The 115521-nt window shown below is 44.7% G+C and overlaps 2 protein-coding genes across 5 annotated transcripts; both read left to right on the top strand.

Moving 5' to 3' along the window:
• The first annotated feature begins 10415 nt into the window (after positions 1–10415).
• On the top strand, positions 10416–44361 carry LOC129332322 (cytochrome P450 2J2-like). Its single transcript, XM_054983360.1, has 8 exons — positions 10416–10559; positions 13550–13718; positions 15559–15719; positions 19755–19931; positions 31984–32125; positions 33018–33205; positions 36097–36238; positions 44174–44361. Exons 1-8 carry the CDS (start codon positions 10461–10463, stop codon positions 44359–44361), a joined length of 1266 nt encoding a protein of 421 aa, XP_054839335.1. The 5' UTR covers positions 10416–10460.
• Positions 44362–61239: 16878 nt separating this feature from the next.
• LOC129332853 (cytochrome P450 2J5-like) lies at positions 61240–104625 on the top strand. 4 transcript variants are annotated; one of them, XM_054984147.1, is made up of 9 exons: positions 61240–61583; positions 71349–71511; positions 73041–73190; positions 79511–79671; positions 80707–80883; positions 85051–85192; positions 91860–92047; positions 93935–94076; positions 97948–104625. In XM_054984147.1, the coding sequence occupies exons 1-9, from the start codon at positions 61413–61415 to the stop codon at positions 98136–98138; spliced, it is 1485 nt and encodes a 494-aa protein (XP_054840122.1). In that variant the 5' UTR covers positions 61240–61412; the 3' UTR covers positions 98139–104625. The 4 variants fall into 4 exon arrangements, with proteins under 4 accessions (XP_054840122.1, XP_054840123.1, XP_054840124.1 ...); XM_054984148.1 differs by having other exon boundaries at positions 73041–73181; XM_054984149.1 differs by having other exon boundaries at positions 61240–61376.
• The last annotated feature ends 10896 nt before the right edge of the window (positions 104626–115521 follow it).

Raw genomic sequence — 115521 nt, forward strand, 5'->3', positions numbered from 1 at the left:
TCCCTACCTAGCCAATATTTCTCATTGTAACCTCAGAGGGTCTTTTACTGCTCTGCACTTTCAGATGATGCAAACAGCTCTTTTGGCAGGGCGTTATTCTCACACCCCTATGGAACATCGCACCTGCATTTGTGGATTACCTACAGTAAAGAACCTTTCCCACTACCTACTTTATTGTCCATTATACAGTGTGCCCAGAGCTAAATTCTTGGCTAGAATTCTATCAGTCCCAAACACATACTCTGAAATTGAGAAGATTGTGTTATTGTTATCTGACACTGATAACCATGTGTCCTACAGAGTCTCTCAGTTTGCACTTGCAGCCAAAGAGATAAGATCTAAGGTGGCATTGAATGAGGCTGTTTCGTGATTCCTGGGTAGGGATGTGCGTTTCGGCATTCAGAATGCCGAAAGAATGCCGAAACAAAAGTGTTTCGGCTTCTTTCAGGGAATGCCGAAACGTTTCGGGGAATCCCGAAACGTTTCGGGTAGCCGAAAGAAAAAAGCCGAAACGTTTCGGGATTCTTTCGTCTTTCATTCGGCTTTTCAATGGGAAAATGCCTCCGTCTTCCCGGACGTCTGGGGGAGGCATCTTCCCACCGAATAAGCCCAAAATTGGTGGGGACCTTCCTCTAACCCTTCTCTAACAACCACCCAAGTTTCAGACAGATTGGACTTTGGGGGGCCATGTTATGGCCCCCCAAAGCAGGTCCCCCATCCTCCCATAAAGGAGCATCTTCTTCATTATTTCCTATGGGGAAAAAATGAAGAAGCAGGCTTCCTTTGCCAGGGGTGGCATTTTGCATGCAAAATGCCCCCTTACCCTCAGGGGCCCTTCTCCCACCCCTCCTCCCACCCCCCACCAAGGCTCAGCCTGCTCCCACTTGGGGGGGCCATTTCATGGCCTCCCCAAGTAGGTCCTGTCAGCCCCTAAATTCCACCCCTTACAGCTCCACACAAACCCAATTCCCCCCAGCTGCCACACACAGACCCAAATCCCCACATTAGCCCCTCACAGACCCAAATCCACCCCCACCTGCCCCACACCCATAACCCCAGGAACAGGCTGGCAAAGGCCAGCCCTCTCCCTTTGTTCCCTATGCTGGGAACTTCTAAACTCTCTTTCCCTGGGCAATTCTGCACAGCCCAGGGGTGCCACAATGGTGGGCACACTTCTGAGTGCCAGCTGGTCCCTGTGAAAGAGCACCTGAACCACAGACACCCTCCCTCAAATTCCCCCACCACCTACAGAAATGGCTGGCCAGCCAGCCCCATTGTTCCCTATGATGGGAACCAACTGCACAACAAAGAATAAAACAAGAACAACACAAAATAAAGTTTTTTAAAAATTATTTTCTCCCTTCCAAAGTACAAGTAGGCAAAGCATTATGACACATAACACCAGCAGTCCCCCACACAGAAAAATAACACAACTCACTTAACATCAGAGAATCACAAAGCACGATTCCTGTCAAAAACACTTTATTTCTTGAACAGCTTTAGGCTACACAGCAGGGGGGAACACCAAAGGGCATGGCAGCAGTATCTTACACAAAAATAACACAACTCACTTAACATCAGAGAATCACAAAAGCACAATTCCTGTCAAAAACACTTTATTTCTTGAACAGCTTTAGGCTACACAGCAGGGGGGGAACACCAAAGGGCATGGAAGCAGTATCTTACACAAAAATAACACAACTCACTTAACATCAGAGAATCACAAAAACACAATTCCTGGCAAAAACACTTTATTTCTTGAACAGCTTTAGGCTACACAGCAGGGGGGGAACACCAAAGGGCATGGAAGCAGTATCTTACACAAAAATAACACAAATCACTTAACATCAGAGAATCACAAAAACACAATTCCTGGCAAAAACACTTTATTTCTTGAACAGCTTTAGGTTACACAGTAGGAGGGCACAAAAGGGCATGATAGCAATGTACTACAAAAAATAATACAACCCACTTCACCGTTTTTGACAGCAATTGTGTTTGTGTGATTCTCTGATGTGAAGTGAGTTGTGTTATTTTTGTGTAGTACACTGCTTTCCTGCTCTGTGGTGCCTTCCTACTGTGTAACCTAAAGCAGTTACAGAAATAAAGTGCTTTTGACGGCAATTTTTTGGGGTGATTCTTTAATGTGAAGTGAGTTGTGTTATTTTTGTGTAAGATACTGCTTCCATGCCCTTTGGTGTCCCCCCCCCTGCTGTGTAGCCTAAAGCTGTTCAAGAAATAAAGTGTTTTTGACAGGAATTGTGCTTTTGTGATTCTCTGATGTTAAGTGAGTTGTGTTATTTTTGTGTAAGATACTGCTGCCAAGCCCTTTGGTGTTCCCCCCTGCTGTGTAACCTAAAGCTGTTCAAGAAATAAAGTGTTTTTGACAGGAATCGTGCTTTGTGATTCTCTGATGTTAAGTGAGTTGTGTTATTTTTCTGTGTGGGGGACTGCTGGTGTAATGTGTCATAATGCTTTGCCTACTTGTACTTTGGAAGGGAGAAAATAATTTTTTAAAAACTTTATTTTGTGTTGTTCTTGTTTTATTCTTTGTTGTGCAGTTGGTTCCCATCATAGGGAACAATGGGGCTGGCTGGCCAGCTATCTCTGTAGGTGGTGGGGGAATTTGAGGGAGGGTGTCTGTGGTTCAGGTGTTCTTTCACAGGGACCAGCTGGCACTCAGAAGTGTGCCCACCATTGTGGCACCCCTGGGCTGTGCAGAATTGCCCAGGGAAAGAGAGTTTAGAAGTTCCCAGCATAGGGAACAAAGGGAGAGGGCTGGCCTTTGCCAGCCTGTTCCTGGGGTTATGGGTGTGGGGCAGGTGGGGGTGGATTTGGGTCTGTGAGGGGCTAATGTGGGGATTTGGGTCTGTGTGTGGCAGCTGGGGGGGAATTGGGTTTGTGTGGGGCTGTAAGGGGTGGACTTTAGGGGCTGAGAGGACCTACTTGGGGAGGCCATGAAATGGCCCCCCCAAGTGGGAGCAGTCTGAGCCTTGGTGTGGGGTGGGAGGAAGGGTGGGAGAAGGGCCCCAGAGGGCTGGGGGGCATTTTGCATGCAAAATGCCACCCCTGGCAACACAAGCCTCCCCCAGCTGTCAGTGGTAGAGATTAGAGCACCTACTTGGGGAGGCCATGAAATGGCCCCCCCAAGTGGGAGCAGGCTGAGCCTTGGTGGGGGGTGGGAGGAGGGGTGGGAGAAGGGCCCCAGAGGGTTGGGGGGCATTTTGCATGCAAAATGCCACCCCTGGCAACACAAGCCTCCCCCAGCTGTCAGTGGTAGAGATTAGAGCACCTACTTGGGGAGGCCATGAAATGGCCCCCCCAAGTGGGAGCAGGCTGAGCCTTGGTGGGGGGTGGGAGGAGGGGTGGGAGAAGGGCCCCTGAGGGCTTGGGGGCATTTTGCATGCAAAATGCCACCCCTGGCAAAGGAAGCCTGCTTCTTCATTTTTTCCCCATAGGAAATAATGAAGAAGATGCTCCTTTATGGGAGGATGGGGGGACCTGCTTTGGGGGGCCATAACATGGCCCCCCAAAGTCCAATCTGTCTGAAACTTGGGTGGTTGTTAGAGAAGGGTTAGAGGAAGGTCCCCACCAATTTTGGGCTTATTCGGTGGGAAAATGCCTCCTCCAGGCGTCCTGGAAGACGGAGGCATTTTCCCATAGAAAAAAGCCGAAAGAATGCCGAAATAATGCCGAAAGAATCCCGAATCCCGAATCCCGAAAGAGATTCTTGTTTCGGCTTTCAGCTTTAACGATAGAGAATTTTCTTTCGGCTTTCTACTTTCGGCTATAGCCGAAAATTTTTGGCTTGCACACCCCTATTCCTGGGATAGCATGGTATACTGTACTGTTTTAATTAATTTTAATTAACCTTTTCAAACTGTGATATTGGATTTAACTGTTTATTAGTTGATGTTTGGAAAATTTGTGACGGCCTATGGCTATAGACAATAAACTCTTTTGGACTAACAAACTTGCTCAAATCTTAAAAACTGGAGGATGTCGCTGCTTTTATTGATTCAAGACATCTTGTTTTAGGTCTTCCTCTTTTCCTACTGCTTTCCACTTTTCTCAGCATTGTTGACTTTTCCAGAGAGTCTTGCCTTCTCATGATGTGACCAAAGTATGATCACTCCAGTTTTGTCAATTTAGCTTCTAGAGAGAACACAGGCTTGATTTGATCTAGAACCCACTTATTTGTCCTTTTGGCTGTCCGTGGTATCCACAAAACTCTCCCCCATCCCTGCTGAAAGGCTGAGTTCTTATCTGTGATGAAATTCAGCATACCCTCATTCAGAGAATAATCTATGGTTTAAACTGGGCCCAACATTATTACTGGAGAAGCAAGTTAGTTAAGCTGCAAAAAATGTTTTCTGCCATTTTAGTTTAAACTGGAGGATGGCTCTCTAACTTTGACCTGGATGATGTGGTATATAAATGAAACAAACAACAAATAAACTCAGAGTCTTTCGCTCTGTCATTCTCTGGTATAAGCAAAGATATGAAGTCACGTTTTACCACAAAAGGTGCCACGTCATTGCGTAACTTTTTTTGTATGGGTTCTATGGGGCTAATTGAGGAAGCAAACTTTCACACACATATAAGTTAAGAAAAAAAAACTTAGAATTATAGCCCTGCAAGAACATTGAAATCCCAGTAATAACACCAAACGAACTCAATACACATATATCTCTTTTAGTCATATTGTTCACATACAACATTTCTGATGACCTTATTCAAGATGATAAGAGCACATTAATTTTTATCAATTTCCACAGCAACCAGCTTTCTCCTCAGCTGCCTGGCTATAACTAAGTGATAGGGGTTACAATTGCATTCAGAAAAATCTGCACCAATACCTGCATTTGGGTCATTAGCATACATCCCGGAAGATCTAGTTATTATTCCGTGGGTGGAGAGACAAAAACAAGGACTCCTGTGCTGCTTATCTTATTTGTCTTCTTAACAAGCCAATTACCTTAACAGTAATTAGCTTGTTTAGAAGAGCCTGTGATCTAAAAGTGATACAGACACTCCCTTTGAGAGGATATATTAGAAAGAGAACAGTTTAGTAGATTTCATTATTTGGGGTGTAGTTAATTCTATACTCCATTATTCCATATGCTAGAAGCATTCAGAAGACATCAGCAAAATGCCCTTCCCTTCTTTTCGGCTCCACCTATCTTTTCATTGCTATTTCTTTCTTTCCTACTGCACCTATCTTTAAGTATCTGTTGATTCCGGTTCCTACAAGCCTTTCGAGATGACTTTGGAGATGCTGGACTAGCACCACATGAAAAGAGGTTAAGGCAGGACTTAACACGAATGTGTGTTTATGGAGTTATAAAACCAGATTTCCTGGTTGGAAACCGGTGGAAGAAAAACATGTGATTGTTAATTCCAGCTCCACTGGATCATTGGCTCTGAAGGACCATTTTGCAACTCACTGTTAAAGTGATTTTGATATATTTTAATTGAGGAAATTTTTGTTAGCTTGCGTTCCTGATAGAATTAAATAAGTGGAAACTGGAAGCTTTTATATTCTTGAGTTTGTAAACATGAACCATAAATATATATGTTTGTATTAATACACATGTATTTGTGTATGTGGGAATTGATGGATTGTATGGTTAATAAGCCAATACACTGTTGATTAACAGAGTGATCATATACCCCAGTTACTTCTCCTGGGCACCAGAGGCCAGAAACATTGCAGGATATAGAATCTGTGTCCATAACACCATCATTTTCTTATGAGACCCTTTTATAGGCAGAACACAGCCAACACAAAGTCCAAAATCAGGTGACCTCACAGTTCTGAGATGGATGTTAAATTGGCATCCTTTGCTGGCTCACAGACTGAAACCACTGCAGCACTGTTTTAGATATTTTCAGGAAAGTAAATTGCCTACAAATAAGTAATACCCACAACCAGAATCTAAGGTCCAGAAGGGCTGCTCTTCAAGTTTCATATCCCAATATTTACCTTGTCACCTCCATTTGGAGTCAGGGAGCACACTAAGGGCCAGTCTTGAAGCTTGGACTTTCTCAGCGATCAAGATGCCTCCTTCCAGTTATATAGGGGAAAATCATTCAGAGGACTCAGAAAAAGTGGCCACAAAGTTTTATATCACTAAGCAATAACTCACAGGTTTCATTGCACTGTACCTCTTATCAGAACTTTAGCCATGCTGCCTAGACAAAAAGGTCAGACTGAATTTAATCTCTCTATCTGATCAATTGGTTTTCATTGTCCTTCACACTCACGATCAATGGCCATACCTCTCCCTTCAGCTTGGATGAGTAACCACCAACATTTCCACATGGGTACTGACTAGAAACATCAGGAATCTATCTCTGAGCAATCAGCACCCATCAGCCAACCATTCTGAGCATTTTCAAGTGAAGGAGGGGTGAGCAAACATTTCCAGAATTTCTAGAACAGATCAGGGAACACGTCATGGAAGGGTGGACTGTCATAACATGGCAAGTAACAAAAGGAACAGAAACAGTGATGCAACAGTGGTAGGGGAAGCTAGACAACCGAAAAGGAAATGGAAAGTAGGAGCAACAGGACGATACAATAGCATTATGACAGAAATATGCTTCGACTCAAACTTCAGAAAGCAATTGAAAAATATAGTACTGTTTTCTCTGAAATGTGATACAATAATAAACATTTCAAGCTCTGTGATTGAGTTGAGCAGACAACCGTGAGGATACTTTTTAGTTAAAGGGATCACAGTTGCCCACAAGTGGATGCTCAATCTTTAATACCTCCTTTCATTTTGCAAAGACTTCCTAAAATTTATTTCTTTGCAATGTCAATGAAGACAAAATGTTGGGGGGGGGCGTGCAGCTGAGGGGGTCGTGACCCTTTTCATAAAACACTTACCTGTGAATGGCAGGTAAATTCCTGCCTGTGCTCCCCATCCCTTGCCCTTGCTCAATGGAAAGGTGAGGGTGAAATGGTGAAGAGATGACATCACCAGGTTGAGCAACTCTCTAGGAATCCCCCCAATCTCTATGGTCTTTACCATAATAGATTGGGGAAATTACAGTTTTGGTTGATGATGTGACATCACATCCCAAACTGCACCCAGATGTGATGTTGCCACATCATGTGACTCTTCCTCTCCTCATGCACTACCCCCAAACTCCAGCTATTGCCAGGAGCAGGGCTGATAACCCTATTGAAGAAGCTGCATTAAGATGACCCATGGAAGTCCAGATACTCCTGGCTCACTGATACGTCTATTAACTGGCTACACCTTTTCTTACATACTGCTAATTTTAAATCTTCTCTCTCAGCATCAAAGGGATGTTCAACAGGTTTTTTTCATGTCAAAACTCACATGGTGAGGCTTCTGAGGAAGCTTGCATCCTGATTTACTTTTTGAATTTTTTTTCATGCACAATTGACTGTGGCTCTGGTAAGTATGCAAAATGTCCAAATGGACAGTATCATGCAACCATAGAGTTCAGAAGGACTTATGAAGCACCCCGAACAGACAACTGTGCAGCTTCTGGTTGAACACCTCCAACAACTAATTGTTTCCACGGTTAAGCCACCACTGTTGAGCCATTCTCCCTAGAAGCTAAAATGACAGAACTGAGACTATCATACATTGATCAAATGAGAAGACAAGATTATCTAGAGAAGTCAGTAATGCTAGAAAAAGTGGAAGGCAGTGGGAAAAGAGGAAGACCTAAAACGAGATGGCTTGACACAATAAAAGAAGCCATGTCCTCCAGTTTGCAGGATCTAAGCAAGTCTGTTAATGATAGGAGGTTTGGGAAGTCTTTCATGCATAGGGTCACCATAAGTGAGAAGTGACTTGATGGCACATAACACCACCCACCCCTGAATGTCATCTTGGAAGTATGTAATACCTCTCATATCTCCAAATATTTCATATATCCTTGGGCGGAGATACAGAAAATAACTCAAAAGGTGTTTTTGAAAAATGGAATGATCTTTCTGAAGTCGTACAAAAATGGTGCAATTTCTGGATTCTTCCACTAGAGAAGGAGATAAATATACATAGCAGTAAAAACTTAAGATGCATTAAGAGTGAGTAACATTTCAATGAGGTTTGACAAAGGATGACAATCCACAGCATAGTTTGAACTGATGTCTCTCAAGTCTACACAGCTATAGTTTATCCTATTGGCCCAAACAAAGTAAGAAAGCTATCCCTAAATGGCAGAAGGAATTCTTTGCAGGACAGAGATTACGACACACTGCCAAGTCTCTGTTGCACAAATCATGTAGAAGCTTATATCAATCTATATATATAAAGGCAAGTGTCCTGACTGACTCCTCAACACCCAGCCCAAACCCCTGGACCTAGAAACGTGAAATCTGGGGAGAACCTTCTTTTTGTGATGTAGAGGCTCACTAAGAAGGGATTTTAAGAAATTTGTGCAGGCTGATGGGTCAGCTGTGGAACTGTGTTCTGAGGTAAAAATTAGGTCAAGGAAACTGCAGACAGTTGAAGAAAGACAGTATATGACTCCTGAAAAGGGATTTTATATAAAAGTATGGCAGCTGAGTTTTAAAATGTTCATGGGAAGATGGTGCATGACCTTTCTAGGGGTCATTTTAATGTGGGAAACAACCCTCCTCATCTGATGGGAGCCTCTGTTGCTGATGGCCTCCCTCTAGTCAGAAGGGCATCTAGCAGATATATTTCAGTTCTAGTCAGGAATTGAACATCTGGGACATAAGCCGATAAGAGAAGCCTGATCTCATCAGATCTCAGAAGATAAGCAGGGTCATCCTTGGTTAGCAATTGGATGGGAGCAGGGCTCATTTCAAGGGGGAATGCACAAGAACGCAGTTCCGGCAGTTCCCCAAAGAGGTCACATGTCAGGTGGCCCCGCCCACCTGACTCTCGGCCATTTTGGGCCTGTTTTGTCTTGGATTGGGGCTGAAATGGCCCGGATCGGGCCTCTGATGGGTGATGGATCACTCTCCTGTTCAGCAGCAGCCTGATCCTGACTATTCTGGGCCCCTTTTCGGCCATTTTCAGCCCCTTTTGCCATTTTGGGCCCAATTTCAGCCCCTGAATGGCCAGGATTGGGTCCAAAGCAGCCAGGGTAGGTAATGTCAGGGGGTGTGGCATATGCAAATCAGTTATGCTAATGAGTTATGCTAATGAGTTCCTCCAGCTCTTTTTCTACGAAATGACCCCTGGATGGGAGACTTCCAAGGAAGATGAAGGTTTCTATGAAATGGCAAATCATCTCTCTTAGTCTCCTGGCATAAAAACCGCAGCAGCAGTTGCCATAAGTTAACTGTGACTTGATGGTACTCCCCTACATAAAAAAGCAACTTAGTAAATGAGATTGTCCCCCGGAGAAGAAAGTGAATATGAAGAGGGGGATAAGCATGGGAGAGGGAATGGAAAACTGTAGAAGAATGGGCAGAGAGGAGAACTGCACATGGTCAAGAGCTGAAGAATAGTCATGGTGAAATAAATATTGACCATAGGTACATTTAAGAAACTGAAAGTTTATTTTCTATAGCTATAGGGTCTTCATGTAGGGTATCCTGTCCCTTGAGTGCCGGCTACACAAAGAAAAAGTAAAATAGCACACTATTGTATGTGTACTATGTATAAGCAAATTTTGCACACACATACTATGGCTTGCAGAAGAATTTGCAATATGTTAGCAATCTAGCCTGAGGGTGGGAAAGCTGTCCCCAGGCAGAAAACTGAAAGAAACATTCATCTTTAGATTACGCTTCCCAGTTGCCGCCAATGGCGGGCAACCTCCCGGGGGGGGGGGTTGCCCCATTGCCTGAAGATCACTGGCAATCGGTGGGAGGTGCAAACACCCTGGAGATTGCCCTCCACCAGCAGGCAACCCAAGAAAATACACAGTAGACATGTTCCCGGCAGGGAGTGATGACATCACTTCCCAAAGTGATTGTGCCCACCGCAGGAGTACTCCCATGCTTTGCTAGGGGCATTTTTGGCCCCAAATGGGCTGAATTGGCCCTGCGCAGAGAACATCTGTGGCCGGTACAATGATATCGCTACCTGGCAGTGACATCATCATGGGAGCACCAGAAGCACACACATGCAAGGAGAACACTCCCAGAAAGTACCTGGTAAGTACCAGGTTCCTCCCCCTCCCACTGGGAGGGTATAGGGATCTCGCATCCCTGGTTTTAGATGCTGAGGTGAATCAGTTTAAAGTAATCTTTGCTCACTCCTGTGCTCCCACCTCCCTTTATCTTGTGACCTTTTCACTTTTCATTCTAAATTTCATTTTATAAAATGACCACTACAAGAGGAAAAGAAAAATGAAGGGCATATGCTATACTGAAGCATTCACGCTGTAAGAGTTCAGCTATTTTGTTTGAATGTAACTTTTGTTTCTTTTGTTACAAACGGCAGCTCGCAAAGTGCTATGGGAACGTCTACACACTGTGGCTGGGATCTAAACCTATGATCGTACTGTCCGGATTCGAAGCGGTGAAAGAAGGGCTGATAAACCTCTCAGAAGACTTTGCTGACAGACCCGTGACCCCTTTAATCCAAGCTTTAGCAAAAGAACGAGGTAAGTTGGGAATCGTAAACGAGCTTCCTTTTCTTCTCTGTAAAAAGCAAAACAAAATACACATAGATAAAAAAAAAAGAGCAAAGAAAGTCGCTGAGCATTTTAGTCACTTTTAGATTTGATTGTATGATGAGATCTGGAAACTGAATTGCTCTGCATTTACTACTCATGTTATGCGGCAGACAAGAAAAAAGACGTGAGCCTGGGCTCTGGTGTAATAGGAGAAGGCTCTTTGGGGAAGTTTTGTGAATGTATTTAAAGAGGAGCCATGCTGCTAGCTTGACAGACACTTGCAGAAGCGGTGGTTTCATGGACAAGGAGCAACCGTGGCAGGGATGGGGCTCATGCAGGAAACAAAGGGAAGCAACAGAAGGTGCCTTGTGAAAAAGTGGGTAGGATGGTAAAGAGCCAAGCAGACGATTTGAATGTGACATCTTTCATTTTCACCCACACCTCAGAAAAGAAAGATTACAATCTTTATTGTAAGTACCACCTTGCTTTTACTGCATAGTCTTCTACCTTTGAAATCCACTTCCTGCCTGGCCTTAGATTTGTTTGTTTGCATTGCTTTCCTATTGTGGAATCCTAGGCCTGTTGCATTGTTTATTGCAGGGGTCCCCAACCTTTTTGAGCCTATGAGCATGTTTGCATCGGATAGAGAGCTAGCTGGGGATGCAACCCCAAAATGTCTGCCGGGGTTCCTGGAGCAGCCAAAGCCAGCTCAAAACCATATTCACATTTATTTATTTATTTATTTGTTTATTACCTTCTGTCTGGGATGGAAAGCAGCATAGTAGAGCTCAATCTTATCAGATCTCAGAAGGTAAGCAAGGTTGGCCCCTGTTTGAACTTGAACGGGAGACCACCAGGTTAAATTGGGGTTACTCTGCAAAGGAAGGCAATGACAAGTGACATCTGTTTGTCACTTAACTTGAAAGCCTGTTGCTGGGATCGCACTATGCAGTGAGGGAGAATTCAGGCCATTGTACTTTGGTCACAACATCACGAGAATATTCACCGGAAAAGACAATAATGCTACAGCATCCCCCTGATCCAGCAAGGTAGTAACTTTTTCAAGAAAAGAGATAAAGTTAGTCTGACTTGACTTGTTCTTGAGAAATCCATGCTGGCTCTTAGTAATCACAGTAACAATGTAAAAGCTCTCTCTCTTACAAAAGTTAATAAAATATATTCAAAATGTTCTAAATAGTTCCAAATAGTTAAAATTTTCAAATACACTTATTACAATGCGTCTGCTTATAAACATCTAGAATATAATGTTTTTTACAAATTTCTTGCACACACTTTTCCATGGAAATGATCAATCAGTTCGGTGTTACATAAATAGAACTCTCTTTTAGTCCATGTAAGTTTTCAAACGCTTCAAAAGCATTCAGATGAGCTTCAAATAACCATAATGGTGATGATCAATCAAAATCTGAGGTCCATATCAATTTCCTTCTGCTCTAAGCAAAATTAAATATTTCACAGTGTCCTCTTCCATCTCTCTTTCAGCCCAACAAACCAGTAGCTTAAAAATTTGTTTCACACACGCACATACGCACTAGCTTTGCCAGTAGTGTTTGGCAGCAAACACTACCGTCAAGAAGCGGGTGTAACATGTCTGGTTAAAATGAGCTGATGGATCTTTCTCTTTGCCCTTGAGAAAGCTTGCACGTATGTGCGTGTGCGAAACAAATATACTTTTTTAAAGTATAAAACGTATAATGCTACTCCTTCCCTCTTCCTTATTTTGTCTATCCCTTTTGAACAAGTTGTTTCCTTCAATCCTCGTATTCCAATTTTGAGTGTGATTCCACCCAGTTTCAGTAATGCCTATTATGTCATAGTCCCCTTCCTGTATTAGGACCAAGTTCCTCCTGCTTGTTTCCCATACTCTGGGAATTAGTGTCGAGACATTGGAATCCATGAGTTATATGCCCTTAGATTTTTGTTGGCTGTGATGATGGCATATTCATAGAGGCATAGGAGGAAAGAGTGAAACATCCTCACACTCATTCCCAATTACCTTTTGCCTCATCTTTAAAACAGCCACTTGGAGCTGTTATTTATTTATGTATGAAATTTTAGGCCTGTTGTTCTACAAAAAAGGAACAAAACTTTTTTTAAAAGTGTTTAAAAATTCATGGCAGATCCTATTTTGTCCCTAAAAGGCAGTTTGCACATCGCATTTTTTTTTCTAAATACAAGGAGTCCTAACTTTTCTCACCTTGTGCACACATGGGATAAATGATACATCCAGAATGAGTAAGTGGAATCGGCTGCCCAAGGATGTGGTGGGTTCCCCCTCACTGGCAGTCTTCAAGCAGTGCCTGGATGAATAGTTGTTGGGGAAGCTTTAGGCTGTTCCTGCAGTGGGCAGGGGGTTGGACAAGATGTTCTGTAAGGTCCCTTCCAACTTTATGATTCTATGATTCTATAAACTGGACAATTATGTTTCCTGCAGCATACCCCAAGCAGATTTACAGATCAGGTTTGCACTGTTCTTTAATGGTGTGACTACATGTAAGTGTGTCATGTGTGGGTTCTCGTACATGTTTCCAGTGGGAACCATACATGTAGCACTAGTGCTCTCTGAAGGAATCGTGACTTATGTTGACACTTTTTCTAAACACTGTGATCCCAGGAATTTAGTAATAACCCCTTTCATGTATCACATTAGCATAATAATAGGAAGGGTCAAAATTGCATGAATGGGGGGACATATTGAGTATGTGAACTCTGAATTTCTGAATGCTGAAAGATGGGATGAATGTAAGCCTTATCTGTCTAAAGTGTACAGAGCTGGCCAACATCAGAGACTTATCACAGGACCAGACAGAAACTGATTCTGCATCAGCAGTGCAATTTTATGGTACTTATATATGTAAGCATTCACTTTGGTGTTTTCTATCCAGGCAACTTAACCTTTTTTCTTTTTTTTTAACAATAATTTCTCTGAGTACTAATCTCTAAGGGGCTTTTCATGGGTACAGGTATTGTATTTACCAATGGCCACACCTGGAAAGAACAGAGGAAGTTTGGCATAGTTACCATGCGGAAGCTGGGACTGGGGAAGAAAGGCCTGGAGCGCCAAATAGAAGAGGAGGCCTATCAGCTAGTTGAAACTTTTGCACAGGCAAAAGGTAAGTGCTATTAGGAAACTGCAATGGCCTGTGTTTGCTTCTTTTCATTACTTGGGGCCAGATAACACGAAATGTGTATTCAAAATTATAATCAGCTCCAAAATACTGCAAATAATTCCCTGCAAGGGCCATTTCAGCTTGGGGGAAATGGTGGAAGAGAAGCAGTAGGTAGGGTTGCCGATGCCAGGTAGAGAAATACCTGGATATTTTGTGGGTGGAGGTTGAGGATGGTGGGGTTTGGGCAAGGACTAGAGCACAGGAGGTTATAAATCTATATACTCCACTGTCCAGAGCAGCCATTTTCTCCAGGAGGACTGATCTCTGTCACCCGGAGATCAGTTGTAATTCCAGGAGATCTCTAGCCACCACCTGGAGGATGGCAAGCCTAGGAGTAGCCCATCTTCTCCCATGCACACTACAGCTCTGACCGAATCAATGATTTTTAAAATTTCTTTCCCTGAAGCTGTTATGTGGCTGTGAAAAAAACATGTCAGGTTCCGGGAACCTGCAAATGTATATATCATGTATTTTGGCCTTCAGTGGATGCTTGAATTAATTTGCTGTGCATAAGACTGTCAATAACTCTCCTATATATGCCCAGCATTGAAATTATGACTCCTCCTCCAGAGGCATCCCCAGTACATAATATGGCATTGTGTGTTAGCTCTATGCAACAAAAACAAACACTGTAAGTTGATTTTTAAAATCAAATTACTTTTAAGGATATTATGCTAAAGAAAATGTAGAAATGAACCTCTTCTGTACAACAAAATGCCTGGAAACATTTTAAAAATGAAAGTTGGGGATTCAGAGGAAATAGTGCATCACGTCAATGGATTGTTGGACTGTTGTTATGCCATTGAGGTCTAGCATTTGTAGATTATAAACAAAAGAAGCCTGAGGCAGTCCTTCTGATGGTGGAATTGTGGCTGCTGTAGGGGACTGAAGCAAGAGCGCTCAGGGGAAATTGCCCTGGGGATACTTCATTGCCACATAAAATATGAATGTCAATGAGACCAACGTGGAGAACCAAAGTCTTGTGGAAGCCAGAGTTAAATAAGGTAGTCACAATCAGCTAATGCAATTTTGAAAAATATTCCTACTACTGTATGTTCACAGAGTCAGTGGCTGCAAATCTGTTTGGATCCACAGCATTTTAGCCCATTGCGAATGCTTGACGCAGGCACGCATTTGAGGTTCTCAGTGCAGAAAGCAAACTTACCCAGTGTTCAGCTCAGGTCTGATCTCAGCAGTCAAACAAGGTTGGTTTGAGCGTAAAACATGTCCAGCATGATATTCACAGCACCCTTGCTACTGCAGAAGGAACGGATCTAGGGAAAGTTGCAAAGACTCCTGTGCCCAGAGAAACTGAAACACATTTCCCTTCACTGCACCCTTGACTAGATCATCCTCTGCCTTTTGAAGCAGCCTTGTAGGATCACTTGCAGTGACTGCGCTTTGCGGCACTGCCATGTTCTTCAGGACTATGAAACCCACAACAGCGATGTCTGCGCCACCCATCCCCGCATGACTAGTTTGCATGACAACCTTCCATATTTCAGTTCCACTTTAGCCTTAAAATGTGTAATTAGCTGTGAGAGCAGACACTTGCTGGAAACAGTCTTTACTTTCTTACAGCATTAGCTTTATTAGAATCACTGAGAATGGGGGTTTATTTGTATATTTTGGACATTTTGGAATGGTTTTCTAATGTATAAACCAGATCTAAGATTCTACAGACCTCGTTTTCCTTTAGCTAACTGCAATATCATATCCCACTCTCAGTATCCACAAGGGAAGAAAATTAATGTTACCATTTTGTAAATAACTTTATTTCCAGGGCAGCCATTTGACCCTTCATTGCCCATCACTAATTCCATCTGCAATACGATCTGTGCTGTGGCTTTTGGACACAGATTCTCTGTTGAAGATGAAGAATTCCTCAAATTGATGGAAGCCATTGATGATTTTTCCAACTTTCTAGGCAGCCTCTTTCATGGTGTAAGTCATCTTTTCCCCTGTTGAGTCTGACAAGTCCCACCCCCACCCCCATTCCTATTCCTCCATCTTTCGCCTGAAACATGTCTGGATGCAGAAGAATTTCATATATTTGTTGATTTGACTAAAATTCGATGGTTTGAATGGATTTTTTAAAACAGAGGGAAGCATAATGGTTAAAACAATTTCCAACAGAACAAGGGGAAAGTGGGAAAGAATGAAGGAAAGGAAGGACCTCATCCCACTTTGTGGTGGTGGAGACAGCCCTCAAGTCAGAGTTGACTTATTGTGAGCCCTGGTGGGGTTTTCATGGCAAGAGACTAACAGAGGTGGTTTGCCATTGCCTGCCTCCACAACCCTGGTCTTCATTGGAGGTCTCCCATCCAATTACTAACCAAGGCCAACCCTGCTTAGCTTCTGAGATCTGACAAGATCAGGCTCACCTAAGCTATCAGGGCCCACCCCCACCCACTCTGTGCTATATCTTTTAAACCTTTCTCCTTGGTCAGAGGTCGTACCCACCCCCAAGGGGAGAGAGAGAGAGAGATTAAAAGAACTTTTCTACAATGTTATTCCATTTTACCCAATTTCTTTGCTAGGGGACAGTATCAGTGCTGTTTTCATATTTGTCCCCACAAATAAGCGCTGTCTACATCACTTCTGTTGGGCCCTCAGCTTTGTTACAGTCATATCTGAGCCATACAGCCATCTCCATTGATGTTGTCAGCCAGATTTCCAAACACAGTCCTTGGCAGCTTCTATAGTATTTTTGGAAGTTTCCACACAGATAGATTTTTCCCAGGGAACATGACCCATTTTTAAAAATCATCTCTGAACCTGGTACAGGACAACTCAGAACTCCATGTGCAGCAGCTTGGCAGGACCACACTAATATTTAAGACTAGAAATTTTGACACAAGAAGAGCTCAAGGCTCTGGGAATGGAAGGGTTGCAACTTGCATTCAACCTTAGGGAATGAAGAGGCAGACATAAGGCTTGGGTACTAAAGGGCCACTTTATTAAAGCAACAACATAAACAGTTAATGCAGCAAAGGGGGCCTAACTAGCGGTACAAGTCAAGCTAGCGGTCACACTGGAACCTCCTCCTTGAACCTGTCTGGGCGAGACCCACTGCCCCGGGTGCGAGCTATCTATGAGGCATGGCTTGGGCCCAGCCGGCCAGGCGAAATGGTTCCCCCCGTAAAGCTCCAAACACCCCAAGCCGTGAAGCCTGAGGGTTGGCCTTGTCCAGGAGGTCCCATCCGGCAGTCTGCCCTCATAGCCGGGCCATGAAGCCAGTGGCCAAATTATTTACAGCTCCACCAAGTCCAATTACCACAACCTCTGTCTGCAGTGCAAGGTAGGTGAAAAACCGCTCCTCACCATAAGCCAATTTGGTGAAAGGTGGAAAAAATTCCTACCTGGCTCCATACATGGCAACTGGCTAAACCTGCCCTGCTGCAGGGTGTGGTGGGTGGGCCAAGCATGAGGCACAGACTGAGGGCCAAGCTACACATGACGAATGACACTTGAACGGCAAGTGTATTTCTCCCTGTTCACTTGCCCTCCACTCAATCCACTTGCCGTTCAAGTGTCATTCGTCATGTGTAGCTTGGCCCTGAGAGTACTGAGGGGGGGGCGGAGCCACCTAATAAGATATCTGACTCTGCCCCCTCTCACAATGCCTGGATGCCCAAGAAGGAGAGCCTGCCTCTTTTCCTTCCAGGCAGGCAAAGGACGGCACCCAGCCATAGCAGCCGATAGGTGCTGCAATAGCAGCAGTCAGCTTCCGATTTTTCTATCCTCAATGTGTTGTCACCTCAGTTTTGCTCCCATGATAATTCACCTGATTCTGAGATTCACAGTGACTAAGTTACCTTAGGTGCCTTTATAAGGGAAATTTTGGCTTTGCTATTCACTGTCTTTTTATAATTCTCGGAACAGTCAACAAGTATGGAAATTATTTCTACTGGGGATGGTTTAGATAGGCAGCCGCATTGGTCTGCAGTAGAACAGCAAGATTAGAATCCAGTGGAACCATTCTTGAGACAGCTGAAATGGATAAATTGTAGAGTTTATTGAAAGAGATGGACAATACAATATATAATGACATTTGGGACCCATTTTATAGCTGGATACAGAGGAAGTCTGAAGAAACCTAGCTTTTAGTTAGGATGAAGACTTTTATGGACATTATTTAAAATGAATGGAAAAATTTGCAAATAAGCGGCTGATCTGCAGAACACATTGAAGAAATATATTAGATGGTATGGTGCAATGTATTAGCGATATATAATGTGAATTTCTTTTTCCCATCCCCTATATTCTGTAACCCTTATCTTTTAGTAAAAAATAAAAATTTATATATATATAAAGATTAGAATCCAGTGGAACCTTAGAGACCAACAAGATGTTCAGAGTATTGTCGAAGGCTTTCACGGCCGGAGAACAATGGTTGTTGTGGGTTTTCCGGGCTGTATTGCCGTGGTCTTGGCATTGTAGTTCCTGACGTTTCGCCAGCAGCTGTGGCTGGCATCTTCAGAGGTGTAGCACCAAAAGACAGAGATCTCTCAGTGTCACAGTGACACAGTCTTTTGGTGCTACACCTCTGAAGATGCCAGCCACAGCTGCTGGGGAAACATCAGGAACTACAATGCCAAGACCACGGCAATACAGCCCGGAAAACCCACAACAACCAAGATGTTCAGAGTGTAAACTGAGGGCCAAGCTACAAGTGACGAATGACACTTGAATGGCAAGTGGATTCAGTGGAGCGCAAGTGAACAGGGAGAAATACACTTGCTGTTCAAGTGTCATTCGTCACTTGTAGCTTCACCCTGAGTCAGACTCTTTAGACACAAGTAAGAATGGAGAGTTTTTAAACACCTTTATAGGAAAAGTAGCAAAGGAAGATGGCAGGATGTAAAGGGAAAATGCAACTTGATTTGCTACACCCCTCTGATCTAATCAAGCTGCATTGTACCTTCACATCCTGATACCCTCCCTTGTAACATGCCAGCCAGCACTGATTGGGTTATTAATGGCTCAAAGATTTCCATTCCCACTAGTGTCAGAAGAAGGGAGCTCTGATTCTTGAAAGCTTACTGTCTGAAAATCTTGTGGGTCTCTAAGGTACCACTGAACTATAATCTGGCTGTTTTACTTCCATACTTCTACTACTTGGTCAGTTGCCAGACATGCAAGAACCAAAACTTTTCAAGATGGTACAATAAGAATCCTGAGATATTAACTGTCTGCTGTTAGGCTACTCACTCAAACCAGGAGTCCAGTGGCACCTTAAAGAACAACAAAAATTATTTTAGCATTAGCATTCATGAGACAGGGCTTATTTTATAAGATGCAGGATGCTGGAATAGTTTTTGTTAGTCATTAAGGTGCCAGAGGACATTTCATTGTTTTTCTGAGATAGCCAAAAATGGCTACCCTGGCCCTCTGCACCATCATATTGATGTTCAGGCTTAGTAGCAAGACCTCAGAAGAAGCTGCTGGTGGCTATGCAAGGCAATTCATAGAAGATATGTGTCAGTCTTTTGACAACCTGCTTTATTAGTGAAGAGCATCTTTGGAGGTTGCAATCAGGAAAGGAAAATGGTAGGATCAGCTGCCAGTTTGGTGTAGCGGTTAAGAGCATGAGACTCTAATCTGGAGAGCTGGGTTTGATTCCCCACTCCTCCACTTGAAGCCAGCTGGGTGACCTTGGGCTAGTCACAGCTCTCTGGAGCTCTCTCAGCCCCACCCACCTCAGAGGATGTTTTGTTGTGGGGACAATAATAGCATACTTTGTAAACCACTCTGAATGGGCATTAAGTTGTCCTGAAGGGCGGTATATAAATCGAATGTTATTATTATAATATTATTATTAACCATTTTACTAGTGGTCCCATCTTTCACTCACTGAAAGTCAGTTGGTATAATCCAAGCCATAATGCTGATGTGGGAATCCAAAGGAGGTGTTTTACTAATTGTTTCACAGAGCGGTCACAAAGAACTGATAGGATTTTGCTTTCTTTCCTGTAGCTGTATGAAATCTTCCCACGGATCATGAAACGTCTCCCAGGGCCTCACAAGAAGGCACTCGCACATGCAAAAGCTGTGCACACATTTTCCAAGAAGGAAATAGAGAAGCATAAGGAGTATGAGGCTGTGCATGAGCCACAAGATTTCATTGATTTCTATCTATTGCAAATGAAGAAAGTAAGTATTCAGCCTGTATGTGAAATCAGAAACTCAATCAAAGGGTGGCGGAAGAGGGAGGGTAAATGAAAACTGTAATCTTTGAACATGTAGGTCTACCTGCAGAATGAGCTCCAGATTCAGAAGACTGAAATGAGCCAACTAGAATGTCCAAAGCAGAGGTAGGCATAACTCCTCCCATTAGCCAAAATCTCAGAGGGTTAATTGGCCTTGACAAAGGACTGTCACTAAATGCATGTGGGAAAGTGCACACACATTTGCTGCCTACGCTGAGAGTGGGGAGGGAATGCTGCGCCGCCTCCCCCACCATGGCTAAGATAGAGAAAGACCGGTACAAAACCAGACAGACAATGATGCTGGAGTAAAACAGGCCACAACTTTATTAACATAACAAAGGAGCATTGGCGCGGCATGAGGGTCAGATCCCAGATCGAATCGGCTGGCCCGCCTGCCAGCCGAATAACCCACCCCCCTCAGCCATGCTGAGGGGGGGACCCAAGGAGTGGCCTTATTGGGGAGTCACCTGGGTGTACACCCCTGAGTGGTCTCCCCAGCCACCTGGGAGTGAGTTTTCCTAGCTGCCCCCGAGCTGGGCATGCTCCTCCGAACTCACCCCCAAGATTCCTTATGGGAATCCCCTAAGGGAGGGGCCTGGGCGCGCAGGCCCTGGCCCCCCCAAACGAGATCTGACCCGATGCCCACCGCCACGAGAGACCGGCTTCCCGGGCTCCCCGCCAACGCTCCTAAAACCCCAGCCAGGCCAGCAGGCCGTCCCTGATGTCCTGCAGCCAGAGGTCTTGCCCCCAGCTGGACAGATGGACCCCATCTGGCCGGAAAAGTGCCTCCAGGCGGTGTGAAATGTCCAGGTGCTGAATGAGGAGGCCCCCCCTCTCCAAGACGAACCGCTCAATGGCACGTGCCAGCCTCTGCCTGATGCCATCCACCTTCCTGGGGCAGCGCGCCCCCCGCCAGACCCGCCTCTGCAGCAGATCCGACCAGAGGAAGGTCGTCCGAGGAAAGAGTCCTTGAAGATACTCCAAGTCGGCGCACATGGACCGCTTCAGATCGGGGCAATCCCGCTTGCCGATGTCGTTCTCTCCTAGCTGAATTACGATGGCGTCCGGCGGGCGCTGCAGCCGGGCCTGGTGCGCAAGCATGGGGACGAGGGATTCCCACAGCATGCCTCGGACCCCCATCCAGCGGACGCAGAGTTGGTCATCCAGTCCCAGGTGCTGGCCCCAGCCAGAGGTAGCCGCGTACTTGCCCGCCCAGTGGACAATGCTGTGGCCGCACACCCAAACACTCTTCCTCCTGTCTGAGATAACGACAAACCACAACGTTAGTGCGAGGCCTCCCCGGTGGGGCGAATATAGGAACGGAAAGCGCTGGAGCGCCAGCGCCCGATGGACTGAATGACCGACGGTGGGAGCCCCAAGCCAGCGGCCACGGTTGCCGCCCCTATGCGAAATGAATGTGAGCCAAACTGCATGGGGGGAAGCCCCGCGGCCAGCAGGCAAGCCCTGAGCACCGAGGAGAACTGGTACTGAGAGAGGGGGGACCCGTCCTCATGTATAAAGAGGGGCCCGGGGCCGGGGGGGTGGCAATCCAGGAAGGCCCTGACCGCTCGAACCGGGCAAAGCACCCGGCGCCTAGCTGCCCGTAGCGTGACGGTGGACCCTCGGCCGCGCTGGTCGGTCTTGGAACGTCGCAGGGTGATGGTCACGAGGCGGGGGGAACAGGTCAGGTCCGAGGCTGCCAGGGCGCGGCCTGAGGTGTCGGAACGGGAACCAGCCACGATCTCGCTAACCCGGAAAGCACCGTAAAAGGCTACCATGAAGGCGGCGCGAAAGAGCCGGGCCTCGCCTGGGGACCAACAAAGGCCGGGCAGAGCGTGAAGCACGCGCTCGAGGATGTCCAGTGTGATGGGGCGCCTGCGGTCCGGGGGAAGCGGGGCGAGCCTGGCCCAGCCCGTAAGGGCCCGGCGGACAATGAACCCGCTGCAAGGGTCGGGGAAGCCCTGGGCCTTACTGAAAAAGGAGAGGGCTGCTAAATCTCTCCGCATGGAGCGAGGGGAAACCCCAAACCCCTGAGATGCACTAGGTACTGCAGGACGACGACCTGAGAGGTGGGCCAAGACCCATCACCCCCAGCGGTTCCAGCAAAAGCCAGGAAGCGGGTGAGAGCTGCCGAATACGCCCGGAGGGTGGCCGGGGCCACCGAGCACAATACTCCCTGCATTACGGCGTCCCTCCAATCAGCCACAGCTCCTCCGGGAAGGGGTCGGGGGTGCGTCGTGCCTCTGGAGCCAGTGCGAAAAACCTCTCCATCTGGAATCGAGATAGTGCGTCGGCCAATCCGTTATCCACACCTGCAACATGGCGGGCTGAGAAGGTAATGTTAGCAGCGAGGCATGTTAGCACGAAGCGGCGGATGAGGCACATAACCCGCTCAGAGCGAGAGGACTGCCGGTTGATGACCTTGACCGTTGCTAGGTTGTCACACCAAAAAGTGACCCGCCTGTCCCGCAGTTGTGGCCCCCAAATGACCACAGCAACCACGATGGGAAAAAGTTCCAAGAAAGTAAGGTCCCTGAGGATCCCCGAGCCCGCCCAGGAGGGGGGCCAGCGCTGAGCGCACCAGTGCCCCCTAAAATAGACCCCGAACCCCAGGCTCCCAGCCGCATCCGAATGTACTTGCAAGCTCAGGCCCAGGTCCAGGGCGTCCTGCCAAAAGGAGACCCCGTTGAAGCCGGACAAAAACTTCAGCCAAACCTGGAGGTCAGCCTTGATACCCTTGTTGAGCCGAATGCGGTGATGGGGGGCGGCTACCCCCCGACATGCCCTGGTGAGGCGGGAACAGAAGGCCCGCCCTGGGGAGACCACCCTGCAAGCGAAGTTAAGGTGGCCTATGATGGATTGAAATTCCCTGAGAGTGCACTTTTCCCGATGGAGGGTGGAGGCTATGAGGGCCTGGAGCCTGGCCAGCTTGTCGGCGGGGAGCCGAGACAGGCCGGCGACCGAGTCCAGCTGGATACCTAGGTATGTGAGGCAGGAAGAGGGGCCCTCCGTCTTTTCCTGCGCGAGGGGGACCCCCAGCTCACGGGCCAGGGCCTGGAGAGACCTGAGGTGGTCGGCGCAAGCCGAGCCACCTGGGGGGGTCATTATCAGGAAGTCGTCCAAATAATGCGTGACGAAAGGGGACCCCAAGCGTTCCTTAGCCGCCCATTCCAAAAAGGTGCTAAATGTCTCGAAGGCCGCGCAGGCCACCGAGCACCCCATGGGCATGGCCTTGTCAACATACCACCCGCCCTGGAACTTAAAGCCCAGGAGGCAGTGGTCGAGTGGGTGGACCGGAAGCAGGCGGAAGGCTGACTGGACGTCGCACTTGGCCATAAGTGCGCCCGGCCCGCAAGCCCTAACCAGGCGGATGGCCTGATCCAGTGAGGAATACCTGACCGAACAGCACTCAGGGGGAATTAGGTCGTTCACTGACGAGCCCTTGGGGTAGGACAAGTGGTCTATTAAGCGGTACTCCCCGGGGGTCTTCTTAGGGACGACCCCCAGCGGGGAGATCCTGAGGTTAGGCAGGGGAGGGAAATCGAAGGGGCCCGCCATGCGGCCCGCTGCCACCTCCTTGGCGATCTTGGCCGCGACCACCACCGGCAATTCCCTGGCGGACTTTAGGTTGCTGGCAGTGGTGGCCACGCGGGGGCCCATGAAGGGGATACGAAATCCCACTGAGAAGCCCTCCCTCAAATATTGGGCGGCTTGCCTGTTCGGATAGCGCGCCAGGAGGGGAAGGAGAGCCGCCAGCCGGATGGGGGTGCTGGCGAGGCCCCACGAAACCTGAGCGGGACTAGGAGCCGCCACTGGCGGCTTGGGCAGCTGCAGCGGCCGATCCACCGTCCCGCCGAGCTGCTGCAGCGGAGGACCGGCCCCCTCGAAAGGGCTGAGGCGGGGCAGAACCCCGGGAGCAAGATGGGTGGGCATGGGGGCCGCCGCAAGCATCACAATTGTGATCGAACCGGCACTTGGGACAGAAGCACTTCCCCTGATTGTACTCCCAGCAGGGGCCCCTGGGCCTGTCGCGGCGACCTGCCCAGCGCGAGCCACGAGACCCGTCCCCCCGGCCCCGCATGTGCGGCCCGACCAACCAGAGCCACAGCTTCTGGTTGATGAGGTCCCACCGTGCACGGGGGTTGTGGGAGGCCCTCTTTCGAAAGGCCTCGTCGTATTCCATGGCTGCCTGCTCCCCGGCCAGGGCCCGGGCCCGGAGGACGTTGCTAAGGTGGTTGGACAGGTGCCAACCCCGGTTAGGGTAGGCTGCCTGGATCACCCCCATATATACCGCAAATCCCTCCAGCCAGTTGGCAAACGTGCGCTCGGCCACCCCCTTCCTCCCTACCTTTCTATCGCGCTTAGATGAAGGGGCGGACCTGCCATCTTCCACTTCAGGTTTTAATAGCGAGAAGATATCCAGGTAGTAACCGTCCAGGATGCGTTCCCGCACCCTGCGGGACAGGTGAAGGCCGGGGGGGGTCCTCGTCATCCGTGAAGGACGAGGCCGGGGGGGCGCTGTCGTCCGTGCCCCAGACCTCCCGAGGGGCACCCTCCTCCCTGCGCCCCGCAGAGCGCCGCCGTGCTGCCCAGGCCGGCAATCCCGGGACCCCCGACGCCACCTCCCAGTAATCCTCCCCAGATGAACCGTCCTCCGATGACGATGACCCACCTGATGTATCCCCGCTGTCTGAATCCTCGTGGCGCCGCCGGGTCCTCTTTTTGCGCTGCCTGCGCCCCCTCTTTGGCTTCCTCCGCTCCCTGCTGCTGGATTCCGCTGAGCTAGACGAGGGAGAGCGTGGCGCTTCCCGGGATTGGGCAGAGCGCTTCTTCCCTTGTGTGTCTCTGCCGCGTTGGGGGACCTCAACGGGCCCGGGGGGTGGCTGGCCCCCCCCCGGGCCGGAGTTCCCCAGCTGCTTGACACGGGCCGCCAGGATCTCCAAGGCCCGGCCGATGCTGCTCAAGGACTCAGGTGCCTGCGCCTGCTCAGGGGAGCCTGGACTTGTAGCCACCCTGGCCGGCCTAGCCCTTCTAGACCCCCGTTCTGAGGCCTGCGTGGTGGGTAAAGGCCCTCCGCGCTTGGCCTCCGCGCGCCCAGTGCCCTTAGCCTTGGGGAGGCGGCTACTCCGCTCCCTACCCGGCCCCGAGGCAGTGGACTGCCCAGCTCCCTTAGAGCTCCCGGGAGTGGCAGAGCCCTTTTTTCCAACCGGGGGTGGTGGTTTTTTCCTTTGCCAGGGGGGCTTTGGCCCTGCCCCCCGGCCTGCCGCTGACGGGGTGGAGCCCCCCCCGGCCCCGGAAGGGCCACGGCCCCCGTGCCGCCCGGCCGCCCGAGATCCCTTCCCCTTGTTGGAGGGGGCCATGCCGCTGGCCCTGCACCCACGCGCCGTAGGATCCCCGCCCCAGGTGCTCGCCCCAAGCTGGAAGGGGGTCAGGATCACCCTCCCCCCACGCCTCAGCCCGGAGAGGGAGAAGAGCGAGGCCCAGCTGGCCCCACCCCGCTGTCCGCCCGGGGCGCCGGCACCGAGTCCCGCCGACACGGAACCTCCGGGACCCTCGTCTGCTCGCCGCCGCGGCGCCGCTTGCTCCCACGAGGCACGAGGCCCAGCTCAAGCCTCGTGCCGACGTGCTCTTCAGGTGCCCTCTGAAGTCTTCTGCCGATGCGGGCGGCGAAGCACTCCCAGCTGCGGCGGAGGAGAGGCTCAGCTCCGACCCCTTCCTCCGACCGGCGACCGCTTCTTCCGCCTTCTCCGCGTCTTCAGTCTTCTCCGCTTCTTCTGCCTTCTCCGCTCTTCGCTGCAGGAACTCCGCCGGCGACTGAGCTGGGCGGGGCCGGCCACAGGCATATATGCCATGCGGTCGGACCAGAGGGAGAACCGCGGTCGCGATTCCCCTCAGCCACGCCCCGGGCGCCCGTGATTGGGCGGCCGGGGTTTGAAACTATTGGCTGGTCTCGCCCCAGGATGACCGGGCGAGACCAGCAACATGGCGGCCGCCACGCTTCCCTCCCCGCAGCGCCGGCACCAAACAGGCCCCAGGTAAGTCTGAGGCCACAGCTTCCCTACAGGCTGTTTCCCCCACTGAAGGTAGTATCAACTAGAGCTTGCATTTTCCATTGTATCTCTCACCTTGAGGAATGGACGTCTGTGGAGGTGAGTTTGCTCTGTGGAGCCATTTATTTGCCAAGTATTTATTTGGTAGAAACCTCAGGAGCTGCTGTGCTTGGCATCAATAATATTTTAGGAACTCAGGTGTGAAATGATTGAGCCTTGAATCTCTGTAGGGATCAAAAACTGGTTAAAAGGCCAGAATAAACTGACAATTTTAACATAGGAGGGCAGCAACGTCCCACAAGGAAGCGTCAACCGCAGTTCACAGATCTGTGTTTTTGTGCTTACCAATACAATCTCACCCAGAGTCACTTCTTTGAGGAAAAACTTCATTGGATGCCCTTGAGATCTAGTGTGTGTATCATGTGCCATCAAGGTGCCTCTGACCTATGGCAACTCTATGAATGAAAGACCTCCAGAACATCATATCTCTAACAGTCTTGCTCAAATCTTGGTAACTAGAGGGTATGGCTCCCTTTATTGAGTCCACCTTGGGCCTTCCTCTTTTGAGGAATGGACTTCTGAGGAGGTGAGTCTGCTCTGCAGAGCCATTTATTTGCCAATTAATTTTTGGTAGAAGCCTCCAAACCATGATAGAGGAGCTGGTGTGCTTGGCAGCAATAATGTTTTAGGAACTCATGTGTGAAATGATTGAGCCCTGAATCTCTGTAGGGATCAAAAACTGGTTAAAAGGTGAGAATAAACTGACAATTTTCACAAAGGTGTCATGTCTGAAACCCATCCATGCCAATTTGGGTTTTATTCTGTTCTACTGAATACAGTGTATCTTGCTAAAGATATAGCTCACATTCAGTTTGCTGGTGTCATAACTATTCTTTCTCAGGCTTTCACAGGTGTTTATCTGTTGGACTGTAACAGCTTCCAGTGTTTATGACCTTGTGCTCATTCCCAGACAGTACTCTGTCTTGCTTCCTAGTAACTCAGCATGATAGCACAAATATGTGAAACGTTCTCACTAGACATGGGCACGAACCGCATTACGAACCAAAAAAACCCATGAACTGCCTGATTGTCGGTTCGCGATCCGGCAGTTCGTGAGGGTCCATGGCCAATGAACCAGCATTTGTAAGAGGCCTGGTTCGTTGCATTCACCCGTGGTTCGTGAAGCCAGACAGTCAGGCACCATCAATCAATTCCCTTGGAAACAGAACTGGGGGAATGCCTGAACTCTGTCTGCACTCCTTCTGTCACCCTGGAAACCCAAATCGAAGCCCAGCTTACCTTGATCGGCAGGTCTTCCTTCCAACCATGGAGCTGCAAATTGGTTACAATTGGTTACATGGGAGAAGACACCAGGGGGAGGGAGGGGGAAGGGGGTGTTCTGTAGCCATGGGCACTCCAATCTCATCCCTGCAAACCCTGATAGGCAGTTCTGACGGCCAACCCCTTGTACACTGGGCCAACATCAACTGGTGGCTCTAATTGTATCAAGTGGGAGTTTCCTGGGGGCCTCATATTGGAGAGGGTATAACGCCAAGATCCATATTGCAATCTTGACCAAACTTGGTTGCTGGCTGGAGGAGAGCCTGCTAAACGCTCCCTGTGAATATGAGCTCTCTAAGTGCAACGGGGGCTGTTCTGAGCCCCATGAACCATGAACTGCGAACTGGTTCGGTAACAGGAAATGTTTGTTTTGGTTCATTTGTTTGGGTTCATCAGTGGCACTGAACCACGAACCACAGGTTCATTAATTTTTTTGGTTCATGCCTCTGTCTAGTTCTCACACAAAAAGAGCGCCAAATGATTGTTTACAGTTGGGAAGGGAGGAAAGGGAATAAACCAGAGTGGTAAAAGAGACGTGTCTCTCACATGATGTAATTCCTGTCAACTTCTACTCATGCTGCTTAGATGCCTGCCTTGCTTCTAAGTAGCTCTATGGACCTGTATATGGAAATGATCTGATTTCTGAATAAAATCCATTTGACTAAGTACTTGTGTCTTACTGCAAATGGGCCAGAGATCTGTCTGCTGTATCCTGTCATCCATAACCTGACAAAAGGAGGGCAGTGAGTGGCAACGTCCCTCAAGGAAGTGTCAACTGCAGTTCGCAGGCATGTGTTTATGTGCTTACCAATACAGTCTCACCCAGAGTCACTTCTTTGGAGAAAAGCTTCATTGGATGCCCTTGAGATCTGATGTGTGTGTGTGTGTGTTATGTGCCGTCAAGGTGCCTCTGACCTATGGCAACTCTATGAATGAAAGACCTCCAGAACATCGTATCGCTAACAGACTTGCTCAAATCTTGGTAACTAGAGGGTGTGGCTTTGTTTATTGAGTCCACTTTGGGTTTTCCTCTTTTCCTACTGCCTTCCACTTTTCCTAGCATTATTATGAGAATCTTGTCTTCTCATGATTTTACCAAAGTACAATAGCTTCAGTTTTGTCGTTTAGCTTCTAGGGAGAATTCAGACTTGATTTGATCTAGAACCCATTTATTTGTCTTTTTAGTCATCTCCTCTCTCCTCCAACACCACATTTTAAATGTCATCAAACTCTCCTCCAACACCACATTTTAAATGAATCAATTTCCCTCCTGTCAGCTTTTCTCATTGTCCAACTTTCACATCCATACATAATAATGGGGAATACTGCAGTTTGGATTATCTTGATCTTGGTTCCCAGAGAGACATCTTCATCTTTAAGGATCTTTTCTAGTTCCCTCACAGTTGCTGTTCCAAATCGCAGTTTTGTTCTGATTTAATAATTGTATTTGGGGAGAAAGAGACAAAGTTCTCTCTGTCTACTCTCTCTACCTCTTGCATAATTTTATAATCTTTTATCATGTCCCTGCTTAGTCGTCTCATTTCTAAACTTAAAAGTCCCAGACTCTTCAACCTTCCTCATAGAAAAGTGCTAATCCCTAATGATCTTGGTTGCCGTCTTCTGTACTTTTTCCAGTTCTGCGGTGTCCTTTTGGAGATATGGTGACCAGAACTGCACACTGTATTCCAAATGAGGCTGCAGTATAAATCTATTTAGGGGCATTATGATATTGGCCATTTTATGTTAAATTCCTTTCCTAATAATCCTCATCATAGAGTTTGCCTTTTTTCACTACTGCGAGTTGGTACATGCATTGAGCTATCCACTATGGCACCAAGGTCTCTGTCTCTCATAGAGCAGAACCACAAGTGACAAAAGGCACAGATTGGACACTTGTCTGCTTCCCTCAAGTTTTGATGGGAAATGTAGGCAGCTTGGCGGAATGTTGGACAAGTGACAGTTGAAAAGTCCATTGGACAGCAGTCAGAGAGCCAAGCTGCAAGACCAGGATGCCTACATTTCCCATCAAAACTTGTGGGAAGCAGACAAGTGTCCAATCTGTGCCTTTTGTCACTTGTGGTTCTGCTCTCAGTCTCAGCAAGTTCAGACCCCATTAACATATACTTCAAGTATATACTTGAAGTTGGGGGGTTTTTTATTTCAATGTGCACCACCTTGTAACGAGCTTTTGTCCATGTCTGAAACTAAGCTTCCACCAGCCAAAAGAAAGAGGTATCTTTCTCTTGGAAAGCTTTCAGCAATTAGTTCTCAGACCTGTCAAACAGCTAAGTTCTTTGACCCACCTGTTTATCAGTACATTTATTTATATAGAGAGTTCAACATTGCTTTGCAACTCTTTATCAAACACACAGACACCTATCTAGAGTTTATTTCACTTCATTGAAAATACACCATTGTTTTTAATGAAGTAAGTAATTAAAATATAAATGGTTATTAATATAAATCCTATAAAAACGGAACACAAAAAGGCAACAAGAAATAAGTTTGCTAACATTTCCTAATAAATACCAAGTTTAACATAATCAAAGTTTCTATGAAATGCATAGGTAAAAATAAATTCTCACCTAAATTCTCTCAAGAGATTTCTTCCATCAGAGCTCTGACATTCAATCTGAATTTGCATTTTTATAAGTCATCATATGCAAATACCTAAGAGCTTTTCATGTGATAGCACAAACAAACAATAATTGGTCTGATGCTTCACTGAATATTCATAGTTTCTATTGTATAACCTTACAATTAGTAAAGAATGACGTTATACTCAAACTTGCAAAACAAAACTATATGGTTGTTGTGGATTTTCCGGGCTGTATCGCCATGGTCTTGGCATTGTAGTTCCTGATGTTTCACCAGCAGCTGTGACTGGCATCTTCAGAGGTGTAGCAAAAATGCCAGTCACAGCTGCTGGCAAAACATCAGGAACTACAATGCCAAGACCACGGCGATACAGCCCAGAAAATCCACAACAACCATCGTTCTCCAGCCGTGAAAGCCTTCGACAATATATAAAACTATACATCTCTGAGAAATGTCAGAAAAAGTTAAGAAATCACTATTGGTTGAATCTCTGATAGAGGAACATTAATCTCAATAGAGTCCACTATTTTAATTAACTGTCAAAAGATTAAAGCACACCTGTTAAAATTACCTAACTAACACTTAGGAAAAAAACATAGAGACAGTTCATGCAAAGTTTGAAAGTTCGTCTAGAATACAAGTGCTTGGCCTAGTATTGCTCAGTATTGATTATTATCATGTGCTTTTATCTATATTGGTGCAACAACCTTATATATACCTGCACTGATCTTCATTTGCCACATTATTGCCCACTCACCCAATTGGTGGAGATCCTCCTCGAGTTCTTCACAGTCAAATTTGGTTTTCACTCTCCTGAATAATTGCCATAATTTGCAAATGTATTAGTTAAGACAAACAAAAACATGTCAATTTAAATCTTTGAGAATTTTGCCATTGATCTGCCTTGTTGAATCCTTGAGCATTAAGTCATCCAGCTTCCCCGAACAAATTTCAGGGTCAACTTGCATTGACAGTCTTGCTGTGCTTCTTTCAAGCCTGATTGGAATAGAAGGGAGGGGATTAAATGAGATGGGTTGCAAGCAGGCACACAGGGCAAGGGAGGTATCTGAAGAGAAGGGATTATAAGCATTCTGGGCATGTGTGTAATGCTTGGCCATTGCACAGCTCACCCCCCAGTTCCAAGTCCTTTAAGAGTAAATTAAATAGCACAGCCCCCAGTCCAATCGTTGTGGGATCTCACTGCTTACTTCCCTCCAATTACTGATACATTACTATAGTTCTGAATTGGGGGTGGGGGATGGAATTAGTGCAATTACTTGTAGGCAAACTTTTCAGTACAATAGGCTTCTTTCGTTTTGCAATGCAGGGAGAGAGTGCCTCGGAATGCCTGCTGTCCTCTGGAATCCTGTCATTAATTTGCTACACGTTTTATTCCAAAGCTCAGGAGAGATCAAATTAAGAAATAACAGTGCAGCATGTTCAAGGGGTTCCCATGTAGGAGTCTAGGCTGCATGATTGCAAAGGCAGATTGGGGATTTGAGTATTAAGGACACATGACACGTTGCTTAAAAGCTGTATTAGTATATATTGCCTATCGCTGAGATAATGTGGCATTTTTCTAATGCAGAAAAAAATAAAGGCCACTTTGGTTTGACACCCCCCAATCAAGTGCAGAATTACAGAGGCCCAAAGTGGGTCTGATTCTTGCAGATCAAATATGCAGAAAACCTGTTGTAAGCATGGATGTGGAAAAACCCAACTTCCAGGTAGAGCCTGGACTTCTCCCAGAATTACAACTCATTTCCGTATTACAGAAATCAGTTGCCCAGGAGGAAATGGCAGCTTCAGAGGACAGACTGAATGGACCTACATCCTTGCCGAGCTCTCTCCTTTCCTCAAATGCTGCCCTCCCCAAGCACTGCCTGCCTCTACATTTCCAGGAACTGGTCAAGCCAGAATTAACAATCCTGTCCATGAATGTTGAGGAAAAATGCCTAGAATTCATTGTAAACTTCTTTTTTTAACTTTTCTTATTCTTAACAACAGAGCAAGAATGACCCCAACTCTACGTACAATGAGGAGAACCTGGCTCAGAGTATTTTTGAACTTTTCGTGGGAGGGACAGAAACAACGTCCTTGACTTTGCAGTGGGCATTGATCCTCATGGCAACTCACCCAGACATCCAGCGTAAGAGAGATTTCTGCACTGATTCAAAGAAAGACCACCTTTATAACCCCAAGGAAGATTTTTCTTCTAATTTTTGTAAAGAGTTTATAACTCGTCTAAGTTTTGGTATTAGGCAGCTAATTAACTGTAGAAACCTGTACTCCCTTATACAGGACTAAGTGCCATAGAATATTGTGGCAAGTATGTCTGCAGGTCTCTTTACACATGCACAAAGCACAATTTTCATTGGGGGACATCCCAACTCAAGCTACACTGAACAGGTTGAAGCTTACTTTTAAAATGGGTGGGGGATAGGCTCCCATGTTCGTACAGGGGCAGGAGGAGCATCTTCATTCCCTCCTTTCTATTTGTCTTACTGCTGGTTCCACACATGTGGCTAAGATCTGCCTGTGTAACCCTTGTCCGCTAGAGGGAGATAAAGTGTTTCGGTATTCCTTAGAAGGAAAAAAAGGTGCAATTTTCCCTGAGAGTCTCAAGTTTCATTGGGGGAAATTCCAACTCAACCTGCATTTAACAGATTGAAGGTTACCTTTAAAATAGGGCGGAGTAGGCTCCAGTGTACATACTGGGGCTGGAGGAGCATCTTTATTCCCTCTTTTCTATTTATCTTACTGCTGGTTCCACATAAGTAGCCAGGGTCTGCCTGTATCATCTTATCATTCCTGGAGAGACATGTGGAACCAGCAGTAAGACAAAAAGGAGGAGTGAATTAATCTCCCTTGACATTCTGGTGCCTCCTTAACATTCCTGCCATCCTTTAATATTCTTGTGCTCCAGTTCATTTTATAATAAACATTCTTAAATCCCTATGGAATACTTTCAGAGAATGACTAATTTTGAAAAGGTAAATGCAATGCCCAGAAAAAAGCTTCTTTTTTATTGTTTTCCTCAGAGAAAGTCCAAAAGGAGATCGAAGATGTTTTGGGTTCTGCTCAGTCATTCAACTATCAAGATCGAAAGAGATTGCCTTACACCAATGCTGTGATTCATGAGATCCAGCGGTTCCAATATATTCTATTAGTTGGGACCCCCAGACAATGTGTAAAGGATGTGACGATGTTTGGTTTTCTTATTCCCAAGGTATCAAAGACTGTTATAGTTACATTCCTGAATCCAAAATGTTTATTATAGATAGCATTTTAACAGATGTATTCATATGATAGTATGCTCTGTAATGATTCCTGAAGGGCAAGGAACCCGTCCTATTTTCAAAACATTACATTATATTAGAGGTAAAGGTAGTCCCCTGTGCAAGCCCCAAGTCATTACTGACCCAAGGAGGGATGTCACATCACAACATTTTCTTGGCAGACTTTTGTTACGGGTTGGTTTGCCATTGAGGGATTATTGTTTCATCATAGCTGCCCACATGTGTATTGATCTATTTGTATTCACCTTCTTTGTTTACTTCATAACTGTATCCAGTACTTAGATGAATATCACTTCCTATATTTAATATATTTTTCTTTTTTAAAAAAGCTTTTCCATCATCAGTTTCTGGTAGGTAACAACAACAGTATGCTTATATACAGCCCTTCTGGAATGCTTTTGTGACCCTCTTAGTGCAGTGAACAAAGTCAATGTTATTATTATCCCGACCATACAGCGAGGGAGCAAGGGCTGAGAGGAGTGGCTGACCCAAGGCCACCTGCAGAGTTTGTAGCAGTAGTGCGAGTCAAATGAGCAGTACTGATTTGGAGCCCAGTCACTTTATCGCTGTGCTACAGCACGTGTCTTAATGCTTGGTGGCTGTGCAATATGGGTGTGATCTCCATTTTAGACTCTAACCATTTTCACATGTTTCAGCATAGCGCCAAACTCATGGAATGAGAGTATCTTCATGGCATGATTGCTGACATCATTGTGCCACAATTCTGTTTTCGTGGTGCAGAAATTGTGCCATAATAATAATAATAATAATAATAATAATAATAATAGTAGTAGTAGTAGTAGTAGTAGTAGTAGTAGTAGTAGTAGTAGTAGTAGTAGTAGTAGTAGTAGTATTTGATTTATATACCGCCCTTCAGGACAACTTAACACCCACTCAGAGTGGTTTACAAAGTAGGTTATTATTATGTATGTTATTATGCATGTTATTATTATCCTAGAAACTGTGACTGACCCAAGGTCACCCAGCTGGCTTCAAGTGGAGGAGTGGGGAATCAAACCCAGTTCTCCAGATTAGAGTCCCACGTTCTTAACCACTACACCAAACTGGTAAACCATGAAGATGCCCTTTATCCATTAATTTCGCACTATGCCGAGACATGTGAAAACAGCCTCTATTGCACTGACTGATACGTTTTAATCTAATTTATGTTATCTGTTTTTATTGTATTTATTGCCACCTGTGATCCATTCTGAGCCCACTTGCAGGGAGAGCAGAACATAAATTGAATAAAATAAATAAAATAAAATGTGGCCATGTTGATCTGCAGTAGAACATCAGGATTTGAGTCCAATAGTATCTTATATTCCGACTTCCCTGTTACTTCACTCTACCCATATCCTGACTAATATATAAAGTCTCAGGGATCTCCATTCCTCCTTGTATCTGAAGAAGGAAGTCTAACTCTCAAAAGCTCTCTGAAAAACATGTAGAAAAGAGCAAGAGTCTAGTAGCAGCAATAAGACTAATACAATTTGTGGTAGGGTATGAGCTTTCTTGAGTCATAGCTCACTTCACATCTATTTGAAAAACATGTTGTTATCAAAGGTTCTACTGGAATCAAAACCTTCTCTTCCATCTTCAGCTCTTCGTTAATCATAATAAAAAAATAGCAGCACTTCACAAAAGTCTCTTCCCACTGAGACCTTCCGATTTCACAAATGAGCACAATTTGGCTCGAGGTCAAGAATAGAGATGGGCATGAACCGGAAAAAAAACAAACCATGCAGTTTGTGGTTCGTCAAATTTCACGAACCAAGAACTTTCATGAACCCGCCCCTGGTTCACGAACTGGTTTGTTTGGTTCATGAAAATGTCACATCCAGGGTCAGAAAAATAATCACATCCGGGCCAGGAGAAGGCCACTTCCAGGTCAGCAGAAGGTCTGCCAGAAGTCCATCCCCTGCTGCCTAGGAAACTGATTGATTGGCACCATGCTGTCTGCAGTCACGAACCAAAAAACAAACCAAATGAACTAACCTAAAAGTTCGTGGCGGTTTGTCAGAAATGGGATCTAATGAACCGTGGTTCACGAACCACGAACTGATCTGGTTCGTGCTTAATTTTGGTTTGTATTCCGGTTTGTGCCCATCTCTAGTCAAGAAGGGAGATTTGAAAATATGTGCGTGATGTGTTCTTCGTTTACTACAACCAAGTAATTTTCCAGGATACAATAGCTCTTCTCGTTTTTCACAATTCTGTCTGCCAAATGCACTTATTATTTTCATTGCGCTCACATTTTCATTCATTGATAGCTAGAGTAGCATAGAGGATAAAGTGTTGGATAGAATGTAGGACTAGGATCCAGGGAGAACCAGGTTCAAATCCTTTCTTCTTCCATGAAAACTCACTGGGTGAGCTTCGGCCCATCACAAACCCTCTGCTTGCCCTACCTCACGGTGTTGTTGTGAGAAAACGGAGGTGGGTTCGAAGCTGCTTTGAGTTCCCAGCTGGGGAGAAAGGGAGGATATTAATAAGTAAATACAAATACATACAGAAATGGGTTCTGATGAACTGCTGGTTAACGAATCATGAACAGGCCCAGTTCATGACAAACTTTGGTTCGTATTTCAGTTTGTGTCCATCTCTAATCCTAAATAATGGTAGAAACCTCTGGAATGAGTGAGTAAGTAAGAAAGAAAATAAAGAAAAGGTTTTATTTTTAAGTTTACTGTTTCTAGCAATATTTCCAGGCATGCAAACACTTGTTCATGACAACCCTCTCAGCTGAACGCAGACACTGTTTTTATTTTCTGCATTCTAGTCTGGATGTAACCTGAGTCAACATTTTTTTCCCTTGCAGGGAGCCATTATTTTTTCAGACCTCCGCTCTGTTCTTCTTGATCCCAAGTACTGGGAGAAACCTCGGGAGTTCAACCCAAATCATTTTTTGGATAAGGATGGAAGTTTTTTGGAAAGAGAAGCATTTCTTCCATTTGGTGCAGGTAAAGGCAGTACTTGGACCTCATATTTATGTAGCTATGTTTATGTAGTTGTTTGAAGAAGAAATGGCAAAAGAATGTTTGTTTGTAATCACTGCATTACTGAAACCTTGCATCAAATATTGTAGTGTGGCTTGATTTTATGGAGTTGAAAAACATACTCTGTCATATAACTTAGCAATAATGAGAAACTGATTTCCTTTTTGCATAATATCATAGAGCTCTTATACTGGGTCTTCTCTTGTAGTGTGCTCTGACTGTCGGATGCTTTGCAAGATTTCAGGCACAAGCTTTTCCCTGCCTTATTCCTGGAGATTCTTTAAGTACTGATGGCAGAAATTGAATATGGGTGTTTTTGCATGAAAAGCATGTGCTTTTCCACGCAGTGCTGATTTGTCCCATTTTGTCTCCTTTCATGGCAGTATAACATGGCAAACATCACAGATTTGCTGTGGAAAGCAATAGAGGCTTAAGCTCTTTTTAGAACATGCGACCAGGTTGTACTATTAAGAAGCAGTGGTGTCCTGGGCTTCCCAATCTTGTGCATTGGTTGAATGCTGTGTTGTATAAAAAAGTTGTAAACGGTCATATTGGTTCATGCAAACTGCAGAGACAAGAACAAAACGTGTGCTATGCCTTTTATTATGACTAACCACATTGATATAAAACACAGGGAAAGGTTTTGAGCTCAGCAGATCTCTTCCTCGCCCTGTTTATTTACAAAACTTAAAAATACAGAAGGGTAGGAAGCAAATGTTTTCAGGCTATGCAGCCCTCCTCCCTCTACGGAGGTGACTATGAGGCTTCAGACTGCCCCCCCCCCCAGCTCCTTGGAAGTACAAAACTAAAGAGGGCTGAGGGCTAACAAAAGCTTCAGATTTTCTAAGGACATGTATCTTAAAATGGATAAAATGCAGTTTCCTGGCCAATGGGACCCAAATGTAACTTTCCATATCGTGGTTCCCATTAATACCCTATTATGGGTCTGTTGAGTTATAGCCCTGGCCAGTGGCTATTTTCAGTGTGACTCATGTTCTCAGGAAACTGAGGGTCGAGAAGGCCGTTTTCGGCTTCCCTGCCCCTCAAATGGCCACTGCAGCAGCCATTCGAAGGGCAGGAAGGCCATTTTCAGCCACTTCCATCACCCTGCAGGCCCCCAGGGTGGCAGAAGAGGTCAAAACAGCCTTCCTGCCCCTCCTGGGAGGAGAGGAAGGACTCTGTACTGCAGGATCAGGTAAGTGTGGGACTGGGGCTGGGGTGTGGGGGTAGGGGGGCTGGGGTTTGGGCAGTTTAAAAGGCCCTACCACTGCAGGTCCCTTTAAACTATCAGCTGGCAGGCGGCAGGGGGGATCCACTGGCCACTCAAGCAGGCAGTTATCCATCCACTAATTAAAAAACCATCCCTAGACAAAACTGATGTGACCAATGATCACCCAGTCGCTAATCTACCCTTTCTGGGCAAAGTAATTGAAAGAGCAGCAGCTGACCAACTCCACACCTTCATGGAAAACTCTAGCACTCTACACCCTTTCCAGTCTGGATTCAGACCAGGGCATGGGACAGAGACAGCACTAGTAGCTTTGGTGGATGATCTCCATCTGAATATAGATAAAGGCCATGCCTCCTTATTGCTCCTCCTGGATCTGTCTCCAGCCTTTGACACAGTAAACCATGTCATCCTGTTGAGCATTTAGAAACAGAAGTGGGCATCAAAGGATATGCCCTGGGCTGGTTTAAATTGTTTCTCATGGAACGGAGTGAAAGGGTTGCCATTGGAGATCAGCTATCTCCAGAATGGGGACTAATTTTTGGTGTTCTGCAGGGCACCATGTTATTCAACCTCTATGTAAAACCTTTAGAAGAACTCATTCACAGCTATGTAGTGGGATGCCATGAATATGCAGATGACAGCCAACTCTATATCTCGCTATCCAGGTCCCCACAGGATTCAGTAGAAATCTTAGATCGCTGCCTGACAGCCATGGTGAAATGGTTGAAAAATAACAAATTGAAATTGAACCCAGTCAAGACTGAAGTGATGCTTGTTGGGAAGTCATAGATCTTGAAAGACATTGTACTCCTAACTTTCGGTGGAGTTCGTCTGACCCTTGCAGACTCGGTTAAGAGCCTAGGGGTTATACTGAATCCAGAACAACTACTAGAAAAACAAGTTAAGGCAGCCACAAAAAATGCTTACTACAATCTCACTCTAGCCTGGAAGATGGCTTCTTACCTCAACACGGCTGACCTGGCCATCTGAATCCATGCTATGGTAACATCAAATCTAGACGATTGTAATGCACTTTATATTGGCCTCCTATCTAAGTTAACTGAGGCTCCAATTGGTGTAAAATGCTGCAGCTCGACTGTTAGCAGGGGCAAGCAAGAGAAAGCAGGAGCATTCACTTAATTGGCTACCTATCAGTTACCATGCTCAATTCAAGGTATTGGATATTACATATGATGTTCTTCACGGCCTTGGCCCAGCATACCTATGAGATTGCCTCACTCCTTATGTCCCTCCATGGTAGCTTTGCTCATCTGAACAGGGTCTCTTGCAAGTGCCAGCCTGCACATGGGTGAAATGAACAGCAGCTCACACACAGGCTTTTTCTGTGGTGGCCCCTACCATATGGAACGGTCTGCCTGAGGAGCTCAGGAAAGCCCCCACGCTCCTGGCTTTCCACAAATGATGGAAAACTGAATTATTCAAAAAGGCTTTATACTTAGATAGCAGGGAAGTATCGTAGGGACGGGATCTCAAATAGAAGTGAGCATGAACCTAAATATGAACCAAAAAAACCCACGAACCAGGCCGGTTCAGGGTTCGTGAAACAGGGTTCGTGGAAGCTCCTTTCCACAGAACTTCCACGAACTGTATGCTGGTTCATTGGGTCATATTTACAGGGGCAGATTAAATGGCCATTTTCCCAGAGATCTTGGTGCTGTTTGGGTGCTTTTGCCTACCCCCAGCCCCCAGCCCCAGCCCCAGCCCCACATTTACCTTATCCTGCAGCGCAGTGTCCTTCCTCTCCTCCCAGGAGGGGCGGGAAGGCCGTTTTCAGCCACTTCTGCTGCCCTGGGGGCCTGCAGGGAAGAGGCTCAAAACGGCCTTCCTGCCCTTCAAATGGCTGCTGCGGCAGCCATTTGAGGGGCAGGGAAGCCGAAAACGGCCTCTCTGCATCTCAAAAAACTTAGCAAAGACCACACAACTAAATGTCTGCTCTTGAGACTGTAAAGGTTCAGATTTAGAAGTTAGAAGGTATTTGGATATCCTGAACAGTTGGGAGGGTTGTGAACTAGCTGATGCAATGGTTGCCGAGAATCAGGGCTTTTTTTCTGGGAAAAGAGGTGGTGGAACATAGGGGTGGAACTTAAGACCACACAATGACATCACTTTGGGTCAGCTGGGACAAGGGGGGAGTTTTTTAAAAGTTTAAATTGCCCTTGGTGAAAATGGTCACATGGCTGGTGGCCCCGCCCCCTGATCTCCAGACAGAGGGGAGTTTAGATTGCCCTCCGCGAGCGGTGTGAAGGGCAATCTAAACTTCCCTCTGTTTGGAGATCAGAGGGTGGGGCCACCAGTCACATGATCATTTTAAAGAAGTGCCAGAACTCTGTTCCACTGTGTTCCCGCTGAAAAAAAGCCCTGGTGTGAATAGATTCAAGGAGCTTTATGTTCCATGCTCCTACAGCAGTTTCTGTGGAGCATGTGTCTGGAATTCTAAAATCCCTAAAGGCATTTTGAAATCTGGAAGGGTCTATAAACCTTTGTGGGCAAATCATTTTAATTGGCCCTCCCATTTTGAGAGGTGTTGGGGCTATATTCACTTTTGCCTTCAGCAGATAACGGTCTGACCATGGTTCAGGCTGAATTTCCTATGCTGAGCCAAGTTTTTCCCTCAAAGGCTCAGAGCAAAATATTTAGTCTAGTGTATGGTCTCTTTCATGTGCAGGGCCTGACACTATTTGAGAGAGGCTCAGGGTTACCAGGGAAGCTATAGATTCCTTTGCCAGGCCTGACTTGAATACTCAGCATGGATATTGAAGTCTCCCAACACCATGTCTGCTAGCAGCTCTGCCAACTCAGAAAGGGTGCTTATGAGGGAGCTGCGTGGTCTGTAAACAAGCAGGATCCCCAATCTTGCTCTCTTCAACAATTTCCTAGTAGTTCTACATGATTTTCCAACATATTGTGTATATGTTTCTGTTATTTTCTCCTGGACATGTCATGTGTGAAGACACATACTGCTTTGGCAAAGCTCCAAACTTGGGATATAGCCTTGATTTCAGTAACCATATATGCTGGAAGGCCAGTATCGAAACCCAGCCTCCTGACTGTGGTGACAAAAAGATCAAAATTATTCTCAAGTAGTGAGATATATCTACACTAGACTCATGCCTGTGTGACTCTTCAATTCTTGTCCAAATCCAAATTAGCCTCACCTGAACATAAGGAATAAAATCTTCTTTCTATCATCTCTGATTGTTAAAGGAGCTACTGGCATAGACTGAATACCCCATTTTAAAAAATTACCCTAACATGGTCAGTGACCTACAGGATGGCTGCTATGGTTATTTAAAAATGAATGAGGTACCTTTACAAATTGAGAAGGGGTACTGAGAATCTACACAGAATTTATTGAGAAGAATAACCAGGGCTTTTTTTTTAATATGGAACATGGTGGAACGGAGTTCTAGCACCTCTTGAAAATGGTCACATGGCTGATGGCCCCGCCCCCTGATCTCCAGACAGAGGGGAGTTTAGATTGCCCTCTGTGCCTGGGTGCGGGAGGGGCCACCGGCCATGTGACCATTTTCACCGAGGGCAATTTAAACTTTAAAAAACTCCCCCCTTGTTCCAGCTTATGCAAAGTTATGTCATTGTGCAGTCCTGGGAGCGTGCACACACTTTGTGCACACATAAGTGGTGGAGAAGAGAAAAACGAGGGGAACGGTCCAAAACAGCAAAAAGGAGAGACGCCGAAAAACGAGTCAACAGACCGTATAGAACAGCTTCAATTGTATTTGTTAGAGGCACAAAAAAAAAGCCTTGGGCAAAGAAAACAAAGGGAGAGTGCCTGGATTTCCCGGCTGCTCTCAACAGCAATTAAGCGAGGACAAAACAACACAGGGAGAGTACTCAATTTTCTCAGCTACTCCCACAGGAATTAGATAAAGAAAACAGAAAGCAAGGGGAGAGCACTGGGGTTTCTTGGCTACTCCCGACGGGAAAATGGCAACGGGCTTGCCAGGCTATACTTTATCCCGTTTCGCACAAAATTAAGCTTCTTCAGCAGCCAAAATCATAAATTCCTGAAAACACACAAAACACAGTACTTTACATAGTGAGCCTCAATTAAACAGTAAGAATGTAACAACATCATGAGATTATTTTGTGTACATATTTACCATTACATCATATGGTACTTCATAACAAATAAAAGTTGCTGGCCGGCAGACAGGACATAAACGTTTCTTCTCAATTTCAAAACAGCTGTAGTTTCTCCCATCCATCTGCAAGCCCTAGTACGTGGGTGTAACCTAAATAGAACGCCCAGCATACCTAATAGAGACTGCCCCAACAAATTAAAGGGCACATAGCACCAATGCACAAAACTTAATGAAGAAGTTGGACAGATCCCATCATGCCAGAAATGGAGAAAAATCTATCTCCTGATTGAGACCGCTGGGTGCCACAGTCCTAAGGTTAAAAATCCATTTGGCTTCCAAACGAAGGAGAGTTTTACGATCTACATTGCTCCCTCTCATGTCTAAAACTTGGAGTACAGTGTAACAAAATTCACGCTCATTTTTATGATGTGCCATAAAATGTTCAGTGAGTGGTGCCTCAATAGCAACATTCCTGATTTTCGACATGTGCTCTTGAATCCGGAGCTTCACAGGTCGAATGGTGCTGCCAACGTAAAGCAGATCACAAGTACACTTGATGGCATAAACTACCCCTGGGGTACTACATGTGGAAAAACTTTTTGTGAACAACTTATTCCCAGTTATTGGATGATTGATAGTGTCCACATTTACAGAGAACTGACAAATGTTACAGTGGCCACATTTAAAGTGGCCAACTGGTCTTTGGGTCATAACAACGGGCATGGTCTTCCTAAAGTCAGAGTGCACCACTAAATCCTTTATACTCTTGGATTTCCGAAAACCAATGACAGGAGGTTGAGCACAACCAGTTATACTCTGAATAATATGCCAATTGCGTCTCACACTCCTGGCAATTGGCATGGCTAAGGGAGAATAGTCAATGGACCATGCTATGCTGCTGAGTCCTTTCTTTCCAGTAGGGGTTAATAAGGAATGCCTAGAGACCCTACTGGCTTTTAATCTGGCTCTATTGACTACGTTAGATGGATAACCCCTCTCAATAAATGCCCTCTGTAATCTGACCGCCTCTCTATTGTAACCATTTTCACCGAGGGCAATTTAAACTTTAAAAAACTCCCCCCTTGTTCCAGCTTATGCAAAGTTATGTCATTGTGCAGTCCTGGGAGCGTGCACACACTTTGTGCACACATAAGTGGTACCAGGGGCACCACCTCCAGCCAAGAGTTGCCCCCTGTGCTGGCAACCCACTGAGTTCCACCACCTCTTTTCCCAGAAAAAAAGCCCTGAGAATAAAACAAACATTTGGGCTAGAAACTGAAGAAATCAACACATCTTAGAAAATATTCAGTAATAATCTAAATACTAGAAGCCCATGTTTTAAAAAAAAAGTTTCACTTCAGGCATGCAAGTTTCTCCACACAAGAGAGAAAGAAAGAGACCAAAACAGTGGAGGAAGAAAATGCAGATATTATCCGTGGTAATCTGATACTCATGGTGGGTGCTCTGGATATGGGCAGCAAAATAATTCCAAAAGTTTTGTAGTAAAGTAGGCAGTTATACATTCTGTGTTTATTGTTTTTGTGTATTATTATCCATTGTTTATTGTCTTTGTTGTTTATTTTCTTTCTTTATTTTCAATAAGAACTTTAAAAGAAAGAAAATTCAAATTCAGCAGGGACACATCTTATATGACAGCAAGTACTTCTATAGCTACACAAACATAAGAGATTTGTGGACACATTCCAGCTCCAGTTATAAGATAGGCAGCCAGGCCTAAAAACAAAATACTGCTTTCTGTCCAAGAGCAAAAAGAGTGTGCAACTTGACTGGTCAAATGGGAAGACTGGATTTTTCAGTGTACTGGAATTTTTTTTCCTGAAAAGAAATGAGAAGGGTGAGATCCAAGCAAGAAGCACAGATTGGTAGGAAATTCTAAGTAGTATAAATCAGTTCTATCTTTGGTACAAAAGTCTGTCTTTGAGGAATGCTAATGCAACAGGTCCCTTATGTTGCTAAACAGGGCTGCCCACAGCCCCCAGAGAAGGAATGTGCCCTTCTTCTGTTACCATAGACCAAACCAAACATTACAGGAAAACATGTCACGTTACTTGCCCAGATGCGAGGAGTCCTTCTCATTATTTTTCCCTCTAGTCCCCTCCCCATGAACCTTTTTGATCATCGACTCATCCTTTTGCTAAATGCACAAGGATAAAAAAATGGAAAGAATGAAAAGATTGATGCTGTGATGAGCCAATTCTGTGAGACTCCTCCCCGAGACAGTCATTTGACTTCAATTAAGGTGATAAAACTAGGTGTCGTCCTGTTCCTTTGCTCATTCTTTGCTCTGCCTATCATTGAGGGGGGTAGAGAAATATGAATCGAAATTGAAGCAGCTTAGCAAGGGCAGGAAAGGAGCCATCATAGTAGCACTGAGAAATGAAGACAGGCCATTGGAAGGAAGCCTTGGCTCACCAACTCATATTCCCCTATAAAAATTCAATCGAGATGCTCCCCTGGAGGATGCATGCTAGAATCTGCCTGGAAAGGTATTATTTAATTACTTTTCGCTTATTTCCTTTTCAGGAGCCCGTGTGTGCCTGGGAGAACAGCTGGCAAAGATTGAGCTCTTCATCTTCTTCACCAGCCTGCTGAGGGCATTTACTTTTCTGATTCCAGAAGGTGTGAAAGAACTCACTGGAAAACCTATAGTAGGGGCATCAGTGGTTCCCCAACCTCATAAGCTCTGTGCTGTTCCCCGCTGTACAAATTAAGAGTGTCTCATTTGTTTCAATCAATTTCTCCTGCATTCCTTTCACTTAATCTCAATTCTCCTCTGACCACCCTTAATCATTTCCCCCTCAGCTTCTTGATCAGAAGTTGATGGGTTCCTAAATCAGTTTATTATATGAAAAATATTTAGGGGTGTGCACTGAAAAAAAATTCCATTTCCATTTTGGACCCAGGATTTCCAAATGAACTATGTACCATTATTGGGTTTTTTCCCAAAGAGGTGTTCCTGGCTCTGATCTAATCCATTTGGTTTCTTTCGTTATCATGAATTTTGGCTAGAAATGGACACGAACCAAAACAATTTAACGAATCCGTGGTTCGTGGTTCAGTGCCGATGATGATCCCGAAGTCACGAACCTCAATGGACATTTCCCGTTGCTGAACCGGTTTGCGGTTCATGGTTCGTGGTGCTCAGAATGGCCCCCATTGCACTTAGAGAGCCCATATTCACAGCGAGTATGTAGCAGGCTCTCCTCCAGCCAGCACCCAAGTTTGGTCAAGATTGCAATAGGGATCTTGGAGTTATAGCCTCTCCAATCCAAGGCCCACAGGAAACTCCCACAAAAATCCAAGCTCAATTATACTCTCTCTGCCTCTCCCCAAAGGCTAGCAAGTGGCAAGCAACTGCTCTCACACTCCACTGCTTGCTGAAAGTGAAAGCCAACCTAGGAGCACAGTGCTTTTTATAAGGTGAGGTCCCATAGAGCAATGCAGGAGGTCTGTGTTTGGCCGTCAGAGCTGCCTATCAGGGTTTGCAAGGATGAGATTGGAGGGCCCGTGGCTACAGAACACCCCCTCCCCCTCCCTCCCCCGGGTGTCTTCTCCCAACTTGCAACTGCTTTGCAGCTCCATGGTTGGAAGGAAGACCTGCTGATCAAGGTAAGCTGGGCTTCGATTCGGGTTTTCTGGGTGACAGAAGGAGCGCAGACAGAGTTCAGGCATTCCCCCGGCTCCATTTCCAGGGGAATTGATTGATGGCGCCTGACTGTTTGGCTTCACGAACCGCAGCCAAACGCACCAAACCAGGCTTCTTCTGAACGCTGGTTCGTTTGCTGTGGACAATCACAAACTACAGGATCGCGATTGCATGATCTCCAATTTCGTGGGTTTTTGTAGTTTGTAATGCGGTTCGTGCCCATGTCTAATTTTGGCCCCGTCCTTTGCAATGATGGCTTCCAGGCTCTTTGGGGCAGCTGCTTTCACTCTTGACACCATCAAAACCAAACAGAACACAATTCTCTCTCTAAACCATCGCTCTGAGTTTTCACTCCGTTACACTACACAAACACACAACAATGGACCCTGAAGAAGGGGAGTGTGGGCAAGTGCAGACTATAGTACAAAACTGACTGTCAAAGGGGTACTGGGGCAATGGCAGCATTAAAAACAATCCCCCTTTGTATTCACTTCTGCTTTTTCTGTAGTGCCAATAAATTATTACCTTAGGATTCTGCTATTGTCCATTGGTGCCATGTTTCCTTGTGTTTTGCAGCTTTGTTCCCACAGTGAGGGATCAATTGCTGCCAATTTAATTAATTGCATTAATTGCTGCCAATTTCCATCACCCAAGTTCAGGCAGGCAGGCAGCATGATTGTTTGAACCACTCTCCCCTGCCTAAACAGGCCTGTAGTTTTTAAAATAAATTTTCCTTTTGTTGTTGGCAGGCACGATTGTTTATGAAAGGGCAGAGTAGTCTAATGGCTCACAGCATGAAGGTTGGGGTGGTGGTGGAAGAAATCCTAAACAGGTGTACTCAGATGTAAGTCCTATTTTATTCAATAGCACTTAGACCCAGGGAAGTGTCTTTAGAGTTGCAGCTATGTTGAATTCATCTGGGACTTTCATCAAGTTTGACTGATTGATGAAATCGGTCAAACTTATGGCAGTCTACTTATGTCCACTTCAGGTGAGGTAACCAAGCAATGGTTCATGTTCTTAATTCCCTCTCCTCCAAGTCCACCTTATTTATGAAATTGGTTAGGCCATTTTGCTTGCAGTTGAACATTTTGTTCATTGCCAAGCATATACCTGGTGTTGATAATGGTGTGGCAGATGCCCTGTCTCACCTACAGATGGAGCGTTTTTGGCAGCTTGCCCCTGAGGCCAACTTCCAGCCAGCTTGAATGCCCAGGGAGCTGTGGGATCTTGGAAGACAGAGGCCTTCAGGGCAATCCAGCTACCTATGGCTCCCAGCACTCAGAGGGCATACGATCGTGCGGTACACCAGTTTGCTGGGTTTAGGTGGGAGGCGAGACTGCAGCAATTATGGCCGATTCCTATGGAATAGCTTATGCAGTTCTGTGTCGAGTGTAAATGTAAGAGTTTGACAATTAAATCTATCAGGGGCCAACTGGTGGCCTTAACCTTCACCAGCAAAGCCCGTGGTTTTACCAAATCCACAGGGAACTTCTGAGTTAGGAAGATGCTGGAAGGTTGATCCCAGGAGACTGGAGCGCAACAGAATGATAGGCAAGCAATTTCCCCAGCTGTCCTCGTGAGTTGTGATCTGGAAGGCTCCTCAGCTGAACTCTAGTCTCTGCCTCTGACTCAATTGCTAGCCTTTGATAAACCAATCTCTCTCAGCCTCGACTCCAGTTTACAACAGGGGTAGTAATACTGGCCTATTTTACAGGGCTATTGTAAAGGTTGCCACACAGTCATGCATTGAATACTGTGGACACTGATATGTCTGACATACAAGTAGATACTGAAACCAGTCGGTCTATTATTTTCGTATTAATGACTGAAGGTTTGCACAAGCAGCCATTAAAACAGGTAGGTGCCTACAGGGGAAGGTTTTTATGCGAGACGTTTATTGGCTTGCATAACCAATTCTGGTTTCCTTGTTGATTTAATCCCTGTCTCCATGAATCTAGGGTGCTGTTTGTATTGATTTACATATTTATATTACTACGTTTAAATAAACATCTTTGATCTAGCTAAATGATTTGTCATTTGGAGAGGGAGGGAGGAAGCATTTTGTGATAGCCCAGGCGCCAAGGTCAGTTGGTGCTCTGTGTAGTCTCTTATGTTTCAAACTGGCTGAAAATGCTTCTCCTAAACTCCTTCTTCAAGAGAAGATTGTTTGCAAGACAATAAAGTGATGAGTTCAATTTATAGATTACATGCACTCCTGTTTCAAGGGATGTCTGGACTCTTCTTGGTCAAATGCAGGGCTCTTTTTCTGGGAAAAGAGGTGGTGGAACTCAGTGAGGTTGCCCTCAGAGAAAATGGTCACATGGCTGGTGGCCCCGCCCCCTGATCTCCAGATGGAGAGGAGTTTAGATTGCCCTCTGCACTGCTGGAGCAATCTAAAATTTAATTGAATCGAATTAATCTAATCTAATATTTGAGCCAATCAGATTGTTTCCAACAGCACTCTTCACTGTTCTTTCTTCCCTTTATCATTTCCCCCCAGTCCCTCATGCCTTCTGTGAAACTGCTCCTTGTCTAGCCTCTTTCAGACTAGCAAGACTTCCTCCTTTTGTGAGCGCCTCAAAACCCACATGCTTCTACAAGTATCCTTCTCATAAAAGCAAACTATAAATAATGTAAATAAATAAAATTTAAAAATTCTCCTTTGTTTTCTGTCAGGTTTATGTAAAATTTAATGCAACAGATTGTTTGAAAGGCTCAGTGCTAGGGCTAGTAAATGCAGAGCAATTTCTGTTCACCCACCTCACCAGATGGAATAATTTCCAGCTGACCAAAACATTCAGATGTTTCCTTGGCTTTCTTTTGCTTGACATCCCTCCATGATATAACAGGGAAGACAATATTTTACTTTTTCCTACGACTTACCCCATTCTCTTGTTACAGCTTTCAGAAAGGGGTCACTGGTCAGTTAGCAAAGTTTTCGGAATGGTTTATCAGATCTTCTTTCACTGCACAAACCACCTCTCTTCCTATGTTCCACTACTGGAGCTTTGCTCATTCAAACAGGGCTTACTGCAGGTGTCACCTTGCTCATGGGCAAAATCAACAGCTGCCATATACTTGCATTCTCGGTGGTGGCCCCATCTTATAGAACAGCCTACCGGAAGAAGTCGGGAAGGCTCCTGTTCTCCTGGCTTCCCACAAATTATATACAACTGAATTATTCAGGGGGCTTCTTTTATTCAGATAAGAAAGCTGCACTGTAAGGAAGTGGTCTCAGAGAAATGCATCAGTACAGGGATAGGGACTGTAGACTTTATTACTATGTGCTATGTTGTGCTATCTGTAGCTTTGGGTATAGTCCTATTGAGTAGTTCTCTGTTGTGTAAAATATCAGAATTGCTTAGAATTGCTTGTGCTCTGTTTCAGCATTTTTTCAACTCTATTGCATTTCTGCTGGTTTTAAATCTTTGCAAATTTGCATTTGTAGACCTTATTACATTGTTTATTGAAATGTCTTTGAAACTGACTGTACTGACTCAGACTTTGTAATCCGCCGTAAGTCGTAATGAGAATGGTGGACTGTAAATAACATAAATAAAGAGCACAAGCTGCACTTATATCAACTTTTGGTTTTTGTTTACGCTATCTAATTTTGCATACAAAATGCACACTTAGAGGGAAACTATAGGAACATGTTCTCTAATGTGTTGGGTCATGCACGTTTACCTGGGAAGTGTAGTATTACAAAGAACAGACTCTCAGGACAGGAATGATTCTCACAGCGCCCTCCTCAATTGCGGAGAAGAGTGATGCAAGAGATACTCTCTTCTTCTTGCAAAAAGCTGCTCAGTTCAGATTTTCCTCTGGGAACTCAGGGGCAGGGGGATGTAGAAGGAGGCAAGAAATCCAGGGCGGCTTTTAGCAAGAGACAGAGTATCCCTCACATAACTCTTCTCCCTGGAGGAGGAGGCCACTGTGAGAATCATTCCTTTCTTGAGCGGCTGTTCTTTGTAATACTACACTTCCCAGGTAAACTTGCCATGCCCGACACAATGTATGTAATCCTACTCCAATCACATTTGTGGGATATCTCATACTACTGATTGAGGAGGGGGGACATTTCCCCATTTTTGCTGCTCCACATGCAGCAGCAGAAAGGGGAAAACTCTCCTTCCCTGTACTGTTTTTGCATGGGGGGGAAAAGCTTGGGAGAAAGGCAGGAGTTCTCCCTCCCCCAGGGGCAGCTTTTTGAGCCCATCTGCACTCTCTTTTTTTCTAAATAGAAGGCAGTCTCCAAGCTGACGTGTGTCTGCACGGAGCACAAATTGGCTCTGTGGAGAACTCGTAAATGAAGTAACATGTTCACTCACTGCTAATGATGCATCAAGCCCTGCTCCCTTGAAAGGAGGGGTCCTGACATGCCCAAGCCCTCATCCGTACCCTAAATGTTCACCGACTTCTCTGTTCATACTGTAATATGCAAACAGTTTGCTTTTCCCCCCCAGTGTAGAGATAGCCCCTGATCGAGTCATAAACATTTGGTGCGTTCAGCGCATTGCCATGGCTGTCTCTTTCCCTGACCCCTCTGCAACTCCATGCCCAAAGGACAAAGAACAATTTTCTTGAAACAAAATTCTGGACAAGGTGGAAAGTCTGAAGATAATCTGGGCCAAGATGTACCGATTCCCTTTATCTTTGGCACTGCAACTCCAATGAAGATTGTGGCTGGTTTTGATTAATCTAGCATAATTTTCTGGTTAGATACAGCAGCCACGGATGGACAGACTGCTGGAGATACATGGTCATTGTGCTGGCATTCAGTCAGCTGGCAATGCTTTCATTGCCTCCACAACATTGGTGGCCACAAGGCAATGCAACCCCTGGCGGTCATTAAACTGTTCACCATCTGCGCCATGCTCCACCACAGTTCCAACTGCCCTAGATGGGGGAGGTGATGGAGGTCCTCTGCTGCAGGTGCAAGCGGCAGGCTAGACTGTTAGGAGCCCTCAGTTCTCACATGGGCAGAGGCAACAGGCAGAGATATGCTGACAGCCGCTAAATACTTTCCCCCTCCTTAGTGTTGTGCAGTATGTACATTTGGAAATTCTAGTAAAAACACTTTAAAAAATTGATAAGGAAATCCAGCAGCGGTTGAAATCTAGTGGTTCCTTGGAGACCATTAAGGCAATATGTAGATGGATCAACTTTGCTAGTCAAGCTTCGTGCGTGTCAAGAGAATTATTTAAAATATTGGTATCCTGCTTTACCAGAGGAGGAAAACCTCAAGGTGAACTACAATATAAAAATTCTTTAAAAGGGCTTCCAGGCATTTTGGGGGGCAACTGTTGTTGCACTTAACGGCACCAAAATTGTACAAAACACAGTCCTCCCTCTAAAACATCAGTCCAGCAAGTTTTTCCTCGATTACACTACACACACACACACACACACACACACACAAAACAAGTGATCATGTTTTTAAATGTCCCTAGAAGATTCCATTATTCCAGTGAGAATATCATAGCCATCTGTTGTTCGGTTGCTGGATCAGACCATATCATTCAGTCTTTTGATGTTATGTGACAAATTTCTGTGTTTTAAAAACACAGATTGATCTTGATCAGCTTATTTGTAGAGCACTCCCCTTGCTATAATTGATGTCCAATTTTTGAAATCACTGTTCAACTGGAAAGTACACTGATATAAATGGATCAAGAACAGATTTTCCCCTGGCTTTAATATTACTATCATAAGATACAGGTAGTTGCCTAAATTTAATTGCCTCATTTAATACCAGTGTCAGGGGGCTTGTTATGCATTCCATTTTCCATTCTTAGTCCATCTGCAGCTGGTGCTTTGTTATTTGCCACCTCAGTCGGAATGAAAGGCAGACACAATATTTGGGTTATAAAATTGGGCCACCTTATTAACATTTCAACAGTTAAACATCAACTACAGCAAGGGCCTAACTAGCAGTACAGGTCGAGCCCTGGGGTCACTCCCTGGACCCCACCCCAACCTGTCTGGGTGAGTCACCTGCTGCCCCAGGTGCGAGCCATCCATCGAATGGCTGGGACCCAGCCTGGCCTGGCGGAGTGGTTCACCCCTGTAAAGCTCCCCCACCTGGCCGTACAGCAGCGGGGGGAGACTGGCTTGTCCAGGGGTTCCCTACCCACGGCGTCTGTCCTCGCAACTGGGCCGTACAGCAGCCAGCCACTCCTGACAGACCCCAATTCCCCACCAATGGGGAGGTGCCAAGGGTGCTCACCGGCCCTGGACCCCACCCCAACCTGTCTGGGTAAGTCACCTGCTGCCCCAGGTGCGAGCCATCCATCGAATGGCTGGGACCCAGCCTGGCCTGGCGGAATGGTTCACCCCTGTAAAGCTCCCCCACCTGGCCGTACAGCAGCGGGGGGAGACTGGCTTGTCCAGGGGTTCCCTACCCACGGCGTCTGTCCTCGCAACTGGGCCGTACAGCAGCCAGCCACTCCTGACAGACCCCAATTCCCCACCAATGGGGAGGTGCCAAGGGTGCTCACCGGCCCTGGACCCCACCCCAACCTGTCTGGGTAAGTCACCTGCTGCCCCAGGTGCGAGCCATCCATCGAATGGCTGGGACCCAGCCTGGCCTGGCGGAATGGTTCACCCCTGTAAAGCTCCCCCACCTGGCCGTACAGCAGCGGGGGGAGACTGGCTTGTCCAGGGGTTCCCTACCCACGGCGTCTGTCCTCGCAACTGGGCCGTACAGCAGCCAGCCACTCCTGACAGACCCCAATTCCCCACCAATGGGGAGGTGCCAAGGGTGCTCACCGGCCCGCTTAAACTTTTCCCCTAACTTAATTCCTGCCACCCAGGAATTATCTCAGACCCACCAGGCCAATTACCTACAACCCCTCACAGTGCAAGGTAGGCAAAAAAACTCCACTCCCAAGTGCCAATCAGGGAAATGGAGAGAAAAATTCCTACCTGGCCCCAAATGGCAACCAGCTAATCCTGCACTGCAATAGGGAGAGGTGGGTGGGCCGAGCACGAGGCACAACTGAGAAGCAGGGGGTGGAGAAGCCTGTTAAGGCTGCAGTCTCTGCCCCCCGCTGGAAAAAAACCCGGATGCCAGGAGCGCCTTTTGCCTTCCTCCATCCGAGGAGGCAAATGACGGCCACCAGCCTGAGTGGCTAAAGCCACTGCCTGGGATGGCTGGATTCTCTGGTGTTACAGTGATATTTCTACTTCATTAGCCATAATGGGTGCTCCTACATTATTTAAATCATCTTCAGAGATTCTTGTTATGGTCAGACATGCTAAAATTCATTAATTATATTAATGCATGCAAGATGCTGCTCAGATTTATATAATAGCTGAGTAAAATTCCCAAATTGATCTCCAATTTCTTCTGTTGTTGTGATTCTTATGATAGATTTGAAAAGTTGTTAATAACTTTTTCTTCAGCTCCTTTGCAATAATTCTCGATAAGATCTTAGATGGTTTACTGCCCATTTCAAAATACTTCTGATTTGTATAAGTTGGCCTCTTTTCTGTTTTATATGACATTTGAATTCCAATTAAGATTTTAAATAGTTCTTTCTAACCTCCTTTTATTTTTATCAATTTATGATATTTTCAGCTTCTTCAGTCATTTCTGAATTCAGCTGGATTCAGAAAAGGAAGCAGCACTAGAGATCTTATTGCAAATTTACAGTGGCTAATGGAGCACACAAGAGAAGAAGAAAATGAGCCTGTGTTTTATATCCAGAGGAATTAGCCGTGTTAGTCTGTAGTAGCAAAATCAAAAAGAGTCCAGTAGCACCTTTAAGACTAACCAATTTTATTGTAGCATAAGCTTTCGAGAATCAAGTTCTCTTCGTCAGATGCATGGTACAGAAACTGGTCAAATATAGAAGAGGAGGGGAGGAGAGAGAAGAGAGAAGATGCAGTTTAAAACCTTTGATTTATATACCGCCCTTCAGAACAACTTAATGCCCACTCAGAGCAGTTTACAAAGTATGCTATTTTTACCCCCACAACAATAATCACTATGTGAGGGGATATATAAAATATAAAAATTAAAACCATATCCAAGTGGCAATGCGTGATGTTGATACACCTCATCAAGAATTCATTAGGGAAGAGAGGGCAGGTTGCAGATGGCAAAACAGTATCAAGATCCCTAGCTGAATTTGCCTGGGGAAAATTGCTACTGGACCCCAAGAAGGAAAGCAGCATTACCCTGGGCATCTAAGAACGGGCCACGAGAACTAAGCACTGATGTAGCCCTTCCTGCCCTCCCTTTCATGATCTGCCTAGGTTCACAGAATCAACATTTCTGTCAGATGGCCATCTAGTCTCTGCTTTAAAACCTCCAAAGACAGGAGCCTGTTCCACTGTAACTGTCAGGAAGATCTTGCTAATGTTTAGCCGAAAGCTCTTTTGATTTAATTTCAACCTGTTGGTTCAAACATGTTCAAAATGAGAGCCAGTTTGGTGTAGTGGTTAGGAGTGGCAGAACTCTAATTTGGAGAAACAGGTTTGATTCTCCATTCCCCTGCTTGAAGCCAGTTGGGAGATTTTGGGTCAATCACAGTTCTCTAGAGCTCTCTCAGCTCCACCCACCTCACTAGGTGATTGCCGTGAGAATAATAACAACCCACTTAGTAAAATGCTCTGGGAGTGGCATAAAGTTATCCTGAAGGGCAGTATATAAATCGGAGTTATTATTATTGATATTATTATGAATAAAAATTATTTCCTAACATCCTTGCTTTGCCCTTTCAAAGATTTCCCCCCCTAACTATAAATGTGTTGACTCTGTATGACTACAATCCAAACTCTTTAGCTATGATGCTAGGAGACGAGTCTGTACTTTATCTGTGGAGTATATAACCTTCTTGTGGTGACATACTAGTGTCAGCGCCAGGTGGTTTCCTGCTACATAAAGGTAGTATAAAAACATTTTAAAACCCTCGTGTTGGGAAGACACCTTTGGTAGTGAACTCTGGCTTCTTTTTTAAAAAACAGAGAAGGGATTCTAGTGGAGGCAAAGGTGCATAAAACTTTCTGAGCTTGATTTAGAGAAGAGAGTCAGCCTCGACCAAGTCAACTTCTGAATATTTAATTCTAAGTAATTTAGCCACATGATGCTTAGGACGCTGTTCAGCTTCCAATTGGGAGTTTGGCAAATATGCCTGCATATAGTTAGACAAATCTTTCGTGGTTGGTATATTAATTGGAGGGAGTTATTCTTTGATGTACTTTCATAATTAAGAATATATTCACATGGCTCCTTAAAGGCATGCTCTAATGACTTCCCACGTTAATACTCTGGGAAATTGTTTGTGCCTGAGATGATAACTGTGTCTGACGACTATTTGCAGACAGTTTAGTGATCTCTGCAGTTAGCTGTTTCATTTTAGAGTCAATGATTTGGATGCCACTGAGAAGGCATTCTACCGTTCTCGCAATTAAGATTAATAAATTGCCCACTGCAGGCATTCCAGTTACCTCAGGAGATAATGCTGATTCAGGATGCCCCACCCTTGGCTCCAAAGTATCCTCAGTCAAGTAATCCTCCTCTTCCTCACAACCAAGCTCAAGTAGTGAAAAGCATTTTGAGGTCTTAACTCCATAAGTAGGAGCAAGATTCTTGCTCCCACTTCCACTTTTACTTGAGCTTAAAAAGTCTCTAATCTTGGATCATTTAAAGGCCGGTACTAAACAGTCTCCTCTGTATCTATTAATTGCTTCTTTGCAAGGTATTATGTTACAAGAAGTGCAAGAAAAGGCACTCAGTAAGAAGAAAGGGGGAAATGCTTTTCTTAATTAGCAGTGTTTCTCAGGGCCAAGCTACAAGGGCCAAGCTACACATGATGAATGACACTTGAACAGCAAGTGTATTTCTCCCTGTTCACTTGCCCTCCACTCAATCCACTTGCCGTTCAAGTGTCATTCGTCATGTGTAGCTTGGCCCAAGTGACAAATGACACTTGAACAGCAAGTGGATTGAGTGGAGTGCAAGTCAACAGGGAGAAATACACTTGCCGTTCAAGTGTCATTCGTCACTTGTAGCTTGGCCCTCAGTGTGCTTTTTATGATAGCAGACCAAGTAATTAAGTCTCCTGGTTCCGGAACAAACAATAAGGGAGGTAAACAATTTTGAGCCAGAAAACTAACAGCTCACATACAGAAGATAAACATTTCACTAACAGATCCCCTCTGGAGAAGACTAAAAAAATTAAGTAGAAATAAAGTTTAAAGGTACTGTCAGGTGGAGCTGTAGCACAAGCATCCTCCCTCCACCCCACCCACCCCACCCCGGGGTTTAAATCTCTGCGAATCTTACGCATTTCTGAGGGGAGGTCAGGAAATACAGATATTTTGCTTCCTTGGAAATCCAAGCCATTCTGCTGACGTGCTTCCGTTAAAATTTTCCTCCTGGTCCGGTAATCAGCAAACTCCACCGCTATATGTCTACTGGGAGAGGCTACCTCAGAAATACTTATTATTTTGCCAACTCGGTAGGCTCTCACAATTAAGGCATCACCCCCTCCTTCAATTTTAGTGAAGTAGCTAGCCAGGACACCATGAAAATGGGAAGTTCTGTTGCTGCTTCAGCATTTGGTAAGAACCATGAAATTTCAAATTTTTGTCTCTTAAACAAGAATCCAATATCATGATTTTTTCTCTAGATCAGCCATCTTGAGAAGTTATTCCAATCTTTTTTTCTAAGCCAGCAACTTTCTTTATAACTTCTAACACTTTTTGAGCATTTTGCTTATGCTGAGTCTCCAGTTCATGCATACAATGAGCTAAAAGGGTTATCATTCATATCCATCACATCTTGTTTTAATTCTTGACGCTGTTTCCCCAAGGCTTCTAGTAAAGATGTTGTCATTAGGAGAGGGCCTGCACTATTTATGTCTCCATGGCTTGATGGGGCTGTAGAGGTGCTGGCTGCTTCTGCCAAAGCAAAAAAAAATCCTCTAATGAAGAAAATCTCCCAACATTCTTTTGTTTCTGCTTAGCCTTGTAAGTGTTGTGTGGCATTTTCTAAGACTAATTTTTTCAAAAGAGTAACTTAAAGCTATTTGAAGAGCAAGAGACCTGGGAGCAGCAGATCATGGCTTCTTCTCAGTGAGCCATCAAAGCCACGCCTCCTGAATGTTGCCATTTTTGATGTCATGTTTATGTCCATTTACTCTATTATATCTTTGCTGGGGGGGGGTCTGTTGTTGGTGAGAACCTTTGATGGGAGGGGGCTGTCTGTAAGTATGGAAAGCTCTCTCATCAATCATTGTGGTGAAGCTCCTAATTTCTCCAGGTGGTATGTTTTTTTTAAAAAAAAATATTATTTTATTAGTGTAAAACTGAAAAAATATGTGTAAATTTGACTCAATGAGGCTTGGATTGAATGGAGACTATGAATGGTTATCTCATTATCATAAGGAACTGATTTCATCAACAGAAGCAAACTGATCTCATTATCAGAAGCAACTGATTTGCATCTACTCCCCCCTCCCCTAACCACCTATATATATCTGGCTAGTTTCTTCTTAACCTCCATGCATCTGATGAAGAGAATTGTGGTTCTTGAAAGCTTATGCTACAGTAAAGTTGGTTAGTCTTAACAGTGCTACTGAACTCTTTAGTATTTTGCTACTACTGACTAACACAGCTAACTCCTCTGGACCATATTGTGATACCCAGGGTTCATTTTGAGGGGGAACGTGCAGGAACATAGTTCCAGAAGTTCCCCAAAGAGGTCAGATGACAAGTGCCCCACCCACCTGACTCTTAGCCATTTTGGGCCCCTTTTCTGCCATTTTCAGCCCCTTTTTGCCATTTTGGACCCAATTTTGGCCCTGAATGGCCAGGATTGGGTCCAAAACAGCCAGGATAGGTGATATTAGGGTGTGTGGCATATGCAAATGAGTTATGCTAATAACACACTTCCGGCAATGTCAAGGGGCATGGCATATGCTAATGAGTTATGCTAATGAGTTCCTCCAACTTTTTCTACGGAATGACCCCTGGTGACAACAAGCAATGTTGCATTCAGCAGAAGTTGGCAATTCATATTTTGATCTCAACTGGAAAAATGACAAGAACTCATCTTCTTTACCTATCAATTAAATTAAAAATTCCCTTATCTGTCCAAACCTTCCTTAAGAAAGATTTCTTCCTGATTTTTAAATCTGGATTTGACTATAATGTTAGTTTAGTATGTGAGAACGGATCAAATTGATATTGCCATAATATTATGCGCCATACTTCTCTAGCTGCAGAGATAGTTGGAAGAACAAAATCCATTGTACCATAATTAGACCCTAATGCATTCCACTTAAAAAGTGATCCCCAAAAAAGAGGCCTCCAAGGGAGTCCAAAATAGATTCTCCAGTTGAGAGGAGTGATCCCAATAATTTGTACATGTCAGCAAGTATGCCTGATGATAAGCACTAAGTTCCAGAAAACCAAATCTTCCTTCAATGAAAAGTATCATGTTTCAACCAAGGGGAGAAGTGTGATGGATAGCATCACAACAAATCCCTGTCAATCAAAGGATAATGTAAATACTCAGTGGCATTAACCAATGGGAGGCTGTAGACCATCTGGGATAGGAAAAAGGGAGTGAAAATTGGTCACCTCAGACAGGGGTGGGAAAAGTGACACAGAAACAAGGAAAACTCCCAGGAGATGGGTAGTTAGGTTTTGCCAGATGAAGAAAAAGAACTTGAACATCTTAGTTTATGTACATAGGGCTCAAGAGCCAATTGAGAAGCAGCCCGGCAGTACTTTAAGGGGATAGTGGCCTGTGAGGAGATTCAGGAAAATTGAAATCCTTAGGTTTTGTGTGAAATGTCATGTAGTATCATTTTCTTTCTCTGACAGGAACAGCTTGTCATTTTGTTAAAGCTGTGGATGTGTGAAATGGTTAACCAGTCTTAAAGCAAAACTCATAATATCAGAGATCTAAAAGGAAAAACTGACAGACTTCAGTCAAATATATTGAATGGTGGACACTACTTGATATGTTTTGGAATGATAAATCCTTGTTGTCACAGACATGCCTTTTGGGATGTCTCATGAATTAGGGTGACTATGTTGTATAGCCACTCAGTTTAATAAGGTAGGCAGCCTTTTGCCCATCAGAAAACGGGGAGAACTCTTAATGAGAATTACATCTCTGTACAGAAACTAAAAGAGCGATCAAAGCAATGTGTCCTTTTTATAATATTTATAAAAATAAAAGAACAGAATACTACAGAACAGAACATAGCAGGATATGGAACAGCATACACAGGTACAATTAAGTCAGAGCAGTCTCTTTGCCATCATTTTCAGTATCTCTGCCTCTCACAACCCTTGTTCCTCCTTTTGTAACCAGGAATCAGTATATGTTCATAAAACATTCCATGATTTTCATCTTGCAATGGAACAGTAAGATATAGCAGAGCAAAACTGTCTCTCACCAACAGACATATTGATCTCAAAAGTTACACAGGTATTTGCTCTTCAGAAATGCAAACAAAATTCACTAGGCTGAATGTCAAAAGCTAGAGTTCATTCTGGAAATCTCCCAAAGCCTAGAAAGGCTAAGAAATCATGCTTGTAACAGTTCCTCTACTAGACAGACACATTGAAGCTAAGGAGAGGAAGATCTGGGTCCAGTAGCACATAGAACCAGAGGAGATAGATCCCTGTCCCCCAAATCCAAGCTGAACTCTCAGTCTCTCTCCCCAAAGGCTAGCAAGTGGCAAGCAAGACCTCTGTCCCACTCCACTGCTCGCTGAAAGTGAAACCCAGCCTGGGAGACCACGGCTATTTATAAGCACAGGTCCCATTGAGCAACGCAGGAGGTCTATGTTTGGCCATCAGAGCTGCCTATCAGAGTTTGCAGGGATGAGATTGGAGTGCCCATAGCTACAGGACACCCCCTTCCCCCTCCCTCCCCTGGGTGTCTTCTCCCAACTTGTAACCGCTTTGCAGCTCCATGGTTGGAAGGAAGACCTGCCGATCAAGGTAAGCTGGGCTTCCATTCGGGTTTCCAGGGTGACAGAAGGAGGGCAAACAGAGTTCAGGCATTCCCCCGGCTCCATTGCCAGGGGAATTGATTGCTGGCGCTGGATTGTCTGGCTTCCCGGACTGCGGCCGAACTCACTGAACCAGGCTTTTACTGACCGCTGGTTTGTTGTCCATGGCCGATAATGAACCACTGGATCGCGATCCTGCAATCGCCATTTTCGTGGGTTTTTGAAGTTCGTAATGTGGTTCGTGCCCATCTCTAATCAAGATCTTTCAAGCTACTTTTTATTAACTTATTCCATTCACTACTTTTCATAGTTTCTATCATATTATGAGTGGTGTCAGGACATGATAATTTATATTTCAAATATTTATCCCAATATCATCCTCCTGAGGAGTAATAAAAGTAAAGGTTGTCCCTGGTGCAAGCACTGAGTTGTTACTGACCCATGGGGGGATGTCACATCACAACGTTTTCTTGGCAGACTTTTTACAGGGTGGTTTGCTATTGCCTTCCCCAGTCATCTACACTTTTCCTCCAGGAAACTGGGTACTCATTTTACCGACCTCAGAAGGATGGAAGGCTGAGTCAACCTTGAGCCGGCTACCAGAACCTGGCTTCCACCACGATCAAACTCAAGTAGTGAGCAGAGCTTGGGCTGCAGTACTGCCACTTATCACTCTGTGCCATGGGGCTCTAGGAGTAATAGAATCTTAAAATAGCCTCCCCAGTACTCATGGCTGATCTTACAACAGAATTCAAATGTACATTCCAAGAAAGATTTGCTTGAAATATAACTCCTAGATACTAAAAGTGCTCTACTTGCTCCATAGACTGCCCTGCTACTGTCCACTTATACTTCCTCATCTATCACTTTTTGTTAAAAGAAGAACCTTTGGCTTAGAAACATTAATATTTAGGCCCTCTTTAGAGCAACATTCTGAGAAAGAGCTTTCTTCAACTTGTCCCATAATCTCTGCCTAGGCACTGAGTCAAAGGTAGCTCTGAGGTCAATAAGGACACAGCCAGCACACCAACCTTTGAGCTGATATATTTATCTATGATAAACTGTAGAGTATGACAATGATGAACTGCACTACAGAATCCAGCTTGCTCTCATCCCAAGATAGCTTCATTCTGTATGTATGATAATCGTTTCTTGCAAAGCAGGGAAGCATATAACTTGCCTACCATTGACAACAGACTTATAAGGCAATAGTTATGTGGTGGATCTGTTGGATCACCGTTTTTATAAATAGGAATTATTGTATGAATTAAAGGTTGTATGAGTAAAAGGTCTTTATTAGATATCCCTAGAAGTGCACTGGTACATAGTAATTGCCTGGAATGCTGAAGAAAAGTCTTCCCCAAGAGGTTATACCCCTAGTCCCCTCCCTCCAGTCCAAACAAGTCAGTTGAAGTGATCGAAACTCTTGAAAAAGATGCAAAGCTGAATTTCTCAAGGTTGGTTCCCAGATGTTCCCAGCTATACTGATAAGACCTCTCAGCAAAGCATAGCCAAGATACAGTGAAGGAAGAAAGCTACACTACAGGAAGAACTCCCATCCCCCCAGTAGATATGCACTCACAGTTATGGCAGGTAGGCTGGCTTGCCTGTTTGACAGTTAAGGCACAGAAGGGTTGCCAGTCACCGGCTTATCTTGGAGATTATGCGTGGAGCAGGGTGTTCCGATCATAGGGGGGAGGGGTATTATGTAATGGGTTAGCTTCCAGTAAAGCAGGGCTCCTCAGGTATCCAATCCTATTGAGAAATAGGGTTAGCAGCAGCCAATCGTTCCTCCAGGATATGAGCCAATTGCTTCCTTGTAAACATGTTGCCTTTTGTTCAGTGCATGCAAATGAAGGATCTTAGTGCCTGTGTTCTTACTGGGGGGTTACTGAAAGGGGGCGTAGTTAGGAGTGTATATATTTAGCTCCTTCGGGAGCCACACAGTAGTATTTGCAATAGTTACTCACTACCTGGCTGAAATTAATTGAGGACAAGGCTCAGTACTTAATGCCTGTATGACTACATTCCAGACTCCTTAGCTATGATGCCAGGAGACAAGCCTGTACTTTATCTGTGGAGTATATAAAAGGAAGTAAGTGAAACACCGAAGCAATAGTGTCTCGGGATAATGTTGGGAATACAGGCAATTTTTATTGCTGCACTGATGTGCCTTCTGATTCTCCACTTTCTGAAACCGCTCTGGTCATCCACAATCTACCCTCCTGGACCTCTTCGGCTTCCTTTCATTGGAAGCATTTGGCGATTAGCATACAAGCGTTCTCAAGATCTTTTAATTAAGGTACGTCATTCTAAATAGTCATATTAAATCAACAAAATAAGACAAGGAAAGAACATTGTCATTTGCTTTCTTACTAGGGTGAAGCAGGTTGCTTGACATTCTTCGGTGGTCATCCATACAGTCATCCTCATAAGAGTTCTGTACCTGCACAGAGCTCACTTTGAGAACTTTTTATACCTCTCAAAAGGCAATAGATGCTCTAACCACTCTTCTCGAGATGTCTACAAACACTTCCCACTTGGTTGCTTCCTAGCCACTCTATGAATGCAGGGGACCGGAAGGGACAGGATTGCTACAGTTAATAAATGATGTGAGATGACAGAGTTTCTAGTCTCCCATGGGGGCCAGTTACAGTGAGATAAAATTTAATATAGGAATATACAGTATAATGCATAAGAAATGGATTACAGTATAATAATCCTGCTAATGTGAGAGTAATATAATTGCATGTGTATGTGCCGTCATGTCACAGTCAACCTGTGGCAATCCCAGCAAGGGGCTTTCAAATTAAAACATACTTACAACTAGGAAGTTGTGCTTCGGGTTCAGGATTCTGGTTAAATACCTGAATCAGGCCCAATTCAGAAAGATCAATATTTACAAATTGGCAGTAGCATTGCTGAGCCAATTCGGAAATACCAAAGCAAAAATTACTGAAGAGCTCTGGAATCCTTCAGTAAGCTTCAGATAGAGCAGCAGCACATTTCATGCTGTTTGCAAACTGCAAAAAAAAGTGCTTTTTGAGCTTCGTGCCTTTTTCTGTACCCGATGGGAGGGGGAGGAGGGGGTTGAGTCACTACTACACAGAAGAGGGAGGAGGGTGGGGGATCAGAGAAGGGAGGGTGGGGGAGTGTCCAATCCGTGCAGCAGCAGCCTCTCCTTCCAGCTAATGGGGATTCTCTGGAAGGAGAGTGCCTTTTTGAAATGCAGGGATTTAAATTGGAGGCTTGACTTTTAGCCAACTTCCATTTTGCCCTGGCCTCGAGAGACATTGAGACTGGTGCCTGCTTCCTGCTGGCTTGCCTCTGTCTCTGTAATGGTCTAGGCTATGACTTAGTTGGCCTGCCTCGGACATCTGGATTCTACTAGACTGGACTGCATGGATTCCCTCTGCTGCTGACTGCTGGACCTGCCGCGCTTCTTGACCTGCACCTGGAAACTAGCAGTAGAGTAACTAGACTCAGAGCCAAGCTACAAGTGACGTCTGACACAGGTTGGATACTTGTCAGCTTCCCTCAAGTTTTGATGGGAAATGTAGGCGTCCTGGTCTTGCAGCTGTAATGGAGAGCCAAGCTGTAAAACCAGGACGCCTACATTTCCCATCAAAACTTGAGGGAAGCTGACAAGTGTCCAACCTGTGTAAGACGTCACTTGTAGCTTGGCTCTCAGGGTTTTTTTTCTCTTCAGAGGGAAGGGAGTTGGTTGATTGGGGGGGGATTTAGTCTGTATTTTAATTTTTTTTTAAAAAAAAATGTTGCTTGTTTGTTTTTGCTGACTTGAGTGTGTGGTGTGGTGGTCTTCCTTGGCTTGAATGGCTGGGGTGTTTGATTAGGGTTTTTTGCTTGGCTTGAGTTTGTTAATTTTGTTTTAATTTAATATTAATTTAGTGTTAATTTTGTTTTCTTGTTAAAGATTTCAGCTGTGTGTGTGGGGGCTTATTTGTCTTGATTGGGGGGCTTTGCTTGACTGGAGGTGCTTTGCTTTGCTTGATTGGGGGGGGGGCTTTTCTTGAGTGGGGGTGCTTTGCTTTGTTTTGCTTTATATTGTTCTTGTTCCTTTTTATGTTCTTTTTTGCTAGTTCATTTGTGAGGGGGGCTGTTGTTGGCTAATTTTACACTTGGTGTTTACAGCTGGTGTTTAGAGTTGGTATTTGCAGTTGGTTTTCCAGTTTGGGGTTGTTGTTTTTTGGAGGGGTTGGGGGTGTTTGTAGGCTATATTACTGCTGTGGGAATCTGTTTTTCCCCACAGTAGAAACAAATGGGGTGGCTGGGGGCACCCCTTTGGGGGGGGCATAAAATGCCCCCCAGGGTCCAATCTCCCTGAAACTTGGACAGTCATGAGAGGTCTCCTGCAAATTGGGTGGATTTTGCTTGCAAAATGCCATCCCAGCCTCCTTTTGGGCTCCCCTAGAAGACCTCCTTGGTTAGTCCTTCTAGTTTTCCCTATAGAGAATAATGAAAATTGGAGGATATGGACACCTTATTTGGGAGGCAATAGACTGCCCCCCTAAAATACAATCTCCCTAAAACCTGGTGGGTCATGAGAGGATAGGTAGGAGTAGATCCCCTGAAAATCTGGTGCATTTTGCTTGCAAAATGCCATCCCCAGACACCTAGAAAGCCCACTTAGTTTTCCCTTACGGAATAATGAAGATTGGAGGTGAATAGGGGCACCTTCATTGGTGGGCCATGACATGGCCTTTCGAAGTCCAATATTTCTGAAACTTGGTTGGTCATGAGAGGAGAGTAAGTAGAAGGGCCCCAGCAATGTTGGTGTTGTTAGGAAATAAAATGGTCCCCAGGCCCCCAGATAGCTGGGAGCGGCATTTCCCATTGGAAACAATGGCGAAATCTTTCCTAATCATATCAAAGTAGTTTAAATACCTGAATCTTTTTCCTGCTTCGGTAAACCTAAAGTGGGAAAACCAAATCTTTTCTTGGTGCACACACCTACTTATAACCAAACATTTAAAATTCTGGGGTTACAAACATCTCTAAAATGTCTCAATTCACAATCATATCCAAAATTTACCATTCAGTTCTCTTAAACTCTTTCCTGGAAACCACACTTACTCTAATTTTCCTGACGGTGAAGACAAAAGTGCCATCTTATAGGAAAAAGAGGAATCCACATTGGATAGCATATAAATTAATTTATCAGGATCTGAAAATGTAGAGTAAATAGGCTTGTAGCCAGAAATTTGTTCCTGGGTTGCTTCTGAATATACAGAGCAGGCCAAAACATAATGGAGGTGGTCTTCTACTGAACTGCCACATAGAGAGATGCATTGTTCCTTCGATTTTTTGGTATTTTGTCCAGTTAATAACTCAGATGGCATTGTTTGAAAATGCAATGAAATAAATGCTGTTCTGAGATTATGTGCTGTTATGTCAATCAATCAAGGGGTCTAAGAGGGCCTATTTTAATGAATTAAGTTGTCCCCTTTGTATACCCACATCTGTAAGTCAGAACTATTCCCTGGAGGCTGAAGCAAATCATCTGGGATGGTGTAAAAGAAGATGATGCTATTTAAAAAAAACTAAGCTTTCTTTGACACTACTTTGCATTACTATACATGGAAAGAAATAGGCATGGCATTGGAGAAGAGATGGGCATGAACAGCAATACGAACTAAAAAAAGCCACAAACTGCCCGAACAGCTCTTCGCGAACAAACTCTAAACAAACAGGTGTTCATTGCAAGCCTCGTTCGTTGCTGTTCAGCAGGCCAGATAGTCTGGCTCCTGCAATTAATTCCCTCGGCAACTGGAGGCAAGGACTGCCTGAACTTATCTGAACTCCTGCAGTTGCAATTTGCTTGATAGGCAGGTCTTCCTTTCAAGTGTGGAGCTCCAAATTTGTTAAAAGCAGGCAAAGAGCAGGGGGGAGGGGGCTCCCAGCTCTGTTTTTGCAGACAGTGAGGGAGAGACAGTTGCTGTTGGCATTTTGATAGAGCATTGGAGCTTGAATTTTGATAGAGCATTGGAGCTTGAATTTTCTTTATGTATGGTGGGATTGATGGATATAGATTTGAAGAAAAGGGATTTTATATACTTTTTATATACTACTTCTGTGCCTTTTCATTATTTCATTCCGTGCACTTTTTCTATGATCAGGAGCCAATGTAGTATTTGTAATGCAACCTGTAAGAATATGACACTTGAAACAAGAAGATCTGAGAAAAACGTATGTTGAACCTCTGTAAGAACTGAGGACTATATATATATATATTGCTTGTAGAGCTGCACTTATAAGAATATTACACATATGTTACATTATTCTATAAGATTCCAATAGGAATCAGTATTAGAGAACCTTTTGTAGAAAACTGATTTGATGCAGCAAGCTGGTTTGGCCACCTGTGGCATTATCTTCCTTAAGGTTGCAGGAAAAACTGGTGGAAAGGGCAGAAATGGGGGAAACATCCCTTTCTGCCCACGGATTTCAGTTATCTGAAGGCACCAAGGCTGCCAGATTGATACTCCCTGGCACCATTGAAGGTGAAAGTGTTATGCCCAGAAGGAAGTAGGTAAAAGGGTGGAAGGTGTCTGTCCAAAATGAGGTCAAGATAAGAAGCTGCAAGAATTGGAATTCCCCCAAGTAGAGGGGCCGACCCAGAATTGCATCTTCAAATCAGAAGTGACCCTAGATACCTTACGAGCCAATAAGACAACAAATATTAGAATATTGTAATATTATTATAATTACCTGAAGGTATTAATTGCTTTGCACTTCTATTGTAATTTTGATGAGCTTTGCACACAAGGAGACTGTCTACTTCTGTGTAAAAGAAAGGGCTCATCCACCGGTTTAATTAAACCATCTGTTTTGCTTCAATTCAAAAAGGACTCCAGGATCTTTATTTTAAATTTTTATTGTGGTTGGTCAGAAAAGGGAGAACGAACCACAGAGGTGCAAAGTTTTGTGCATAACAGCTGGGGGCTCGCTCCTCGGCTGCACCCTCTACTCCAGAGGAGCCGTCTCTCACAAGGACTTCAACAGACCCCAAGAACGTGCACAGCAGCCCAGATTTTGGGTAAACAGGTGGAAGTTGGTGCCTAGCAGAGGGGCGTTGACTCGAGGAGACTAGGAAAACCGCAGCAAGAACCTGCTGGGGTCCTTGAGAAGGGAAGCAAAGGAGAAAGTGTGAGGGATCTACCTCTTCAAGTTCCAGGGCTGCTGCCAGGCTCTGGGCCAAGCTATTATTTATTACTGGTACCTTTCCTATTGCCTGCTCAGGTAAAGTTTCTGGGATTGGTGTGGTAGGGATCTACTCCTTCAGGTTTCAGGGCTGCTGCCAGGCTCTGCAGCCAAACTATTATTTATTATTGGTACATTTTCTGCTGCCTGCTCAGGTAGGGTTTCTGGAAGTGGTGTGGTAGGGATCTTGACGGCTGGAGGAGAGCCTGCCGGCCCCCATGAACAATGAACAACTAACATGTTCATGAACAGGTCATGTTGGTCAATGTTCGTTGTTTGTTGTTCGTGGATGGCAATGAACAACAAACACCATGTTCCAGTTTTTTTTTTCCTGTTCGTGCCCATGTCTACATTGGAGGAAAGCAATTTTCTCAGTTGCTGGCCATCGTTCCGTGACAGGCCACTGAACCCATGGAATTATTGTTGGAGGTAGGCATGGATCTGCTAGTGAACATTATGGATGTGAGACTGGGGTACTTCTGATCTCCCTTTGTTAACTGTGAGTAGAAGAGGGAGATGAAAGAAGAAAGAAATGGATGTGACATCAGCTTATATTGGGTGTGAGAAAGATAACCCACTGTTGTAATGAAGTGGTGGCACTTGAAAGCAGTCAAAATCGAAAAATGTTGTGGAATGTTTGGGAGAGAAGTTTCTATTTTCATGACTACCTACCAGCCTGGACCACTGGTTCTGTTCTGGAGAGTCACAACAAAGGCTCAAAAACAGGGAGAGAATGATGGTTGTTGTGGATTTTCCGGGCTGTACAGCCGTGGTCTTGGCATTGTAGTTCCTGACGTTTCGCCAGCAGCTGTGGCTGGCATCTTCAGAGGTGTAGCACCAAAAGACAGAGATGTCTCAGTGTCACAGTGTGGAGAAGATGTTGGCAGGTCATTTATATCTACTCAGGAAGGTGGGTTTGGGCTGAGTCATCCTGTAAGAGTTTCCCAGGGTGTGGCATGCTAATGGAGGGAGGCTTCACTGTATCCTGAGGAGGTTCTTTTGCATATGGATTGGTGCTTGATATGCTAATCTTCTCTGCAGGGCTATTATCAGGTATAGAGCGTTTTGTTAGCCTGGTGTTTTTCAGGACTGGAAACCATGCTCTATTCATTCTTAAAGTCTCTTCGTTCCTGTTGAAATTGTGCTTATGCTTATGAATTTCAATGGCTTCCCTGTGCAATCTGACAGAGTAGTTGGAAGTGTTGTCCAGTATTTTAGTATCCTGGAATAAGATACTGTGTCCTGTTTGAGTTAGGCTATGTTCAGCCACTGCTGATTTTTCCGGATGGCCAAGTCTGCAGTGTCTTTCATGTTCTTTTATTCTTGTCTGGATGCTATGCTGTGTGGTCCCGATGTAAACTTGTCCACAGCTATAGGGTATGCAGTATACTCCTGCAGAGGTGAGGGGGTCTCTACTGTCTTTTGCTGATCGTAACATCTGTTGTATTTTTCTGGTGGGTCTGAATACTGTTTCTAAGCTGTGCTTTTTCATAAGCTTTCCCATCTGATCAGTGATTCCCTTGATATATGGCAAAAACACTTTTCTTGTGGGAGACTGTTTTTCCTTAATTTCCTTTGGTGTGTGGGGTTCTGCAAGAGGCGATACCCTCCCCGATGTTATTTAACATCTCCATGTGCCCCCTTGCCCAGTTGGTGTGGAGGTTTGGGCTGGGCTGGGCTGTCATCAATACGCGGATGACACCCAGGTTTTTCTGTTGATGGCCGGCCGGCTGGCCAGACACGGCCCCTGACAATCTTGCCAGAGCTCTGGAGGCTGTGATGGCGTGGTTGAAACAGAGCAGGCTGAAACTGATCCCAGTGAAGACGGCGGTCCTGCAGCTGGGATGGGGGCTGCCAGATGTTGGGATCCAGCTCCCTGCCCTGGATGGGACACCACTGGCAAATTTGCCAGTGGTGAAGAGTCTGGGCGTGTTCCTAGATGCCTCCCTGTCGATGGAGGCCCAGGTCATGGCAGTTGCCAAGTCTGCATTTTTCCATCTTCACCAGATCAGGAAACTTGCCCCCTACCTGACGCCCCAGGACCTGGCTACAGCGACCCATGCAACAGTCATCTCCAGGCTAGATTACTGTAACTCACTCTACGCTGGGCTACCCCTGGGCCTAATCCAGAAACTACAACTGATCCAGAATGCGGCAGCGTGGGTCCTGACTGGTATGTACTACCAGTCACATATCACACCTGTCCTGTGCCAGCTGCCCTGGCTTCAGGTTGAATTCTGAATCAGGTTCAAGATGTTGGTTCTTACCTTTAAAGCCCTGAGTGGGTTGGGACCGGCATATCTTCGGGACCGCCTCTCCCTGTATGTTCCCCGGAGACTGCTTCGATCAGCGGATAAATGTTTATTGGTGGTCTCCAGCCCTAAGGAAGCCCACCTCACTTCAACCAGGGCCAAGGCCTTTTCAGTCCTGGCCCCAGCCTGGTGGAACGCTCTGTCAATGGAGACCCAGGCCCAGTGGGACATATTATCGTTCTGCTGGGCCAGTAAGACAGAGCTGTTCCACCAGGTGTTTGGTGGTTGAAGGGGGCGGTACCATGTCAGCCTCCCACCTTTGGGGTGGGCGTGGGGGGTTCTCCCCACCATTGCACCTTAATGTATGTTGTTAATTCATTTCATTATTGTTTATTGTATGTTGATTTTAGAATTGTTGTTTTCTTGATTTATTTATTTTAACTTGTTCACTGCCCAGAGCCCCTGAGGATGAGCGGTTTATAAATTGAAATATAATAATAATAATAATTTAGATTCCACACTTCAGGATAACTTAATGCCCACTCAGAGTGGTTTACAAAGTATGCCATTATTATCCCCACAACAAAACACCCTGTGAGGTGAGTGGGGCTGAGAGAGCTCCAGAGAACTATGACTAGCCCAAGATCACCCAGCTGGCTTCAAGTAGAGGAGTGGGGAATCAAACCTGGCTCTCCAGATTAGAGTCCTGCACTCTTAACCATTACACCAAACTGTAGGTCTAGGGTCGAAGGAGAGCCCTTTATGGAGCATAGTCCTTACAACCTACCAACTAGTTTATCAAAGATTGTTTCCCCCCGCCCCTTGCCTTTTTACTGATTGAAGAGGGACCATAGAGTGTGGAATTGAACAGGCTTAAGTCCAGAGGGCAGTTTACCTCAGAAGCCTCCTTTAACCTGGCTCCCTTTCCCCTTTCCATTATGGGATGCCACAAGATGTAATGGAATACGAAGATAAATCAAAGAGAAATTCTTCTTTTGAAAGAGAATAAGAGGGAGGCTATTATGCTCTATTCCCCAGGGAGATTCACTTGTCCCCTTTTGTTGCTGTTTTCTGCCAGTGGGTGGATACCATTTTTTCACCATTGAGCATTCTCTTGGTGATAACTCATCCTTCCCTCATGTTTTAACTGTTGATTTTATCTTTTGTGTTGATTCTAAGTTCTGGTTTTAAATTTTGTAATGGTGCATTTGTGTGCTGATTTTAATGGTCTTTTAAGATGAGATTTTAATTTAAATGTTTTAATTGGTTAACCGCATTGGTGGCCTTATTGGGACAGAAAGGTAGGGTAAAAATCTTCTTAGTAAATAATTATCTTTGAGAATTATACTGTTTCACATTGCCATATCTCTTGTGTATCATGAAACTAGCTTTCCTAAACCTCCTACTGCAATCACTGAGTGATGCCAGTAAGTCTAGGAAACAGAACTGAGATGTTGCACTAGTTTAACATATACAGGATTTAGTTTTGTGGAGCTCCTTCCCTACTACCTAGGGAAACTACTAGGATAGAACTCCTTTTTTATAAAATTTATCTTTTTCATTCAAGTCCACTAGCAGTTCTTGAGTGTATTAGAAGGAAGCTGCCGACTCACCGGCAAGCTGGGTTGGCACCTGGGGCAGAATGGAGAGGAGGCAGGATGAAGAGTGGAGGCGGAGCGTCCATCCAACGCTGGTCCATCTGTGTGGTCAGCGCAATTGCTACTCGAGCATCTGCAGGAGCAGCTTGTCACCCTCCCACCCTCCTCAATTTTAGAGCTATTGAGGGGGCTCTGCCACAACTTTATGGGTTGGCGGTTTTTGAGGCATTGGGCTGGATCCCAACAGGGTGAGTGGGCCTGCGGGACTGCTCACCTCGACGGATCTGGAAGCAAGGTTTGCCAGGCAGAGCCGGCGACAGAACAACATGTGCTGAGGTGCCAGCAGCAGGCTGGCGGGTGATGCATCGGTCGGGAGCTAGGCCTATGATGCCAATGGGGATCCTGCCCAGATGCCAGGCCAATGCTCCATACAGCTGTAATCAATAAAGTTGTGGCAATTTCTAACCCATACAAGTGTCTGGTGTGATTACTTAGCTGCAACGCAGTCTGACATAGCACCAGGGTGGCAATATGTGATAAACAGCAGATATTCTGAAATACTGAGCCCTTAATGGAATGCTTGTTATTATTGGATGTAGTAGTACTTAGGGGTATGCGTTCATGCATACCTAAGCCAAAAATCTTTCCTTTTGGTCACCTTGGGTTGAACAATCCCAAAATTCCAGGAGTAACAGAAATTAATCTCCCAGAATGTCAAGAGTGTTTCAGTTTTGAGGCTGGGAGGTAGAAGGGCTTTCCCAGCAAGTCTTGCTCCTGAGGTCAAGAGAAGGAAGAGAAGATGGGCTGGGGAAAGGCAGGGATGTGAGAAGGAACCTGTGGAAGATAGGACAGAAAGGAGAGTTTCATGTGGCCAAAAACGGAAGAGGTAAATAAGAGAGAACTGCATGTATGTTATTGAAGCACGTACATTCTATTAATTCAGCTCATTTGTTTGAATGTAACTTTTCTCTTGCCTCTCTTGATGCAAATTGGCAGCTGGCAGAGCAATATGGAAATATTTACATTATATGGATGGGATCTACACCTCTTGTTGTACTGTCTGGATATGAAGCAGTGACAGAGGGGCTGATAAACCGTTCCGAAGACTTTGCTGAACGGCCCATGAGCCCTTGTCTTAAAGTTTTGACAAAAGAAAAGGGTAAGTTGTCAAGAAAAGTAAAAAAATTGCTCTTGCATTCTCTGCAGAAAAATAACATACAAAAGAAAGCAGTGGAAACCTCTCAATATTCCAGTCCCTTCGAAATTTCTCTGTTTTGTGAGATCCGGAAAACAGAATTGCCCTGTATTCATCAGCCTTGTTCTATGGTCTATAATAAATTCTATTGTATGATGACTCATACATGTTTATCCATTCATTAATTACCAGCATAGACCTATCTGCTCTAATAAAATGACAGCTTCACTATGTGCTGTTCTTTAATCCTGTGATTACACTTGTATGCATAAAGTTATAGATGTGAGTGCACTTCTGCATGTTTGCAGAACATTTGATTTAAATCGAATTGATTTAAATCATGATTTAAATCACTAGTCAGTAAGATTAGATTTAAATCATGGTTTTTTACATAAAGGCTCCTTCTTTTCTGCATAAAGACTCCTCACACTTAGCTTCTTGTGCAGATCTATTCTACTCCCAACAATCTTCTATTCATTGAATTTTTTGAAACTTAGCACTTAAGAGGCAAGGGGTTGGTTCAGTGTACAAAGATTTGCAATAAACAATGGGATTAGGTCTTTTTCTCAACTGTGTATGTTTATTTTATAACTTTTTGCTGTGAAGAAGAGACATGATCTGTGCAGACACAAATTCACAGTTTTGAGAACCGTAAAACCAAGCATATCTTCTAGATAGAAAAACTGACCAATAATCTTACAGAATTGTCGAAGGCTTTCACGGCCGGAGAACGATGGTTGTTGTGGATTTTCCGGGCTGTATTGCCGTGGTCTTGGCATTGTAGTTCCTGACGTTTCGCCAGCAGCTGTGGCTGGCATCTTCAGAGGTGTAGCACCAAAAGACAGAGATTGTTGTTGTGGGAAAACCCACAACAACAATCTTACAGAAACCTCTAGAAGAGCATGACGTTGTAAATGGATTAATGGAATTTGTTTACCAAAAAATTTAAATATTACATGAATATATAGCCTCCTGTTACATAATTAAAAACTAATCCTTATGATGATACCCTTTGGACTATAATGTATCTTAAATAGAAAATTTAGGTAGATTTTACCTCAAAAAGCATTATATTAAAAATCCAATTTAAATTTAAAAAAATCCATTATTTTTTTTTTTAAAAAAATCATTGATTTTTATCTACCCTGAGAAAAAGCAATGGAGAAAATATTACATTGAGTGAATGGTGGAAAGTTTATACTGTCCTGGGATTTTTGAATGCTGGAAGATGGGGCCTTGAAATGAATTAACATCATGCTTCTCTGAATCATACAATGCTAGCCAATATCAGTCACTTATCATTGTATCAGGCAGGGATTGATTCTGCATTGGGATTGTGGTTCTGTGGCTTTTAACTAATGGGTAGCCTTTCAACATGTAGGCATATGCATAATCATTAAGACTGCTATTTTCTAGGCAGATAACGCAAGATTCTTTACAGATTCTTTACAGCAATCGAGTACTAATTTCCCATTGCTTCTTCATAACCTCAGGTATTATATGTTCAAAAGGCAACACCTGGCAGCAGCAGAGGAAGTTTGGGCTAATCACTATGCGGAAACTGGGACTGGGGAACAAAGTCATGGAAAACCAAATACAAGAGGAGGCCGATCAGCTTGTTGAGAATTTTGCAGGTGCAAAAAGTATGTGGTATTAGGAAACTGAGTTGGTCTGTTTTCTGTGGCTTACCTGCTTGGCATTACTCTCTGGAACCTTGAATTAATTTGGCTGTGCATAGACATGGGCACGAATGGAAAAAAAACATGCCGACATTGTTCGTTGCCATCCACGAACAATGAACAACGAACATCGACAAACTTGACCTGTTAACAAACATGTTCATCGTTCGTGGGGGCCAGAACAGCCCCTGTGGGACTTACCAGGAGTGTGCACCCTGAAAATATTTGGGTTTCCTGCCCATTCTGAAATACCCAAAACCGAAGCAGCTTGGAGTATTTGAATCACTTCAGAATGCTCTGTAGATTGGGAGCATTCTGAGCATGCTGCTGCCCGGTGCGAGATGGGCAGGGAGCATGTCCCCATCCCTCTCACACGGGGAGAGCGGTCAGCGCCAGGCTGCTGCTGCCTGGTGTGACAGAAGTGGGGAGATTCTCCCCATCCCTCTCACACCGGGAGAGTCTTCCCAATGTCCAATACCCACCAAATTTGCAGGGGACATAGTCTTCACTGTCCTCTGAAGACCTCCCAAATTTCAGAGAGATTGCACCCCAGGAAAGGCATGATCCATGGGTCTCCTCCTTTCATGTCCTTTTCTGTTTACAGTGGCAAAAACTAGAGTGTCTGCTGGAAGCTAATTTGAGGGGTTACAAACTAACCTTCCCAGTGTCCAATACCCACCATATTTTCAGGGGACAGAGTCCTCACTGTCCTCTGAAGACTCCCCAAGTTTCAGAGAGATTGGACCCAGGTAAAGCCATGATCCATGGGTCCCTTCCTTTCCTGCCATTTTCTTTTCACAGTGGAAAAAACTGGACTGTCTGCTGGAAGCTACTTTGAGGGGTAACGTATAAGCCAGAAGGAAAGCCAGAAGAAGCAGGATGAGCCTAAAGCATCCCTGACAAATATTCATCCAGCCTCTTCTTGAAAACTGCCAGTGAAGGGGAGCTCACCACCACCTCCCTTCCACCTGATTCCACCTTTGAACTACCCTGACCATGAAAAAGTTTTTCCTAATGTCCAGCCTGTAATGTTATGTAATTACAGCCCATTGCTTTGAGTCCTATCGTCTGCTGCCAACTGGAACAGCTTCTTGCCCTCCTCCAAATGACAGCCTTTTAAATATTTAAAGAGAGTGATCATATCCCCCCTCAATCACCTCTTCTCCAAACTAAACATTCCCAAGGCCCTCAGCCTTTCCTCGTAGGACTCAGTCTCCAGACCCCTGATCATCCTCATTGCTCTCTTCTGCACCCTTTCAATTTTGTCCATATCCTTTTTGAAGTGAGGCCTCCAGAACTGCACACAATACTCCAGGTGCATCCTGATCAAGGCAGTATAGAGAAGGACTATGACCTCTTGCGATATCAATGCAATGGCCCTTGTGATACAACCCAAGACAGAGTTTGCCTTTTTTGCCACCACATCACACTGACTGCTCATATTTAGTTTGCAGTCCACTCTTACCCCAAGATGTCTTTCGCATACATTACTACCCAGAAGCCCAGTAGCGTATCTTCCATCCTGTATTTGTGCTTCACATTTTTGTGGCCCAGAAGTAATAGCATCAGAAAGATGGAAGTGGACCTAAGGGTTGTCTAGTCCAGCCGTTATTATTTATTTATTATTTGATTTAATTTACAGTCCACTCTCCTTGTTAGCCCCTTCTCTGTATGTTTCAAACACAGAAACATTGCCTGTGTTACCTAGATGTGTCTCTTTGCAAATTGGGGGAATTAGCAAACAAGGAGAAGCTGCAAGTGGTTGGTAACAAGCAAGATTCTCCACCAATGTATACCACATCCCTTCCCCGAGGAAACTGACTAGACAAGTGTTTTCCAAAGCAGAAAATATTTTATTTAAAGGGAGAAATTCACACACACATCAAGAGGCAAATATATAAAAATCACAGTCATACAAGAGTCCTAGGAAAAGTGGTGAGGAGATTGGATACAGGTTGTAGGGTATGGGGAATAGTTACCTTCAGAGGAGTAGAGAGGTCTGTGGAGGAAGGAGGCTCAAACAACCAGCATTCTTTGCCAGAGAGGAATCCGAGTGTCTGGCATTTGGATCCAAGTAAGTGCGTACGATTTGACTGGGGCAAAGCCTGATAAATTATAGTGCAAAATGGACCCTAGAAGGTAACTTCAGTCGGACAAACAATGACCTTAATGGCTGTCTCCTGGAATAGATAAAGGGATTGCAAAGCCTTTATTGGCATTCCGGATTGTAACAATGAGAGCTGGGGAGGTATTAGTCATTCCCAGTACTGGACAATGTCTCTGGGGTTGGACAATGAACTTGGAGTTTAGGTTAAGTTTTCCCAGGAAGAGTTTAAACTTCGCAATCATGACTGATAGCCCTTGATTTCTGGATAGGATTTGATTTTGATCAATCTTAAATGGATTAGGGAGGGGGAATGTCTGAAGCGTTTGTCTAAGGGAAATCTACTGAGGCACCTCTTTTGATAGGAACGCTACTCATCCTGCGGCTAGGAAGGTAGAAGCCCATCACACTTAACCACTCTGCATTCCATCAACATTCCATTCATATCTCAGGGCCAAGCTACACATGACGAATGACACTTGAACGGCAAGTGGATTGAGTGGAGTGAACAGGGAGAAATACACTTGCCGTTCAAGTGTCATTCGTCATGTGTAGCTTGGCCCTCAGTCTCCCCTTTCGCCCAACTAGGCAGCTTGCTACTACGACATGAAGCACATTAGAGAGAGAGGGCTTATGATTCTTATAATCATAAGGGCATATTATATAACAGAGAGCTAGGCAGACTGCTCACACCTAAGCTAGGCAGAAAAATTGAAACCAGACTCAGCCAGGAGACAGACCATGATGATTAGCGTATGAATTGTCAGGCGAGACAAGCTTTCAGCCCTCATGTCCTAGAGATGTACAAAGATCCTGAGACAACAGGGTCACCCCAGAATTCCTGAATTAATCACCATAACACATCCTACTGATCTTCTCTTATCCACTTTCCTATCCTCAGGCGACTCAGGGCTCTGATAGTCTCACCCACCCGTATATCACAGGTCATCAGTTATTGTTGATAACTTTAGTTCTGCCCAGGAAGACTTTAAGAAACCTTCCCAGTTTCATTATCTCACCCTGGAGTCAGCTCACCAGTCCCTTTGTTCCTCTCCGGGAACAAGCATTAAGTCATTGTTTTGGGGGAAGAAGACATAATCTTGCCCCAGGGTACCTTCTATGATATATCTGGACTAACCCTCAGTTGTAAGCATGCCCTTGGATTCAGTATCCACCCTCGGACCTCCATATGAGCCCTTCTGCACTGACACACTGAGCACTCAGTGCTGTCTCTCCCAGATTCTCTCTTCAGGATGGTAACTATCACCCAAAAAACCTCTATCAAACTTTTACCACTGCTTTCCAGTAAGCTCTGTGTTTGTGTTGTATGTGGTCTTGTGTGGATGACTCAGCTCAACCCCACCCCTCCTGAGTAGATATAAATGACCTGCCAACATCTTTTCCACACTGTGACACTGAGAGATCTCTGTCTTTTGGTGCTACACCTCTGAAGATGCCAGCCACAGCTGCTGGCGAAACGTCAGGAACTACAATGACAAGACCACGGCAATACAGCCCTGAAAACCCACAACAACCATCATTCTCCAGCCGTGAAAGCCTTCGACAATACATCAAAAAAAAAAAAACACCTCCAGGATCCATGGCCAATCTGGCCTGGAGGAAAATTCCTTCCTGACCCCAGTGGTGATATACAATATCCTAGGCACACAAGAAAGGGCCACAAGAACTCTCCCTCTCACAATCTGCTTAAATTCATACTAAGCCATAGAATCAGCATTGCTGACAGATGGCCATCTACCCTCTGCTTATAAATATCCGAGGAAGGAGAGCTCATCACATCCCATGGAAACCTGTTCTACTGAAGAACCGCTGTAACTGTACTTTGTAATGTTTAGCTAATGTTTAGCCTAATATTTAGACAACAGCATGATTTAGGAGGCCAGTTCCTAAAGATTTGGTCCCTGTGCAACACAACCTTTTCCTGCATGTACTAGAAGTTATGCTATTGGCTGGGAAAGTGGTTGCATTTACACCTATTTCCCTGGCTTCCTTGCTAGATTCCCTTCAAGGAGAATACAGGAAAGTGCTGGGCGCTGCTTGCACCTCCCCAAATTCCCACTGGTTGCCAGAGGGGCCTGGAAATCATGCCTCTCTAGAAATCACCAGAAACTATAGTAAAACCAATGAATTTTTGGCTATTCATCGAGTTTTTGGTTGCCAGCTCCTGGTTGGGAAATTCCTGGCAATTTTGTCGGTAGAGCCCAGGGAGGGAGGGGTTTGGGAACGGGAGTTACCTCAGTGAGGCATAATGCCATAGAGTTTACCATCCATAGAAGCTATTTTCTCCAGGGGAACTGATCTATGTGACCTGGAGATCAGTTGTAATTCCAAGAGATCTCCAGCCATTGCCTAGAGGTTGGCAAACCTATTTCCATGGAGATGACATCGCATCATAACTCGATGACAATTGTTATATATTTAAAGGAGAATCTCTTTTGGTAGATGACTAAGAACTGCTGGTGTAAGAATAGTGGCAGAAAATGAGAGCCAAGGTGGGGAATCCGCTGCTGCCAGCAGGGCACTGGCAGACCTATGCAGGCTGGATAATCTGAAGGGAAGCATTATCCACACCATTAAAACAATGGGTTAGATAAAAAAAAAATAGAGAGCTGCTGTAGCACAGTGGTTAAGTGGTTTGGCTATGAATTAGCACTCTACTGGTTCGAATCCCACTACTGCCTTGAGCTCAATAGGTGGCCTTGGGTAAGCCACTTTTCTCAACCCCAGCCCTCAGCTGTATTGTGGAGATAATAATAACACAAACTTGTTCACCGCTCTTGGTGGGGTACTACTCTGTCTAGAAGAGCAGTATATAAGCACAGTTGTTGTTGTTGTTATTGTTATATTAATCACTGAACAACTAACAACTTGGCAACCTTTCTTTCTAATATCTCCTAGAAAGGAAATCTGAATTTACAGTTTCCAATTTACAATTTCTCCCTTCTAGGACCTATCACAGACGTGCAAAGAAACTAGCAGTTCCCTCAGTCAAGCTCCAAGCCTTCTCTCTCCTTCTGCATGCCAGAGTGATTGAGAGAGCAGGGCTCTTACAGTTAGTAATACAGGAGCAAGTTTTGTGAACTTTTGCTCCCTAATAGACATGGGCACGAACAACATTATGAACAGAAAACAACAACAAACAACCTAATCTGCTGTTCTTGAACAAGCTGTTCATGAGGCCCCATCCTAAACGAACAGGTGGTCATTAAAAGTTTCATTTGTTGCCTTCAGCAGCCATTCGGCAAGCCAGACAGTCTGGCACCTGCTGCCATCAATCCCCTTGGCAACCGGAGGCAGGGAGGGACTGAACTCTGTCTGAACTCCTTCTGGCTTTCCTTCTGGCTTTAATCCTTCAAAGTACTTCCAGCAGAGAGTCCCATTTTTGCCACTGTGAAGAGAAAATGACAGCCAATGGGGAGACCCATGGATCATGCCGTTCCCAGGGTGCAATCCCTCTGAAACTTGGGGGGGGGGGTCTTCAGACGACAGTGAGGACCATGCCCCCTGCAAATTTGGTGGGTATTGAACATTGGGAAGGTCAGTTAGTGGGGTGTTTAAAGGGCCTTGACCCTTGCATGTGGCAGGAAAGGGCCCTTTAAACTATCAGCTGACAGGCAGCAGGGGGGAATCCCCCCTGCCACCTGTCAGCTGATAGTTTAAAGGGATCTTTAAAGGGCCAGGTAAGTGGGTTTGAGGGAAGGGGGGCTAAGTGGGGTGGGTTGGGTTGGGGGGTTCTTCTGGCCTCCATGAACAACAATGTACATGTCCGGGAACAGTTCATGATCATCCATGCTCATTGTTAGTTGTTCGTGGATGGCACCAAACGACGAACAAGGTGTTTGGAGTTTTTTTTTCCATTCGTGCCCCTGTCTACTCCCTAAATTTTAAACTTTTTGACATGAATAAAACAGCACAATAGAAAATTACATGGGTTATCCTATAAAAGCTATAAAGGCAATAAAGGCAGCTGCCTGGCTCTCACTGCCTAGTTAGAAAAATACAGAGACCCAGCTGAAAGCCACAGCAGATGGCTTGCTTCCTGCCTCTCGCTCCTTGTGTCCTGTCAGCTGCAGTTCATAGCTCCACTATGAAATTTCACTTTGAGTTCCCAGGACAGACCAAACTAATGTTACTACACTGTGAATATCTTTATTTTCAGAGCAGCCATTTGACCCTTATTTGTACATCAGAAAGTCAATCTCCAACGTGGTCTGTGCTATGGCTTTTGGACACCGGTTTTCTGTTGAAGATAAAGAATTCCTCATGATGATTGAAGTCCTTGATAATTGTATGAGATTCTCAGGCACCTTTTTTAATTTTGTAAGTCATCTATTTGTTTCCTTTTGGCAATAATCAATGACTCTTCTTCCTGACTTCCTATCCCTCCAAGCTTTGACTTATTTCACATATTTATTGATGTGACTCAGAAATGAAGGTTTGACTGGGGTCCTTTAAAATGAAAGAACAAATTAATTTTTTTGATTAACTTTGGACTAGTGGCTCCCTTAAGGTTAACAAGGTTAACAAAATTTATGGCAGCGTAAGCTTTTGTCACCCTGACTTGGATAATCCAGGCTAGCCCAATCTTTTAGAACTTGGAAGCTAAGCAGGGTCAGCATTGGTTAGTAATTAGATGGGAGACCACCACGGAAGATGAGGGTTGCTATGCAGAGGCAGGCAAAAACAAATCATTTCTGTTAATCTCTTGCCTTGAAAATCTCAGCAGGGATTGCCAGAATTTAGCTATAACTTTACAGTACGTTCCACCTAGCTTTTGTTACTCAGTGCCCACTTTCTCACATGGAGGAAATGTACATATTTTCAGTGTAAGCTTATGCTAGAATAAATTGCATTAATCTTAAAGGTCCCCTTTAAGATTGAAGGCTAGCCTGGATTCTCCAGGTCAGGGTGACAAAAGCTTATGCTACCATAAATTCCACTCCAGCCCATTCTGCCATTGATTCTATCTTTCACTAACGGAGGACAAATTTAATTGGTATAATCAGGGCTTTTTTTTTCAGCAGGAAAGCAGTGGAATGGAGTTCCGGAACCTCTTGAAAATGGTCATATGGCTGGTGGCCCCGCCCCCTGATCTTCAGACAGAGGGAAGTTTAGATTGCCCCCTGCACCTCGGCGGCAGAGAGGACAATCTAAACTCCCCTGTGTCTGGAGATCAGGGGGCGGGGCCACCAACCATGTGACCATTTTCTCCGAGGGCAACCCACTGAGTTCCACCACCACTTTTCCCAGAAAAAAAGCCTTGGGTATAATCGAGTCCATGATGTTGATTCTATGGCCAGTGTTACTGAGCTGTCTCATGGCAATGGCTGGATTTTGCTTTCATCTTCCCTGCAGTTGTATGAAATTTTCCCAAAACTCATGGATCGTCTCCCAGGGCCTCACAAGAAGCTATTTGCACAAGTAGAGGATATACAATTATTTGTAAAGAAGGAGATCGAAAAACATAAGGAGTATCAGGCCATGCACGACCCACAAGATTTCATTGATTTCTATCTGCTTCGAATAGAGAAAGTAAGTAGCCATGCTTTATGTGCAATTAGATTGCGGCAATCTCACACACACACACCAACAAAGTGCTGCCTATCCTCCAGAGCTCTGAACTTATCCTAGTGATTCTGGCCTTAGGAAAATTCAAGTGAGTATCAGCCAACTAGAGCCCATGGAAACCCCCTGGATGAAAGGGGCAAGCCAGCCTCAGCTTTAAAAAACAAAAATAGAATCTTTTCCTAGGGAATTGCAATCCTGGGTAAGAGTGTCACCTTAGATAGAATTTTTATTTTGGCTTTTATTAGAATTTGTGGTCACATTAGGGAAGAAAACTTGTTTTAGTGAGACAGACAAGCACCCTGTTTAAGAACCCATCAAATCTAACTTTCATGTATAGGTCCTATAAACAGGGGCTCTGTGAGTTATAGGCACAATTATCCTGTCAGTTGTGGAAATAAGTTCCAGTGAATCCTGAATGATGAGGGGCACTTTATGGAGAAAAAAGGAATTGAAGGATGTACCTACCTTTACCATAACTAACGGTATCAGTTTTGACAGGTGCCCTGCCACCTTCATGATCAGAAGTCCTGGCATCCTTTTGCCCTGGAAGTTCTACCCATGTGACAGGAAGTGATCTCTCTTTGCCATGGAAGTTCTACCCCATGTGACAGTATATGACCCCCAACTTGTATAACTCTGAGAGTGTGCCATGTGATGCCTCTTCCCTTGGAAGTTCTGTTCCTCCTGACAGGAAATAACCCCTATCCATGTAACCCTCAGAGAGAAATTTGTGGATGACCCCAAACTGGGAGGAGTAGCAAATGCCCTTGAAGACAGGGATAGAATTCAATAAGATCTGAACACACTGGGAAAGTGGGAAGATTTGAATAAGATGTGATTTAACATGGATAAGTGCCAGGTTCTCCATCTCCACCTGGATAACAAAAAATGCAAAGCATGCATCTGGATGAGGGATGCACTTCTGGGTAGCTGTGTGTGTGAACAAGATCTTGAGATACAGGTGGATGGGAAAATGAATATGAGCAGTTAGTGTGATGCAGCAGCAAAAAAAAAGGGAACATGATCTTCGAGTGTATTAAATGCATAACATCGAATTCACACGATGTCATTGTCCCACTATATACCACGTTGGTCAGGCCCCACCTGGAGTATCGTGTGCAGTTCTGTAGGCCTCACAACAAAAAAAAAAGATTTGGACAAATTGGAACGGGTGCAGAGGAGAGCAACCAGGATGGTGAGGGGCCTGAAGACCAAGCCCTACAAGGAAAGACTGAGGGACCTGGGAATGTTCAGTTTGGAGAAAGGGGGGTTGTGGGGCCAAGCAAGTTGTGTGAAGTGCTGAACAGGAGCCAAATACAGAAGATGTCCATCCACCCCATAATCGATTAATACAAGCAAACAAACACCAAAGTCTTGTATTATAAGGATTATAATCTTCCATGTATTTGAGTCATTATCACCAGATGAATTGTTATTCTCAGTGAACAGATCAATGCTTTTGTGTCTAATGATGCAATCCTGTGAAGAGTTGTTCAACTCTAAGCACATTCATTTCAAAGGAATAACTCTATAGAAGGGCATTGTTTGTGTAATACATATGTAATCTCACGTACAACGCCTGGCTGTGTGGACTCCAGGCAAGTATCGTATAAGCTAGTGCTTGAAATAATCCATATATCCAGGTATATAGGGACCTCATTGATCAATTGGCTTTTGACCTTGTCATGAAATCTCACTTTGAGAGAAATGCTGTATTCATCAGCCTTCTTGAGAAGAGCAGACAATTGTCTCATTGTGGGTGGTTACCATTTAGCAGTGACTTTCTGGTGGGATCTTTGTCCTACAAAAGGGCTGAAAAGACACAGAATTTGCACAATATAGAGAAGAACAACAAATACTTGACTGTTTTTATGCCTCTGTGACCTTTCTAAGCTTCCCATACAATGTGCCTTTGGATGTGGACAACATGCCTGCACCAGTTCGCAACTAGACATGGGCACGAACTGTATTACGAACCAAAAAAACCCACAAACCGCCTGATCATCTGTTTGCAAACCGGCGGTTCGTGAGCATCCGTAGCCAATGAACCAGCATTCGTTGGAAGCCCGGTTAATTGTGTTTGCCCGCAGTTCATGAAGCCAAACAGTCAGGCACCATCAATCAATTCCCTTGGAAACGGAGCTGGGGGAATGCCTGAACTCTGTCTGCACTCCTTCTGTTGCCCTGGAAACCCAAATCAAAGCCCAGCTTACCTTGATTGGCAGGTCTTCCTTCCAACCATGGAGCTACAAATTGGTTACAATTGGTTACATGGGAGAAGACACCCGGGGGGAGGTGTTCTGTAGCCATGGGCACACCAATCTCATCTCTGCAAACCCTGATAAGCAGTTCTGATGGCCAACCCCTTGTACACTGGGCCAACGTCAACTGGTGGCTCTAATTGAATCTAATGGTAGTTTCCTGGGGGCCTTGGACTGGAGAGGGTGTAACTCCAAGATCCCTATTGCAATTTTGACCAAACTTGGATGCTGGCTGGAGGAGAGCCTGCTAAATACTCCCTGGGAATATGGGCTCTCTAAGTGCAACAGGGGCTGTTCTGATGCCCACAAACCACAAAACTCAAACCCATTCATCAACAGGACAAGTTCATTTTGGTTCATTTGTTTGGGTTCAGCGGCGGCACTGAACCACGAACCACTGGTTCATTAATTTTTTTTGGTTTGTGTCCATGTCTATTCACAACCCTATACCCCATAGAAATATTAAACTTAATATAGGGAATAGCCTGTGTGTGCTTCACACAATCCAAATAACTTCTTAGAAGAGATGATACACCTCTCTCCCTTTCTTCTCACATCTTGCTCATTATCTCCTTCGTTCCAACTCATCTGTCCATTTTGGAGAGCTATATCTCCATGACTAACTCATAGATCAAATTCATAGTCAAAATGCCTAGAATTCCTTGTAAATCTTCTCTTTTCTTACTAACAACAGAGCAAGAATGACCCTGAATCTACATACAATGAAAAGAACCTAGCTCAGTGTATTTTTGCACTGTGTACCCTTATTTCTCAGTAATCAAAAAGTGATTTGGGAACTAGAAAGCACAGAAAGTAGCATTACTCTCTTCTAATCTTCTTTTCCTCTTTAGAGGGGTCAGAGATCCTGTTCTAATCTATTTCTAATACCAGGATTCAATTATCTTTACATGCTGTAGCACTTTATGCAGTCTACTGCATGCAAGATTCTCAATATGCTCACCCATGGAACACATAGTTGCTGCTTATATAGGGAAATGCAAAAAGTAGAGACATTTTAGGTGAGGTGTGTGAGTAGGAAAAGTTTGAGAAAAAGCATACGGTATCACCACATTTGTGTGTGATGTGCCAAACAGGAACCAAATACAGAGGATTTCTATCTACTACATAATCAATTAATGTAAGCAGACAAACACCAAAGTCTCGTATTGTAAGGATTTTTGGAGCATAATCTTCCATGTACTAGAGTCATTATCACCAGATGAATCATGCTATTGTCAATGAATAGATCCATGTTTGTGTGTCAAACGATGTAATCTTGTACAGAATTTTTTCACTCTAAACACATTTATTTCCAAGGAATAACTCTATAGAAAGGCATTGTTTGTGTAATATATAATCTCACATACCAAACCTGGCTGTGTGGATTCCAGGCAAGTATAGCATAAGCTACTACTTGAAATCACAACTCATATATTTAAAAGGTATATCTAGGGACCTCATTTGGTCTACTCATGAGATTTCACAATGAAATAAAGCAGTAATCATCAGCCTCTTTGAGGAAAGCAGACAATTGTCTCATTGTGAAAGGTTACCATTTAGCAGTGATTTTCTGGTGGGATCTTTGACCTACAAAAGTGCTGAAAAGATACAGTATTTGCACAGTATACAGAATGACAACAAATACTTGCCAGTTTTTATGCATCTGCAACCTTGTTAATCTTTCCAAACAATGTGGCTTTGGATGTGGACAACATGATTGCACCAGTTGGAGACCTTATACCCCACAGAAACATTAAGGTTAATATAGGGATGATATACCTCTCTCCTTTTCCACTCAGATCTAATCCATGGGTCAAATCCATAGTCAAAATGCCTTGTTGTAAATCTTCTCTTTTCCTACTAACAACAGAGCAAGAACGACCCCAAATCTACATACAATGAAGAGAACCTGGTTCAGTGTATTTTTGACCTCTTCATTGGAGGATCAGAAACCACCACCATTGCTTTGCAATGGGCATTGCTCCTCATGGTAAATCATCCAGACATTCAAGGTAAAAGAGATTTCTGCATTGATTCAGGGAAAAGCCATCCTCCCCATTTTTTTTTTAGTAAATGAGTTATTATTCTTAAATTTTTATGTTGAGTAGGCCCTGACCTGGGCGGGTTGCCAACAAGTAAGCTAGACTTAATGACATTTCCTCCCACAACAAATTTAGTAGCACACTATGATCCTACTCTGCATGGTGCAAGCAATGGGCATATACCAAGGACAGACTTCTTGGAGTAGCCCACAGATGCCAATATCCTTGACTATGGAAAAGGGACATCCATCTATGGTGATTATCTTGCAATTTTCCAAATGACGTGCTTTGTTCCCCTCTGCATCCCCCCTCTTGGTGCACTAGTGCCACTCTCACTAAACATCTCCATCAGAGCTGCTTGGTCTTCCTTATAGGAGACCTGAGGAAGAGACCAAAGCAGGTGTTTGCATGATGACACATACCCCCTTGGTGGCTAGCTTGAGGCATTTGGCACCAGTCTCTCTAAGAAGCATTGGCTTCTGGTGCTTCTTTAAGTGGTTCCTGAGGCTCATTGTTGAGAGATGATGGAGTTTTCCCCCTCAGCTGACCCAGAAGCTACTGGCACTATGCGTAATGGGGGTCCTCTGTCCTCTGGAAGTGCTCCCAGATGTTAGAGATGTAGGGGCATCCATGCTGCCCTGCAGCTGTGGGCATCCCAGGAGCCACCTACTGTGAGGGACTTGAGACAGGCACACCATGTCTGATGGAGGTGGTAGAAGGAGCTGGCTGAGGGCAAAGGGGTTGAGAGGTGGTGGTCATTTCTATCACCCTCTCCTGCCTTGCCCTGAAAGGCCTGCTGATGGCCTCCAAGGGACCTGGGGAAGGCCCGCTGGTGGTTGACCCCTCCCACAGTTCCTCCAGAATCCTCTTGGTCCCTGGAGTGAACTCAAGGGCTGGAAAACTCACGTCCACCAAGTGCATCCCAAAGGACATCCTCCTTCCACTGTTAGGTCTCAACAGCTGTAAAAGGGGATCCACAGCAGCAGGCCCCTTCCCAATGTCAGCTCCTGCCTCAGGTGGGGTGGGGGAGGCTCCTGCAGCCATCACAGGAAAGTGGGTCTTGTGAGCCTTCTTGCTGTAATGATCCATGTTGGAGGCTGGGTTGGTGGATGGTAGCCGTCCCGGGCAGGCATCCTCAGTGCTGGTAGAGGGAGAGCTGCAGCCCTCCCCCTCCCCTCAACACCTCTAGTCTTAGTCCTCACCTTTCCTCCAGGGTCCCTCTCAATCTCCTCTCACTCAACTTCTGTCCCTTTGAAACTGTACTACCAACCCACCCAAAACACCTAGCCAAAAATCAGAGGGTTTTTTTCCTAATCAGATCTACTCTTACTGCTACTAGTGCCTACTCTAAAAGCTAGCTAATGCTAATGGTTTGGACCTGGAGATGGACAAATCTCTTTTTCGAAGGCCTTATTTAGGTATGTAGTATTAACGATCTATACTAGCAAGACACTGAATTCCTCTTTAGGAATCAAGCAACTCCCCTGAACCTAGATTATAGGTCAGCCTATACAAACATGATTTCTAAAGTGGCTAGCCTGGCTTCAGTGAAAGCCAGAGCAAAGGTGGGCAACAGCCTAGTTAAATATGTCACTATGGGCAGCCTATATATCTATTCAACTAGACCATACCTAAACCCTTCTTATTCTTTCTACACAAGTCTATTCAGGGGAAAACTTTGTTGTTTCTAATAAGCTAAAATTATTTTTGCTTTTCTGTTAACAAGACCTACAACCAGGACCTTTTTCTGGGGAAAGAGGTGGGGGAACTCTCACCTGGGACAACTCCCAGCAGGAGCATAGACATGCTCCCAGGACCGCACAGTGATGTCACTTACAGGAAGTGATGTCATTGCACACAGCATGGCTGCTGCTCCAGGAGAAAGAAAGAAAGAAAGAAAGAAAGAAAGAAAGAAAGAAAGAAAGAAAGAAAGAAAGAAAGAAAGAAAGAAAGAAAGAAAGAAAGAAAGAAAGAAAGAAAGAAAGAAAGAAAGAAAGAAAGAAAGAAAGAAGAGGAGAGGGGGAGGGAGGGAGGGAGGGAGGGAAAGAAGGAGAGAGACAGACAGACAGACAGAAAGACATGGAAAGAAGGAAAGAGAAAGGAAGGGAGGAAAGAGAAAGGAAGGGAGGTAGGAAGGAAAGAAGGTAAAAAAGAAGGAAAGACAAAGAAAGAAGGAAGGGAGGAAGGAAGGGAAGGGAAGGAGGAAGGGAGGAAGGAAGGGAAGGAGGAAGAAAGAAAGAAAAAGAAAGAAAGAAGGAAAGATATGGAAGGGAGGAAAGCTTCAGCTGGGAAGGGGGAATACCCCTCCTCTCAGCTACAGTTTAAAGCCTGTTTGGAGCTTCCCCGGCTTTAGCTGGCCTACTGGGAAGCCTTGGGCTGCAGGGAGAGGTGCTGGAACGCCTTTCCACCACGTTCCGGCTGAAAACAAGCCCTGTCTGCAACTAACCTATGTTTAAAAAGCCTTTTTAAAGTTTACCCTCTGACTACCCAACAAGAGCATACCAAAATTCTGCTACCAGCAACATAACAAAAATAACAGTAGCAGTGCAAAACACCACACCTCTTAGTGAAAAGTAATTCTACCCCCGCCTCCTGAAAGAAAAACCATCACAGAATCGACAAGTATTATCTTTAAATCAGAAGGGAATCCAAATCAACAGCAAGAGCTATTTTCCAACAGACAAGACGAGCAAATCTCTCAAAAATGGCAAGCAGAAGGGGCTCTCTCTCTTTCTTTTCCCACCAAAACACCTCAAAACAGAACTAACCTCCCCAAAAAAGCAATAAGCAATAATGAACCGCAGTAGTAGAACACTAACACCAAAGTTCAAGCAGTTGGACAAAAGTCAAAGCACCACTCATAACAGCAAAAAGCAGTTTTTAAGCAGTTTTTAAAAGGTTAATTGCATGACAAAACTCCACCCCCCCCCCCCCACACACACATACCTTATCTCTCCCAGACACCAGGTCAATCCCCCCTCCTCCCAGACACAGGAAATACCAGTGAGTCTATGACAGAAATTCTACAGCAGTTGAGTCTATGACAGAAATTCGATTCCTCCAGACAGCAGTGCAGCATCAGGTAGGCATCAATTCCACTGGTAAATCCAAGAAAACAAAGCAGGCCAGACCAGAGAAAGCCAGCAGCAGCAACAGTCTCAATCCCAGGCCAGACCACATAAAATGAAGGCTGGTCTGAGCCTTGCTGGGCAACTTTAAATGCTTTCACCTTCTCCAAGAATTTCATTGGCTAGAGAAGGTGAGCTTCTGCAAGGATTGGCCACTCACTGTCCCCGACTTGCTTCATTCCCCCTCCTTACAGTCTCTGCTGCACTCCCCCATCCTTCCTCCACCTCCCCTCTTTGCAAAAAAGGTGGGAAATGCCAGGAAACAGACAGGGAACCTAACTAGCTGTGTTTCCTGAATTTACCCATCTTAACTTGGATTTATCTGGGGAGGGGGGTCTCGATTTGGGTTCCTGGATAAGATCTGGGATTCTCTACTGTGATCTGGGAAAGATGGATTTTACCAAATCAACACAAAAACAGCTTTTTAAACTTGTTTCTCGGACCCGGATCACACACCCCTAAAGGAGCCCTTGCTAAAAAGAATCTCCAGATCAGTTCAACTTCCCATATTTGGCATCATTTCCTAACCATGGCTAACAGCTCCACTTGATAAGGGTCACATTCTAGGCTAACTCATTATCCTACAACTTCAAACTAGGGGTGTGTACCAAGAAAGTTTCTGTTTCAGTTTTGGTTCTTGGTGGTGGGGGGCGGTCTATTTTGGTTCATTTTTTTTTTGTTATGCATACCCCTGCTTCAAATACTATGTAATACAATCATATACCATATATTTTAAGAAGACATTTTAAATAAAACATCTTAAAATATATGAAAATTGTTAGTTCATTCTTGCTACTTTTTAATCTTAACAAAGACTATGTAAAATAATGATTACAAGTTTCTGATACATACGACTAACTTTTTGGCCCTCAACCAATATATCCAATCCTTGAATCATATCTTCGATTGGATGAAGTTGGACATTCTTGCCATTCTTAGACACTCACTGCACCAGGGACTCAACAAATGATATCTATTGATACGGGTTAGACTGTTTCTAACCTAAACAGGTACATACAATTGTGTTACTTCTTGGTTTATTGCCCCTCTCCAAGACTATTCTGAGTTTCTGAATTGCATTTTTACTATGTTTAGCTAACAGGCCAGGGTTGCTCTGTTTTTTCATGCAGAGTCATCCTCTAGGATCTACTTTGTCAAATCCAGTAGGTGTTCCTCTATATTTATGGCTATATCTGTGACAACTGTGTGTGTATTATATTCTGTCAAGTTGCTTCCAACCTATGGCAACTCTATGAATGAACAACCTCAACATGTCCTATCATTGACAGTTTTTCTCAGATCTGAAAACAGCTGGAGTGGCAGCAGTCCCTAGTGAGGAGGCAGCAAGCTGCAGCAGGCTCGAGCATAGCACCAGAAACTGAGGAGGTCTAAGGTGAAAGGCTTTGGGGATAGTAAAAACCTTTTTGAAAGAGCCAGGGAGGCAACAATATAGAGGTCACACACACACACACACACACATAAGAAAAAGAAGATGTTCTCCAAGTAAAAGCCTGCATAGAGAGCCAGTTTGGTGTAGTGGTTAAGAGCATGGGACTCTAATCTGGAGAGCCAGGTTTGATTCCCCACTCCTCCATGAAGTCAGCTGGGTACCCTTGGGCGAGTCACAGTTCTCTGGAGCTCTCTCAGCCCCACCCACCTCACAGGGTGATTGTTGGGGGGGTAATAATAACACTTTGTAAACTGCTCTGAGTGGGCATTAAGTTGTCCTGAAGGGTGGTATATAAATCGAATGTTGTTGTTGTTGTTGTTGTTGTTGTTATAATAAAGTAGAGAATACCTAATGCTCTGTTTGTGTAAAAAAAAAAAGTATTGGTTGTGGCCAGAGCCCTCCTGAGGTATAAGTTTAAAGTAACTTAAAGATGAACTGGATTACTGTCCAACAGCAAAGGTTAAAAACAAACAACATCGTTAAACTTGTCCTTCAGCAAACAGCTGTATCTGTCCATCAGAATCATGCAGACAAATCCTTCGTATGCACATTCAGGTCTGGCTTAGCTAGCTTTCAGGTATTCTGAGCCATCACTCATTGGCAGGGAAGTATATGTGAGTTAAAGGGAATCACACAAGAATTGGCTAAGCAAACGTGGTAAACTGGGACCTTCTTTCTCTGCTGCAGCCTCTAATTAGGGTTGCCCGGCATGGCTTGACAACCAGTGAGAGACCAGAGGGTGGGGGCATTGTGGGATGCTGTTGGGAATGATGCAATATTACTTCTTGGGAGAAACCAGAAGTAACATCATGCACCCTTAGAAATCACCAGACACTTAATGGTAAAACTGGTAATTTCTTGAGAAGACTGAGAAAATGGTTTTTCTCCTAGTGGCCATGGTAACAGGCAAAAGAAGCCACAGTGGGCAATGCTCCAGCCCTGGTGAGGCTTAGCAGCCCTACCTGTAATCCGTGGCTCGGGGGAAGCTCCTGACCACACATAAAAGGTAAACTATGTTGCATGATGATGCACATTTTATCCTGGTGCGCCTTCGCAGGAGCACCAGTATAAAAAGTGCAGCATAGCCAATACAGACTCCAGGGGGTGCCACGGTGGTGGGGTGGTCAGGCAAGGTGGCCCGTCCCTCTGGAGGACACCACAGTGGTGGGACAGCCAGGTGAGCTGGCCTGTCTCTCTGGAGGGTGCCGCAGCAGCAGGATGGCCAGGTGAGCCGGCCTGTTCCTTCAGTGGCCAGCGCCATGGCGGGACAGCTAGGTGAGCCAACCTGCCCCTCCAGAGGCCAGCACAGTGCCAGGAAGACCAGGTGAGCCGTCCCATCCCTCTGGAGGCTGGTTCCACAGCAGGACAGCCGGCAAGCCAGCCTGTCCCTCTGGAGGCCACACCGTTTTCTAGGGCCCATTTAAAAAAAAACAAACAGAATCTGTTGCTAGTGACTTTATAAAACCCATGTTCCTTTACTTTTTGTTTCTTTTCATATTTATTTTGTACTGTTGTACAGACCAAATAACTCACAGTTACAGAGTTGTCAAATCCAGCTCGGAAAATTCCTGGATATTTGGGGTTAGTGCCTGGAAAAATGGAGTTTGGAGATGGAAAGGAAATCAACATGGATGTGAAGTCAAACAGTGGCTGCTTCCACACACATTGGATAATCCACTTTCAATACTCTTTAGTGAACAGTTGGAACTGCTTTTCCATGTGTGGAACAAAAAAAAAAACACTTCCAAAGGATTGCTAAAGTGCATTGAAAGTGCATTATTCAACATGTGTGGAAATGACCAGTCTCTCCTTCAAACCTGCCTTTTCCTTCAAGGGAAGTGATTTATGTAGTCTAGGCATTATTTGTAATTCCAGCAGATCTCCTGGTCTCACTTGGAGGTAGGAGAGCATGCAACCCTCTGCAACTTGCCTACTGTTCAATATTTAGATTTCGGTTCCTTGAGCAGAATCTTATGGAATTGTTTCAGAGGTTTATTGACTTCATAGAGATGAATACAATGATCAGAATAAAGCTTCATTTTTATACTATTTTCCTCAGAGAAAGTCCACAAGGAGATGGAAGATGTTTTGGGTTCTTCTCTGTCATTCAACTATGAGGATCAAAAGAGGCTGCCTTATACTAATGCGGTGATTCATGAGATCTTGCGTTCCCACTACGTTCTGTTTTGTGGGGTCAACAGACAAAGTGTGAAGGATGTGAACATGTTTGGTTTTCTCATTCCCAAGGTATGGAAGACTATTACAGTTGCCCTCCTGTATCTGAAGAGGGTTGTCCATAAGAGGTGGCCCTTAACAGGAACTTATAGGAACTTCCATATTGGAACTTCCTCTAGAAGGGCAAAGGAATTTTTCATGTTTTCAAATGGGACAAATCCGACGGCACTAGGGAATTATAACAGATCTCCACATGACAGCAATCCGTTCCCCTGATGGAACCTTCCCCAAATCTCCAAGAATTTGCCAGGTTAGAGCTGGCAACCCAACATGGCACCTAGAAATGTCATTGTGGCACCCAGTCTTTTCAGCAATTATTTTATGGTAGTCTCTCTCAGAAATTACTGGGTCCAAACAGCTTGATCCTTTCACATCCCAAAAGGCTATGCCTCAAATCATGCCATCTGCATTGTCAAAACTCATGTGAAACAAGGAAGCTGAGTCTGTAACAAGAAGGAGAATATGTCAAGACTGAGCAAAAAACTGACTGCATCCAAACCAAAGCTTATGGATCATTTTCATATCAGAATATTTTTGTTGTATGAAATAAATATGAATCTGCATGAAGTTCTTACCATTGCTTGCTTTTCAATATGTCGATAACATCTCAGTCTATATCTCTGTATCCAAATCTTCTGGTGATGCAGTAGAAGTCTTGAGCCACAGCTGGACTACTCATAGATCCAGAGGACTAGTAGTCCAGCTAGACTACTGTGATTGAAACTGAGTCTTCCTGACAAGGCAGAGGTAATGCTGGTTGAGAAGCCGAAGCCTTGAAGGATATTGTGCTTCCTACCTTCAGTGGGGTTCAGGTCACCCCTGTTGACTTGATTAAGATCCTAGGGGTTATACTAGATCCAGCATTATTGTGGAGAAACAAGTTAATGCAGCTACCGAAAAATACTTTCTTCCAGGTATATTTAGTCCAGAATTTGATCCTCTACCTTGTCTTGCTGTTCTGGACACCTAGATCCATACTATGTTGACCTCATAGTTAAACTATTGTCATGTATTCAATACGGGTCTGCCTTTGAATTCAATTCGGAGACTCCAGTTGGTACAAAATGCTGCAGATCAGTTATTATCAGGAGCTTTGTGGAGCATGCACATTATGCCCATTCTGCTGCCATTACATTGTCTGTCCGTCAACTACTGGGTTCGATTCAACATGTGGGCGGTCACAAACAAATCTCTTCCTGGCCTTGGATCCTCATTTCTGCCAAACCATTTCTTCTTCTATGCTCCACATGGACAGCTTTGTTCATTTGAGCAGAGGCTTCTGAGGGTGCTGTCCTGCAAAAGGGCAAGATTGACACGTTGTACACATGCATTCTTGGTTGTTCCCTGCTCTGTGGAATGGCTTACCTGTCATCCCACAAACTATGTAAAACAGAATTGTTCAGTAGGGCATTTCTCTAAAGCTAACAGGACTGTATTATAACAGAATAGTTCAGAAGGGACTTTTTATAAGGGGAACAGGACTGTGTATTGTACCACTTTAGACATTACCTCTTGGTTGTCGGTTTTAGCCTGCTTTCATTGCATTGTCTTCTACTTATATAGTAACATGTTTCTGCTTTGTTTAAATACGTTTAATACTTGTTTCCAACTTCTTTCATCCCAGTACTATTAAATTCCTTGTTAGATGTTTCATCCTGCTGATACTTTGGTTTACATTGTATGATCTGCCTTGAGTCTCTGTGAGAAAGGCAAGACTATAAAGTAAATAAAATAATAGGAAGATTGTTTTTTGGGTTTTTTTTTTACTATTTCTAGGAACGTTTCCTGGAGTGCATCGAATTATTCTTCACATTTCTGTCATCCAAATGCAAATAGAATTTTTACTTTTCTTTGTTCTAGTCGGGATACTTCTTGAGTCAACATTTTTTTCCCTTACAGGGAGCCAGTATTATTCCTGATCTCCGCTCTGTTCTTCTTGATCCCAAGCAATGGGAGAAACCTCGGGAGTTCCATCCAAATCATTTTTTGGACAAAGATGGAAGATTTGTGGAAAGAGAAGCATTTCTTCCATTTGGTGCAGGTAAAGGCAGAACTCTGAAATTTCTTATGATTGATAGGCATGTTTATGAAGTTTGTAGGAAAAGGAATAATAATGCATTAAGAACAGAATGTTCTATTGAATAATCACTGCATTAACAATATATGTCAAACAGAATCTTTTTGTAAGGTTTTTTTATTTTTTGGAAAACCACTGCAAGTTAAATTCTTTAGACTAGAACTTGGACATATTTATTATCGTTGTTGTTTATACTCTGCCTTTCCCACTGAGATCTAAGATGGATTACATACTGCAAGTGAATACAATATAATCAGTATCTTCAGAGAAAAAATACAGTATGATTAACTGTTAGGACATTCCATGAAAACAGATACAACAGGGTATAGTAGTTGCAAATTTGAAAACTAGCATAAAGCCGAAGACAGCTGCAATTTTCTGAATTAAAGCATAAATAATTTACACAACATCTTTAACAACTTCGAACTATTCTGTAGGAGCATATCTACTTCACCAATAGCTTAGTCTCCATTTCCTGTCCCTTATCAAGGTATCTCTGCTAGACATGGGCATGAACAGAAAAAAAAATGAACATGGTGCTCATTGTTCATTGCCATCCCCGAACAACGAATAACGAACATTGACGAACATGACCCGTTCATGAACATATTCGTTGTTCGTTGTTCGTGGGGGCCAGCAGGCTCTACCTACCACACCAATCCCAGAAACCCTACCTGAGCAGGCAGCAGGAAATGTACCAGTAATAAATAATAGCTTGGCCCTAGAGTCTGGCAGCAGCCCTGGAACCTGAAGGGGTAAATCCCTGCTACACCACTCCCAGAAATCTTACCTGAGCAGGAAGCAGGAAAGGTACCAGTAATAAATAATAGCTTGGCCCAGAGCCTGGCAACAGCCCAGGAACTTGAAGAGGTAGATCCCTATCCCACCACACACAAAGAAAATTCAAGCTCCAATGCACTCTCTCTATCAAAATGCCAAAAGCAGCTGTCTCTCCCTCACTCTCTGCAAAAGCAGAGCTGGGAGCCCCCTCCCCCCTGCTCTTTGCTTCCTTGTAACAAATTTGGAGCTCCACACTTGAAAGGAAGACCTGCCTATCAAGCTAAATTGGGCTTAGATTGGGGTTTCCAGGGCATAGGAAGGAGTTCAGACAGAGTTCAGACAATCCCTGCCTAAGTTTCCAAGGGAATTGATTGCAGGTGCCAGACTGTCTGGCTTGATGAACAGCAATGAATGAGGCTTGCAACGAACACCTGTTCATTTAGAGTTTGTTTAGAAAGGGGCCTTGCAAACAGCTTGTTCGCGAACAGCTGATTGGACTGTTCATGGCTTTTTTTAGTTCGTATTGCTGTTCGTGCCCATCTCTAATCTCTGCCCAATTTCTTATGACACAGCCCTAAAATCTAAGTAGAAAGCTCTCCTGAATAATTCATTTTTGTATGGTTTGCAGAAGGCCAGGAGGTTTCCTGACCTCCTCTGGCAAGCCATTCCACATGGTGGGGGCTACCTCAGAGAGAGTACATGTTCAGGTACTTGTTGATTTAGTCCAACTGCAGGATGGTATCTGCAGAAGGGCCTGTTCAGATGAGCAGAACTGCCATGGCAGAACATAGATGCAGTTTTGCAGATATGAGGGGCCTAGACCACGAAGGGATTTGAATGTAATAGCCATGCCTTTGAATTGATCCTCATAACTGATGGTAGCTAATGGAGTGACTGCAGAATGAGAGTGATATGTGTGCTCCATCGAGCTCCTGAAAGTACACGAGCTGCAGCATTTTGCACCAGCTGGAGCCTCTGAGTTGATTTTGAGGGGAGACCTTTGTAGAGTGAATTACTCTAGTCTTGTATTGATGTTACCATAGCATGAATCTAGGTGACAAATCAGCCATGTCAAGATAGGGGCCAGCTTCCAAGCAGTCTAAATTGGGAGAAGGTCTTTCTTGCTGCTGCATTGACTTCCTTCTCTAGTAGCAGGGCTGGATCCAATATAACCCCTAGTTTTTCACTGATTGAGCCGGGGTCAACTATACTTTTTTTGATTAACATTTGACGGGCCCTTTTCACACTACTTACTTGCTTCTGGAACATCACAAAATGCAGCGCAAAAAAACGTGGAAAATAGCGTCTTCTCGCGAGAGTTTTGCGTGATATCGCGCAAAACTCCCATGAGAAGACACTATCTTCTGAGTTCTTTGCACTACATTTCGCGATGTTCCAGAAGCAAGTAGTGTGAAAAGGGGCCTGGAATGCTTTAGCCACCCTCCAAAATGCTCAGCTCTGCCCTAGAAGCTCTCGGTAGTTGGTAGCCCTTGGAGTTGGAAAGGAGGACGCTTTTAGTAAGGAATAGTTAAGTTTATTGACTAATGGATAGATCAAACAAGGAAAGTCAAGACATCAGTTCATCAATTGCAGTTCATAAATGCAATCTATAAATGAAATAATGATAATCTCAAAGCCAGTGTTTCTTATTGTAGTGTTCCACCCTCTAATTTCCTTTTGGACATCTTTCATCTTCTCCCTTTGAAGGGCCTTGATAATCCTGGTCCAACCCCAGGGGGACATCTGATCTCTTGGAGGATATCTTGAAAGGCTGGGGTGTTGCAACCCAGTAGGATGGGGTATGGTAATTCCTCTCCTTGGGCCACCTCCACCTCTTGGATTGTCCCAGATAAAGTGATGGGGATATGCCAAAGTGGCCATTTATCTGTGTGCTGATAGATGTGCATCACTTGGATCCAATGACATACATGGAGATCAGATGGCATAAAGTGCACCTGAAACATTGATATGGTGTTGACACTGTCCCTCAGGCCCCACCTTCCTTCCAAAGATGGTGTGACCCCCTTTCACACCGCCATCTACCAGAAACTTGATTTCACAACCTGGGGCTTCACAGGTAGTTAAGGACAGTCACAACATACCTCCTAACATCTTACATACTTAACTATCAACTGGCCACAAGCAGCACCACACTAAAACAGCCCTTTTACATTTAATTACAGCCGACTGAAATTTAGCAACTGACATGATCCGTTTATCATTATCTAATCACCATGAACTTTATTGAGAAATGGTTTCCGTTCTTTGATCATATAGAAAATAATAGTTCCTTACCTGGGCCGATTCCAGACGGCCCTCCCCATGCCGAAACGTCGCGCAAAACTCGCGTGAGAAAACGCGATATTTCGCGTTTTCCACGTGACGACGCGCGACATTTCGGCATGGGGAGGGCCGTCTGAAATCGGCCCTGGATTGAAAATCTTTAACATGTATGTAAATATGTACGTTTCATTTAGGCTTTCGATATGTGTGTGTGTGCGCGCGCGCGTGCGTGCGTGTGTGTGTGCTTTTACTTTGTGCTACTGAGTTGAATACTGCTAATATTCTCTCTGAACATGTACTTATACAACCAGCTGTATCTTCTTGTACATCAGAAAGCTGTTGTATCGCTTGTTGTTTTACACTGTTATCTCACTATATTTTCGTGGCTTTCAGAGTTTTAATTTAAAAAATTCCAAAAAAAAGTAAAATAAATAAAACCAAACTATGATCTTCTGGGGTTTAGCCTTTATGAAAGCCAGCTTGTTCTGTTCCCAGAATGTTGGGTGAATAAATCCAGGAAGATAGCATATTATTTGTTAAAGGCAGGTCAGAAAAATAAGAACCAAAATGAAACTACCATGGCAACAAATTGGAATGTGGAGTGAGCCCTGGTTTTATCAATAAGAAATGAAGATAGGGCACTAGAAGAAGGCTTGACTCAGTGACTCAAATTTTCCTACCAAAGCACAAGCTAGACATTCAGCAAGGGGTATGTTCTAGAGGATACAAGAAAAGATAGTATTAAACTGCTGCTCTGATATTTTCTTCTCAGGGGCCCGAGTGTGTCTGGGGAAACAGTTGGCGAAGATCGAGCTCTTCATCTTCTTTACCACCCTGCTGAGGGCATTCACCTTCCAGCTGCCAGAAGGAGTGAAAAAACTCAGTGAAGATGTTATACTAGGGGCATCAGTGCACCCCTATCCTTATAAGATCTGTGCTGTTCCCTGCAACAGTGCATCATAAATTATACAAAAAAGACTGCAATCCTAAGAAGACATTCTTAGGAGTAAGCCCATTAAACAGACCTGAATAGGATTCTTAGTGGACCTCCTGCTTATGGTGGCCATTAAGAATGGTGCATTTCTTAATGTTGATTTTCCTTCATTCCATTCACTTCCTCTTAATCCTACTCTGACCGACTTACTCTTTTCTGTATTTGATTTGAACCTCCACAGGATGGAATTCATATCTTGTTTCCAGAGTGCCGATGCAACTGTCAGGGCAAAGAAGGTACTCTCCATAAATTCCTGTCTAGCTAGAGCTTGCTGCCCCCTGCAATTTTTTTCCTCTTCCTCTTTGTACACAAGACATTCCATTCGCCAACACCCTTCTCAAGGTCTTGTGTACAAAGTCCACAACTTGTCTCAAGTTGGTGAGTGCATCTGCAATCATTTCTTCTGTAGTACAATACTGCAACTCAGCAAGTCCCTCCTCTTGCATATTTCTTACTAAGTGATACTTTATATCCTATGTGTTTATTTCTGAAGTTGATCATTTCTGCCTTTAGAAGAGGTATGCCACTCTGATTGTCTTCAGAGAATTTGGGTCAATTTATTCCGAAGTCTGGTCTTACTTGCAACACCCCTTTGAATTGTCTGCACACTTCTGACGTGGATACATATTCAACCTTAGTAGAAGACATAGCTATAGTCCCTTGTTTTCTGCAGCTCCAGCTGAAGCTCCTCTGCCATAGAAGAACAAGTGTCTGCTGGTGGATTTTCTCTCTATAGTGTCTTCTGCCAAATCTGAACCCATGTATCCCACTCATCTGGGATTGTCACTTGCTGGTAATTTTAGTTTTAGGCATGCAGAGCCATTGAGATACTTTGCCAGTCTCTACTTTGTTCCACTCACTTTTGCTCAGTGATTCAGTTTTTCTTCATAATATACCCTTAGCAGCTGCAATGTTGGGCTGTGTCACTGTGCTTATGTTGGGCTGCAATGTTGGGCTGTGTTGCAATTAGGAGATGGAAACGGGACTTTCAAGACTTCCTTGTACTAGAATACCAAGAAAGGTTTTCCTTTTCTGCTTGAAACTGGAGTCAGAAGCAGAGGAGAAATATCGTGTTGGATCTAGTACAAAATTCCTGTTTGCACTAGAGCTTTTGTACAGATGTGGATGCAACAAAAATATGGCCACTTGCATGAAGTCAAACTTCATGTACTTCAAATTGCATTTCTTCTTGCAGAGTTTCTTCTCTGTACTGCTTGTTGTTCAGCATAGGTTCACTTTTTCCTTGCTGTTGCAGGTAGTTTGTTTCCATAGGAGTATTTGCTGGTTTGGCTCCTTCATGTAGTCAAGGAATTCCATGACATTTGCTTCTGGTTGAGAAGATGGCTCTCATCTTCCTCTCACTCTGTTTGTAGACCAAGGGCCAAGCTACAAGTGATGAATGACACTTGAATGTCAAGTGTGTTTCTCCCTGTTCACTTGTCCTCCACTTGTGCTCCACTCAATCCACTTGCCGTTCAAGTGTCATTTGTCACTTGTAGCTTGGCCCCAAGACAGTAGTTGATCTTTCCTAATTGTTTCACTTGAACGTCTTAGTTCAAGCCTTTAGCTGTTTCATCACAGTCCTCCTTGTCTCCATAGCACAGGATTAGATCATCCACATAAGTGAGAATGTAAGTCCATTTGTTGGTTATGTTTCATGAGTATATAGGCAGAGTTCTGCCCTGCCTTGCTCGAATCCTTCCTTGATGAGCATTTAATTCAGTTTGTCATTCCAGGCCTTTGCAGCCTGTTTTAGTCGGTAGATGTGAGTTCAAATCCTGGTGACTGTGCCATATAAATGTCTTCCTTTATTTCTCCATGTAGAAAAGCAGTCCTCGTGTCTCCATGTTACACATGTATCTTCCTTGCTGCTATGTTCAGGAGTGTTCTTATTGAAGTATGTCTTTCATTGTAACCTTCTGCATATTTTTAGAGTATATTTTGGCAACTGATCTGGCCGTGTATCTTCCCATTATGCATCCTACCGCCTTCTTCCCTGGTAGTAGTTCTATAAGTGTCCCCGTTTGGTTTTTCATTAGTGATTCAATTTCTTCTTATGCAGCTTATCTCTATTTTTCTGCTTCTTTTGCAGGCATCTTTTCAATAGCTTCCCAGTTGGAATGTCCAGGTATAGCTTTTGTTTTTTTCAAGATAAGGAAGTCTTCTTGGTGATATATAGAGGGATGCACTGGGAAAAAAATCTGTTTCAGTTTTGGATCTCGTGATTCCAAACAAACTATGTATCATTATTGTTTTTTTATGGCTGGGGAGCTGCCAGTTTGGATCTAATCCAGTTTTTTTAAATCATGAAATTCAGCCCTGTTCTTTGCAATGAGGGCTTCCAGGCTCTTTGGGGCAACTGTTTTTGCAGTTAACAGCTCCAAAATCACTCAGAACACAGTTCTCCCAGGAAACCACCAACCCATATATCTTGAGCACACACAGCTTGGGAAAGACATCAAGGCGAGTACTGGACAGCTACACATGCAAACTCTGTTCTTTTAAAGGCGAGAGTGGGGAAACAAGGCTTAACCAAAAATCATGTCAACCACTGGTCCTGCTCCTAGTCTCAACCATTGATCCATTGAGCTTTTCCTCAAGCACAATAGCTCACACACATAGCAATGGATCTTATTGAAGGCAAGTGTCCGTGGATGCACACTATGCTGGGAAATTGACTGGTAAAGGGGCAGTGGTGGTGGGGCAGCTCCCAAGCAAGAGAGCACTCCAACCAGTGCAGTGCAACAATACTAAAAACAATCCTGCTTCATGTTCGCTTTTTTATTTTGTAGTGCTGATAAATTATTAGCTTTGCATTCTGCTGTTGCCTGTTGCTACTATATTTCTTTGTGTTTTGTAGTTTTGTTCCCACAATGAGGGATGAATCTAAGTTGTTCCTTTTGATGCTCAGTGTTCTGCTGCAAACAGAGTCATTTTCACCGTCTATCGTCTCCATTTCCTAAGTGCAGGGCAGCAGGCAGAATGATTGTCCAAATCCCCCTGCCCTGTTTTCCCCTTAAGTTTTCCTTTTGCTTCATGGGCAGGCAGGAATGTTTTTGAAAGAGGGGGGTGGGTGCATGTTTGGCATTTGACTCAGAAAAAAGAGACTATGGAAGCAATCCTAAACAGGTCTGCTGAGACAAGTCCCATGTTATTCAATAGTGCTTACTTACTCTCAGAGAAGTGTCTTTAGAACTGCAGCCTATGACTGAAGTCTTCCAGGGCTTTCATTAAGTCTGACTAATGGAACAGACTACTTGCATACTCCCCCAGACTGTCATGTTTGACTGTGCCCATTCATCCACGCCAATATTAAGTGTATGGTCCAGAGTTGCCTCACTGTTGTACCTGGTCTTATGTCGTAACTGATAAGTACATTCCTTAACTTGTAATAACCACCTTTGTTTTCTCAGTCCCACAACATAGCCAGCAGCTGCGAACAATCTTTCCTATTGATATTGTTCAGACTGACCTTGAATGTCTGAAGTGTTGCATCACTCGGTATCTTGTCTGTCTCGTGTGTGAACTCTGAAGCTATTTCCCAGACTACCTCTGAATTTGTGGTTTAGGAGGGAGGGGGTTGTTTAAATATATTGTCCGGGGTCTGAGCCCCAGCCCCCAGACTTGACAAGAGGGAACAGCAGGTCAACCGGGCTGACGGGCAAACAGAGGGGGCAGCCAGCAGCCAGCAGGTCAACCGGTCAGCCAGCAGGCAGTAGGTCAACCGGTCTGACTGGCAAGCAGAGGGGGCAGCCTGGGGACAGCAGGTCATCCCCTCCCACGGGCAAATGGAGCCAGAACCTGCCAGCGCCAGGGGCAAGAGGCAAAGGCCCAGGGCTTCAGGAGTCAGGGGGAGACAGAGAGAAGCCAGCGAGTCCCACTTCCCTGGGGAAGGAAAGGGGACTAAGCAAGGCAGAAGGGGGCAAGGGCAGAGGGATTGGAGGCCCAGCAGTCACCCACCCAAAGACCTTACCTAAGGAGGAGAAGTGGCAGCAGCCCCAACAGCCCAAAGCCATGCCCCAGCTAGAAAATAGTAGCCTGGCCCAGGAGTTGCCAAAAGCCAAGCCACTCCAGGTGGGGCTATTGGAGGCACTCTGCAGGAAGCCCTGGGCAACCAGCCAAGGAGCCGCAGCTGGACCCACCTTCAGCCATCAGCTCAGCCAGGGAGGCCGAGCTGCTAGCCAGGGGACTGCAGCTGGACAGGCCTTCAGCAATCAGCCAAGGCAGGGAGGCTGGGCAGCCAGGGAACAAGGCACAGCTGGTGCTGGTCAGTGGGGCCAGATCAGCTACCCCAGCTGCAACTGCTTGGTGCAGCCCAAGACTGGGCTGGAAGAGGGGTGGGGCAGTAGAAGGAAGCCCTATAAAAGCTGGCTGGGAAGAGCCCTGTGGTGGTGGATGTGAGTAAGGAGTGATAATGTGGAGTGAGAGTGGTGCAATGCAAGAGTGGAGGTTTGGAGGAGAGTTCTGGAAGGAGGGGATGAAGAAGGACACAGGGGGCAAGCAGGCCAGGTTGAGCAGGCCAGCGAGTGGACTGAGAGGGAGTCTGGGTGAGGTATACCGCCCCTCCTTTCACAGAGCAGGGTCCTGCAGCATCCCTGGCCCTCCTATGATGTCAGGAGCAGACCGCCCAATGCCACACCCAGCGGCAGCGGCGGCAAGCCCTGACATATATTGCTTTGCAATGGCCTGAAGCCTTATTCCTTTCAATGAGAAGTTACCAGGCTCACCTGCCTTTTACTTCATGTACTCCTATGGACCGGTGTATATGTACAAGATTGAATTCCTGAATAAATGTCATTTAGCCAAGGACATGGGTCTTGCTGAAGTGATCCAGGGATCTATCTACCATAACCTGTCCTCCGTAGTCTGACACAGACACACTTTTCTTCACAGGGACTGCCTGTTCTAGTGCCCTGATATGGGTGGAGGAGACTGACCAGTGCTTGGGTAACGCTGAAAAACAAACCAAGATGCACCCTCAAACAGGTCTACTCAGATGCAAGACTGATGTTATTCAATGGTGCTTACTCCCAGGAAACTGTTTTTAGAATTTCAGCTTGTGAGTTTGCACACTCCCCCTTTCAAGCATTTCTAAAGCTGATAGGTGGAGAAGGGTCTCCCCTTGTGAGAACTGAACTGGCAGAGGGAATGCCATCTCCCAGGAAGCAATGCGGGGAGATGCACTCGTGCACATTGAGCTTATTCCCCCTTTCTGCCAACAGATTTTAATTAATAACTAAAGGGCTCTCTCCCCTTGAGATTCGATTGGTGAATGGTATTCAGGAATACAAGACACTGCCGTGCAAGCCCAGTGCCTAGTGGTCGTGCTGTGAGGTATGAACCGAAATGAAACACAAAGACTTTTTGGTGGGAGTGTGTCATTATAAGTTGTTCTGCCACATCTGGTTCTCTCTTCTGGAAGCTGCTTGAACAGAACAAAATAGAGATTTCCAGATGTATTTCTGGCTCCCCCCCCTCCCAATTTGCACACCCTGAGTGGAATCCCTTTGTTTGAGCTTTGTTTGAATGTCTGACACAGGAATGGTAAAAGGGAAAATCTTCAGACCAGGCCTCATAGCTGGGGGCTTTGAAGAATGGACAGGACTCCATCACCCCCTGCCTGGCTTAAGGCTAGTATGTTTGACTTCTACTGCAATGTATCCAGTTCAACCCTGCCTTTCTTCCCCAAAGCAGGACACAAAGTAGCTTACAATTAATCTGAAAGCAAAGAAAAACCCAATAGATACATTATGAATGTGTTACTTGAGATGGTCCTTGAAACAACAACATGCAATTTATATACCACCCTTCAGGATAACTTAATGCCCACTCAGAGTGGTTGACAAAGTATGTTAGTATTATCCCCAAAACAATCACCCTGTGAGGTGGGTGGGGCTGAGAGAGTTCTAGAAGAGCTATGATTGAGCCAAGGTCACCCAGCTGGCTTCAAGGGGAGGAGTGGGAAAGCAAACCCAGTTCTCCAGATTAGAGTCCCGCTATTCTTAACCACTACACCAAACTGAAAGACTGAAGACCCTGCCCAGGCATTTCCCTTTCCTAATGATCCCTCTTTAAAGCAGGATAGAAACTGGTTTTGAAAGAAACTGGGTCTCCTTGCCTTCACTTGAGGACTCAAGATAGCAGGGACAGCAAAAACTGACATCCAGGTCTATTCACAATTGATCAGAGAACGTAAATGACAATAAAATTTAAGAGTTGCTGCCCAAACCGTGGAAGGCAATTTGAATGGAAGGAACCTTGAAAATCACAATAAGCAAGAAGTGACATGATTCTCATGACTTGTGTGAAAATCTGAGCAAGAAGAGTTGGTTCCTGGGAGCCTCAAGTTGAGAAAGGAGTTCCAACAGGAAATCCTGGATACTTAGAGCCAAGCTACAAGTGACGCCTTACACAGGTTGGACACTTGTCAGCTTCTCTCAAGTTTTGATGGGAAATGTAGGCATCCTGGTTTTACAGCTCGGCTCTCCATTACAGCTGCAATACCAAGATGCCTACATTTCCCATCAAAACTTGAGGGAAGCTGACAAGTGTCCAACCTGTGTCAGATGTCACTTGTAGCTTGGCTCTTAGTGGCAGAAGTCAAACATCCTGGCCTTAAGCCAGTGGGGGAGAATCCTATCCCAGATCATCAAAGCCATCAGCCCTTAGGTTCTGGTCTGAGGAATGTCTCTTCCACCATTCAATCGATGCCTCAGCATGCTCACCAGATCTCACGTTTACAAATTAAACCATTTGCCCAGACCTCCTAAGGCCTTAACAAACTCCTTTCCTAGTAACCAGAGAGTGCAGTAGACAGGAAGAAAGCAACCCAGCACAAAACTAATCAGTCTGGAAAGATTTAAGAAATTCCTACTTGGCTCTGCAAGGAACGCAAATCATGCCTACATTAAGTCATTGAGTGGGAGGGTGAGTGCCTAAAGTATAATGCCTACCATCTTGGCCTTCCTCCATCTTGTTGCACTCATTTTCCAACAGGCAAGGAGTTGCGGTGTATGCATGCTGGAGACAAGCTGCATGAAAAACTGCTTCCAAAGGGGCAATTTTCACTCCACTCTATTTCAGCAAGCACCAGGCGTCCTCTGCAAAGGAGGAGCATGGGAACATGTGCACACATTTCTCCCCATCCCTGCCCCCCATACCAGCCAGGTGAGTGAGGCCAGGGAGCAGCAGGTGGGGGCTGGGGGCTGGCTAGCCTAGTGGGGACTGAAGTGTGGTAACTTCCACCTTATGAGAGTAATACTGGAGGATTCCGCATTATCAATTTTGATCGGACTTTCTGAGCATTCATGCCGTGGTGGAGTCCTACGAATCTACTTCTCCCCGATTCCACATTAGGCTTTTGTTTCGCTTATTTCATCGGCTCAAAGTCCATCATGCGGAATTTTTGACAGGATAAAAATCGATTCCTCATCGCTTTTTCTGGGGGAAGTGTCAAATGATGCACATCTTCATTTTTTTTTTATTTCCCCCCCCAAAAAACGTTGCTACACATAAACGTTGCATCAAACCAACATAATTAGAAAAAAATTTCTCACAAAAAAACGTTGCTACACATAAACGTTGCATCAAATAAACATATTGGATAGGCCAGAGCACTTCCCGCCGATATTGTGGAAGAGTATTGGCTATTGACATTTGGAGGGAAAATTGTTACCAATGACCCCGCCTCTATCTTTCTCGCTTTCTTTGTGAGCAGTGTGGTTTAGTGATAGGTGTTGTGTTGAGGACGGTCTCTTTCTCCCTCCATGAAATGCCTAGACCACTAGTTGAACGCTGAAGTCTCTCCATCACACTTTCACTCTACCTCAGAAGCTGCCAGCTGTCAGCGAGCAACAAGTAACAAATCTGGCGTGTTGTAAAATGGACCCGTTATTGGTCAGCTGTTGTCATGTGACACAGGATATGTTTCTGCATAGATTTGTAGAAACGTTGCAACGTTTTTTTACATTTTTTTTTAAAAAAAAGAGGGGAAGGGAAAGGGTAGTGGGTGTAGCTTAGAAAACATGATTGGCCAATCAAATTAAGTTGATTCGAAGGGCGAGAGAAAAGGGCAAGGGTGGGGAGAACATCGGATAAAGAATTCCGCATGACTAAAATCCCTAATCTGCTGCGCGTGGACAAATAAGTCGGGGGAAAGCAGGATGGAAAAAAAACGGAGGAGCAACCACACACCAACAGCTAAGGAAGGGCCAGGAAGGCTGCTGGGCTGGTCCAGCCATGCACATCCATCCCTTTCTCCTTGCACTGAGCCAGCCACGGCCTCAGCAAAGCAAGCTGATGTGGGGTAGCCCAATCCAGTCCCTTCCCACCATTGCCCACGCCATACAATGGGACGGACTCCCAGGAAAGTGTAACTAACAGAACTTCCTCAGGCTGGGGGAGGTGATGCTTGTAGCCTTACACAGAGCGGCTAGCACGCTACCCTTGACAGGACCTCCACCCCTGGGCAGAGGAGAGGACACAATTGTGGGTTGGGGTGCCTGCCTGGAAGCTTCCCTATTGTGCTCTCAATCAGTTGGCCAAGCCACCCTGGGATAAGAGCCCAATTCAGCAGCAGCAGCAACAGCAGCATGGTTACCCTGTTTGCAGCAGAACAAAACTGAAGTCCAGTGACCCCTGAAAAACCAACCCCTGACTACCCCTGGCACAGAACCCAACCTCCTAGACATGTGATGGGGAAGTGATTAGACGTGAACTTGTTTCCATGTATTCTCATGCATTCTGGGAAGAAATATATCTCTTCGATCAGACAATGGTCTCTCTGCTGCTTACAAAAAATTGGATATTTTACAAAGGGCCTGTATGCTCCTTCAAAGCTCCAGGATATTGTTCCATCCAGGGCTTTTTTTCTGGAAAAAGAGGTGGTGGAATTCAGTGGGTTGCCCTCAGAGAAAATGGCCACATGGCTGGTGGCCCCACCCCCTGATCTCCAGACAGAGGGGAGTTTCGATTGCCCTCCGCACCACTGGGCAGTGCGGAGGACAATCTAAACTCCCCTCTGTCTGGAGATCAGGGGGCGGGGCCGCCAGCCATGTGACCATTTTCAAGAGGTTCCGGAACTCCGTTCCACCACGTTCCAGCTGAAAAAAAGCCCTGGTTCCATCACAGTTCCTTAAGCAGTTGTGTTAAAACTGATTTCTGATTAACTGAACATTGAAAACTTCTCCTGTGATTTCAGTCAGTGGCCACCCAGGCCAGTAACCAGCAATTGTACGGTGAGGGTCAGGGCCGGTTCTAGGTTTTGGGGGGCTCTGAGCAGAGAGTGCTCAGCCCCGGCAAGCCCATGACTAGGCTCCCCATTTTGCTCACCCTTCCTTTGCCCCTTCATAAGCTTTTCTACAGCCTGCAGTCACAGCTGCCCACACTGCCCTTTCCCTGATGAAGCTGTAAGCGGTCGGCCTGGCCTCCGCCATTTTAATAGCCATTCTAATATGGTTTCATGTGATATTAAAAATATCACCAGGCTTCTGGATTCAAAATGGCTGCTATATGGCCACCAGAGAGCCTCCAACCGTTGCTGAGTCCCGCCCGGGAGACCATGGCATGCATGGAATGCCACACAGGAGTGTGGAGTGATTAAGAGGTGATTGGATTTGCAGTCCCACCAGCCCCATAGGAGTCCAATGCGACAAAGATCTTGCAGTCATTCCCACTTTGCACCTTCCTTTCCCTCCTCCCGTGATGAGATCTCTTGTCCATGACTTGAGGAGCTAATCAAATGACATTCATAAGTATGTACAGTTGTTCCTGGTGAGGAAAGTGAATTTAACAGACTAGAATATTTTCAGGTGCCTTTCCTATTTTTATGTGATTGAACTGTATTTTTACTATAAAGAGAGAACACTGGGGTGGAGTACCCAGGCAGATGGCACATGCTGATGCCATTTACTGTGAAGTGCCTGCTCTTTAAAGTTTAGGGAAAGGATACCCTCATATGTATACTTAGCTAGGTTATGGGTAGCAAAAAGCACCTATATTATTATGCATTATGCCATACCCATAGGCAAGTAAGAGAAATCTTTTCCTGAGTTAATCATGCGACAAGTAGCTGTAGAATTTATTTATTTATTTATATTTAATTTATATTCCACCCTCTTCACATCAGCAGGCTCAGGGCGGATCACAACCAAGTTTAAAAACATATGTCATCATATATACAATTTAAAATCATAAAACATCCTAATACATAGATTAAAATACATGTACACATATTCACACACATACACACACATGTATATATGTGTATGCATGTATGTAAACACAGCAGCATATAATCCAGATGACCCCCTATTTAGCCATCTCCAGAGTATTTTGCCAGGGATGTATGAGAGATGGAGGTGTCACTAGTAGGGAGGGCATATACTGTGCTCCCCTGGCTAGGGGGCACCGCCCAGCATCAACCATATGCCTGGCGGAACAGCTGGAATGTCAGCTGAACTTTCCCCTAGATCAGCAGGATGCATCAAGGACATGAAAAATAGTATTTTGCTTGCAAAGCACAAAATGTTGCCAAGAGAATAAAATGTTCCAAAGGGACAAGCAACATTGAGGCAAGATGATCCCTGATAAGATAGTGAGAAGTGTACATATTGTAACGATGTCTAGAATTGTTCTACTAATGTGAGACCATTAAACTATTTGGGGCCATCATTTACTTGACCAATGCAGTTTCAAGGTTGCGACTTATATAACTTATGTTAATTCACCTAAGGGTATAAATATTTGGACTGTAGCATTATAGCTCTGAAGAACCAGTCAGTTCAAGGAACTTTTTCCTGGTGGCTATGCTGTTCTTCCTTTGCTTATAAGCAAATAAAAAGGCCTATGTTTATTTCCCTCAGTAGGACTCCTGCATATTCTTCTTTACCAATTGGGCTGAAACAAGATAAGGTACAAAATATGCACAACACTGGGAAAGTACAATCCTCACCTAAAAACCATCAACTTAGCTCCGGTGGAATTCACTAACAAACTATCCCTTTTGTGCAGTGCTAGAACATGTTTTGCATTTGCTTTCACACACCCTGGCAGCTACCGATCAAGGCGAGCAACCCTTTTGTCAAACCCAGGAACTGACCGTTGGAGCTTTTGATCTAATGGCCAGGTGGGCTCTTCCACCTCAGGGCACATTTTACCTATAAAGGTAGAGCTTTGGCCTCATTCAAATCATGCATGCTTCCTGGCTGCTCTCTTAGGGTCACTTCCCTAAGCCTCTCTTTCTTCGCACACGCTTCTGGATCCACAAGCACTGTTCCCTTGAGGTTTACCCTAAGCCTCTTGCTCCCTTGGCTGAGAAAGCAGAAAAGAAAGGGCTACCCTCGCCAAAAGTCAATACAATAAAGGGGGGGGAGGGAATCCCGCGAGGGGTTGAAACGAGCAATGCTCCAAGACAACGAAGCTTATGAAATTAACTCACATGGAATGAACCTCAAGCTCATTTCATAAGCTTCGTTGTCTTGGAGCATTGCTCGTTTCAACCCCTCGCGGGATTCCCCCCCCCCCCTTGGCTGAGAATGCTGGACATTTGAAGCTCTTCCTCTGCTGACTTCCCTGCTCATTGGATAGGTAGATATATTTGCTCCCTCTCTCTGTTCCCACTTTCTGTCTGAGCTTCCTAGGACTCTCTCTCTCTCTCTCTCTCTCTCTCTCTCTCTCTCTCTCTCTCTGTAATTATTTTATCCCCATAACTCTGAATGTATGTGCATTCAATTTTGTTCATTAATAAAAGTTTTTTGATGTTAAGCAGCAGCCTTGTTTGTTGTAAGGGAGGGGACCCCATAGAAGTTGGTGATAGATCCCTGTGGTTACCAGCCTCTTGCATAGCCATTCTCCTTGCTTGCGAATTCCCCTCACAAATAATTTTATTGCAAGGAGACTGGTGAGTGCAGCTAGGAGTGCCACTGCCATGGCCATCAGGAATGCTAATGATTTGTTCATCACCCATATGCCCTTCTCCAGCAGCGCTAGGCAGCATTTGCAGCTGGGAGCAAAGGTACCAAGGACTCCTAAGCAGGCAGTGGAAGGGTGTAAGTCCACATATCAGAGGAGGAGATGTCTGAGTAGACAGTCAGAAGCAATAGGCCCCACCAGAAGCCATGGGCCTTGGCAGTTGCCCCGCCTTCCCATGTGCTGATGCCGGCCATAGTGAGGGTCCATGTGCACATTGTGGGGGAGCTATAGGTACCAGGGTAACAAGTCCCTGTTGTCTTAAATCCTGGGACTCATTGGGTAAGGTCTGGTGATGTCACGTGTGGGCCTTGGGTTTTCACATTCAGTAGCTGTATTAATAATAGTACTTCCACATATTTCTAGGTAGAAAGCAGTTATAGGAAGCTGCACTAGCCCCTTTGCTAGTGCAGCTTTGAAGGGGCAAAGCAAAATTCCAAAACGAGAACAAAATATAACGTGCCTGTTAGGGCCAGTCAAATTTATACAAAATGTGTACTACAATTATATCCTCTTGTCTTAATGAGAGATCTGTGTATTGCTATCAAAGAATACACTTTGAAGAATACAAGGAAGCAAAACAGGCATCTCATTGGGCACCGCTGCCTGGATGGCATATCCTCTCCTGTGAGAAAAAAAGAAGAAACAAATTACAATAATATAAAGCATTCAGCAATGAAAGTATTAATAGTCTTACCTGTTGGCAGCTTAATTGAAGACATGACCATGCGGACAATTGGTTACAGATGGATTTGACTTGCATTTATGTATGTATTTCTTAATGTATTTCTTAACACTTTGCACTTCATATTGGACATCTTGAAACATTTATGGAAGTTTACAACCTTTAGCTGTGACTAAATTATAACCTGTACCAGGGTATGATTCTTGAGTGGTACATTTGTTGAATTTTGGATTTAACTTTTTAGTAGTTAGGTAGTCACCGTGGATTTTTGCTTACTGTTCTTGTGTAAACCAATCAGGAACCCTCAAGGACTTGTGAGGGGCAGCTCATCCCCCCTCTATTTCCTCTTTCCCTTCCCTGAAAGTCTGCATAGCCTTTCCTCTTGGTAGCAAAACTGCCTCAAACATAGGGAATTAATAGGCAATTGGCACATATTAAGGAATCATAACCTGTGTATACCAGGGTCAGAGTTTCTGGAGCACGCACATTAAGGAGGGAGACTAGTACCTTAATTGAATCAAGGCTTTACTTAGTAACTTTCAAATATACAAGGTTCAAGAACCATGCACACATTCAATACAGAACTAGGAAATAAAAAGGGTGGAAAGGGTACAGAGATGGTTGCATTCGCAGGAAGATTGTTGTTGGGCAATATGCACCTGTCCGACGAGAAGCAGAGATTCAGCAGCAGGTTGCCTAGTGTAACAGGCTCTATTTTGGAGCCCCTTGCAAAATATATCGATAGTTTCTGCCAGCCACTGGTAAAAAATCTTCCATCTTATATACAGGACACACGAGCATTTATCAACGAAGTGGAGGGAATGGTCATTCCTACACGAGCTACATTCGTAACTTTGGATGTGGCATCGTTATATACAAACATCCCTCACGAGGATGCTATGGAGGCTGTTCGCATAGCCCTTGACCAAAGGGGGTCTGTTAGCCCACCTTCTCATTTTCTTCTTGAACTTTTGGATATAGTTTTGTCATACAATTACTTTCGGTTTCAAGAGGATTATTTTCTGCAGACCCGCGGGGTTGCAATGGGCTGCTCCGCGGCGCCTAGCGTGGCGAATTTGTTTATGGGACGTTTAGAAGAGACTTTTTTGTTAAACCCAACACAGAACCCTTTTTTGGAATATATTATTTTCTACTGTCGTTTTATTGATGATCTTTTTTAAATTTTGTCTGAGTTTGATATAGTTGAGGAGGTATGCAATTGGATGAACTCCCTACACAGTAATATCAGGTACACCTGGTCGGCTAACAAGAATGAAATTAATTACTTAGATGTGTCCATTAGCCAGTCAAGGGAGGACAGGGTTCAGGTACGACCATATAGGAAGCCCACAGACAAAAATACACTTTTACACTTTCATTCTTTCCATCCCCCACATCTGCGTAATAATTTACCTTATAGTCAATTCTTGAGGCTTAGGCAGAATTCTACAACAATGCAAGATTTTCATACGCATGCGACACGACTAGAACAGCAACTTATGGAAAAATGCTATCCGGTTCAAGTAGTCAGTCATTGCAGAAACAGAGCCATAATGAGGGACCGACAAGTTTTTTTAAAAAATGTCAGGACCAGACAGGAGGGCAGATTCTGCTTTGCGTTAGACTACACACCCCTTTCTGGACGTATAAGAAACATTATTAACAAGTATTGGCCATTAGTAGCGAGTATACCTGGGTGTGAAGGTAAACCACTCGTTGCCCTTCGAAGAACAAAGAGCTTCAGGGACCAATTGATTCATACAGATATGGTAGATAAGGTGCAATTGAGAGATCTACCGAAAGGGCATTATAAGTGTGGTAAATGCAATACATGCGATCTGGTAATGGCGCCATCGCAACTTAGGGACTTAGGCTTATACTGGAAAGAATTTACTAACTGTAATAGCCAGAATGTTGTATATTTGATTGTATGTGTATGTGGCAAGAAATATGTGGGTTGCACGGGACGAGCTATTAAAGTAAGGATTCAGGAACATCGATCGCGATTACGGAGGAACATCGAGGAAGTGCCATGAGTTGCACATTTCAAAGCAATGGGACATTCGGACAAGGACTTTGTATATACCGTTCTGTATGTGAGCCATCATCGAGACCCATTGATGTCACAACGGGATCTGTTGCAACAGGAGGCTTAGTGGACTTTTAAATTAAGATCTATGGAACCTAACGGTTTGAATAATTCATTTGATTTGGCAGCATTTTTGTAAGGACATGTTTGGAGAGGACTAGCGCTTTAAATAAGGTTGGTGAGTTGAGTGAGTAATGAAGAGTGTATAATATAACAGCTGTGGGAGTTCAGGAACATTACTGACACCATTGAGCGTATAGGCACTATGCACTTTGAATTTTGACTCTGAAATTGATTACATGTAAGTATTTTGGCTTGTAGAAATTTTTTAAAAAACTGCATTGTAATTTTATTATGTAATATATAGAATCTAGAAGTATTTATATGCATCTTGTCTTACAGTAACTTTTGTGACATAAAGGACCCAATAAGGTGGTTTTGTGAGTATACAGGAATGGTGTTTTTAAATTTTAGATTTGTATAAAATAAGATGAATTTATAGTTATACAAATATAAAATTTTTGTTTGTATATTTCCACAGCAGTAACTGCTTTGAGAAAGGGGCATCCGGAACGGGAACCTTTTGCTGGCGTACCCGTCAGCAGTTACGTGAAATGTTATTATAATAAGGATTTGGAATTGTGAAATGTTATTGTATGCGATTTTGCACTGAGAAACAATATACCCTAGTGGTTGGAATAAATTGCACTGTTGGTATAAACTTGTGTAAATTGGATGATACAAACTAGTACAATACATACTACCTAGTTAGTTGGGCACGGTTGTATACAAATTGTTGTGTTGCCTAGTGTAATGGCCTGCACTATACTAGGTGGGATAGGGTAGGAGTTGTGTGTTGGGAGTTTGAGCATCTCCCTTTATTAGCCTATTACTGTCCCTGGGCAAGACCCGGGGTGGGCTTCATGTCCCGTTAAGGGTTCTCAGGAAACGTAACAAAACCCAATAATGTGCCACTTTGGTGGGATAAAAGCAACTTTGGGATCCAATGTTTGTATCTGTGACACTTCAAAAATGGCAAAAGGGAAGACAGCAAGAGTGGATGGGAAGTGACTGGGTTTTATGATGGTTGACACTTCGGGAGGGATGAAAGGACAGAGAGGAAGAGAGGATGGGGAGCGATTGATTTTTATGATAGTCCCAGGCTTGACGGACGGAAGCAATTGTGTTGATGTGGGATCAACGGAGTCTGGAGGCGCCTTGCTTCACGGTCTCTGTCTCTGGCATCTATATATCAAGGGGCACATCTGGGAAGCAGTTCGTGACAGGGGCGCAGACATGTCATGGCTTCCACAGGCAAATGGTTGTTTCTCCTTCTTCTGGAGCATGGCTTTCCCTCATCTCACTACTGGTCATGGTTCCTGTAGGGATCTCAGCAGCTCCTGGCATCTTGGCAAGCAGGCTCATTGATCTGGGTGCACAGTTGCTACTCCAGCGTGGATGCAGGGAGAGTCGCTGTTGGGTACTGGCCAGGGGGTTCCCCACCAGTCCCATGAAGTTCCCTTTTCTTGCATAGGATTGGCCTCAGTACCAAGTTGTGCACAGTTCATGCAAAGCCCATGTTCAGGTTTAGGGGGGGGGGTTCCAGGCAACACCCTTTTCTTGCTTCCTCCCCGCCCCAGCCAACCTACCTTTATCTGCCCCCCTGCTCTCTGGTTTCTCTCATTTCTCCGGCCAAAAGACTTTCCTGAAGAAAAGCGATAAATAAATTGTTATGTAGGCCCTAGAAACTTAATCAAAGGATTCCATGTTTGTGCTATTAGCAAAGTCTATTGTTTAGCATAGGAAACATGATTATAGGTGGTTGTGAGCTGGTTCTGCTGGCTGGTGTGTATGCAGGAATGAAAATAATACATCATACACTTGCTTTATATTTAGAAAAGTAATATGAGTTCTTTATTGTGGGAACTCCATACTCTGATAGGAAAGGAGGAGAGACAGATCCTAACTACCTATCTAGTCTAAGGATGGACATGGATGGCAGGACAAGGCCTGCATCCATGCTACCAAGATGGAGGGAGGGGAAGGGGAGAGGTGTTGCCTGGAACAATGCCAGTAAGAGAAGAAGTGAGAGGGAGGAAGTCAGGAGGAGGAAATCCTGAGAAGTGGAGGTGGGGGCAGCGGGTGAAAGCAAGTGATCCCTTGCCCCTCTCAGGGAAATGGGATCCCTACAGCCAACAGGTTTTACTGCTTAAAACCTACCAAAGTTGCTCAGCATAAAGGTTACAGTTATCCATAAAACCAGGAACAGACTTCCAAGAATAAAGAAATGGATTTAACGTGGTCTTTGTGAGTAGAATGATCACAGAATGATCCATCATCAAAGTAGGCCTGCTTAAAGGTGGACTTGGAGGCCAAGACATCCCTGGAAAAACCCTTCCTCTCCATCCACAATCCCATCTTCCTTCGTTGGAAGACAGGGATAGGACACCAAACCCCCAACCACTAGACCATACCACCCTTCTTTGTCAATTTTGTCCTAATTTCTTTTCAACACACAATACTAATAAACTTTGCTACTAAAAGCTATACCCTGAAATTGTATGCATGCTCAGTTGAGAACCATTCCCAAAAGAAATATGGGAATGAGTGT

The sequence above is a fragment of the Eublepharis macularius genome, chromosome 6, assembly GCF_028583425.1.
Source record: "Eublepharis macularius isolate TG4126 chromosome 6, MPM_Emac_v1.0, whole genome shotgun sequence".
Taxonomy (NCBI): domain Eukaryota; kingdom Metazoa; phylum Chordata; class Lepidosauria; order Squamata; family Eublepharidae; genus Eublepharis; species Eublepharis macularius.

Coding starts and splice junctions, on each gene's coding strand:
- LOC129332853 (XM_054984147.1), top strand. CDS start 61,413: ATGTTGGGAATACAGGCAATTTTTATTGCTGCACTGATGTGCCTTCTG. Junction 80,884..85,050: donor ATCTGCTTCGAATAGAGAAA/GTAAGTAGCCAT, acceptor TACTAACAACAG/AGCAAGAACGACCCCAAATC. Junction 85,193..91,859: donor AAATCATCCAGACATTCAAG/GTAAAAGAGATT, acceptor TATTTTCCTCAG/AGAAAGTCCACAAGGAGATG.
- LOC129332322 (XM_054983360.1), top strand. CDS start 10,461: ATGATCGTACTGTCCGGATTCGAAGCGGTGAAAGAAGGGCTGATAAAC. Junction 32,126..33,017: donor AACTCACCCAGACATCCAGC/GTAAGAGAGATT, acceptor TGTTTTCCTCAG/AGAAAGTCCAAAAGGAGATC. Junction 36,239..44,173: donor ATTTCTTCCATTTGGTGCAG/GTAAAGGCAGTA, acceptor TTTCCTTTTCAG/GAGCCCGTGTGTGCCTGGGA.